The sequence below is a fragment of the Petromyzon marinus genome, chromosome 33 (assembly GCF_048934315.1).
Source record: "Petromyzon marinus isolate PM22_M1 ecotype Great Lakes invasive population chromosome 33, UKy_Petmar_22M1.pri1.0, whole genome shotgun sequence".
NCBI lineage: Eukaryota > Metazoa > Chordata > Hyperoartia > Petromyzontiformes > Petromyzontidae > Petromyzon > Petromyzon marinus.
In genome coordinates this window covers 13,932,858-14,041,326 of record NC_133699.1, presented here as the reverse complement: position 1 = coordinate 14,041,326, position 108,469 = coordinate 13,932,858, and the positions used below count along the sequence as shown (strand labels likewise).

General features: G+C 47.4%; 4 protein-coding genes and 1 long non-coding RNA gene across 10 annotated transcripts; 2 read left to right on the top strand and 3 right to left on the bottom strand.

The window, feature by feature from the left end:
* The first annotated feature begins 13,244 nt into the window (after positions 1-13,244).
* LOC116948504 (cytochrome P450 4B1-like) lies at positions 13,245-47,877 on the top strand. Of its 3 annotated transcripts, XR_004403810.2 has the most exons (13): positions 13,245-13,911; positions 25,983-26,127; positions 27,864-27,908; positions 34,764-34,891; positions 40,874-40,998; positions 41,669-41,820; positions 42,126-42,232; positions 42,350-42,540; positions 43,518-43,651; positions 43,759-43,843; positions 44,537-44,601; positions 45,280-45,362; positions 47,260-47,320. XR_004403810.2 is itself a non-coding variant. In XM_032965232.2 (12 exons), the coding sequence occupies exons 1-12, from the start codon at positions 13,771-13,773 to the stop codon at positions 47,435-47,437; spliced, it is 1,494 nt and encodes a 497-aa protein (XP_032821123.1). In that variant the 5' UTR covers positions 13,246-13,770; the 3' UTR covers positions 47,438-47,877. The 3 variants fall into 3 exon arrangements, 2 of the variants coding, with proteins under 2 accessions (XP_032821123.1, XP_075927678.1); XM_032965232.2 differs by lacking the exon at positions 43,759-43,843 and having other exon boundaries at positions 13,246-13,911; positions 47,260-47,877; XM_076071563.1 differs by lacking the exons at positions 13,245-13,911; positions 43,759-43,843 and adding an exon at positions 15,194-15,226 and having other exon boundaries at positions 47,260-47,877.
* On the bottom strand, positions 24,253-28,581 carry LOC142929751 (uncharacterized). The gene is made up of 3 exons (XR_012945904.1): positions 28,001-28,581; positions 25,074-25,227; positions 24,253-24,445 (listed from the first exon to the last, which is right to left on the bottom strand). It is a non-coding gene; the product is annotated as an uncharacterized LOC142929751 (long non-coding RNA).
* Positions 47,878-48,506: 629 nt separating the features above from the next.
* Positions 48,507-68,815, bottom strand: LOC116948505 (protein FAM98A-like). The gene is made up of 8 exons (XM_032965234.2): positions 68,413-68,815; positions 68,055-68,203; positions 62,101-62,235; positions 61,446-61,627; positions 58,675-58,755; positions 57,808-57,924; positions 57,166-57,333; positions 48,507-51,305 (listed from the first exon to the last, which is right to left on the bottom strand). The coding sequence occupies exons 1-8, from the start codon at positions 68,463-68,465 to the stop codon at positions 51,045-51,047; spliced, it is 1,146 nt and encodes a 381-aa protein (XP_032821125.1). The 5' UTR covers positions 68,466-68,815; the 3' UTR covers positions 48,507-51,044.
* A 178-nt stretch (positions 68,816-68,993) lies between these two features.
* Positions 68,994-75,556, top strand: PSMD8 (proteasome 26S subunit, non-ATPase 8). The gene is made up of 7 exons (XM_032965236.2): positions 68,994-69,189; positions 71,293-71,365; positions 72,128-72,230; positions 72,891-73,056; positions 73,405-73,505; positions 74,553-74,664; positions 74,980-75,556. Exons 1-7 carry the CDS (start codon positions 69,052-69,054, stop codon positions 75,118-75,120), a joined length of 834 nt encoding a protein of 277 aa, XP_032821127.1. The 5' UTR covers positions 68,994-69,051; the 3' UTR covers positions 75,121-75,556.
* LOC116948506 (uncharacterized) lies at positions 75,166-97,513 on the bottom strand. Of its 4 annotated transcripts, none has more exons than XM_032965235.2 (11): positions 97,049-97,513; positions 93,963-94,043; positions 93,604-93,673; positions 89,976-90,053; positions 87,344-87,416; positions 85,522-85,597; positions 84,985-85,150; positions 83,749-83,896; positions 78,599-78,787; positions 77,297-77,463; positions 75,166-76,309 (listed from the first exon to the last, which is right to left on the bottom strand). In XM_032965235.2, exons 3-10 carry the CDS (start codon positions 93,649-93,651, stop codon positions 77,303-77,305), a joined length of 939 nt encoding a protein of 312 aa, XP_032821126.2. In that variant the 5' UTR covers positions 93,652-93,673; positions 93,963-94,043; positions 97,049-97,513; the 3' UTR covers positions 75,166-76,309; positions 77,297-77,302. The 4 variants fall into 4 exon arrangements, with proteins under 4 accessions (XP_032821126.2, XP_075927681.1, XP_075927679.1 ...); XM_076071566.1 differs by having other exon boundaries at positions 78,599-78,799; positions 93,604-93,663; positions 97,049-97,501; XM_076071564.1 differs by having other exon boundaries at positions 78,599-78,799; positions 97,049-97,495.
* Positions 97,514-108,469: the final 10,956 nt, after the last annotated feature.

Here is a 108,469-nt window from a genome sequence, read left to right as displayed (position 1 = left end):
ACTCAGTGAACTTCTTGGTGGCACATTTGTGCCAAAAGTTGTCACTTGAGGATGAATCTCCTTGTCTGACTCGGGCTCTATGAGTCCAAAAGTCTCTTTGGTAGTAGATGAGCCACCGTCACGTCATAAGAACGCTGGACCCGTCAGCCAGATGATTTGCTTCAGCAGAGATGTAGGGACGGACCTAGTTGTGAGATCTGCTGGATTCTGTTCAGTTGGAACATAATTCCATTGCTCCGGCTGCGTCGATCTCCTGATGCGTTCCACCCTGTTGCTGATGTAAGTGTAGAACCTTCTGGTTTGGTTGTTTATGTAGCCAAGTACGACCTTGCTGTCCGTGTAGAACTTGACCGCGTCCAGTTTAACATCCAATTCGTCTAAGATCAGTTCCGACACTTCTGTAGCTCGAACGGCTCTACACAGCTCGAGCCTTGGGATGGTATGTTCTGGTTGTGGGGCCTTGCTGTGGAACTCCTTCCAGGAATCCCACTCGTACGACAGCACCGGGTCGAGAAATGGAGAGGCCACGGCCACCAGCAGAGTGACGAGCAGCAGCTTCATCTTTGTCTTCTTCCCGTCAGTCATGACTGGCTTGTAGAAACGTGGAGGAACAAAATCCAGTACAAGCAAAGTCGTGGTCAGCGTGGTGGTTTCTTCGTAAGTCTGCATGGTACAGCCTTGACCTCTCTCTTCGTGTTTCTCTTTCATCGTGAAGTGCTTGGGGCACGGTTTGAAGAACGACGTGCATCCATTCGTAAGCACACTTGTTCTGAATGTGCTAATGCGGTCTGGTTTGTGTGTTCCATCGAGACAGACATCACCTACGATGAACCATCCCTGGTCAAGTCTCTGGGCATACGCAGCGTCATGAGGTCCGTTGCGTTGATCTTGAACTTTGTGGACTCTCAGCATGTCCCTGCCAAATTAGAAGTAAAATCTGTGCCCTGTGATCCAATGGCTCGATGAACTCTGCTATGGGCTTCAGGTGTGGGTGGTGACGTGCGACTTCGGGCGTGGGAATCTCACTACTGTCGTCCGGTATCTCATTGCACTCTATCACTGTAGGAAGTGTTATACATTTTGGAGCCTGGTAAACAAAGGACACGAATTCATCTTCTGCGAAAGGTATGCGCATGTAAGCAGCAAGTCCATAGTGTGGTTCAAGTTATTTTTTGTTGCTATGGAAATTCCTGTTTGTTGTACGCACCTCATGGTATGTTTTTATTCAGAACTGAAGAGTGACCTCGAATATGAATTCAGCATGAGAGACCACTCAACAAATTTACTGGAGGCAGCAGACCAGCATCAGAAATGCATTTAGCCTCACCTGAAGCCGTAATGTGGTTTTCAAACTTTGATTTACAGCAATCCCTCGCCAACCGCAGGGGTTAGTTTGCTGGGAAATGCCACGGTAGGCAAATCTGCAGTTGGTAAAGTACAGGGCCTATGGGAAATAGGGAATTAGGGGAACCAAAGGAAGCAAGGTGTCAGACAGAAAACGGGCCAGCTTGTAGGTAGGTGAGTTGATCGTGGACACGATGGGCCGAAATGGAGTGCCTTCTTTACAGTATGTATCTTGGGAAGACCATAGAATCTGGGTGGTCTAGCAGCCGAAGGTTTTAGGGATAGCCGTTTGACTAGTTCGATTAGAGAAGTCGAAATGGTAATATTGTTGTTTTTTTAGTTAGGCTGTTAGTAGGATCTTTATTGATTTTGGAGTAGCTACCATCATTGTGCAGGTCCTGGATTTTGTTGTTATATATGGTTTTATCCAAGATGACAGTAGAGATTGCCCTTGTCGGCCGAGAGGATGACTTTAGCATCCCTCTTTTTCAAATTTGCGAGTTCAGAGCGCTCGTCTTTGCTGGGTTTCTAAGCATTTTTGATAGTGGAAATTTCAGCTCTAGCAACGTCTGTCTGGATGTGTCCCAAGCCTTTGAGGGCTACATCGACCTGTGAGATCATATCATCCACTGGGATATGTTTAGGGGTAACCGCTAAAATTCAGTCCTTTGACTAGTACCGATTTTAGGTTGTCAGAAATTGGGAAGCTACTCTGATTGCTGACAATCTTGTTAAATTTCGATTTAAAGCTTTCGTGACTGCAAGGATTCATCTTCTTTGGTTCTTTCGGTAAAGTCACGTAGAATGAGAATAAAATAATAAATTGATAAAATAAAATAACACAATAATATTCTCACGACGTTTCGGCCACAACACAAGCCTTCAGATGAAGGCCGCTTGTGTTGTGGCCGAAACGTCGTGAGAATATTATTGTATTATTTTATTTTATCAATTTATTATTTTATTCTCATTCTACGTGACTTTACCGAAAGAACCAAAGAAGACAATCTTGTTCACATCTAACATTTTAACATGTAGATCTGGCTTCTTTTTTGACAGGTTGAATTTAGCGATCAATTTAACACGTAGGCTTTCGCGACCAATATTATTCATAATAAAGGTTTTTGGGTTAGATCGCGTTTATTTATGTGTCGTAACCCTCCACCACCCGACACGGCCAATCGGCCAAAAAAGTGTCACGTTGACAAAAAGACAAATAGTTCACTACTTTTGCCCACCGGTGTGTTGAAGAGTGAATCCACATTTACAGTTTGAGTACGACGTTTCGCTGGTAAATACATCCAGCATCATCGGGCAATTCGCCAGAATGGTAAAGCCCTCGCTTGCTCCCGGTTTTATATAGAGTAGCAGAGTGACGTCATCACTTAACTCATATCAGGTGCAGTGATTAGAGACGGAGGGGGGGGGGTATTGTAATTATATAATCGATTAGTAATCAGTCATTGGTTATGAATAGTAATGAGTTGTAGATTAGTAATTCTTTAAATCAAAATGTAATGTGTATTATTTAATAATACGCTTCCAGGCCGCACTAAGCCTGTAGCTGTCAGAGCGATTAAAGTTATTCTTGTTCCTCTCAATTTCAATGGATTCTCTAATTAGTCTTTGCCAGTAATAATTAGTTTTACACACCACTGCAACATTGTCAAAATCAATTGAGTGTCCTTGTTGACAAGCATGTTCTGCCACTGCCGACAGTTGTGTTTGAGATAATTTAATATTTCAGTTTTTTTAGTCTTACGCTGATGTTACGTCCCGTCTGTCCAATTTAGCAGCTGCCACATACACACTTAATCCGATATACACCTTCTGTTGATAATTTAGGTAATGCGTCTTTAGTGCAAGATACTAGTTTTTTTAATTTTGTGTACTGTACCAAATCTTACTGTAATGTTTTGCAAAACACGGGCTAATTTGTCAGTTACTCCTGAGATATGGAATTTTTATTGTTTTAACAATCTGGTCGCTTTCAGCAGTATTGCTTTGCGATCGTGATTTGGCATTCATTGCTGTTAATTTGAGCATTATTGTAGCCATTCTGTCGTAGTGCGTCTTTAACGTGTTTAATCTCTCTCACTAGATTCTCACCATCTGACACTGTTTTAGCCCGATGTATGAGCGTCTTGATAAGAGAGGATTTCGGAGCTGGATGATGTGATTCTGCATTCAGATAGGCATCAGTGTGCGTTTGCTTTCTGTAAAAGCTGTGTTATTTTACCGTTTAGGCCATGTCCAAGCAAAATATCTAGGAATGGGAGTGTTATTCACCTCCATTTCCATGGTGAACTGGATAGCCGGGTTTTGTGCATTGAGATGATTTAGAAAATCATTAAGTGTATCTTTACCATGTGGCCAGACAACCAAAGTGTCATCCACATATCTAAACCAAAAGGATGGTTTTAATGTGCTCGAGGCAAGTGCTCTTATTTCAAAGTTTTCCATGTACAAATTTGCTATAGCAGGGGATAAAGGAGAACCCATTGCTGCTCCTTCCTTTTGTTTAAAGAAATCCCCTCTCCATAAGAAATAAGTGTTATTTAAACAATGGCCAGCAAGTTTCGGAATATCTTTTGGTAAACCAGTATTCTTTACTAGTGTATCAAGTAATTTAAGCGATTCGTCCACTGGAACCTTAGTGAATAGAGAAATCACATCAAAACTTACCAGAATATCATCAGGAGTAAGTTTAATATATTTAATCACATTCACAAGATGTTCTGAATTTTTTTATGAAGATGTCCTACCGATGTAGGGCTGTATTTGTTTGGTTATATATTTTGCTAATTGATATGTGGCAGAGCCAATTGTACTGACTATGGGTCGTAATGGGATGCCGATTTTATGAATCTTTGGTAGCCCAGAGTCTAGGTGGTTTTGAGGCCCTTGGCTTAATTTGGTATTGCTCATTTTTAGGGATTAATGAATTTGCAATTATTGCAGTGGTCTTACATTCTAAAGTATTAGTTGGATCTCGTTTAATTTTAATGTAGGTACTTTCCTCTAGTAAATTTCTAATTTTATTATCATAATCGGCTCGTGACATCACTACAGTAGTGCGGCCTTTATCAGCTGCTAGGATTTGGATATCCTTGTTTACACGCAGCTCTCTTAAGGCTTTTGCCTCGTTAGAGCTAATATTTACTTTTGGAACTTTATTCTCAATTTTAGCAACCTCATGTCTAGTCATCTCTGCCTCATTATGTGGAAGGAGTCTAACTGCTAATTCTACCTCAGCAATTATCTCATCCACTGGAATTGTGCGTGGGGTAACGGCAAAATTAAGGCCTTTAGAAAGGATAGAGACCATGTCACCGGTTAATACAGTGTTAGTCAAGTTCAGTACGGTTTTGTTTTTAAATTTTTGGTTTTCAGTAGGGATTTGTTTATTATGTAGTCTAGAAAATTTATTAATTTGGTTAGTTTGTCAGTTTAAACACATTATCAGCCGATTGTTATGTTATCGATTATATTCCAATAATGCATAGATACACTATTGCTTATATCTAAGTGTAACTGCTTTAGCGATTCCGAAATGTAAGATAATTCACTCGTATTGTGCTGTATTCTCTCGATTAATAATTCGCTAGCTTTGTGTATTTGGTTAGCTTTAGAAGACTTTATGTGATGTTATTTTAACTGTTTGGTATTACCTTTGAATCTCTGCACCTTTTGAGGAACGCCAGTGAAGATATCAATTTCATCCGCTTAATGCGGAGCTTCTCCAATTTTCTGGTTTTAAGAAAAGTATCCTCCCCATAGAGGTTAGTCAGTTTAACACGTAGGCTTTCGCGACCAATATATATAAACGCGATCTAACCCAAAAACCTTTATTATGAATTTAGCGATCAAGTTAGCTTTTCATTTGGTTGACAGTGAATTGGCAGAGGAGACTGTCATGTTATCAACACGGTCCCAATCAGAAGGGGACTTTTTCTGTCAAAGTTAAGTGTGATTATAAGATAATCTTGTCTAAATTATCGAGTTCAAATCGGAGCAATCTTATTCTCTCTGAGATTAGTGATAGGCTAGCTTTAAACAAAATCTGTTTAGCGTTCGGTGAAGTGACAGCAGCAGATGTGAGTGCAAATGTGATAGGTATTATCTTGTTATTGCGGCATCTCTTGATGAAGGGTAGCGATTCGATTAGCTGTGATTTCTTGTCCCGATAAGTACAATCCCTCCCCGTAGATGTGGTTCATTCTAGACTTGAAGTTTTCGTGACTGCAAGGATCCATACTCTTGGTTCTTTCGGTAAAGTCATGTAGGTAGAGAAAATAAAATAAAATACGACGTTTCAGGCGCAACACAAGCGTCCGTCATCAGGCGGGGACAACCACAGCGAAAACAATTGCTCTTTGGCATACTACAGCAAAATTCCGCTGCCCGGTGTCAATGTGTGTGTAATGCCGGGTGGAAATGACCCTCGAACCCACAGATGCCTGAGATTGCAATACGGGCCAGGTATCTGATGTGTCTTGACTTGCCTATTGGGGATGAGATGTAGCCGACTTCCACGACACGTCGTATAGAGGGTACTTACTCTTTGGTTTTATTCGGTAAAGTAACGTAGGTAAAACGAAATAAAATAAAATAAACAATTAATATATGCCGTTTCGGAGGCAACGCAAGCTTCCGTCTTCAGGTGGGACCAGTCATAGCCAGAATCGCTGCACCAAGTGGCGAGGCTCTGGAAATCTAGCGCTTAAATACAGGTTAAGGTAGGGGGGGGGGGGGTGTGGAGGGGGGATGGGTCGTCGTGTGTCTGCAGGGATGAGTTAATCCGTCTTTTGTTGTGTGTAGGGTGCAGGAGATGGGTCACTGTGTGTGTGCAATATAAACGGACAGAATATCGTCCAGGATGTGCTGTAAGGGGGCAGTAGAAAAAGGAAAATAGAAAAGTTCGGAAAGAATATGTTTGGTATACCACTGCTTGAAATTGCTGTTAGAAATTAGTTAGTGTTTGGTATGATTCAAAACGTCTTTCCAGTGGTTGCTTAATTTGAAACCATCCTCTCGGTTGAAATTATGCCTGTGTTTGTATATCTGAATGGCTTTGTGGAAAAATCTTTGGTGATAACCTATAGGTTTACAAAGAACCTTGGTATCGGAAAAGACAATCTCATGATCACCCATAGCGTTGTAACAGTGATCAGCCACAGCAGATGAATTTGTTCTGCCGTGTTTCAAATCTGATTTATGTTCGCGAATTCGGTGAGAGATGTCGTTTCGTCTCCCCGATATAACAATCCCCACAGGTACAGCTCAATTTGTAAACACTGGGGTACTGTAAGTCAGGGATGACATCCTTTACGGATGGGATCAGATCACGAATTTTGTGTACTGTATTGAACCGGACTTGGATCTTGTGTTTGTTTAGAATTTTGGAAATCTTTTTAGTAACGCCTGCTATGTAAGGTAGTGTGAGGGTACTTCTTCTTTATTAATCACACTTGGCACAACACAGGCCAACACAGGTTCTTCCTCCCACATAATATACTCTAGGCAATAACACCTCTACTGGCTACACGCACAGCCGATCACTCGGCATGGTCCCCTCACCCTCACTCGTCTCTGCCGCTGGCTGGTGGCGTGACGACGACGGCGATGTAACCCACGCATGAGATTGCCCACGTGACCGAATGACGGAGAGAGATGTCGGTGAACAACGACACACCAGGACCCAGGACCCCACACACGAGCCCAACGTGGATCAGTGTGGACTCATTATTGATTCAGTTGTTACCATTCACGAGTCTCACTGGGCAGCCAAGGAAACCAGTTTATGGTTTCAATAGTAATGAGGAAATCGATAACGCGCACAATACTTCAGACATTATAAATTACTGTGAATCAAGCGAAAGAGGTGGGTTTTCAAATTAAAAGGTCAGGGCCGTTAAGATTAAACTCTGTGAATATTCAGTTAGCAGAGGGGACAAAGATTACCGTGGGGGCTGCCACGGAGAGATGACGCCTGGCAGTGACGGTGGTCCTGCCCCCCGGTGTAGAGAGAAGGTTGTGAGTCGCTCTGCTACTGCTGTGGAGAGTTCCACCTTGGGGTGGTAGGAGAGCGAAGAGAGATATGGAGGAAGGCCGAGAATAGAGGCAGGAGGCGATGTTGTAGACAACTCTGCTGATGACGACGATGAAAGCCAGTGGAGGGAGTTGAGAGAGGCGAGGGAATCGGGCCAAGGTGATAGGGATAGAGGACAATGCAGGCGAGATGGTTTTGAAACCGTTGGGAGTTTCTTGAGGTGACTCAATGAAGAGCAAGCAAAGGCACAGTTGCGGTAGTTGAGGGCAGACCCTACTGTGCTGCAGGTGAGGGTGTTGGCGATCGATCATTGGACTTAAAATGAAGTGGTACGAGCAAGATCTGATAATGTGGTTTGTGCAGAATAAGTAGGAGCTGAGAGTGGCGCCGAGGAACTTGACGTGGTCGGAGAAATGAATAATGGAGCTCAGCGATTAAATGTACGAAGGAAGTGTGGAGGTGGTGAACTGCTGTCCAGTGCCGATCAGGATGGTTTCAGATTTGGAGGCATCCAGGGAGAGATCCTGGGCCCAAAGCCACTGGTGCAAGGTGGCGGCTGTCGTGGCGGTGGTGGTCGTAGTGGCAGTGATGGTGGCAGCGGCGCCGGTGGTGGCGGCGGTGTTGGTGGAAGTGGTGGCGGTGGTGGTGGCGCAGGGGACGGGGCACTCTGGGAGCCTCTCAAATACAGATTTGTCATTGGAATCAAATGAGATGAACTTGCAACAATGTGGAAGAATCAAAGGTCAAACTTCTGGTAAACATGATAATTTAATGTTTAACTTACTCAATGACAGAAGGCGCTGAGTAGCTTAGAGATTGGAGTGCTGAGCTGGCATTCTAGTCAGTGAGATTCCGCAACACCCCAGTGCTGAGGCCGAAGAACCAACGATGCTTGACGTGGCCAAAGCTGTCAAGCAGATGAAAAGGAACAAAGCCAGTGGGCCAGATCAGATACCTGCTGTGATTTACAAACATGGAGGACAACACCTGCACTCCCTCATGGCCAGGATCTGGAATGGTGAAGACCTCAACGAACTGAAAGATGCCATCATTGTCACCATCTTCAAGAAAAGTGACAAGTCAGATGTGGCAACTACAGAGGAATCCCTCTCCTTGCCACCTCTGGAAAAATACTTCCAAGAATTCTACAAAAACAGATTTTTACCCCGTGCTGAAAAACTCCTTCCTGAATACCAGAGTGGCCTATGACCTGGCAGGGGAACTTCAGACATGATCTTCTCAGCCCGTCAAATCCAAGAAAAGTGCCAGGAGCAGACTACCACTGTTCATGTCCTTTTTCGATCTGACTAAAGCTTTCGACTCTACTAATCGTGAAGCACTATAGAGAATCCTCTAAGATTTGGCTGCCCAACAAAATTTGTTAACATCCTCCGTCTTCTGCATGACCGTATGAAGGCTGTCATCCTATCAGGTGGTGAAACCACAGAGTCAATCAAGGTAAGAACCAATGTGAAGCAAGGGTGCATTATTGCACCAACTCTTTTCTCTATCTTCCTGATGGGAATGCTTCACCTAACAGAGGGCAGACTCCCCTGCGGTATGCATATCACATATAGAACAGACGGGAACATTTCGATTTAAAGCTTTCGTGACTGCAGGGATTCATCTTCTTGGTTCTTTCAGTGAAGTCACGTAGAATGGAAATAAAATAATACAAATAAAACATAATTTATTTTATTATGTTTTATTATTTTATTTCCATTCTACGTGACTTTACCGAAAGAACCAAGAAGACGGGAACATATTCCACATCAACCGTTTCAGAGCCAAGTCGAGAACCTCAATCACATTCCAATATGTAGATAATGCCCAAGTCGGTGTCTGCTCAGAAGCTGACCTTCAGGACATCGTCAACATATTGATAGAAGCTTACAGCAGGATGGGTTTAACACTCATTACCAGCAAAACAAAAATCCTCTTCCAACAAGCTCCAGGAGCACACCTACCACCCCCGAAAATCACTAACAATCCAATACTAGAAAACATTCCCAGTTTCCCATACTTAGGCAGCCATCTCTCCAGCAATGTCGTAATTAATGATGAAATCCAACATCGCATTGCTATAGCTAGTGTTGCTTTTCCCAAGCTTAACAACAGGGGCTTTGAAGACCACGACATTACCACCAAGACCAAAGTGGTTGTTTATAATGCTGTTATCATTCCTACCCAGTTATATGGTGCAGAAACCTGGACCTCCTATCACAAACACATAAAATCCCTCAAAGTGTCATCAACGCTGCCTCAGGAAAAACTAAACATCAGCCGAGAAGACAAACGAACATAAGTGATTTGGAGCGATCCAACTCATCCATTACAGAAGCCATCATCATGAAGCACTAACTCAGATGGGCAGGTAACCTCGTCAGGATGAATGACTCAAGGCTTCCTAAGCAAATCTTCTCTTCCCAGTTCAGGGATGGATCCAGTGCTCCTGGAGTTCAAAAGAAGCATTTTCATCACAACGTTAAAACACACTTCAAGCAAAGTCATATGGACCCAAACAACTGGTAAATCTATGCCCTTGATAGACCATCATGGAGGGCCAAAATCAACAATGGAACTCAACACTTTGAGACCAAACAAAGAGCATTGATAGCCATGAAAAGAGCACACTTCAAAGTACATACACATACACCGGAGACAGAGGCAACACGTCTGAGCTCCAGGATGAACTATCCCTGTCCCCACTGCATCAAGATCTGCAGGTCTTGGATCGGCCTGTTCAGCAACCGCCGGACCGATGGACAGCCAGGTCCACCTCATAACCCGGACAAGTGGCACCTGGAGGGAAATCATACTCTACTACGAGGAATCCTAGAAGGAAAAGAACAAAGTCGCAATACAAGGCCCATCTGGAGTGGTCGAGGGGGAGGTAGTGGGAGGAATGAGGAAAGAGAGAAGGGGATGGTGCAAGAAGGCAAATAAGAGTTGTTTGGAGAGTAAGAGTTCCCTGCGCTGCACTGCCCGTGTAATAATATGCGTTGTCCCGGCGCCGGAGATGCAGGACCAGCAATGCCACGCCGCTCTGTCCAGCGACCAGCTGCTTCAGGCGGGACTCCATCGACACTGTCCTCCATTCCCCGTTGGTCCCTGTCGAATCTCCTGGATCTCCCGGCACCCCATCATCGTGCATGGGGTCAGGAAATCCCACCTCCTCCCTCCGATATGGATCTGGCAGTTTGCATGGGCAAAGGAGTTCTGAGTGCAGCCCATCCCTGTTCAACAGGCCACTATGCAGGGGAAAAAGTAAGTTCTTCTTTTTTGAGTCTTCCAGGGTAAGGTCAGGGACTATGAGAACCTGGTTTCCCTATATTTGAGTACCTTTACCCCTTGAAATTATTGCCATCATTAGCACCTCCGCAGCACTATGTTGATTGTGAGAGATTAGCATGTTAATGTAGCCACCACCACATCGAGGAATGCAACTCAAAGAGTCGGAAATAACTGCTAATATCGGCAGGTAGGATGGAAACATCACAGCCAGTTATCACTTAAACTGGTTAATAACATCCTCCCAATGATTGCTCAGTTTGTACCTATCTTCTCAGTTGAAAATGTTTCTGTGTTCATATATCTGATGGCTTCATGAACGAATCTTTGTTGATAGCCAGTAGGTTTGTAGAGTACCTTCGTCTTGGAAAAATCAATTTCGTGTGTGCTCACAGCGTTAAAACAATGATCAGCCACGGCCGAGGTATTGGTCCTACCGTGATTCAGATCTGCCTTATATTCACGAACACGGTCCGAGACATGTCTCTTAGTTTCCTCAATGTAACTACTGCCACAGGCACAGCTTAGTTTGTAGACACTGGGGAATTGCATGTCAGGGATCACGTCCTTCACAAATGGGATTAGATCACGAATTTATGTACTGTGTTGAATCGAACCTGTATGTTGTGTTTGCTCATGATTTTGGAAATCTTTTTGGTAACCCCTGCTATGTATGGCAAGGTGATACTTTTGATTGGGTCCTCAGATGGTTCTCTCCCAACGGTTGGGGTGATAGCTTTACGGATTGTGTCGTCCAAATATCCATTCATCTTGAGGGCTTGGTGTACGTGCTCCAGTTCACTGGCTAGGTGGTGATCGTTGGAAATGCAACGAGCCCTGTGGTGTAGAGTTTTGGTGAGGGAATTCTTCTGGGCTGGATGGTGGTGGGAGTCAGGTTTTAGATAGGCATCCGTGTGGGTGGCTTTCCTGTAGACAGCCTCAATGAGCCATATGGTCTCTTTTCGATTAAAACATCCAAGAATGGTAACTTGCCATCCTTTTCCACCTCCATGGTGAATTTTATGGCTGGGTGTATGGAATTGATGTGGTTCAGAGCTGTCATCTACGTTATTTATTCTATAAGGACGTAGGATGTATGCCTGGATGGCATCTGTTTCAAATTGTTTCATGAAAACATTGGCTATCATTGGAGATAAGGGAAAACCCATTGAGATACCTTCAACTTGTTTGTAGAATGTACCATTCCAGGTGAAGTGTTGGTGAGGCGTGTCTCACCAGGGCCGGTACATCAGCATTCAGTCCTTGTTGAACCAAATCTTCAATGATTGCAATGGTGTCAGGCACAGGAACTTTGGTAAACAAAATAAACTAAATCGAAGCTAAGCAAATTACCTGGAGATAGTGAGATGTCTTTAATTAGAGATACCAAGTGAGCTGAATTACAGCTGAGGTGGTCTTGCCAGTGAATGGAAGCAAGGTCTCAGGAAGAAATCGTCTTTTTGTCTTTGTGCTGTACGCCTTTTTGCGTCCTCTGGTCTAACACCGTTTTGAAACTAAGCTCAAAAGAAAGCTGTCTCTGGTGTGGACCAATCAGTTTCAAAGGCAATGCATATATTATCAGAGTATGTTTTTTGTTTGCATTCTGACCACAAGTATTGTGGTTAATGCAGACATGATTCCTTGTAAAAAGTTTCAGTTTGGTGTTTTAACATCTTAACATCTATTTTGTTGCCAGAAAAAAAGGAAAACCTATTCTCATATTTTGGTACTGACAAAGGAGGTCATATTAAATACTTTCATCGGTACGTGGAGAGACGGATATGTGAAAGAGAGATCTATTATTTATCTTGTTCCATAAAACAGTTGCATTGCCAAAGAAATGTAAACTGTTTAGTTCATGGGCTGTTTAACAACAACGCACGCGGAACGTCTTCTCTACTTATGCCCAGCCAGGGCTTAATTGCCAAAGAAATGTAAACTGTTTAGTTCGTGGGCTGTTTAACAACAACGCACGCGGAACGTCTTCTCTACTTATGCCCAGCCAGGGCTTAATTTTTGCGCTTGATAATTTTCGGAATACTGTCTACGCTGTTTTATAGCAAGGATTATCGTAGTAAGGCACCACCACTCAAGTATAAGGTACACATCCATAATAATCATTACTTGTACCCTACGTTCCTATAAGCCTGGGATGTGCGTCTGATTGTTCATTAACAGTTCCCAGATTTCGCGCGCAATTTGGAAGAGCATTTGATGTTACAGCCTTAAAGTTTTGGAACAACCTAGTTTTGTCTATGTCCAATTACACACTTTCAAAATGACCAACGTTTAAGTGTGAACGTAAATTTACAACATAATTGAGATTGTTAAGTTTTTTATCTGTAATCGCATAATGCTTTGAAGTTGTCTGCCGGTCGAGCTGTACTCGAAAAAACAACTTCATAGCCCAATGTGCTTTAAATAAACTTCTGATTCTGATTAACAGGTTTATGAACAACAACCCCGTAGAGGACACAAGAAGGCGAGATAGATGCGGCCTCATCTGCTTACGTAAGTCTGGTATTTGTGATGATTCATGAAAACCTACACAGGGGGTGTGTTTATTTGATGTTCACCCACGGCTCAGCGATTGCGTGTTGCTGTCCCGCCAGGGCATAGCGCTGCTGCGAGAAGATAGAGAGCAGCGTGCGAGTCTGTGTGTGTGTTTCCTCGGGGTGAGTCTGTGTGTGTTGCCTCGGAGTGAGTCTGTGTGTGTGCTGCCGAGTCTGTGTGTGTGCTGCCTCGGAGTGAGTCTGTGTGTGTGCTGCCTCTGAGTGAGTCTGTGTGCTGCCTCGGAGTGAGTCTGTGTGTGCTGGCTCTAAGTGAGTCTGTGTGTGTGCTGGCTCGGAGTGAGTCTGTGTGTGTGTTGCCTCGGAGTCTGTGTGTGTGTTGGCTCTGAGTGTGTGTGTGTGTGTTAGCTCTGAGTGCGTCTGTGTGTGCTGGCTCTCAGAGAGTCTGTGTGTGCTGCCTCGGAGTGAGTCTGTGTGTGTTGGCTCTGAGTGAGTCTGTGTGTACTGCCTCTGAGTGAGTCTGTGTGTACTGCCTCGGAGTGAGTCTGTGCGTGCTGGCTCAGAGTGAGGAGGATGTGGGAGCTGCTGGGCTCCCTGCTGCTGCTGCTGTGCGCCGCGTGCTGCTCCCTGTGGGTGCTGCGGCGGCGCACGCGCCCCGCACTCGACGCCTTCCCGGGACCGCCCGCGCACTGGCTCTACGGGCACACGCACCTGGTGAGTGGTGAGCGTGTGGTGAGGACACTGGCTCTACGGGCACGCGCACCTGGTGAGTGGTGAGCGTGTGGTGAGGACACTGGCTCTACGGGCACGCGCACCTGGTGAGTGGTGAGCGTGTGGTGAGGACACTGGCTCTACGGGCACGCGCACCTGGTGAGTGGTGAGTGTGTGGTGAGGACACTGGCTCTACGGGCACGCGCACCTGGTGAGTGGTGAGTGTGTGGTGAGGACACTGGCTCTATGGGCACGCGCACCTGGTGAGTGGTGAGGACACTGGCTCTACGGGCACGTGCACCTGGTGAGTGGTGAGGACACTGGCTCTACGGGCACGCGCACCTGGTGAGTGGTGAGCGTGTGGTGAGGACACTGGCTCTACGGGCACGCGCACCTGGTGAGTGGTGAGCGTGTGGTGAGGACACTGGCTCTACGGGCACGCGCACCTGGTGAGTGGTGAGGACACTGGCTCTACGGGCACGCGCACCTGGTGAGTGGTGAGCGTGTGGTAAGGACACTGGCTCTACGGGCACGCGCACCTGGTGAGTGGTGAGAGTGTGGTAAGGACACTGGCTCTACGGGCACGCGCACCTGGTGAGTGGTGAGCGTGTGGTAAGGACACTGGCTCTACGGGCACGCGCACCTGGTGAGTGGTGAGCGTGTGGTGAGGACACTGGCTCTACGGGCACGCGCACCTGGTGAGTGGTGAGCGTGTGGTGAGGACACTGGCTCTACGGGCACGCGCACCTGGTGAGTGGTGAGCGTGTTGTGAGGACACTGGCTCTACGGGCACGCGCACCTGGTGAGTGGTGAGCGTGTGGTGAGGACTGGCTCTACGGGCACGCGCATCTGGTGAGTGGCGAGCGTGTGGTGAGAACACTGGCTCTACGGGCACGCGCACCTGGTGAGTGGTGAGCGTGTTGTGAGGACACTGGCTCTACGGGCACACGCACCTGGTGAGTGGTGAGCGTGTGGTAAGGACACTGGCTCTACGGGCATGCGCACCTGGTGAGTGGTGAGCGTGTGGTGAGGACACTGGCTCTACGGGCACGCGCACCTGGTGAGTGGTGAGCGTGTGGTGAGGACACTGGCTCTACGGGCACGCGCACCTGGTGAGTGGTGAGCGTGTTGTGAGGACACTGGCTCTACGGGCACGCGCACCTGGTGAGTGGTGAGCGTGTGGTGAGGACTGGCTCTACGGGCACGCGCATCTGGTGAGTGGCGAGCGTGTGGTGAGAACACTGGCTCTACGGGCACGCGCACCTGGTGAGTGGTGAGCGTGTTGTGAGGACACTGGCTCTACGGGCACACGCACCTGGTGAGTGGTGAGCGTGTGGTGAGGACACTGGCTCTACGGGCACGCGCACCTGGTGAGTGGTGAGCGTGTGGTGAGGACACTGGCTCTACGGGCACGCGCACCTGGTGAGTGGTGAGTGTGTGGTGAGGACACTGGCTCTACGGGCACGCGCACCTGGTGAGTGGTGAGTGTGTGGTGAGGACACTGGCTCTATGGGCACGCGCACCTGGTGAGTGGTGAGGACACTGGCTCTACGGGCACGTGCACCTGGTGAGTGGTGAGGACACTGGCTCTACGGGCACGCGCACCTGGTGAGTGGTGAGCGTGTGGTGAGGACACTGGCTCTACGGGCACGCGCACCTGGTGAGTGGTGAGCGTGTGGTGAGGACACTGGCTCTACGGGCACGCGCACCTGGTGAGTGGTGAGGACACTGGCTCTACGGGCACGCGCACCTGGTGAGTGGTGAGCGTGTGGTAAGGACACTGGCTCTACGGGCACGCGCACCTGGTGAGTGGTGAGAGTGTGGTAAGGACACTGGCTCTACGGGCACGCGCACCTGGTGAGTGGTGAGCGTGTGGTAAGGACACTGGCTCTACGGGCACGCGCACCTGGTGAGTGGTGAGCGTGTGGTGAGGACACTGGCTCTACGGGCACGCGCACCTGGTGAGTGGTGAGCGTGTGGTGAGGACACTGGCTCTACGGGCACGCGCACCTGGTGAGTGGTGAGCGTGTTGTGAGGACACTGGCTCTACGGGCACGCGCACCTGGTGAGTGGTGAGCGTGTGGTGAGGACTGGCTCTACGGGCACGCGCATCTGGTGAGTGGCGAGCGTGTGGTGAGAACACTGGCTCTACGGGCAAGCGCACCTGGTGAGTGGTGAGCGTGTTGTGAGGACACTGGCTCTACGGGCACGCGCACCTGGTGAGTGTGTGGTGAGGACACTGGCTCTACGGGCACGCGCACCTGGTGAGTGTGTGGTGAGGACACTGGCTCTACGGGCACGCGCATCTGGTGAGTGGCGAGCGTGTGGTGAGGACACTGGCTCTACGGGCACGCGTACCTGGTGAGTGGTGAGCGTGTGGTGAGGACACTGGCTCTACGGGCACGCACACCTGGTGAGTGGTGAGCATGTGGTGAGGACACTGGCTCTACGGGCACGCGCATCTGGTGAGTGGTGAGCGTGTGGTGAGGACACTGGCTCTACGGGCACGCACACCTGGTGAGTGGTGAGCGTGTGGTACGGATACTGGCTCTACGGGCACGCGCAGCTTCCTCCTCCCCCCAATGCAATTTTTGGCCCTTAGCTGTCAATGCGTGGACAGGTTTTGAAATAGATGCGAAACCCGCGACAAGTCGGCGATAGTAAGAGGCAGAGCCGATAAAACTGCGCACCTCGCTGGCCGAGGTGGGGGTCGGCCTCGTCCGAACGCAGTTTCCTCCGGGTCTGTCGTGATGCCCGATTCGCTAACTATGTGGCCCAAGTATCGAACAGAGTATTTTGAGCAGGTGACATTTCTGGGGCTTGAATTTCAGGTCGGCCGCGCACATCTTAACGAAAACAGCCCACAGGCGATCCAAATGCTCATCAAACGTGCGACTGAAAACAATGACGTCATCCAAATATATTAAGCACGAATCCCACGGGAGGCCCTTCTAAAACCAACTCCATTAGACGCTGAAAGGTCTTCTTTGGTTCTTTCGGTAAAGTCACGTAGAATGAGAATAAAATAATAAAATGAAACAATAAAATGCTCACGACGTTTCGGCCACAACACAAGTAGCCTTCCTCAGGTGAAGAAACAGAACTGTCGGGAAGACAGCGCTTCAGTGAACACTGTCAAGCTAGGCAGCGTCTTTTAAGCTGGGTGGGAGGAGTAGAGCGCCTTGACGAAGGAGTTTACATATCAACAGAAGAATTTAGCATTGAAGTAGCTGTGTTAATGTGTTGGATTAGCAGGATGTTAAAGTCAGAAATTAGCATGTAACTGGGAGATTAGCATGTTAGTGTGAGGGATTAGCATGTAACCATGTCGGAAACAGTGGCGGTTTATTTTTCTTTTCAACATTAGCACCACGGAAAGCGACGAGCTTTGTTCAGACGGACGAGTCCATCTATGCTCGGAACGGAGGAGAGAGAGAGAAACAGCCACGATGCACTGCTCTGTCCTGTGTTGCGTTACAACTATGCTATAAACTAGACTACTATACATTACAATATTATACCTTCCAATCTAAACTACATTATATAATATCGTATACACAGCCCAATGTAAGCTCTAACATTATGCATTATATTGATATGCCTCGAACTAAACTTTTTTCTAAATTACACAACTATACACCGTAATATACACTGCCATTGACAAACCCCACCCTTGAATTATGCAATGCGTTACTATACACTACCCTATACTTTAGACTATAAAATTTAGACGTGTAATATTACACTGTATTATTCTACCAACCCTACTGTATACCACACTGCTGTATATTCACTATGCAATTACGATACTATATATTGCCTTATGAATTATTCATAATAAAGGTTTTTGGGTTAGATCGCGTTATTTATAAATGTGTCGTAACCCTCCACCACCCGACACGGCCAATCAGTAAAAAAAGTGTCACGTTGACAAAAGACAAATAATTCACTACTTTAGCCCACCGGTGTGTTGAAGAGTGAATCCACAACATTTACAGTTTGAGTACGACGTTTCGCTGGTAATTACATCCAGCATCATCGGGCAATTCGCCAGAATGGTAAAGCCCTCGCTTGCTCCCGGTTTTAAATAGAGCAGCAGGGTGACGTCATCATTTAACTCATTCCAGGTGTAGTGATTTGAGGCGGAAGGGGGGGGGTATTGTAATTATATAATCGATTAGTAATCAGTCAATGGTTGATTAGTAATGAGTTGTAGATTAGTAATTAGTTGTAATGTGTGTTAGTGATTATATGCTATGTTAGTAATCCGGTAATTAGTATGTGTTTCCCCTATAAGGAATTGTAATGTGTATTATTTAATAATACGCTTCCAGGCCGCACTAAGCCTGTAGCTGTCAGAGCGATTAAAGTAATTTTTATTCCTCTCAATTTCAATGGATTCTCTAATTAGTCTTTGCCAGTAATAATTAGTTTTACACAACACTTCAACGTTATCAAAATCAATTGAGTGTCCTTGTTGACAAGCATGTTCTGCCACTGCCAACAGTTGTGTTTGAGATAATTTCATATTTCTCTGGATGTTCTTTTAGTCTTACGCTGATGTGACGTCCCGTCTGTCCACTATAGCATCTGCCACATAAACAATTAATTACCAGCGAAACGTCGTACTCAAACTGTAAATGTTGTGGATTCACTCAACACACAGGTGGGCTAAAGTAGTGAATTATTTGTCTTTGTCAACGTGACACTTTTTTTGCTGATTGGCCGTGTCGGGTGGTGGAAGGTTACGACACATTTATAAATAACGCGATCTAACCCAAAAACCTTTATTATGAATAATATTGGTCGCGAAAGCCTACGTGTTAAACTTATGAATTATGTTAAACATTACACTGTTATACTATTTATTATTATACAACATGCTATAAACCATACCATTGACCGTCGTGTGAAAGGTACTAAGAGGCAGTGCCAGCGAATGGACTGCGGTCTGAAAGTCACCATAAAACACAATCAAGAACCAAAATGGTTTATAACGTCTTTCCAATGGTTACTAAGCCAGAATCCATCTGCTCGGTTGAAATTGTCTGTGTTTGTATATGTGGATGGCCTCATGAACGAATCTCTCATGGTAGCCGGATAGCATGCAGAGAACCTCCGTCTTGGAGAAGCCAATGCCATGTGAGCCCACTGAATTATCACAGTGATCTGCCACGGCTGACGTGTTCCATCCTACCTTGTTTCAAGTCTGCTTTATGTTCACGGATGCGGTCCGAGATATGTCGTTTGGTTTCTCCAATGTAGCTGCTAGCACATAGGCATATTAGTTTGTAGACGTCCGGATACTGTATGTCTGGAACCACATCTTTTACTGACGGATCCAGATCACGGAATATATGTACTGTGTTGAATCGGACCTGGATCTTGTGTTTATTCAGGATTTTGGAGATCTTTTTGTGACCCCCACAATGTAGGGTAAGGTGATGGTTTTGAATGGCTCCTCAAGAGGATCCTTCTTCAAGAGCTTGGTGTACGTGCTTGAGTTCACTGGCAATGTGTTCCTGGTCGGAGATGCATTGGGCTCTATGGTATAGAGTCTTGATGAGGGAATTCTTCTGGGATGGATGGTGGGAATCCGGTTTTAAGTAAGCATCCATATGGGTAGCTTTCCTGTAGACAGAGTGGCTCATTGAACCATCAGGTCTCCTTTTAATTAAGACATCCAAAAAGGGTAGCTTGCCATCTTTTTCGACTTCCATGGTAAATCTGATGGCTGGGTGTATGGAATTGATGTGGTTGAGGAATTGGTCTAGAGCAGGCCGGCCATGTGGCCAGATGACAAGTGTCATCCACGTACCTCTTCCATGAGGTCGGGCGTAGAGTTGCAGTCTGGATGGCGTCAGTCTCAAATCTCATTTTTTTCCATAACGTTGGCTACAACCGGAGATATGGGGGAGTCCATTGGGGTGCCCTCAGTGTGTAGAAAGTTCTATTCCAGGTGAAGTATGTGTTGGTTAAGCAGTGTCTCACCAGGGGGGGGGGGGGGGCATATCAGTATGCAGTCCTTGATGAACCAAGTCTTCAATGATTGCGATGGTGTCAGGTACAGGAAATTTAGTGAATAAGGAAACCACATCAAAACTGACAAGTAGGTCGTCTGGGAACAGGGAAATACCCTTGATTGTCGATACCAGGTGAGTAGACTTTAGTACCGCAGAGGTGGTTTTTCCAGTAAAAGGCCGCAGGATTTCAGACAGAAAATGAGCCAGTTTGTAGGTGGGGGAGTTGATAGTAGAGACGATGGGATGAAGGGGTGTATCTTCTTTATGTAACTTTGGAAGACCATATAATCTTGGTGGCCTGGCCGCAGAAGGTTTCAACGAGAACTGTTTGGTTTGATCAATTAATGCTGTTGAATCAGAAATTATTTTGTTCGTTTTAGTGACGAGGCTGTTGGTGGGGTCTCTTCTTATTTTTTATAGCTGCCATCGTTGAGTAGTTCCTGAATTGTTGTTAAATTCTATTTTGTCCATGATTACAGTGGCATTGCCCTTGTCGGCTGAGACGATGACAATGTCATCCCTCTTTTTTAATTGAGATAATTCAAAGCGCTCATCTTTGCTGATGTTGCTAGCTGGCATCTTAGCGTTTTTGAGGGTTGCAGCGATTTCAGATCTTGCTACGTCTGCAGCGATATGACTCAGGCCCTTGAGTGCCACGTCGACATGGGCAATGATATCATTAACTGGTATGTGTCTAGGTGTGACTGCAAAGTTTATCCTTTAGCTAAAACGGTTTTCAGACCATCAGAAATAGAACTGTTACTGCGATTAATTACGACTTTGTTAACATCTAGCTTTTTGGTGTGTGGGTCCGATTTCTTGTTGGAGAGGCGGTTGAATTTGGAAATCAAGTTGTCATTACATTTGGTCGACATAGTGGCAGCCGAAGAGGGAGTCATATTATCTACATGTTCCCAATCCGATGTGGACATTGTTGCTGTCAATGATAAGTGTTATTTGTAGAGTGTCTTGTCTAACTGATCTAGTTCGGTGCGTGTAAGTCTGATTTTTTCTGAGATAAGAGCTAAGCTAGTTCTAGATAGAATTCGTTTTGTATTAGAAGAAGTTACAGCAGCAGAGGTTAGTGTAAATGCGGTTGGTATTACCTTAGAGTCGCAGCATCTCTTTAGAAAGGTGAGAGACTCGATTAGCTGAGCCTTCTTATCCCGGAGTTTGTTGAAGGATATCAAGGTTATGTGGAATCCCTCTCCAAAGAGGCGGTTAAATTTCGATTTAAAGCTTTCGTGACTGCAGGGATTCCTCTTCTTGGTTCGTTCGGTAAAGTCACGTAGAATGGAAATAATTATGCCCCGGAGTCTGCCCGTCGCAGTACTCTTCTATCGCTGGCAGTAGTCTTCTGTCGCTGGTCGTAGTCGTGGCTTCTGCTGATGCAGCTCATTGACGATGTGCCAGTCACGGGGGCAGGTTCCCGGAGGCTGCCGATTGCAGCACTGAATAGTGTGTGTCGTGTCTCTGTATGTGAAATTCTCTCCCCTCGGCTCGCCTTCTCACAAAGAACCAGAATCCCTTTGATTTCGCTCTTTGCGGTGGGGGCAGTCGTTCATCCGGGGTACGTGTGTGTGTATGTCCTGATTTATTTAGCAATCTGTTAAGTCTCACCCTGGCCTGGTTCCTCTTCCCCTCCTCAAGCCACCTTTTCATCCGTGGAAAACAGATGCCCCAAATTGCTACACTCCGATTTATAATTTTGCAATAAACTCTCTGGTGGAGGGGTTCTCCCTGTCAGTGGCATTTCCCCACCTCTTTCCTTCCCGGTGGGTGTGACATTCTTTTGCCTCTCACAAAGAGGGGTGTTGTGGCTTTTGAAGTCGTGTTCTGTTGTACCATTTAGAAGTTTAAAAAAAATGTATTTTACCTCATAGCTTGATACCGTACCACTTTGGAGTTCTGATTCTGTAAGTTACTCAAGGTATGTTTGTAGCAGTGTTTACAGTACTTCCTTCGTGGTTTGGAATTCCTTTATGGTGTTTGATGTTTTTTTAAGGGGAGATGCCCTCTGCATGCATTTGCAATTTCTTGCTATCACGTGCTGCTGGGAGACAAAGGTGTTTGGGAGGCTCTCTCTCTCTCTCTCTATGGGATTGACCTATTTTGCCTTTTTTATTCTTCTGGATGACCCTCGGTCTAATACTTCATAATTATTATTTGGTTTATGTTTATCCAAGATTTAATTCTTTGGTTCTTTCGGTAAAGTCGCGTAGATAGAATAATAAAAATTAAGGTGAATAAGCTTAGTATTAAAATAATATGAGAAGTAATAACCCACTGATGTAGATTGTAGCCTGGTTTTTAATCGGAGTGAGTGTGTTGGCAGTCTATAATATCCACTTATTCGTGTCGCTAAGTTTTTGGACTTTTCCGCTAACTAAAATAAACAAAAAAACCTTCTGTTCGGTTTTCGCCGCCCGGGAAGCTGGCGACGCCTGTTGTTTGTATGTGCTTTGTGGCGGTCTTTGAAGCCGTGTAGAGATTTCCCCAGGATCTCATTAGCAATCCCCCTCCATCTCTTTCCTTTGTGGCAAGGTGTTTATATTTAATTATTATCTTTATGGCTACTTCCTTGCTTGGTCCTGAGTGTGAAAGGCATCTGCGATGAGGGAAGGGTTTCGCATCAACCCCTTTTGCCCCAAGCGACACCGCGATTGATTATAAAAAAAATAATGGCAGAATTATTCTTAATATCAATTTTGGAAAAAGGCGTATATATACAACACTCCCCCCAAACCCGCGCGCGACCCCGACGCTAATCAGACCCCCCCCCCCGATGGGTGAAGTGAACCCCAAGGGCCGAGTGTGGGGTGCGCCACGACTTGCCCTAGGAAGCAGGGAGTCGTAGGAAGGTGGACATCCCGGGGGCCGCCGTTGAGGAACCCGGCAGCCCGATTGGACGTGCCCCGGCAGGCCACAGTTGTAGCAGACAACCCGTCCACTGCTGGATTGGGATGATGCAGACCTCGCCTGCCGCCGGTCATTCCGCCGCCGATCGCCGTCACCCCGACAATCGCCGCTCCGCTGGTGCATGCAGGAGCAGGCTCATCTGTGTGGACTCCTGGCTCCGTGGAAGACGTAGCGTACGCCACCAACACCCTGTCACGCTGCAGGGTCTGCTGCGCCTTTATACACCTGGCGATCTTGAGTGAAGACACCTCACCGTCCTCGGCGGGGAGCACAGTATGGAGGTCCTTCGCGACTCCCAACATCTTCTCGAGGACTAAGGCGTCAAGGCCGTCGTGGTCCATTTTTGGGAACGCGGCCTTCGCCAGCACCAAGACCGCACTTTGGTAGGCGAGAGCCGACTCACCATCCCCTTTGTCTTACGGCGAACTTCTGGCGCGTGTTCAGCGGAGGGTCGAAAACAGCGGCCATCTGATCAAATGCCTGCGTGAGGGTGGAATTTCGGATGGCAGGATGGCGAGGAACGACGCCAAGGCGTCGTCGTCGAGGGCGCATCTGCCACTATCCATCCCATCAGGTCGGCATTGGTGAGAAACCGCCGCTTAGTTGCCACCCAGTCGCCGCTGGCGGCAACATTCTTATACCTACGTGACTTTACCGAAAGAACCAAAGAGTATGGATTCCTGCAGGCACGAAAGCTTCGAATCAAGATCTTTAATGAAGGGCAGTCGATGGCGGAGCGACTGGACGTCAATTGACAAGGACGTCCCCGCTTCAACTTGGTGAGCTCAGCGCTCCGCACCGGTGGCAAAATGGCAGCCGCGAGCGCAGGCAGCGATGGCGTTCCTGCCTTCAGTGAAATTGCGGTCGAGTCGCCCCCTCCAGACAACTCCGACGCTCCCTCCTTCGCCGTCGAGGACAGGGAACACATCTCCGCGAGGATCGAAGACACTGCTTGAAGGAGGTCAGCAAGACGACTGTGCGCGTCCCTGACGACCGCCTCCAACGAAGGCGAGGCGCCGCGTGCCCCGACTGCGCTCTGCTCGGCTGGCAGCGCCTCCGCTCCTTCTTCGACGCCGTGGGCGGAATCAGCTCCTCGTCATCTTCGTCGTCCGACACCCGTACACGAACTCTGGGAGGTGTAGACATGACTTGTCTAACGCTAGCTACAGCTCAGCAAGTTGGCCACTTCCGACACCAGTTGTAGCGAGTCCAACTGAGTCGCAGACGTTGTCTTGGGAGCAACACTATTTATTACGTCAACTCAACACAACGTAATGTACAATCTGGTGTTGAACACCCATCTAACCACGCTATGGCAGAACTAGACACGGTACCGCTATCCCGGTCTGGACCAGTAGTGTGTGTATACTGTGTATGTGTAATAAACGACTTCCACGACGGGTTGAGACTTGCGTTCTTTATTTATTTAATGATGGCTGCTCAGCTCCGCACTCCCTTGTGGATGGTCACCCTCTCTCTCGCCGCATGCACGCGCTCACTGGTCCTCCGTCCCCGCGCGACTTCCCTCGCTCTCTCTCCCGCGCACCGCTGGTCGACGGCGCACCGGCAAATCGGGAGAGCTTCGGCCCTCGAGACTGCAAAATGGTCGGTGGCGTGATGAGATGGCGGAGATGCAGTCCGGACTCCAGGCTTCCACACCGATCCCGAGTCCTCCCCTTGCCTCTCCTTATATCCCTCTCGGCGGAGAAAAGCTCCGCCTCTAGCCACGCCCCCCTCAGAACCTTCCCAATGGTTCCTGCATATACCCATGAGCTCCGCCCTTGAACTTTGGCCCAGATGGAACCCTTAGCCTTGATTGGCTGTGACCGATCTAGCAGTGCCTTTGCAGACCTCCGTCGCGCATCGGTGTGCTTTCTCATTACATATGTATTGTTTGTAGTGTGTGTGTATTGTATATAGTGTGTATTATGTATGTAGTGTGTGTCTACTATGTATGTCGTGTGTATGTAGTGTGTCTACTATGTATGTCGTGTGTGTCTACTATGTATGTTTTATGTAGTGTGTGTGTGTACTGTGTATGTAGTTTGTGTTTACTATGTATAGTGTATGTACTGTGTATGTAGTGTGTACTGTATGTAGTTTGTATGTACTGTGTATGTGTAGAGGAGAAGTGTGAGCAACCATGAGGGGGCGAACAGAGGGAGGTGCGAGCGAGTTGACAGCCGATGATGACGTCATGTCACGGGTGCAGTAAGGGGGTACCTTCAGGAACAAAGGCGGGTCCGAGCGAGGGGGAAGAGCCGCCAAAGGGGTACCCCATGACGAAGGCGGGGTCGTTGTCGGGAGCCAGGGCAAGGATCGTCTGGAAGAGGTCTCTCCCTCCTCATCGCCGGGCGGTGTTGGATGAACCCCCGCCCTGGCCAGACAAGTGAAAGAGCCCCAGGAGATAGCCGAGAGCAGGACAATATAGTGTTCAGGGTCCAGGGCAAGGACCAAGAATAGAGAGCACCTACCTCTGGTGTGAGTTAGAGTGTTGTGTGCACCAGTGTTAATAAACGGCATCAGCCCTTACAGTAAATTTCGTCTCCGCGTGGTCATACTGCACAACATATGTAGTGTGTATGTAGTTTGTACTGTGTATGTAGTGTGTGTACTGTGTATGTAGTGTGTGTGTACTGTATGTAGTGTGTATATTGTGTATGTAGTGTGTGTATAGTGTATGTAGTGTGTGCACTTTCCGTGTACCGCACGTCCACCAGACGCGTGTTCACAGTGCCGCGCGTGTGAGCTTAAGGGGCAGCCGCCCTGTCCGGCCACGTGAGGCCGATTGACGTTGGCTCCTGGCCACAGCCAACACCAATAGCGAGCGATACTTGGACCCGTCCTCTGGATATAATCAGCCGTGACACAGGCAATCTCGTTCGGTGGTAGCTGCTGGTGGCTCGGCGCTGCCTGTGTGCTCTCTCGTTGCGTGGCCTCGTGTGCGCGGTACATTCGCCCCAAGGCTATACAACGGCACACGGAGGCTGTACTACACACAGCTCTATGGGAACCTGCTGACGCATAGAGCACTCAATACGCGAGCAGCACCTGTGGCTGAGAACCCCTGCGAAGTGAATTCAAGGCTATACAGGGGGTGTTTGTATTTGTTTTGTATGTGTTTGTGTGCAGCTTCCAGATGACGAGCAGTGGCTGCGGAATCTTTTGAAGCTGTTCCGCGAGTATCGCTACGTGTTTCCCATGTGGCTTGGTCCGTTCATAGCAACATTGCAAATCAGTCACCCGGACTATGCCAAAGCCATCATCAGCACTGCAGGTAAAACGGCTCGCGAGGGACAGGGAGCAGCGTGACTGCACTAGCACTGACAGAACACGATCGGCCAGAAACACTCCTGCTACTCTCAAATCTCTTTTGCACACACAAACTAGAGCGTATTCGTATCTATGGGACCTTTTTACCAATATCAAAATGCTGGAGAAAAAAAAAACAGACATTTATTGCAAGGATGCAAATCAGCATTAACCAGACATCATGCTTGTGGTAAGAAATGCAACTATCCTTTGATTACAATGTTCGCATTGATTGGCCTAAACCAGAGACTGAGACCCTTTGTGCCAGAATTAAAATTCGTGGCAGGGCATACGTTCCCTGCAGGAAGACGCAGGGCCAGTGAACTAGACACCGATACACAGACACGACAGGGACACGGTCTTAGTGTAGTAATTGGAGAGCTTAGTAATATAAATAAATATTTTACATGATGTTTGATAGACTATGTATATTTTACAATTATCTTTTGGGTAATTGTACAATTTGGGATGTATAGCTACAACACGAGCCCACATTGACCAACTCGTGAGTAATGTGACATGGCTTGTGACGTCCACTTCCTAGGAAACGGCATCCCTTGTGAAGGACTTGACAGTCCACGTGTGTATGAACACAGTGTCGGATCTAGGTGGACAATATGCCAGATACACAAGGCCTCGCAGTCATAAATTGCGTAACCCGCGATGTAAGCACATTCGTCCATGGATCTGATTCAGTGAAAAACCATCGGTATTTTGCTTCTTGTCTTGGGCCTTGGGATGCGACACTTCGTTGAGCTATATTTTTTGCCAGGTCACGTGAAAATGAGCTACATAGCTTAGTGGGCCTTACCTGGTAAAATAAAACATAGTTTAGTTTGTAATTGTGTACTTTATGTTTCATTACCACTGTAATATGACATTTACATGAAAAGAGCATTGGGTGGTGTGGATTTCCACTCTAATCCTGAGCAAGGGGTGTACATTCTACGTTGCTCTGGTGGGGGTCCTGCCTCATATTGAAACTAACATTAAGATGATGAATTGACCACTGTGGACGTCCCGACAAGCGGTGCTCACCATGCAGACCCCATCACGCCGAGCTTGATGGGGTGGCATGCACAACTATAGACCACGTTAGGTGGTTCAACTCAACCCTTTGTCGCTCCGGGGTTGATAAATTAAATACCACTTTGTCGGACGTCAGCCGTGCTTGTTCTGTCCAACTGACATGCCCACGCCATAAGAACATGGATTTGCCACCAACTGCGAAGTAATTCCGATCCTGATCAAAGCGTATTTCAATACTGAACACAGCCAGCCCCACTCGACCCAATACCAGACAGCTCATGCAGCCGAAATATTCGTACACATGCTCACCGGCGTGCGAGCATGTGAGCGGGTGTGTGAAAAATCGCTCGATGCAGTTTTTATTCACTCAGATGCGGCTATACGGTCTAAAGTGGTACAAAATTGTGGGTACTGTGTGTACTGTACACGCTACTCGGCAGGCAGCCGTTTTGCTTTGTACGCCCTTTTTTTTGGAATACATCAAGTGCATAAAGTGAGGGAAACATGCACTTTACGCAGTGTTATACATTTTGGAGCCTGGTAAACAAAGGACACGACTTCATCTTCTGCGAAAGGTATGGAAATGTGAGCAGCAAGTCCATAGGGTGGTTCAAGTTATTTTGTTACCGTGGAAATTCCTGCTTGTTGTACACACCTCATTTGTGTTTTCAGAACCGAAAACAGACCTCGGATATGTATTCATCATTCCATGGATCGGTGAGTTTACAAATCCTGCAATACACACCAGAGACCACTCGACAAATTTACTGGAGACAGCAGACCAGCATCAGAAATGCATTTAGCCTCACCTGAAGCCGTCATGTGGCTTTCAAACTTTGATATACAGCAATCCCTCGCCAGGTTGCTGGAAAATGCCACGGTAGGCAAATCCGCGGTTGGTAAAGTACAGGGCCTATGGGAAATAGGGGGTTAGGGGAACCACAGCTACAGTCAGACTTGTCAGAGCTTAACTACATACCCCTTATCAGTGCGTACTAGTCCATGGGCCCAGACCAAAAAAAATCACTTATTCGTACCACCTCAGGTGGCAAAGTCTCGTAATGATTTTTGTAATCCTTCATGTGTGTGGGACATATTCTGATATACCCTTTGCAGTGGCAGCTTATTTGTAGTTACCATGACTTTTATACCCATACCCTATGACAGGCATCCGGAACGATGATATGAGCATTATTACTGAAAAACTACCTAGACCAAAGCCAGTTAGGTCACAAACTGGTCTTTATTGGTTTAAATACACAATGAAAACACAGGACAATAAGGAATACCATAGTGAGGTAAGGAACTACTTGAATATTATAAACATTGACATTTGCATATACTTAGTCAATGATACATGTAATCTTATATATATCATAGTAATAGGGGTTTCCCCCTTTTTTCTGGCAACAAAACTGAAACCCTTTTACGAGGAATCATGTCTGCATTCACCACAATACTTGCATTATGTTGCCAGAAAAAAAGAAAGGGGAAAAACCCTATTATTATATTTTGGTACTGGCAAAGGTCTCATTATGTGATACTCATATATATCGTTAGTGATGGGTATATGTGAAGAAGGTTACATTATTGTTATCAAGCTCTGTGTGTACTTAGATGGTGTTAACAAGGGTAGCCAAGTTCAGAACCACCACACTTCATCGATGTATACTATGACTACCACAGTAATACCATCAGAATCACCACCCTGTGTCACTCAAACTGCTCGTCTGTCTCGTCATCTGACTCCCCGAGTTCAAAGTCAGGTTCTGGATCATCCTGAAGTTTTTGGTTACTACAGGTCTGTAACATGCACATGTCAGTCCATTTGACAGGCACGTGCGGCTTGGCATTTTGCATGAATACACACTTGCATGCTAGCAGTCCCAAGACCACATCTGGTGCGGATGAGGAGCGCATCCAGTAAATGACCAGCTTGCCATCATCGTCTGTCCATCCATACTTAGTAGGGCTTGGCACCACAGGGTTAGCCTGCAGACAGCACTTCCAGATTGCTGCCTGATAGTTGGCTCGTTGAACATGCATGAAGAGACAGTCTCTACATGGTGGCAGCTGGCTGGACTCCACTTCCCTTTTGGTGCAGAAGAGCTGGTAGCGCAGTTCGTTCACCTCGCCAGTGCTGCTATTAGCAACATACATGCGACAGATGAACTGCTCAATTTTCTGGAACAGCTCATCACTCACATTCCATGACTGCCCCAGTCGGCTAAAAGTCTCTTGGCAGGAAGTGTCCTTTCTCACCATCTTCAGGGCATTCAGCTTCCCTCGACCGGCGAATGCACTGACAGTTTCACAGCCTTTGAAGGCGTGTAAGCCAATTAGGTTGTCACAAATGCTGTCTCCAAGTGACCTGGCCAGTTTGCTGATATCGACCAACCGTGTGCGGTTCTGTGCCCCACAATTCTGGTAGATGGGACAAGTGATGTCCTTCTGGGAGCGAAGACAAAGCACCATGACATCAGTGTCCTCAGCTGTGATGATAACTGCCTTTGAGCCCACATTTTCTGCATGCAATGCATGCAGGAGCAGATGGGTGTCAGCTTCTTCATGCGTTGAGTGCAGCTTTGCTACTTCCGCACACTCATCTTCTGTCAACCTGTAGCAGGTTTCCTCACAGGTCATGTACAACACCTTGCCATGCAGCATCTCTCTGTATCGTGGGAGTTTCCACTCTTCCACCAGAAACTTGATGAGACTGGTCTTGTTGGAGGGACTGCACAATAACTTTCTCCACTGCTGGACGTGGTGTCCCCCTGCAAGGTTCTTGTACTGGAGAGTGGTGTCTGCACCCCGGTTCAGGTCGTTCAGCATCTTTGATCGAAGTTTGTCGGTAGACATAAAAAACACATCAATCCTCTCACTCTGTGCCCCCTCGTGGAGTACCTGGGTCAAGGCTGACCTGTGAAAATGTTTTGTTGTTGACATTCATTTTTTGGACCAGGCTCATCCGATCAATGATGGAAGTAGATGGGGTTGGGATGTCTTCTGCAGGAGACACCATTCTTTTCAAGCTCTCTGGCAAGTGCAGCCTTGTTTATTTTTCGTAGGAACCCATCAGCATTTGCCAGTGCCCATGGCAGCGGGCCCAGTGGGTAGGCAAGGACATCCTTCATATTCACTTTCCTGCTTTCAGCCACCAGGATCAATTGGCTGAACAGGTTTCTATCTGCCTTCAAAACCACATCATGTGCTTTCTTTCCATGTGCTGTTTTTGTGCTGATATTGGAGAATGTATTCAGACTTTGCTTGGTCATCTTGTCGTGGAATTTCACAGATGGTGGGTTCTCAGCTAACCTTGTTTGCTTGAATACCTGGTAGGCCTCTTCTCCTGTCTCAAGAGCTCGCAATAGATCCATGGTCACATCAGGTGAAGCCATGGTGCCAGTGGAGAGGCTAACCAGATGTCTCATCGGGGGACATAGGATTGATCCAGTTATTCTCCATAAGGTCAATGAGAGACTGGACATCTGCTTCATCTCTCTTGATCCTTGGACCCTGTAGATCTGGATGGGACAGTTTGGACCTGCCTTGACTTATCAGGTCTCTCAGCTGTCTGAGGTACATGCTTCTGCACTTAGCTGTTAGGCAATGTTTAGTCACGGTTCCTGGCTTCAAGTTGAATCCCTTTGTCCCTCGAGCTGTCTGGGTGTCTTTGTTCACCGTTTCTTCTATAGCTTAGTCAACAGGGATACATCTCCAGCCCACTGTTTCAACGCACCTCGGAGTGTCTCGAAATCCGGGCAGCCAGGGCGAGCCTATAGCTCCGGGCCGTCAGGTCAAACCACCATTTATAGCACGACAGGACCACACTCCCATGTTAAGACACTCAACACTTACTGGGCTAGCCTGGTCAGGATCTGCGCCCCGAGAGATTTGACAGCCAGCACAATACCAAATCAATGGCAGCATGTCGCCATCTCCAATGTCGAACAAGCACGCACAATTTGCGACGATCCCAAATACCCAACGGTCACCACAATACACTTCACATCCCGCATCAGTACCCATTATGTCAGATACTCGCATTGCAGCACACAGCTGTACCAACCGAGTTGAGAGCAAAACAACTATACACAATCCTACGAATCGCCGAATGAGGTAATACAGTACACGCAGCATGTACAGTCCGATACAGTCTATACCTTGGCAACAATAACGATCAAAGTTTCTCACAGTCACACGTAACCAATCACAAGCGAGGCTCCATACTGCATATACAATAACAATCGCGAATCATTAACACGGCTACCCACAGGATGTTTAAAGGGCCTCGGGACACTCGACACACACGAATTAATCATTAACAGCCCCATCAGATAACACTCCCGATGCCGTAACCACACACACGAGCACAGATATTGCAATCATCCTACATTCACACAGCCAGAAACCCCGTTCAGCAGCCCAGCGGTCAACAAAACCCCACACGCAACAACAACAACCCGGAGCAAGCAAGATGGGTGAGGTGTGTTTAGGGCCAGGTGCGTTGTGTCACGACTCGCCTGAGAGGCTTTGAGGAACTCGAAGATTGGGTGGTGAGAGCCAGGCATCCTCTTGCGACAGGATGCCACCAAGACGGCTGAACATCTTCCTCCACAGGTGTTGAGAATGGCGGGAACGGCGTTTCGTCGGGAACCGCGTCCCGAGCGGCCGCCACGATGGCGGTCGCGCGCGCACGATGCGCACAATTTTCCCGCCCGGCACCCGCATTAGCGGCGGCGGCATTCTTTCTCCGCCAGCTCCGGCGCTCTCCCTCTCGATGGCGGCGAAGCAGCGGCGTGATGTGCATCCTGCTGCCCCGCCTGCAGCGCCGCGGGAGGCGCGGCTCCGTCGTCGGCGTTTCCCGGCGGTGCGGGAACGGCCGCGGGCTGGCTTAGTCCCGTCGGCAACGCTCGTTCCGCCCGCCGGGGGAGCGGCGCCCACTTGCCCCTTCTCTTGGCCGATGTCTTCCACATGTTGGCGTGGTTTCGAAGTCACTCTGACACCAAATGTAGTGTTCGATTTCACTCGGACAACTTTTGTCTTTCTTCGAACACCGCTTTATTTACAACTCTCCACATGTCTTCAATATTTCACAGTATCCTGGTCGCCAGGGCTCGCTCGCCGTGCTTCACTCAACTCGCTCGCCACCTTTGTCTCTCCACTCCCCACTATCACTGCGCTTACTCCGCCGCTAACTTCTTCGTCTCTGCTCTTCGCTATCACCGTCGCTATGCTCTCTCCACTGCTAACTGCTTCGTCTCTGCTCTCCGCTATCACCGTCACTATGCTCTCTCTACTGCTAGCTGCTTCTCTTCTTCAGCTCCACTCCACACTGTTTCCAAATTCCGTCTCCAACTGTCTCCAAACTCTGTCCCCAAACTCTGTCTCCAAACTCCACGTCTTGCCTCCTCCAGCTCCCAACTCCCTCTCCAATTGCCGACTCCCCAATTTATCCACGCTCATCACACCCCAATTAATCAACCCGCGTCCCAACGGCGCTCCGCGTGCCCTCTGCACCTGTTACCTCGCCAGACTTCAAGACGCCACTCCAGCCTTGACAACAACACCAACCAATCACAGCCGTCTTTGGCTCCCCCAGCTTAATTGCCCTACCTAACATAACCTGTACTGTATTTGTCTTCGCTACAGGCTGACCCAACATGACCCGTAATGACTTTGCCTTCACAACAGGCTGACCCAACATAAGCCGTACTGTCTTTGTTTCCATGCAATCACACTGTTTGCTCTACGCACCTTCCTACTCAACTACAAAAGAAAGAATATGTATGAAATACATGCCTTGGGGACAAACATAAATGTTTTCAAATTATTTATTATATTAATTAACAGCAGAGGTGTTGGAATGTTTTATTTGTAACGTCTGAGCAAAGGCGTGATTGCGATAGGTGCAAAAACAGGTTTCCTGCAAGAAAATATTAACAGCTGCTCATTTGGAAAGGTTATCATGTATTATTTTACTTCTGTTGGTGTAACAAATAAAATGACACCATTGAAGTTTTGCCACCTTGGGTGGTACCGATGTCTGGTCTGGCCCAAGGACTATACCTTACTACAGACCAATTCAGACCTTTTTGGTCACCCCGTGCCCTTTAAAATAGCAATGTTCATCCTACAAAGTCCCATCACAAGGAAGAAACACATAGCCACTTTTTTTTTCACCTGAAAACTCAATTTCCCTGTACAAGAATACGGGGTAAACCTTACAGGGTGACGGGTATGCAATTAAGTTGTCTGTTTATTAACCAAACACCGAATAAAAAAAAACTGTACATTTCACAAGCACGTATTAAACCGTAAATAAACATTACATTCACTGTACATATTTTTAATATTAACGATGATGATGACGATGACAATGAGATGTGGTGGCGGAAGGGGTGGTTAGAAGTAGGGGCTCAGCCCACCTTCCCCCTCTTCCTCTGGGCCACAGACGCAACACTCTCACTTTCGCGACTCGCTGCATGCACGCTTCGGATCCATGATCAAGGGCACAATTAACTTGAATGTAGTTGCCATGCGAAGGCCGGTCTCTGCTCTGCGAGAATCACAGTACAATCGACATGCAGTTGATCAGCTTCGCAGCGCCATGGGTGGTGCTGCGAAGCGTGAAGAACCCCAGCCCCGCAAAATTTGTAACAATGAAGTCACGCAATGGCGTGTTACCAACGTCATGTGAGTCACTTAACACCTTGCTTAGCCGTGGATACTTCAATTTACAAGCCATGGTTGGTAAATTGGTATACAAATAATAAACCGTGTGTGCATGAAATCGCGGTTTGCGAATCCGTGGTTGGTAAGGAATTCCTGTAATAGATATTTAAGTTGCTCTTCACTAAGGCACATGAAAGAGAAGATAAATTGGTTTCCTGAAATCATACATGAACTATTGAAAAATGACGAACTGTATCAAGATTTTCCATGAACAGATATTGTGTGGGGAGCAGTGATATCGTGGTTAATGCACTGTGCTATGATTCCCATAACCTGGATTCAATATCCCGTCATGCACATCATTGTCAAGAGCTGTTTACACTAACCGCAAGCATCCAGACTGACTAAACTAGGCTGGTAAACCAGACCCAGTCAGCACACGTCATATCTACATGAACACACACTCAGCGAGTACACTTCCATCTACACCGACACACACACTGACCCAGCGAGTACACCCCCATCTACACCTACACACACACACTGACCCAGCCAGTACACCCCCATCTACACCGACACACACACTGACCCAGCGAGTACACCCCCATCTACACCGACACACACACTGACCCAGCCAGTACACCCCCATTTACACCGACACACACACTGACCCAGCCAGTACACCCCCATCTACACCTACACACACACACTGACCCAGCCAGTACACCCCCATCTACACCGACACACACACACTGACCCAGCCAGTACACCCCCATCTACACCGACACACACACACTGACCCAGCCAGCACACCTCCCATTTACACCGACACACACTGCATGCCACATCACCGTAATCATCAAAATGACCTTCTAACGTTGTGTTACTTGTGGACAGGATTGAGTCTCCTCACCTCATCTGGTCCAAGGTGGTTCCGGAGTCGCCGCATGCTCAGCCCCGGCTTCCACATGGAGATTTTGAAGCCCTACGTGTCTCTCATGGTGGAGAGCACCCAAGTGCTCATCGTAAGCTCACGCAGTTGTCACACACGCCGTGGGCACTTGCCCTGCAGTAGCCACGGCAAGGATTATGGTTCTTAGTACTGTAGTGTTCGATTTAACTCGGACAACTTTTGTCTCTCTTCGAACACCGCTTTATTTACAACTCTCAGCATGTCCTCAAATTTCACAGTATCCATGTCGCCACGGCTCGCTCGCCACCTTTGTCTCTCCACTGCCCACGATTACTGTGCTTACTCCACCGCTAACTGCTTCGTCTCTATTCACCGCTATCACAGTCACTATGCTCTCTCCACTGCTAACTGCTTCGTCTCTATTCACCGCTATCACAGTCACTATGCTCTCTCCACCGCTAACTGCTTCGTCTCTATTCACCGCTATCACAGTCACTATGCTCTCTCCACCGCTAACTGCTTCGTCTCTATTCACCGCTATCACAGTCACTATGCTCTCTCCACTGCTAACTGCTTCGTCTCTATTCACCGCTATCACAGTCACTATGCTCTCTCCACTGCTAACTGCTTCGTCTCTATTCACCGCTATCACCGTCACTATGCTCTCTCCACTGCTAACTGCTTCGTCTCTGTTCAGCTCCGCTATCGCTACGCTCCCTCCACTGCTGGCTGCTTCTCTTCTTCAGCTCCGCTATCGCTACACTCTCTCCACTGCTGGCTGCTTCTCTTCTTTAGCTCCGCTATCGCTACGCTCTCTCCACTGCTGGCTGCTTCTCTTCTTTAGCTCCGCTATCGCTACGCTGTTTCCAAGCTCCGTCTCCAACTGTCTCTCCAACTCTGTCTCTCCAACTCTCTGTTTCCAAGCTCTCCACACTTCAATTCCCCGCTGTTGACTCCAAGCTCTCCAACTTCAACTCCCGCTGTTGACTCCAACTCCCGCTCTTATGCCCGCTCTCATTACACCCCCAATTAATTAACCCGCGTCCCAACGGCTCTCCGCGTGACCGTCCACCTGTCACCTCGCCAGACTTCAAGACGCCCCTCCAGCCTTGGCAACAGCACCAACCAATCACAGCCGTCCTTGGCTCTCCCAGCTTAATTGCCCTAACGTAACCTATACTGTATTCGCCTTCGCTACAGGCTGACCCAACATAACCCGTAATGACTTTTTTTCCATGCAATCACGCAGTTTGCACTATGCACCTTCCTACTCCACTACACTACTGCACTATGGATGGTGCTGAATCCAAATGTGTCATTTTAATATTCCCACCCCCAAGCATGTATAATGAGCGACTTCCACGACACGTCATATAGAGGGTACTTCTTTATTACTCACACTGGGCACAACACAGGCCAAAACTGGTTCTTCCTCCCACTGAATATACTCTAGGCAATAACACCTCTACTGGCTACACGCACAGCCAATCACTTGGCGTGATCCTCTCACCCTCACTCGTCTACGCCGCTGGCTGGCGGCATGACAACGATGGCGATGGAACCCACGCAGGAGATTGTCCATGTGACCGGATGACGGAGAGAGATGTCAGTGAACAGCGACACGCCAGGACCCAGGACCCCACACAGGAGCCCCGAGCTGGGAGTCCGTTCCCCCTTTTATCCCCCCAGGCGTGGCTAGGCCCCGCCTCCGGGACACGCCCTCTCGTGGAACCTTCAAGCAGGTGGTGGTGGTGGTGGTGGAGCAGAGGACAGGGCACTCCGTGAGCCTCTTAAATACAGATTTGTCATTGGAATCAACTGAGATGAACTTGCAACAATGTGGAAGACTCATAGGTCAAACTTCTGGTGAACATGTTCTTTTAATACTCTTTGGTTCTTTCGGTAAAGTCACGTAGGTAGAAAAATACAAAATAAAATATCACGACTTTTCGATCCAAACTCAAGCGGTCGTCCTCAGGCGGAAAACATAATCCAGCAGTTAGACTGCTGAACCAGTATGGATTCCTGCAGTCACGAAAGCTTCAAATCAAGAATGTTCTTTTAATGTTTTACTTACTCCATGACTGAAGGCACTGAGTAGCTTAGAGATTAGAGTGCTGAGCTGGCATTCTATAGTCAGTGAGATTCCGCAACAACCCACCGCTGAGGCTGAAGAACCAACGATACTTGACGTGGCCAAAGCTGTCAAGCAGATGAAACAGAACAAAGCCAGTGGGCCAGACCAGATACCTGCTGTGATTTACAAACACCTGCACTCCCTCATGGCCAGGATCTGGAATGATGAAAACCTTCTCAACGAACTGAAAGATGCCATCATTGTCACCATCTTCAATAAAAGTGACAAGTCAGACTGTGGCAACTACAAAGGAATCTCTCTCCTTGCCACCTCTGGAAAAATACTTCCAAGAATTCTACTAAACAGACCTCTACCCCTTAATGAAAAACTCCTTCCTGAATCCCAGAGTGGCCTCTAACCTGGCAGGGGAACTTCAGACATGATCTTCTCAGCCCGTCAAATCCAAGAAAAGTGCCAGGAGCTGATGACTACTGTACATGGCCTTTTTAAATCTGACTAAAGTTTTCGACTCTGTTAATCGTGAAGCACTATGGAGAATCCTTCTAAGATATGGCTGCCCAACAAAATTTGTAAACATCCTCCACATAAGCGTCCTGGAGCGATCCAACTCATCCAGTACAGAAGCCACCATCATATGAAGCACTATCTCAGATGGACAGGTCACCTCGTCAGGATGAATGACTCAAGGCTTCCTAAGCAAATCTTTTCTTCCCAGCTCAGGGATGGATCCAGTGCCCCTGGAGGTCAAAAGAAGCATTTTCATTACATACGAACTTGATTAGGTGCTTTCGTGACTGCAGGAATTACTGTGTGTGTGTGACAACTCGTGCCCGCTACCCGCACCGTCCTTTGATATGTGCTCTCTTCATGCTAATTTGTGTCCCATTGTCTCTGAGTCCCAGCCCCGCCGTCTCTGTCTATTTAAGGCTTCCGCACAGAGATGCTGCTTTACTCCTTCACTGTGTGCGTGTCTCTCCTCATATGTCTCTTTGCGGTCTGTGTTCTATCGCTCTCTTAAATTTCACACTTAACTTACAATTTAGCAATCTTTGAAATAGCGTAATCAACCAGACCATGCGTTAATTGTGTTTTAACCGACCGTCTGTGTTACTTTATATAGTTTCCCAATTTTTGCTAAACCCTGTTTGATTTAGTGTGCTCCTCCATCTCTCTCTGTGTCCCCTGGTGTGTCTGTGTTAATTCCCTCTACTTAGGGTCCGTATATATATCTGCGGTTACGTGTTTCCTCTCTTAAATTTAGCTCTTCTGTACCTGATGATGATTGCTTGTGTTGCAATCGAAACACCGTATGCTATTATATGATTTTATTTTTTATTATTTCTAAGTGACTTTACCGAAAAAACTTAAAACATACCTCAAGTAAATCCATATGGACCCAAACAACTGGGAAATCTATGCCTTGATAGACCATCATGGAGGACCAAAATGAACAATGGAACTCAACACTTTGAGGCTGAGCAAAGAGCATTGATAGCCGGGAAAAGAGCACACTTCAAAGTACATACACATACACCGGAGACAGAGGCAACACGTCTGAGCTCCAGGATGAACTGTCCCTGTCCCCACTGCATCAAGATCTGCAGGTCTTGGATCGGCCTGTTCAGCAACCTCTGGAACCATGGCCAGCCAGGCCCAACTCACAACCCGGACAAGTGACACCTGGAGGGAAATCTTTCTCTAGATTTGAAGCTTTCGTGACTGCAAGGATCCATACTCTTTGGTTCTATTCGGTAAAGTCACGTAGGTAAAAAATAAAACAACAAAAATCACGACGTTTTGGCCACAACACAAGCGGCCTTCATCAGGTGAAGGGACCAGACTGTCTCGAAGACTGCGCTGGAGTGAAACAGAGCCAAGCTCAGACCACAGCCTTTAAGCTGTGTGAGAGGGATTAAGGTGTCTTGACAAAAGAATTAGCATAAACATTTGCATTTTAATAGGCGGACTTAGCATGATGAAAGGTAGGGAGGGGGTCGACCTGTGCAGGCTGGCGAGGTGACACGGCAGCGTCCACATGCTGGTGGTGTGAAAAGGGAATTTTAAGCTGCGAAAGTTTGGGGTACCAATACTTGAAAAATTTTCATTTTTAATAGGCCACATGGCCTCCCAGCTCTGAACCTTTTCCTACACCACATCAATTCCAGACATCCCGCCATCAAATTCACCATGGAAGTGGAGAAAGATGGCAAGCTACCATTCTTAGATGTTCTGTTTGAGAGGAGACCTGTTGGCTCATTGGGGCATTCTGTCTACAGGAAACCCACCCACACAGATTCCTACTTGAAACCTGATTCCCACCACCACCCAGCCCAAAAGAATTCTCTCATCAAAACTTTATACCATAGGGCTCATTGCATTTCGGACCAACACCACCTGACAAGTGAATTAAAACATGTACACCTGGCCCTCAAAAGGAATGGATACTCTGACCGTACCATCCGTCAAGCTGTTTCTCCCTCCATACAAAAACAACCACTTGATACTCCGGTCAAAACCATCACACTACCATATATAGCAGGCGTTACTAAAAAGATTTCCAAAATTCTAAACAAACACAAGATCCAGGTCCGGTTCAATACAGTACACAAAATTCGTGATCTGATCCCATCCGTGAAGGATGTCATTCCTGACTTACAGTACCCCGGGGTTTACAAATTGAGTTGTACCTGCGGTGATTGCTATATCGGGGAGACGAAGCGACATGTCTCTGACCGAATTCGCGAGCACAAATCAGATTTGAAACACGGCAGAACGAATTCTTCTGCCGTAGCTGATCACTGTTACAACGCTGTGGGTGATCACGATATAATTTTCTCCGATACCAAGGTTCTTTGCAAACCCACGGGTTTTTATCAGAGATGTGTTCACGAGGCAATTCAGATCTACAAACACAGACACAATTTCAACTGAGAAGATGGTTTCAAATTAAGCAACCATTGGAAAGATGTTCTAAATCGAACCAAACATTAAACTAATTTTCAATGGTACAGTATATTTTTTCAAGTAGTGGTACCCCAAACCTTCGCAGCACATGCAGGTGCATGTGCACCCGCATGTTCACCCTCTCTACACCTTTCATCATGCTAAGTCCGCCAATTAAATTTTTTTAAGTAGTGGTACCCCAAACTTTCGCAGCACATGCGGGTGCATGTGCACCCGCATGTTCACCCTCTCTACACCTTTCATCATGCTAAGTCCGCCAATTAAATGCTAATTTTTATGCTAATTCCTTTGTCAAGGCACCTTAATCCCTCTCACACAGCTTAAAGGCCGTGGTCTGAGCTTGGCTCTGTTTCACTCCAGCGCAGTCTTCGAGACAGTCTGGTCCCTTCACCTGATGAAGGCCGCTTGTGTTGTGGCCGAAACGTCGTGATTTTTGTTGTTTTATTTTTTACCTACGTGACTTTACCGAATATAACCAAAGAGTATGGATCCTTGCAGTCACAAAAGTTTCAAATCTAGAACTTAACTTTTTGTTGAGGACTCGGAATAGGTTGGTATTTTCCTCTTTAAGTCGACTAATCTTCCGGGTATATTGGGAAAGTTTCTTGACTTTTTTGAGAAGAGCTTGTAGCATCCCACGAGTTCCTCCATCAGGGGTCTCGGGTCTTTCCTTAATTGGGGAGGTGAGTGGAGAAGAGGTCTTAGATTTTTTTGCACGGGGCTCTTTCCGCCATTGAGCACGTGGAGTGTGGGACAGACTAACACAGGCCTCGGCTTCAGTTTCATGAAACAGGCCCGAATCCAGAAGTCCAGGTTTTCTGTGCAGAGGGGAAGGCATCTTTAAAGTCCAGGTTGCCCCTCTCGTGCTGTGAGGCTAAAGAATAGAGTAAGTGAAAAAAGCAAACCATAAAAAACATTTGTAACCTAATATATTGAGTCGAGGAGGTCCATTTGAGCACTTCTCACTCACAGAAATGCATTATAAGGCTACATGGGGATCTTTTGTCTTTGTTTTTCACTTGCATCAAACAGGACAAATGGGAGAAGAGGATCAAGACGGAGAACTTGTTCGACGTGTTTGAGGACATCAGCCTCATGATGCTGGACAGCATCATGAAGTGTGCCTTCAGCTACCGCAGCAGCTGCCAGACGGACAGGTGACCTGGCGGGGCGCGCGGAGGCCGTGCAGAGCTGGAAGCACTGCAGCATGGGGCAGGGACTCGCAGGCCTCGACATTGGCATTCAGCTCATGGACACGTGGCTGTTGCCATCGTGCATTAAAAGAGAGCACGAAAGGAAGCGCCAATTTGAAAAGCACTTGTGCAATCAAGACACTTCTCACACCTGCAGCACACAAATCTGCTTTAGCTGTCATGCCCAGCTAGGCCTGGCTACGTCCTGGATAACTCCCAGTTAACCACCATCACCGGCTCGACGTCTTAGGTGCAAATGGCTCATTGTGAGTTTTATTCCCTGTGCCTCTGCCCAGTCCATGATCATAGTGATTGCATAATGCAGAATGACCTTGGCAAAGTGTGATGCATGACCTTACACTAAACCATTAAGATGTGTCTACTCACTGCACAGGCTTCCACACACCCCAGTCTCATGATCCAGGTTCTTAAATTACCTACAAATGTAATAGCAACCTGCGATTTCCCATAGCGATTCTCTTCAACCGAATCATATGTTTGCATAAAGTACAAGACATATGTCCCGAGGCCCTCCCCAAATTTCCAGCCGTCTGTCACGTGCGCTAATAGCCACTGAGTGGCGTCTTGTAACTCGCGTGACCTTTCTTGCCCGTGCCCCACTCTGGTTGGACAGTGACAACTCCTACGTGTCGGCGGTGTTTGATCTCACGGAAATTATGCACCGTCGGACCCAGATCTTCCCGTACCACTTTGATGTCATCTTCAACCTGAGTCCACTGGGATTTCGCTTTCGCAAGGCGTGCAACGTCGCACACGAACACACGGGTATGGTGGGCGCACAGGCATGCCGACTTTCACGTGCGCAAACTAAGATACCCCGCTTCGCATGAAAAGACGATAGGGGTGAGGTTCGTGGTGCAGTGTGCCAACGGCCGTGTCTCCACTCTACTCATAGACAGATTAAAAATAAAACCCTTGCCTTTATCTGCCAGAAAATAGGAGCCCCGTAAACGTAGAGGGTGACCAGTGAAGTGCAGGTTACAACTTTGCAAATAACATGCATCACAGAAGTCTAAGGCTAAATGTAGAATGTTCTTTTTGTGCGTGTGTAAACGTGTACTGCTAATCAGCTAAAGTGATCAAAGAACGCAAGGAGGTCTTGCTTGGGGAAGAGGAACTGGAGAAGATCAAAGCAAAGCGGTACCTTGACTTCCTCGACATCTTACTCAGCGTGCGGGTGAGTGTCCGATCGTGAAGAGCGAAGATGGCATGGACATTGTGGCCTCTCGGTTGCACGTAGCGTCACAATGGGTATGAATAATAATTTGCAACGACCGGCTTCCCCACTTTTCAGGATGACAAGGGCAATGGGCTGGCCGAGGAGGACATACAGGCCGAGGTGGATACCTTCATGTTTGAAGGCCATGACACTACAGCCAGTGGCCTGGCCTGGGCCCTAAATGCCATGGCTCACAACCCTCACCACCAGGATGCTTGCCGTGCCGAGGTCACAAGCCTGCTTGCAGGCCGAACCTTCCTCACCTGGTGAGAGGTTTGGGATGCGACATGGAAAGCACTCTGCACGCTCTCAAGTGAAGAGAACACAAAGCTTATTTCTGGAGATGACTCCTGAAACTCTCCAGGAAAATGGTTTTCAGGCTGATTTTGTGAATCAGTTGGATTTATTTCATTGTGTTTCTCTCAACCCATCAATTTTTCCTTCTTGTTAGAGGCTTATGACCAAAACAATATTTGCAGTAGCAGAATCTGTTCTACAGGGTCAATGTCAATGGACCACCTGGATTAAATATTTACTTGGATTGCTTCATTTAGAGCAAAAGTTATAAACATTGTTGACATAGTGCCCCAAATCAAGACCACTGTTAATAAGGCACTTATTTCATGCTTTGTCTGTGTGTCTTAAGTCATTTATTTCACGTTGTGCATGAGTTAATTTGTCACCACAACAGGGTACTGACATTCCCTGTGCACGTTTGAAATAGTTCCTGCACTTTTCTTGCACGGTATCCATGCCACAGCCTGTGCCACCCCAGGGGAGCACGACCCACAGGTTTTAGAACCACAGATATGGAGAAACATTTCATATATCTACTTTTGTCTACACGAAGGAACCTTTATCAAGACGTCTGGTCATCGTGAGAGAGAAGGCCTGGAAGGGCTCTCGAGAGCACGTCTCCTGGAGGCTGCTCTGCCAGCAGTCGCGTGAGCTAGAAACTGCAGGGCTGCGCCTTTACCCTTTTCACATTCAGGAGCAATTTGATGATATAGAACATTTAAAATGTGGGAAGCCGTTTTGTTCTTCATTGTTTGCAATCCACGTGTACAATAATATATACATTGCCAGGCAGCGAAACTCAGTGGGCGAGAGCAACACTCGCGTTCAGGCATTGAGCCCGAACACGATGCCCAATTTTCAGCTGACTTAGACCTGAGGTAACACAGGACACAAACTGACGTTGGACTGTGGTCTGCAATCACCGTGCATGCGTGTCCCCTTGCAGGGACGACCTTTCCCAGCTGTCCTACACCACCATGTGCATCAAGGAATCGCTGCGCCTGCAGGCCGCGGTGCCCGCGATCTCCAGGAAGATGAGCAAACCAATTACCTTGTGCGATGGGCGCGTCATCCCCACAGGTCCTAGCTCATAGCCTCCTCGGCTCTGGTCTAACTTCAATAAGCTGAAATTTATAGCCTCCCACGCCTTCCCACAGATCCTAACGCTTTACCTACTCTTCTTTCAGCCCCATGTTTGTTGTCACTTTGCGCCGACTCTGTCAACGGCTGCTGCCACATTTTTACAAGTCAGGAGCGCGCTCGAACTCCAAGGTACATTGGGAGTGGGCAGGCGGTGGAGTGAGTGGCGCGGGGAGAGGGATGCGAGCGATGGACGAGGGTCCTGGCGAAGAGTTGTGGGTTGGAGTCCCAGTTAATAAAACCTTTGTAGGTTAGAATAACTGTAAAAACTAAATTACCATACTGCATAACAATAGCTTTTTCCCCTTTTTTCTGGCAACAAAACAGGTGTTAAGATGTTAAAACACCAAACTTAAACCTTTTACAAGGAATCATGCTTGCATTAACCACAATGCTTGTGGTCAGAATGCAAACAAAAACATACTCTGATAATATATGCATTCATACTCTTTGGTTATTTCGGTAAAGTCACGTAGGTAGAAAATATGATCTGATAATAGGTTTATTTTTTATACCATACTTTAGTTTACGTGTCTTTATTCTTCTGTTAAATGGCTGGTCCTTGACTCATGCTGTCCAATCCTGAAGTTCTTCGTGTCACGTACCATCCCTTAAAGTGGCATCGCAGCATCTTTGTTTCTTTGCCTCTTTCACTCCATCTGGACTTCCGGAACAAGGTCTGGAGTCGCAGACCCCTGGCCCACGTGGTTCTATTCTCAGTTTCACCATGATGGGGAGCTGTGTGACTACACATTTTGGAAAACTTTAGCAACTCTACGTTCATTTATCTTTGCCTCCCACCCCCTGTGCTGTGCAAACGTGCAGGAACTCGAGTTTTCATCAACATCTACTGCTTGCACAGAAACCCAGAGTTCTGGAAGGACCCAGAGGTTTGTCTCCAACCTCCGAGTGTGCACGCTGCTTCATTGAACTATGGCAGTGTCGCATGTGTGAACTGCACTCACCTGGCCTCTGTATTTGACCTGCACGTGCAGATTCAATACATTCGTAGCCTCGACATGAAGATTGTCTTGTCCGTGTTCACATTCCTTCCTTCTGAAACAAATATAGACAGAGCATGACAATTTTAGGATATTTTAATGATTTTGAATAATAAATACAATGCAAATTTGACGATTTTGCACTTACGCCTCTCTTACAGAGTTATTGAAAATAGGATGCATATTGATATTGAAGGAAGTAGGCGTTTCGACATCGTGGAGTAGCACTGATTTCGGATTGATTGGTACCCCAGTCGGGGAGTTAAGTACAACCCTGGAAAAAATAGTGTCCCAGAAATAAAATATTTAATTACCTCGGCCATTTTTTATTATTTGGTACCCCGGGGTACCACCATAAGGATCATGTGTCGGCGTCCTAACACTTAGATGGCTGGGAATGGAGTTCTATACCAACCCGCTGTTAACTTAATAATAGATGCTCGCTGAGAGAACTTTCCCCAGCAGGGTAATGGAGATGGAGGTGGTGATCAGTGTGTGCGTACGCGTGCACATGAAGTCACTGGATGTGTCAATGTAATTTTCATTCGCCTGTGCATCTGCCTGCAGGTTTATGACCCTCTGAGATTTTCTCCTGAAAACGCAGCCAATCGCCACCCCTACGCGTTCATCCCCTTCTCAGCCGGGCCCCGGTGAGCGTTAAACCCTCCTGCTCACCGTCACCGTCTCCACAGGCAAACTCGGGCCGTTACGACGCGAACTATGAAACCCCACGACGCGATCAGCCTGCAAGGGACATGGGGGGGGGGCGAGCCATGGGGCAGTGGTTAACGCATTGCACACAAACCCAGAAACCCAAGTTCGATTCCCGAACACGAATAAAATAATTGGCAATGGGAAGTTATAAACTATACCTACTCTTTGGTACTTTCGGTAAAATCACGTAGTTAGAAATAAAATTAAACAAATCACGACGTTTTGATTGCAACACAAGCAACCTTCGTCAGGTGTAACAACCACAGCAAGAAAAAAATAGCAGAAGTGTGCGAGAGAGCTGCCGTGGCAAGAGGTTATATAGGTAAGAAAGGGGGGAGGAGCAAGGGGGGAGAGCGAGAGAGGGGAGGGGGTAGGGGGAGGGGGGCGCTGAGTGAGCGCTAGGGGGAGAGAGGACGTGAGGCCAATGGGGGGGGGAGTGGGAGGCTGGGAAAGCTGGGGATGCGAGGGGGGGAATTAACTCGGAAAAATATAGTACCCGGCAGATATGATGGAAACAACCATAAACAGTTAAGGTTTTACCTGGTTAATAACATAATTCCAATGATTGCTCAATTTGTATCCATCTTCTCGGTTGAAGATATGTTTTATTTTATTTCTAACTACGTGACTTTACCGAAAGAACCAAAGCGTATGGATTCCTGCAGTCACGAAAGCTTAAAATCAAGAATAAACCATACCTGTCCCCTTCTCCCCTTCACCAACCTACGTTGGCTAGTGTGTTGAAGCATTGTTAAATAACTTCCCCCACTCCAATGAAGCCTTCATCCGACAGTTGATTTTTTAAAAAAGACTGCGCATTTTTACCTAAAGTAAGTCACACTGGCGTAGTGGTAACACTTCTGCTTTGCAGCAAGAAGTTCCTGGGTTTAATTCCAGACTCAGGACAAAAAAATAACGACACAATGTACCTGACACTGGTCAAACATCCCAAGGCTGAAACATCTTACCTAGAAATTACTCAATTGGCGATTACACACAGGAAGAACATCGCCTCCTGATTCGTGAGACCACAGAGGTTCCAAGCATAACCAAGCATAAACTGATTATTATTATGAAAGCAGTGAACGTGTCTGAAGCCTGCATGGGTGATAGTGTCGGTGCCTGCCCTGGATGGGTGGGGAGCTGTGGCACAGCGGTTAGTGTGCTGCACTACGAACCCTGCAACACAAGTTCGATTCGCCCTCACGGCCAACACTGGTGACAATTAACTGAACAGGTTTTGTGGCTCCGCTAAGTCGACTCAGCCTCAAATGAGCACCTGGTGCAGTAACTATCGCTACTGGGGAGACAAAGGCAGTTGCGTGTAGCTGGTGATCCACCTGCTCGCTAACAGCACAGCAGTTTCCCTAAGTCTATTTAAGGATATAATAGGGGATCTTTGTTTTGCCTGGATGAGTGAGTGTGGAGAGCCGTCAAATCAAGTTATTTTATTTTTTGCTTACACGCGTGGCACCTTTCTGGCTTAGATCTGCCAATCAAAGAGCCATCACATTAAAACTCAATGTAAAAATATAACTTTCTGTACAATGAGATCTGTAGGGAGCGATGGCACTACACAAGAGGAGTGGTGCTGCACTTGCATCGTTATGCACAAATATTCTCGCAGAGCGCTGCGTGCCCCGTATTCATTATTTGTCGCATTACAGCCACAGCAATGTTTTATTTTGAGAGCTGGAACCTATCCACATAATTGTACAGCACGGCTCTACTACAGACCACTTTCACGGTTGACATTTGCTAATGCTAGCGATGATAAAATTTTGATTGTGACCACAACTCCCTTCACCCTGCGTGCCCCCCCCCCGCCCCCAGCAACTGCATTGGGCAGCACTTTGCCATGAACGAGCTGCGCGTGACGCTCGCCCTGATCCTCTCGCGGTTCCGCGTGCTGCCGGGCCCCGTGGAGGCGCTGCCCGTGCCGCGCATCGTCACCCGCTCCACCACGGGCTTCCAGCTGCAGCTCGAGAGAATCTCGCCACTCGCCGTGTAGCAGCGGCGCGCTCCGTCCCCATCTCACATCACACCTAGCGCAGAGCTCTCTCCCTGTTTCTCACTCCCACATTCACTCTCTGCGGAACTCTCTTCCCATCTGACACTCACTGTGGAACTCTCTCCCCTTCTTACACACTCATTGTGGAACTCTCTCCCCATTTCACACACTTACTGTGGAAGTCCCTGTCATACACTCGGGTAAGATTGATGATGTGACGTCTTTTTTTCGATAGTTCACACACGTGCCATACTCGTGCAACACTCTAGGTTCTAGTGACTGATGGTATTAGATAACTCGTGTTGTGTGGTATGAGAGATGGCGACAGCTTGGGAAAGCCTTTATCCAACAGTGGATAGATATATTGTGTATGATTAGCAATGTGTTGTCTTTATAGTCCTGCATGAGTAAAATCATTAAAAATAAACCATGCTCTCAAACTATAATCGTACTTTATTATGCCAAATATCGACCTTCATAACAAAATACATTTTAAAAACAAACAAAATACAATAAGCGTCACATTTAAAAATACCCTCGGACAAAGCACCTTGAAAGTGTGTGATAACAGCAGGTGTCAAACACTGCATGTGCATGTTTATCCTGTATCCTGCCTGTCTGGACTACAGCAGCACATCACCCTTGTGTACGATAAGTCACTATTGTGGCTAAAGTCATGCTTTTGCATCATATGCTACAGGAGTATTGTGGGGTTTTTTTTTGTTACACCTGCTTGCGAGTCCAGACCTCTCTAGAGAAAGAGTTGCTCGCAAACCAGGATATCAAAACGCAACTGTGACCAAACGAGGCAAAACATCTGAGAAGTGTTTGAGTGGCTCAGGCGGCTAATGGGACTTTGCCGAGTGATCCAGACTCGGCGTTGTCAACAAACTAAGTATTGCCATTGATTTTGGGCTTAAATTATTCTTGTGCAGCTACTAGAGCTAGTTTCATATTATAACCCAAACTATCCTCACCATCTCTCTTCCTCTGCAAAGTCAAACTCCTCCAGAAATTCCGATTGCAAGCCAAGGCATGGGTACAAATAAATGGTCGAGCCAATAAGGAATGCACTTTGCATGTTTAATGTTAATTTGGAAAACATCAGATAAATCATAGAAACACTGTTGAGATGTCTTTACACAATTCAGCTTTAAAAAAATGCATAACCATGATTGTTTCTTGTAGCAGTGTGAAATAATTATTTCTTTAATTAAATAATGATCACACCAAGGAGAAACCACGCAACAATAGAGATGAAAATAACGGTTTTACAAGTGTATGGGGTGGGAATAAAACCTGGAACATTATTGAATGAATTAGGCAGGTCTTCTAATGGTGCTCCTAAGAAATTCACTTAGAATGAGATGAACAGCAACCTGACCTTCTGAAGCACAGCTTCAAGGAAACGTTACTTGCAAGCATCGTCCCCGTGTGCATAGGGTTTACTGTCACACTAACAAGAATGTCGCCAAACTCTGCTTGAACGAAGGTTTCAACTGTTGTGAACAGTTCTTCACGACGCCCCTCTAAGAGCTTTACTCATTTCAGGTGATAATACTTAAGATATTCAATTTCCGACAGTTGTTCATACCCTGCCTACAGGTTCTGTTGACAGAATACAAGAGACAATATCTATGCCCTCTTACTGAAGACAAAACTTGTTGGCAACATTAAGATGTGTCAAAGATCTCACATTGTTGTATTCCGTGGCTCACAGCAGTGGTCAAGACTCTTCACTGACGCAATGTGGCACCACAGTGGTGACATGTTAACTACCTTGCCTGGTATACAGGAGGTCGTGGGTTCGATCCCGACACTGACGCCTATATTTTTGGAGTTTGCATGTTCTCCCAGTAGTCGTGTGGATTTTTCTCCGGGTCCTCTGGTTTTTCCCTCCATATTTAAAAACAAGTTTAGAATATTTGGCTGCGATAAATTTATACGTGATAAGCCACTTCAGCTTTCGTTTGTGGCCAGATCGCTTCTGAAAACATAGCTAAGTGGGCTTTACCTGGTGAAATAAAAGTTTACTTAGTATTTATTTATGCCTGTTTACCCAGGAAAGTTTCAACGAGTCTCAATTCTTATTCAGGAGTGTCCTACCAAGTTGTGAAATCCCCATTGAATAATCTTAATAGAATCTTTCAGAATTGGGATGTTTGGCCAATACCAGTATATTTTAGCGACAGGATAACACCGAAGAACTCGGAGAGAAAAAAATCAGAACAGGCGGAGAACATACAAACTCCACGCAGAAAGGCATCCGAGTCGAGAATCAAACCCAGGCACTGTGCCACCCCTGCTGCAGTTGGCCGTTCAGTTCCTCCAGTGCCCTGTCTATTTCCGAGAGCAAAGTGACTCTGCTGTATCGTGGATGTCAGAGATCACAGCAGTCTTGCTGTTTATCTACAAGTGTTGGCACACATTAAATACAAAATATTCAACTGCAAAATAGTATTCCCACTTAAAATGACTACCTATTTTCTAAATTATCACCAGCCATAATCAGTCCACTGTTGGATGAAAGCATTTCCATATCCTTCAACAATAGTACTTTAATCTGTACATGCTCTCACTTGGTTAAATGAACGGTGCGGACATGAACTGACCAAAGATCTGTTACCGAGTGCTGTCGTCCTGCCCAGCACGAGGAGGCTTTACTGTGTGTCGGTGTACTCCATTCAGTACACAAAGCACAACTAAGGGCAAGCACAGTGGATTAGGGCCTAACTTTACAATGCTTTTATATGCTGCGAAAAACAATGGTTCAGTTCTCTACAGCCATTCAACAGCAGCAAATACTTGATCATTCGCATAACACTGAAATAGACTGTACCTTAATGTTGAACAACTACAACGGAGTGATCTTTTAAAAAAATACAACAAACGCAGGCCACACTTAATCACAGTCATAACTCAAAAGAATCCAAATATAAAAGAAATCGACTTTGTTAAATGTGATTCAATTAGATTTTGCAGTGTATAAGAAACGTCTCCAATAGTAAATTAATTTATGACTTCACAATTTTCTAATCTTCTTTCGTATGGAAGAATAATTTATATAATAAGCCAACATAAAAAAAAAACATTCTGATAGCCTCTAAAAGAAATGTGTGCAGGATAGGAGAAAATGTAAAAACACACATTGCCCAGCTAAATATTTTAAAATATATCGTCTGGGAAACACTTGCAATGTCTTACAATTGACTTTGGATAAACGGGGAGGGAATCGCACACGTGATGAACCCAGCACACCCGGCTAGGAGTTTATACAAGGGATGCAGGGCGAACTAAATTTTTGCATAACCATCGTTGACGTCTCTGACTTTTTGCACTTATTTTTCCCGTAACCACTCCCCCCCTCGTTCCAATGCAACAAAAAAAATACTTCTCTGCACAAGGGGTCCTCAAATTAGTCGTAATTTGTATACCAGCCTCACTTTACCAGCATCGTGTGAACTATATTAAAGGGTAGCAATTTTAATTTATAGTGGTATTAAAATACCCAAGCTGATCATTCATCAAAAGTGGTACTCTTGAAAAAATAAAAAAATTCCACGCAATAACGGAGCGTGGTGCATGCTCATGGCAAGCTTCAGTGACGTCACCATTTGCCTTGACCACGCCGCCCTCCACGGCCACCCCCACCCCAGTCCCCACGGCCACCACTGTAGCCACCGCCTTGCCACCCACCCTGGCCCCCACCCTGGCCCCCCCGGCTGCCCCCCTGCCAACCGCCGCCTCCTCCTCGACCACGGCCTCCGCGTGGGTCGTTCTGCCGTTTCTGCCAGAAGGGCATGTCGGGAGCGGGAGGGCCCATCTCCCGGGGACGGCCCCCCCTGTCGGGGACCCGTCCCATGAGCACCTGCACAGCACATGGTTCACACACACACACACGAACAGATGAGCACCAACATCCAGTATCATGCTGATTTACACCCTCCCAGTTTACGTAATTTTGCTGTAACGTACCCAAGTTATTTATGCCCAATTCCGTTGAACGTTCTGTGTACCCCGCCATAACGTAATCGACATTTTCAAACTTAAGCATGAAGCCCCACGTTTTTTTTACGTTTTATGGTGCCAGATGGAGCCCAAGCATTAGCATCTCTGACTGGCTAGCCTTTCCTGTGTTCTTGATTCATATTTTCTTTACCACATACAGGGGGTCCCCAATATACGTTGTCTCGATATAAGCTGTTTCGCACTCACAAAGCCGACTTTTTGAGGAACACGTCAAATGTCCCCGAATTTACGTCGTTTTTGAGTCGAAAACATTTGTGCGCGGGAGTGTAGCGGTTAGCGTGCTGCGCTACGAGCCCGGCGCGCCGACTTCAATTGCCGCTCACGGCCAATACCAGTGACGATTATAGTTTCCGATTATCATTTTCGACTCGACTGAAGTCGGCTCTGGGTGGGGGGTGTATAAGTACTGTACAACTTGCGCCAAGCACCACCATCTATTAAGTCTCATCGTGTTCTCTCGCGCGTGTACCGAGTGTGCTCTTTGTAATCGGCGCGGACTTTGTCGCCAAATATTGTCGCAACCCTACAATGCAATTCATCCATTTCGCAAGGTAAGATCATAAAAATCATAGGTCAAGACATTTTTTTAAAATGCTGTATAGGATTGTGCTTTTTTATACTAAAAATGGTTTTCTGTTTGAGTCACTGCTTAAAATTTTAACAAATACTTTTATATTAATGAAGGAAAATTTTTCAAGTGTACAGGGCTGCATCTAAATGCTCATAAAAATGGTTTTAAATTAAGTGTTTGATCAGTATCAATGCTGTTTAACGGTTCTTGAACTCAGAATTGGTTATAAATGTATACATTGTGTTGTACAGTATAGTGCATGTACAGTACCTGGTTTTCTGTACATAAGGTACGTATTGTAGTTGCTCGTTATGAAACACAACATTTCCCTTAGGTATGGTCCCTTATTCCTACCTAATTCCATTGCTTGTTGTGGGAGATATTGCCCAACTTTGCATCGCAAAGGCAATGTTTACGCTCTTACGGTCGCTATCCCCTCCCCATTTCCATGTATTCCGATGGGGAAAAAGTCCCCATTATAAATTGTTTCGTTAAAAGTCACAACTTTCCAGTCCCCAACCCCTATGTATATCGGAGATCCCTTGAAACCACCTTCTCAGGTAGCAGACCCTGGTCTAGGTGGACAATTAGGCGGTTCAGAAGGATTCTTGCCAAGATTTTGCCAGCGATTGATAATATGGAGATGCCTCTATGGTTGTCGCAGACCTGCCGATTGCCTTTACTCTTATAGAGATGGACTATAGAGGCATCCTTGAACTCCAGGGGAACGGCTTCTAATTTCCACAGAGACTGGAAGAGGTCGGTCAGGTTCTCGGCTAAGCGAGGCCCTCCAGCCTTCTAGATTTCCGCGGGAATGGCATCGGACCCTGGAGCTTTGCCTGATGAGAGGAGGCTTATGGCTTTGCTGGTTTCCTCAATGGATGGTAGAACAGCAAGGGACTGGTTTATTTCAACTTGAGGCAGTCTCGCAATTGCCTCCTCATTTATGCACGATGGCTGGTTGAGGACTGCGCTGAAGTGTTCAGCCCACCTTGCAAGTATTTTGTCCTTCTCTGTGAGGAGTGTTGTTCCATCTGCATTCAGGAGAGGTGAAGTTCCTGAGAATTGTGGACCATAGACCTGATTGAGTGCATCATAGAGGCACTTGGTGTTGTTACTCTCAGCGTAGGTATGGGAACACCAAGTGATTGTACGTATGGGAACACCAAGTGATTCAAGGGCTGTAGAATGCATGGTCTTGAGAGCAGTCCAGTCTGCCTCAGCGTCTGTATGCTCGAAGCTTAGAGACTCCAGGTGATGGTCTAGAGCCTCAACAAAGGGCAGTCTGGTGTGTTCCTGTTGTAGGCGAGTGATGTTAAGATGCTTGAGACGTCTTTTTCCTTGTGGGCGTCTGGGAGGCTTAATCTGGATGTTGAGTTTGGAGAGGAGACGATGGTCAGTCCAACATTCAGCGCCACACATTGCCTTGGTCACCCTGACATCGTAGTCACTCCTCCTCATGATGACGGAGTCAATCAAGTGCCAGTGGTGTGAACGAGGATGCATCCATGAAGTTTTCTTGCGCTTTGGTAGTTGGAATATCGTGTTGGTGACGAGCAGATCAAATTCAGAGCATGTTTTCAGCAGCAGAAGGCCGTTGCTGTTACATTTTCCAATGCCATGTGCACCTATGACTCCATTCCATGATTGATGGTCACTTCCAACTCTGGCATTGAAGTCACCAAGTATCAGGAGTTTGTCAGAGCTGGCTGTGGCAGCAATAATGACTTCCAGGTCATTATAAAACTTAGTTTTGATCTCGTCAGAGTTGGTCATGGTAGGGGCATAGGCACTGATGATGGTGGCCTTTTTACTCAATAGGTGGAGCTTTAGGGTCATTAAACGGTCGTTTATACCTTTGGATAGGCTTGCCAGTTGGTTGACCAGGTGGTTTTTTACTGCAAAACCAACACCAGCATCACGTCTCTCCTCCTGGCCTCGTCCGCTCCAGAACAATTTGTAACCTGCACCCACTTCGGTCACCTGTCCAGTATTGGCCAGTCGGGTCTCACTAAGGGCAGCAACAACCACATTGTATCTGGCTAGCTCTCTGCCCACGAGGGCGGTGCGTCTCTCAGGTCTCTTTGATCCGGATGTGTCCATCAAAGTGCACACATTCCAGGCGCCAACAGTGAGTGGTATCACTTTGGTTTTTTTCATTCTATTTGTTTTTCGACCGCAGGTATGGGATCCCGCCAACTGCGGTAGGCTGGCCAGGATGTTTTGAAGCAGGCAATGTTTAGGGTACCTTTTCTAACCCTTTCCTCACTATGGAGGTGAGCAGTGTGATCCTGAATAGGGCTGCTCAGTCACTCAGCGTGCTGCCGGACTTCACTGCTGCTTTGGTCCAGTGAGGGAACGACCAATATCCTGAGCCGCCTGCGTGCAGGTTTGCGGCTACAGCTTCCAGCATATCCGTGCCTGCTGCTTCGTCACTCGCCCATCGCCACAGGACTTGGATAATGATGATGGTAAAGTGCCATGAATTGCGCAAAGAACTTGGAATTAAGTGAGGGTGATTTGCGCAGCGTCAACCTCACTCTCTCGACCAGCCCCATCTGTACCCAGTGGAAAGACGTAGTCAAGACGACTGGAGATGGTCCTGGTTGCAGTGGAACGTCTAAAGACCCTTTTGATGGAATTTCCTCCACCAGGAGTTCCACATGCCCAGGCTCAGACAAGCAGAGTTTTCCGGGTTAGTTAACCGCCGCCTGGGGTTCGGCGTTGGCAGCTGCTGACTGTCCCGACTCACCAGGGATGCTGAGCCTGGTGTGTGCCTACGGTAGCAGCTAGAGGGCCGGCCCAGATAAAACAAGCCTGAGGCACAACCAGCTGGTCAGACACCATGTATACAAGTGTAAAACTATTTTGATATAATAAACTAATACATATAGTATAATAGACAAGGTGATATACAGTAGAACCTCGGAGATCGAACGCACCAGAACTCGAACAAATCGGTGTTCGAACCATATTTAGTATTTCCGTACATTTTTTGCCCCAGAAACCGAACGAAATTCGGAGGTCGAACCGGAAATCGCGACTTGAAAGAACCTGTACACGGCTGAGAAGCGTGGTGGCAGCAGCGTGCATGACGCTTGCCCAGACAAAGGGGACTCCACTTCTAAAAAATAACAACACCACCACCTCCTCACCACCTTCCACTCAAGCCATCAACTCTCCTTGCTACAGATAAAGTGAAGTTCAATGTTAATTTATTTCATTTATTCCATATATTTATTCATGTATTCCATTTATTGTGTTTCTTGATTTTTTGTATGATTCTATGCATGTAATTACTGTAAACTTCGTGTAAAAATACTTTATAATGAGAGATTTCTTGTGTCTGGAACCAATTAATGTCATTTACATTCATTCTTATGGGGAAAATTAATTCGGTGTTCGAACAAATTGGTGTTCAAATGACCTGGAACGAATTAAGTTCGATCTCCGGGGTACCACTGTATATCTTAATATATCAATAATATACTTACTTTTCACACCGGTGAATGTACAGCAGAGATGCGCAATGAGTTAATCAGTGTCCTTTTTAGGTTCTATACCAGGTTATGATCCACAACCCATCTCATTGCTTTGATTTAAGTGCTCTTTCGATTGACGTTCTGGTTTTCAGGAACACATCCTGGGCGTAAAACGGGCTATGCCTGTACCATGGAGAGATGCCTGAAATGAGTGACTCCACCAAGCAGCTATTCGAACCTGCACCACAGATATCTGTCTGTTGACACAGCGCACCCAGTACTATTTTTACGTCAAAGCCCAGGCGAGGGTCATATGTCAATTGTGCATTGTGGTTTGCAAGGCTTGAACTGAATGCTGCATTGCTGGGATCATGAAGCTGTGTGCAAACTCCTATGCCACTCCATGCAGAATTCAATAGTTCCATGGATTTTGGGAGTAGTCGTGAACCGTGCGAAATCTGCGAAGTACAGGATTTTGCAGATGATTGTGGTTATTTGGAATGTTACAGTATATTATGAGACGAGTATAAAAGCTCGGTCTGATTTGCAGTTTACTGCTACTCTAAGTTATTAAGCAGGCTGTCTGTCTACTCCAACATATTTCCTTCCCATTTAGATTTTTAAACTATATAAAGAAATCTTGACTTAAAGCTTTCGTGACTGCAGGAATTCATAAATGTAAGATCGGAGAGCTGATATACCTCCACGATTACGAAGCTGTGGAGGTGGCCATTGTAATCTTACATTAACAGATTGACATGCTAATCTCTCATAATACAATGGCCACCTCCACAGCTTCGTAGTAGTGGAGGTATATCAGCTCTCCGATCTTAAATTTACACGCAAATTACATCTCTAGCTCCGCTACACCCATTTCAAACCCATATAACATCCTAATTCAGCAGCTCTCCCGCTATATTTTTCCTGCCTCAGCAGCTCTCCCGCTATATTTTTTCACCTGATGACGATTGCCTGTGTTGCGATCGAAACGTCGTGATATTTTGATTTTATATTTTTCTATCTACGTGGCTTTACCGAAAGACCCAAATAATATAAAGTAATAGAATACAAAATATGTTTTTATTGAAATTCATTTTTGTTTTATTTAAAGTTATTACTTTGTTAACAAGTAATTAACTTGCAAAGAATTGCAAAACCAAAAATATTTACAGAAATGCAGCTACTGCCAATGGTCATTAAAATCAGCCATGGTCAATCCACTGCTGGATGAAGGCCTCAAAAAGCCGCCACCTCTCACCAACCTGCGATGTAAGAATCCTCCCACAAACACACAAACCGATCTCATCGCTCTATCACCACGGTGGACCTTCTTTCAGACGCACTCCAGTCTTCGACTGGCACCCAGCAATATTCTTGACCATATTCCCATCATCCCTACAAGTAACTTATCCTGTCCAAGCTCAGTTCCTAATGGTTCAGATGATGTCATTAACCTGATGCGTGTTTTCTCTAAATCGTGTGCTCTTCAGTCTGCACATGCCTGGAATTACACCGAGAGGCAGAAAGAGGAACTGGCGGTGACAACTGGGAAACCATTCGAGAGAACCTCCAAATTGATGCCTTATCAATTTGGAGGTTTGGAAGTGAACAACAAGTTGAAACGGCAAGGGGAGTGCTGGCAGCACCTTGTTGATGGAGCAGGCCGTGTGTGCGCGCACATCGCCGCCCGTCGTCTTCACGATGCGGGACAGGTCGGCGCGCGCCGCCAGCACGTGGGCCAGCGACACGGACGGCCGTGGGGACAGGGCGGCGCGCTTGGGCACGTACGCACGTGCCACCGAGTCCACGTGCGTCTGTTTACGTGCCAGACAGACGGACAGAGGCCACCACCGCTGGTGTGCTGGGTGTGCATGCTGGGCAGCCACCCGTGTTCAAGTTGTTTCTCACAACTAGCGTGCTCAGGGTTGGCACCAGATAGGAAAGTGTGAATATGCGTCTCCCATCAGAGATAAAATATGGCACTCAAGTGTACTGTTGGTCAACTGCATGACTGTTTCATTGTTCACAGAGAAACGACTGCAGGTGTGAAATTAGCACCATGTGTTTGCAATGTAATTGAGAATGGAAAGAAAACTTTAACTTCAGCCACTTTTTTGTTGAAGCTGAATAAGCAGCAGCTGGATAAACACATCGTGCGGTGTCGACAGAGTGGTAATTAAAGGCCATTTCTCAGGAGTGTTTATCGTTGAGGTCAGCACAAGAGATATCAGTAGAGGAGCATGAGTGATGGCAATAGTCCAGCTCATGTTCGTTCAGTCTTTCCATACCTGAGCCTTTTCAGACCAGCCAAAGGACTGCACTGTGACGTCAAGACGCTTCAGCAACATCTTCCTCCGCAGTTCATACTCGCTGAGCATCACTTGATTAATGTTTTCCAGCCTTTCCTGAAAACAACACGCACATACAGAAAAAAAGCCTGCACTATTAGCCCCGACAGTAGTTTGCACACAGGTATTAAACGTACACTACTAGTATTGTAGAAGTGCACTAACCACCATGCAACCACATGACGCTGCCATACAACACAACCTACCATAGTATGATACACCACCACACACTACATCACATTACCACCATACCACCACAACATCAACACACCACCTGCACACCATCTCCATACAATTAATATGCCACTACACCACCACCAAATCCCCAAACAACCAAACCACCTAACACTACACAACATCACAATAGCCTATATTAAAGGCCATTTCTCAATAGCCACACCACAACCTCCATACAGCCACTACTCTCTACCACAATCCTACATTACAACCAAGTAACCACCACTACACCACCACAGGAAGTTGTGTGAGTGGCATGAGGGTGTTAAAGGTATGGTGTGAGTGGTGTGTGTTTTGGTGAGTGGATGTTTGGTGTGTATGTGTGATGAGTGTGTATGTGTGATGAGTACGTGTGTGGTGTGTGTGGTGTGTGTGTGGTGATTGGTGGGGGAACAATGTGAGTGATAAGTGTGTGTCAAGTGAGTGAGCATTGACTGGTTGAGTGGTGTCATGTGTGACCGGTGTGAGTAGTGTGTGGTCAATGTGTGAATGTGTGATTAGCAATGTGAATGGTGTGTGTGGTTAGCAATGTGAATGGTGTGTGTGGTGCGAGTGTGGTGTAGCTCGTGCCCACTGTGGGGGTGACAGCTCGGCCTGCAGGAGAGGCTTCTCCATCGTGGCCCCTGGGAGTTTGCCCAGCACCTGCACCACCTGCATACCAGTGACAGCATGGGAAATCGCGCACCAACTACCACAATCAGCTTCATACAAGAGTTCATAACGACTGGTCTTATAAGAACTGGTCCCATGATGTTGCATATATTCAAGATTTGTTTGTTAATATCAATTGTTGAGCTCACAATACATGCATAAAATAGTTATAATACATTTTGATTTAAAGCTTTCGTGACTGCAGTAATTCATATTCTTAGCTCTTTCGGTAAAGTCACGTTGAAGGGAAACAATTAAATAATAAAATATATATAAAACAATGAAAATTATCACGACGTTTCGACCATAACACAAACGGTCGTCATCAGGTGTGAAAAGCAACGGCAAGAAACAGTTGAAAGAAGTGGCGGTTTGCATTTATTTATTTATTAAACGGTGCATTTATTTACTTAAAAAACGTTTGCGCCACGAGCAGCGATTTGGAAGTTTGTTTAGAAGGACGAGTCCATCTATGTTCTCAAAAGAGGAGGGGGGAGACGAAAAATTAATGTATGCTGTCTGAAAGCCACCGTAAGCGCGAACAATCAATTAAGACGTGAAATGGTTTATCAAATCCTTCTAATGATTGCTAAGCCAGAATCCATCTTCTCGGTTGAAATTGTCTCTGTGCTTGTATATGTGGATAGCCTCATGAACGAATCTCTCATGGTAGCCAGATGGCTTACAAACCATGAAGGACCCTCTTGAGGAGCCTTTCAAAACCATCACCTTACCCTACATTGCGGGGATCACAAAAAAGATCTCCAAAATCCTGAATAAACACAAGATCCAGGTCCGTTTCAACACATTACATAAAATCCGTGATCTGGTTCCATCTGTAAAAGATGTGATTCCGGACATACAGTACCCTGGCGTCTACAAACTAAGTTGCCTCTGTGGTAGTAGTTACATTGGAGAAACCAAACGCCATGTCTCGGACCGCATTCGTGAATACAAAGCAGACCTCAAACACGGTAGGACCAACACCTCGGCCGTGGCAGATCATTGTTATAATTCAGTAGGCTCACATGACATTGACTTCTCCAAGACAGAGGTTCTTTGTAAGCCATCTGGCTACCATGAGAGATTCGTTCATGAGGCTATCCACATATACAAGCACAGAGACAATTTCAACCAAGAAGATGGATTCTGGCTTAACAATCATTGGAAGGATTTGATAAACCATTTCATGTCTTAATTGATTGTTCACGCTTACGGTGGCTTTCAGACAGCATACATTAATTTTTCGTCTCCCCCCTCTTTTGAGAACATAGATGGACTCGTCCTTCTAAACAAACTGCCAAATCGCTGCTCGTGGCGCAAACGTTTTTTAAATAAATGCACCGTTTAATAAATAAATAAATAAATGCAGACCGCCACTTCTTCCAAATGTTTCTTGTCGTTGCTTTTCACACCTGATGACGACCGTTTGTGTTACGGTCGAAACGTCGTGATAATTTTTATTGTTTTATATATATTTTATTGTTTCCCTTCAACGTGACTTTACCGAAAGAGCTAAGAATAATTATAATAAGTGAAAATTTATAGCACATGAAGTTTACGTATAGTCGCTAACACAAAGCCAGGGGTGCTTGTCCACAAAGAAGATGCCCATGAAGGTGGCTCATTTGTTCACATTGATCGTTTTGATTCATACATGTAATAGTGATGGGTTCACATGACTCCTGGAAAAAAACAAAAACAGTCTCTTGAATTGGATGACTTAGTCACGTCAAATCAGCTGACATAGGATTTAACGCCTTCCTGAAATGCTATAAATGTTCTTCATTTTTGTCTTATGAGCACTTAAGTAGATAAAAAACAGTCACCCATTCTGGGTGCCTGTACAGACATGAAAACCGAGTTCTTTGTGGACCAACCAAGAGGCAAAATTATCAGCCTTCTCAACCATTAATGGACTAAATACAAAAAAACTAACCTACACACTCTTCAGCTCTTAAAGACAAATAATTGCTTTGCTCCGTCTTATCAATTGAAGAAATTAACAAATTTCGCCCTACAAATATAGACGTACCAACTTATGCTTAGAGCCAGACTGCGGTAATTGTATTTGGAAAATCTCGTCGCGACACCGGAGATTCCTTTTTCATACTGAATCCAACACCTCAGCAGTGCCACTTCTGTGTCCACACAGCCATGAACCATTGAGCCATCTACATGGCCATGAGCATCAAGACACATGGAAATAAAAGAGTGCATATTTGGCACAGACTTAGAATGGTTGTGCTTCTTAAACCAGGATCCCTAAATTATAATCAGCCATGATGATTTTGGCGATTATACCATAATTGACCACACTGGATGGTTGTTGGCTTCAAAAGTAATTTAAAGTTGCAAAGCTAAATATAAGATGTCTATGGTAATTAAAATACAGTGTATGCACCTCCCCAACAAACAATACATATGTAGAAGTAGACTTCATGGCAGCGCAAAGTTATGCCTACATGACATGACTTTACCATGCTGGTCATTGCGGGTCGGTGAAGTCGGGGGAGCATAGACAGGGGAGCATAGATGCACAGCACAACAATGAATATTCTTAGAATTGCTCTCTGCTTGCCCACCTATTGCAACTGATTTCATTCATTTATTGCAGACCTCGGGGGTGGTCTGCAGAAACCGTAGCCCATAATGCCGACGGTGCACAACCTGTACACTAGAGCATGCACCTTGTCCTGGATAGGGGTGAAGATGCACGCGGAATCGTCAGCCACCGGCTGCTCCCCCAGCTCCAGACAGCAGCAGATGGCTCCGAGCTCAACGCTGAGCTCTCCCTGCGCTGGCGGTGCCTGCTGGGACGCCTGCCTTGCCCTCAGCACGCGCGCTGCCTGCAGCTCCGTCGCGAGGAACACTGTGCGCGGCAGTGAGGGACACGGTAACACACTACAAGGAGGGAGACAGTGATGTGCTACGCCCGACTGCCATGCCTCTGCTAACTCAATGCCTGCCCACCAGTGTGGTCTCACCTTCTCTACCTCCAGTGCCAACCCTTTCTTCACTGTTCACCCCTCTCCTTTGTATCTTCCTCCTCAGCCATGCAGCTTATCTCTTCTGTATCCCCCAACCCACCCCGTCCCAATCCCCACTCTTTGTTTATAACCAGAAGGACCTCTCTTTGTTTTACGCTTGCTCTCTATTTAATCATTATCCTTTCATGTGGTTATTTAATAGTTATCTTTCCGACTTCCTAGGCCAATATCTGCCTTCCCCATGTCCCCTACCTCCCACCCCTCTTGTCCATCACCTATAGCTCTCGCATCTCTTGCTGCACTCCCACCTATTTGAGTGGGGCAATTGCCTTTCCACCACGTGGGTGCTGCTTACAGAGGAGCTGCAGGCAGGGCTGGGCCGAGCTCAGTCGCTTCGTGGCGTCACCAGTGGTGAGCGCCGGGTACGGGCAGCACAGCTCCGCCATGAGACCGCTCACCTCCAGCTGGAAGGTTTCCGCCTCCTCGGGGTCTGTGTTCCAACACAGTCCACAACACAATACACAACCCAGTACATAATTCAGTACACAACACAGTACACAGCGCAGTACAAAATGCAGTAAGTGTGCTACGAGTATCACTCCCCATTCAAACATGAACACCCCAAAGTTGGGGTAACCCTGTACCAAAACCGCTAAATCATATATGTGCATGAATGTATTTTGTATTTTGGTGTGCTTTTGGCAGAGATCCGTGGGAAATTTATATTTATTTATTATTTGCGTTTTTTTATTTGTTTTTATTTTTTTATTATCCGCGGGCATCCTCACCGTCATTAGCGCAGAAAATTATCGAGAGTCAACTGTATCTGCAAATTGGGTAGCTTACATTTTAACATTGTGAGGATAATTTATTTGTGCATTCCATGCGCTGCTCGAAATTCATGGCTTCATTGTATGTGTAGTGAGTCCAACTGAGTCGCAGACATTGTCTTGGGAGCAACATGTTTATTAACTTAGCACAACATACTCCAGGGCTATTAACACAACACACTCCAAGCTATTGACACAACATTTTTTCGGGTGGTGACCACCCAACTAACCACGCTACGGCGGAACTAGACACACTTTTTGGTTCTTTCGGTAAAGTCACATAGTTAGAAATAAAATCAAACAAATCATGACGTTTCGATCGCAACACAAGCGGTCGTCATCAGGCAAAGGAGTCAGCCTCTAAAGGCAAACTGTTTTATCAAGGTTTGGGGATGGGCGTAGCCCAAGTGTATCAACAGCACCAGGAGCATGGGCGGTGCACGAGTGCCAATGCAGCAACGATGCCAATGCAGCAACAATGCCAATGTAGCAGCAATGCAGCAACAATGTCAATGCAGTGGGTGAGAGAGCTGCCGTGGCAAGAGGTTATATAGGTAAGAAAGGGGGGGGGAGGAGCAAGGGGGGAGAGAGAGGGGGGGGTGTGGGGTAGGGGGATGAGGAGGTGCTGCGTGAGCGCTAGGGGAAGAGAGGACGTGAAGCTGGGGGGGGGAAGTGGGCGGGGCTAGAAGTGGGAGGCTGGGAACGCTAGGGATGCGGGGGGAAATTAACTCGGAAAAATATACTAGTACCCACCAGATGTGATGGAACAACCATAACCAGTTAAGGTTTTACCTGGTTATTAACATCCTTCCAATGATTGTTCAATTTGTATCCATCTTCTCGGCTCAAGTTATGTCTATGTTTATATATCTGGATGGCTTCATGAACAAACATTTGATTGTAACCCGAAGGTTTGCAGAGTACCTTGGTCTCGGAAAAAACAATATCATGCAAGCCCACAGCGTTATAACAATGGTCAGCCACGGCAGAGGTAGTGGTTCTGCCGTGTTTCAGATCTGCCTTGTGTTCGCGAACACGGTCCGAGACATGTCGTTTTGTTTCCCCAATGTAACTGCTACCGCAGGTACAACTCAGTTTGTAGACTCCAGGATATTGCATGTCAGGAATGACATCCTTCACAGATGGGATTCGATCACGGATTATGTGTACTGTATTGAATCGGACCGGGATCTTGTGTTTGTTTAAGATTTTGGAAATATTTTGGCAACACCTGCTATGTATGGAAACGTGATGGTTTTGGTCAGCTTCTCAGGGGGTTGTTTCTTCATGGTTGGAAAAACAGCTTCGCGAATAATGCAGTCTGAGTACCCATTAATCTTGAGGGCCTGCTGTACGTGTTCTAGTTCACTGGCTAGATGGTGTTAGTCAGAAATGCAGTGGCCCTATGGTGTAGTGTAGCCAGTGAACTGGAACACGTACATCCGGCCCTCAAGATGAATGGGTACTCGGACCGCATTATTCGCAAAGCTGTTTCTCCAGCCATGGAGAAACACCTCCTGAGAAGCCAATCAAAACCATAACGTTACCATACATAGCAGGTGTTACCAAAAAGATTTCCAAAATCTTAAACAAACACAAGATGAATGGGTACTCGGACTGCATTATTCGCGAAGCTGTTTCTCCAACCATGGAAAAACAACCTCCTGAGAAGCCGATCAATACCATCACGTTACCATACATAGCAGGTGTTACCAAAAAGATTTCCAAAATCTTAAACAAACACAAGATCCAGGTCCGATTCAATACAGTACACAAAATCCGTGATCGAATCCCATCTGTGAAGGATTCATTCCTGATATGCAATATCTTGGAGTCTACAAACTGAGTTTCCTTGCGGTAGCAATTACATTGGGGAAATGAAACATGTCTCGGACCATGTTCGCGAACACAAGGCAGATCTGAAACACGGAAGAACCAATGCCTCTGCCGTGGCTGACCATTGTTATAACACTATGGGCTCGCATGATATCGTTTTTTTTCGAGACCAAGGTACTCTGCAAACCTTCGGGCTACTATCAAAGGTTTGTTCATGAAGCATCCAGATATATAAACAGACATAACTTCAACCGAGAATATTAATACAAATTGAGCAATCATTGGAAGGACGTTATTAACCAGTTAAAACCTTAACCGTTTATGGTTGTTCCATCATATCTGGTGGGTACTAGTCTATTTTTCCGAGTTAATTTCCCTCCGCATCCCTAGCGTTCCCAGCCTCCCACTTCTAGCCCCGCCCACTTCCCCCCCCCCCCAGCTTCACGTCCTCTCTCCCCCTAGCGCTCACGCAGCCCCCCCCCATCCCCCTACCCCACACCCCCCCTCTCTCTCTCTCTCTCTCCCCTTGCTCCTCCCCTAATTTCTTACCTAGATAACCTATTGCCACGGCAGCTCTCTCACCCACTGCATTGGCATTGCTGCTGCATTGGCATCGCTGCTGCATTGGCACTCGTGCACCGCCCATGCTCCTGGTGCTGTTGATACACTTGGGCTATGCCCATCCCCAAACCTTTATAAACAGTTTGCCTTTTAGAGGCTGACTCCTTTGCCTGATGACGACCGCTTTTGTTGCGATTGAAACGTCGTGATTCGTTTGATTTTATTTCTAACTACGTGACTTTACCGAAAGAACCAGAGTATGGATTCCTGCAGTCACGAAAGCTTCAAATCAAGAACGGTTCCACTATCTCTGTCCAGACCACAAGCTGGGTCCCAGACCGCGTGTCTGGAGGCTTCTTGAAGCTTGACGTGGATCTCCTGCCTCTCCAACAGTAAGAACCCCGAGCCCCTCTCAGGGCCCCCCTTATATCGGGCTGGGGCTGGCTCCGCCTCTCGCCCCGCCCACCTTCTCGATCTCTCTCGCCCTTGCCCGAAGTCTCTTGAGAGTTCTTCTCGGACCATGTGACCACCCATTGGCCCCCTCCACCGGTGGCCCCCCTCCAGTATCATCCGGTCACATGTCCCCAGGTCAGCCAGAGTATCATGCCCTTAACGTAACCCTAGCTGGCTGACACTCTCTTGCTCTCTCAACGGGAGCTTGCACTGCACGCTGTGGTGCCACCGCGCTTAACCAGAGCTCACCCAAGCCCCCACTAGGGCTGGTACTACACCCCGTATCCGGGGTGTACACACAACAGTATACATCCCGCCGTGGCCTCGCAAGCCCAGCACCACACAGTGACATTCCCAGTCACTACATATGTAAGGATGTCAGGGGCTCTTGGTATTTGGCACATAATGGCCCACACTTCCAAATCTTACATTGTTTTAAACATCTACGTTTCACAAGATGGCACAATCTGGCAACGAATGAAATAAAATGTGTGTAATGCTGTAGGGGAAACAGGTAAACTTTTAACTATTGTGTCGGCCGACTCTCTGAGTTGCATTTCATTGTTAAGTTTTGCTAAGTTTGATGGCTCAGCTTTCTTCTCTCTCTCACCTAAGCCCTCGTGGGATTGCAAACTCTTTCCACACATGCCCTCATTTCATTGCACACTCTCACTTGCCCTTTGGATTGCACTCTCATTCTCACATACCCTACATGCTAATCTCTCACAATCTCTCGCCCCCACCCTCTTGCCCGATGCGGCAACCCCTTCCCCCCCTCTCGGGTACATACTAATCTCTCACAATCTCTAGCCCCCTCTCTTACCTGATGCGGCACCCCCCCCCACCCCCCCCGCGCTGTCTATATGTAGTGAGCTCAAAAACGAGGGAGAGCCGGTACTTGAGGCAACAGTTCACTTAACAAATAACTAAAAGCAAGGTCCTGACTACAAAGGGCAATGGCCCCTTACACCTGCTACCTGGGGAGGTATGGCCTCCGGGCTATCGTGCCTCCTAACACTGGGGCCCACTCTACACTCAGCCCTCCGGCTAGGGGCCCTAGGGGACGCTATCCTGACCCGACCCAGCCAAGGTCATCGGGTCCTGGCCACTGGCCCACCTCAGTCCCGGCCCTTAGAAGGACAGCGGGACTGGGGGTCCCAGGGTCCTATTCTAAACCTAGTCTTCTGTCTTCGGCTTGAGGACGACTGCCGAACCCGTTCAGAGGTCCGGCTTTTATACACCTCCTAGGGTCTCTCCGCCCCTGGCCATGCCTCCCTTCCAGAGTGTTCCAAGGGATCCTAGAATATTCCCCCAGCCCCCCTCTTGGGGTCTGGGGAACCTCGGTGGCCCACATATCACCCCCTACTGACGTATGTCCGCTAGTGCAGGTAAGCACACCGTGTGTTCATGGCGTTACATATATAAGGCCTCGTCCACAGCAGTCTGTTTCTTTCACCTGAAGACGATCGCTTGTTGTTGCGATCGAAACGTCGTGATCTATTATTTGTATGTATTATTTTCTATCTACGTGACTTTACCAAAAGAACCAATGAGTATAAATTCATACCTGTCAACCCCTTATCAGTGCATATTTTATTCCAGACCAATACAGAACATGTGTAAAAAAAGAGCTTTATAGCTCATCGGATTCCTCCAGTATGAATACATGACTGTTGACGGGAAGCGCTGTTAGCGAGCGCCTGTTTGTTTGCAAAGGCCCAGGTCAATTTGTGAATACTGTACTTGTAAATGTCGTGATAGTCTATAGTTGTGAACTGCATACCTATCAACCCTTTATCGGTTCCCTACCTTATTACAGACCAATTCAGACCTTATTGGTCAACGTTCATCCTACGAAGTCCGATCACACGGGAGAAAAACAGACATTTATTTTACCTTTATTGAAACAGCTGTACGCCGTATGGACCTGAAAACTCAATTTCCCTGTACAAGAATACGGGTAAACCATATGGGTTGTTGACAGGTATAGAAATTAGCCAATGGCTCCAGGCGAGATGGCTCAGATGTGACAAGCTGCAGTCACAAATGCTTCGAGGGTTGGGGCAACCATCAGCGGTCGCCTTACAGAACCTGCAAGGGTTAGCCAGCTGAAGAGGGGCCACGATGGATGGGGAGTTGTTTTGGGTGGCATGGTGGGGCAGCTGTGTCACTCTCGTGCCTCACAGGAAAATTATCCTTAGTTTGATTCCCAAATCAGGTGCCTTTGTGTGGAGTTTGTATGTTCTCCCCCTCTTCAGCATGAGTTTCCTCTCCAATTACAAAGTAAATGGTGTCGGCCAAACATCCCAAAGTTGAAAATTACTTGGAAATTACTCAATTTCAATTACGCATCGCCCCCCTCCTAATGCAAACAGTTGGCAGGACCCTCCTGAACAGTATCTTGAGGCTCAGCGAAAATACTTTCCTTGTTAGCCCGATGATGAACATCTCTCCAGGTGTAGTATGTACCACCACGCACAAAAACACGACACGGCTGTGAATGATTCTTCAGGGTCCACGGAAAATGCGAGGCAGGCCGATAACCCCCCTGCTCGACTGCGTAACCAAAGACCTCTCGATTCAACGTCCTCATCCGCAGCGAGGCCCATCGCTGGCGAGGGGGTCTCACCGCTGGTGGGTGTGAGGCTCTCCTCCAGAGGAGACACGGCGCGGAGTTGATTGGTGAGCCAGGCACAGAGCTGCGTGAAGTCGGGCGAGGCCGGGCCTCCGTCCGCCAGCTGACACACGTCCTGCACGCCGCCCGCGGGCAGCGCGTACCTGGGTTGGGCAGGCACGGCCACACACACGGTGGGGGGAAGGGGGACAGACATGAGGGACACACTGGGCTCACTCTTGGGCATTGCGCACACGCAGACGCCGACAAGACGAAGGGTGAAATGAAACGTGCCCACTGCACTGACACTGCCGTTGGGACTGCGCTATTCTCTCCCCTCGTGTCACCCACGAAGTGGTCTCTGCGTCCTCACCCCAGGTCGCGGATGGCGTCCCCCGCGTCTCCCCCGAGCGCCGTGAGTTCCATGGCGCGCAGCAACTCGCCCGCTCCCTCACGCGTGCCTCGCTCCTCACTCCGGGCCTCGCTCGCCTAGGCGGCCCCTGCTCTCGCTCTCTCTCTCTTATCTCTCTCTTGGGTCTCCTCACTCGTCGCCCGAATCAAGTGACGTCAAGGTGCAGGCCTTGCAAAGTCCTCGCCTGCACCACCGGGGGCTCGTGAGGGTTGGTGGCGGGCGAGGGACAACTCTCTTCGGCGCGCCGTCTCTGCAACGTGCGGCAGGCCCGAGTGTCAAACACGCAGTGACGTCACGCCTCCGGGGGGGGAGAATGGGTAAATGACGTCATGCGATCGTGCCCCGGAGAGTTTCCAGTCGGCGATAACGTCACGCACACGAGCCATCTCACGCTAGGGTGACGTCACGCTCTGGGTGAAATCGAGTAAATGACGTCATGACACCGTTATCCCGGAGATTAATAGTTGGCGGTGACGTCACGTCCGGGGGGAATCGAGTAAATGACGTCATGCGACATTTGTAATTCAATTGGTGGTGACGTCACGCTCACAAGCCGTCTCACGCTGGGGTGACGTCACGGCGACGAGGCTTTCTGCAGTCATGGCGGCGGCGGCAGAGCAAGAGGCGGCGAGGCTGCGGCTGCAGGAGGCGCTCAGCGCCCGCGATCTCCTGGCGCTCGAGTGGGGCAAGAAGGCGCCCAGCCTCGACGCGTGCGGCGAGCTGCTCGCCAAGCTCAAGGTGACAGCGGTGGCGCGGCCCTTATGGATGGGGTAGCGGCAATGATGAGCCCCAGCAAGGCCGCGAAGCCCCGGCTGGTTGGAGAGACAAAGGCGGCCGGGGCTGAGCGGCGCTCATTATAACCGACAGCGCCGTGGTCATCGAGATCGTCACTGTAGTCATAGCCCGTGCCATGAAGGACACGGACGCGAATGTAGCCATCAACATCACCATCCTAGACGTGATAAAGATGATCACGGCCTTCATCATAGCCGTGAACAGTCATCGCCATCACCATGCTCGGCACCGCCACAGCAATCGGTGTCATCCTAGCCGGCATCATTGGCGATGTCGTTGTCGGTCACCAGCAACCTCAACAGCTTCATAGACATCGTCACCATCGTAGCCGGCACATTCTTGTCACATTCTTCAGTGTCAGTCGCCACCGCAGCCGCGACTCCCAGTTGCGCGCGCGATCTTGCCAATCTTGTCGAGACCCAGGACCTCGGGGTAAGTTAAGCGATGTAATCAAACGTCACCGGGTGCCGATGTTCTGTGCGCGGGGTTACCCTACTGTGGCTATTGGCAGCGACTTTAAAATCGAGCGTTCTAGACCGACGTTCCGTGGCGTAGGCCCCAGCTTGTGCCCATGGTCCTCGCAAAATCGATGACTCACGGTAGGCTTCTCAGCCGGAATACATTGCGGGGAAACGATTGTCATCATCACAAGTCATTAAAATACAAGCTAAGTCGTTTGTACGTTGTAAAATACAGAACAATAAATAATTCGGTCAGAAAGAAAAACAAATTTAAGTCAACCGATATGAATTTTGATTTAAAGCTTTCGTGACTGCTGGGATTCATATTCCCTTCGACGTGACTTTACCGAAAGAACCAAGAATATCAACCGATATAGCTTGACAAAAAAAGCCGTTCAGAAATGTACAAGTCACCGAAAAGTTTATTTTTTTTTGGTAGTGAGTTTGTTTAATATGATGAGTCAACGTAACATTGACCTATCGGGCTTCGAAAGTTATTCGTAGGTGTGTGTACAATAGTCACAATTGTAAAATATTGGTGCTTATTATTGTTACTAGCTTGTTTGCCCGTCCTAGGACGGAAGCTGTAATATTTACGAAAAAATTGAGCAGAGTATAATTGTGTCATTTGTACATTTAATGGCAGTGAACCTTGCACAAATGTATGTCATCAAACACTTCACTGCATTTCACTGTAGCACTGTATTAATGGCAGTAAATCTTGCACAAAACGAAGTCATAAAACACCTCACTTCATGTGACTGTAGCACTGTATATAACTGATCTTCAATTTGTTCAAATTCACTGCTCTGGTATTTTATTCTCTTCTGCTTTTGGACGCTGGGGTTGAAATAAATGGGAATTCGATACAATATCTGGAAAATCACCGAGAAATGTCTATTTTACCATAATGTAGAAGCATAAATTAGACTGACCTTTTGTCTCAAGTGCTGAAGAAATAAAGACACTAAATCCACTTTGGTGCTGCGTAGAATGATTTCTTTCAATAAAGAAACGTCAAACTTAAAACGAATTTGCGAAAAAAATGATATTTGATTTCCACCTTCTGCGTGAGTGTAAAAATCCACCCGCTCGTGAATACTAATGACGGGGGGGCAGGGATGCGGCATGTGGAGTGACGTCACGCGCGTTACACACAAACGGATATTCTTGGCTCATTATAGTAGTAATTACTTGTACGTTTGTTTACCCAGCGAAGCCTATGTCTCAAGACTCCTTTTCAGAAGGTCCTGCCAAGTTATTATGAACAAGTGATTTTTGTTCGCAGTAAGGGGCCCTGTTTCTACATGTAACTCCTATTTCATAATTTGCAGAATTGTCTCATCAATGTGAATGATTGGTTAATACCAGTGACATATTTTTTTTTTAGCTATGGGAGGGAACACTAAAACTCGGGAGGAGAAACCAATGTAGAACAGGTGGAGTGGGTGGAATACAAACTCCAAACAATATGCCCGAGTTGGGAATCAAACTCAGGCCCTTCTTGCTGAGGCCACAAGTGTTTACCACCATTGTGCCACCCTGATGCTGCCCGGCCTGAAATGTCACTGCTGTGTGTTCACAGCTTGCGCTACTCGACCTCAATTTCCTACCAGTGGGTGGAACCAAGCCTAGCAAGCAGCAGCTCATCCTGGCACGTACGTTTTGGCCGGAATCTCCACCTCTGAGCCCCGTCACCTCGCACCTCCCTTCACCTGCCCCACCTCATTATCTTCCTCTACTGTATCGTCCCGACGCTGAAGTTAAACAGTGCAAACCTTTGTTTTGTTAAACTTTTCAAATGTTGCGCGACTCATGTTAAACCCCGCACCTGTGTTGCTTCTGTTGTTCAGCATAGATGCACATTGCTGAGCAATTAAAATCACAGCCCAAGTGTGTAATACTTCACACAGTGCAAGCTGGGAGACCGAGAACCCAATCCCCATCCTCGCTTTTGCCTGGACAGCCGATCCCAGAGATCCTGGCAAGGGAACTAGGCAAGGAGACGTCCCAGCTCGGCCTATATAAGTATAATATTAAGGTATTTTAGACAATTGATTACATTTTAAATATAAATTTTCTCTTGACCAAAGGAAAATAATGAAGGTAGGTGTTATTTTATAAACAGTTGAATCAAGTTTATAAAACATCATCATGCCATGGTATTATAAGTCAAAACATTCAGTCATTGTGGACCATGGTACCATGACCATGTGACCTCATTCAGCCAATCAGAGCATTTGTTATATCTGTAACATCACATTTGAAGATGTATTATTTTGAGCACCCACTGCATGTGAACATAAACTCACCCCGTTATAACGTCTGTTGCTAATACGTCATTTGCTTTTGCCATTGATTTGCTAAATCCCGGTGGTTATGTGATGCTCTTGAGCTTGCCTTTGGTGTGGTGTGTCCAGGAGATATCTTGGAGATCGGTGCACAGTGGAGTGTTCAGAAAAAGGACATCCCTTCGTTTGAGCGATACATCGCACAACTCAAATGCTACTACTTTGACTACAAGTGAGTCTTGATTTATCGAAAGCTCTGTCTTTCAAGCTGCACTACAAGCCCCCCTTAGTCTGGCTACCTGGGGTATAACTGTATATGCAAGACAAGTGGGGCGTGGTGATGCTTGATGTATGGCACTCACGTGCCCATGTTGTTGGGGGGTTGTTAATTCCTCACCAGTGGTGGCTACATGCATGGCTTGCCACAAATGAACCACAATACCTTGCTGATGTCATCAAGGAGCATAAACCATCACCCGACCTCCGGTCATCCTCGCAGCGGCTTTTGGCTAGACGTCGAACAAAAACGGTCACTACATCGCACGCTTTCAGGTGCGCTTCTGTGGCTGTCTCGAACACTTTCTTCCAATATCAGGAAGCCACTGGAGCTATGTACTTTTAAATCTAGATTGAAAACTTATTTCTTTAGAACTACTTTTTGTGATTAGTTTGTTGTCCTTCCCCCACACCTTCGATTAGCACGGTTGGCTACGTACGGTTCGAAAGAAGTTTAACATACATGCATATATGGAAAGACGTATATGCTCCATACGTGCCTTTGCGACGTATTGTGTGTGATCCCTGGTTCACATGCACTCTGCGCATGTGAGCCTCATTCCGTGTGTGAGCATGGGTGAGTAACCCTTCCCTTGCGGTATGTGGCGACGTGCAGGAGCGAGCTTCCAGAGTCGGCTTACAAGTGGCAGCTGTTGGGCCTCAACCTGCTGTGCCTGCTCTCGCAGAACCGTGTGGCCGAGTTCCACACGGAGCTAGAGCGCCTTCCTGCCCGCGAGCTCCAGGGCAATGTCTACATAAAACACCCTGTGTCACTTGAGCAGGTCTCAGCCACAACCGACTACACATGTAATAAGTTACCAACGTGTTTGTTTTTGAAAAAAAAATTCAGTATGGAAGCTCATGGGTAGCTGTCAGGGACAAACATGCTCGCATATTTGCCAATAGTCTATTTTGTTCTTGCATAAATATTGCCGGATTTCAATAGGCGAAGTCCCTTATAACACCACAATTGTACATTACAGATTAATTCATGCTGGATTATCTTTATAAGAGCTATAGTTATCCTCATTATGGAGGGACGGATCGGCAGAGCTAATGAAGACACGCTTTCAAAGTAATGTTAGCAGTGTGTATTAACCGAACATGTTCTGTGTTGTGTGTGTGTGCAGTACCTGATGGAAGGCAGCTACAACAAAGTGTTTCTGGCCAAGGGGAATGTGCCGGCAGAGTCGTATACATTCTTCATCGACATCCTGCTCGACACAATCCGGTTAGGCTCACCGCCACCGCGCAGACGACCCCATACACATTCGTATGTGTCCTGTAGTTTACATGGATTTTGGGGTTAAGTGAGGAAAGCACGGATGTTTCTACACAGGATTTACAATGACAGCCGTTTATCTCAGTTTGCTGGAGTGCTTGCATGTTAATATGTAAGGCATTGTACATTACAATATCAAGCTGCAACGAGCCAAAAATGTACTACAGTTTGGTTATACATTATTCAGTCGTGAATTTGGCAGTTGCTAACAATTGTATATGGTAGAGGCCGACCGAAATTCGGTTTCTGTTTCGGCGCCGAAAGTTGGCAAATGGCCTCTCTCGGCATACTTTCGATTTCGGCCGAAAGTAAATTTTTAACATAACTGCATTTGGTGTAGTTGGTACTGTAATTTGGATTGAATTTTCACTGTAAATAGTAGCGGTAAGTGGTTAAGCTCTGATAGGATCCTGTCTTTTCAGAATTTATTATGACTCAATCAGATCTAATTGGCCAGAAGCAGAATTAAGTTTATTGAATGAATTGGGATAGGACTCCGTGATCTCGGTAAGTAAAGGAATATGCAACCAAAATCACTTGGCTCTTATTTTATAGCAATATGGCAGTTTCAATCTAATTCCTCGAAATAAAGTCTGCCAATTCACCTCCAAAATGTTGGCCAACTCGCTACAGCATAACGCTGTTTGTGCGCCTTGAGTTACTGTAACATTCCTCCGGGGACTGTGTTGTCTTGGTGTGGTCTGGGACTGGTTTTGCTGCCTTGCCCAAGCTTGAGGAATTTTTGTACTTATGCAATTTGAACTTATATACTTTATTTTTGTTGTTGTGATTTGCTTACCTTTCCTCTACTTCGCACTCCTATCGTGTATTTGTACTGTTTTCTGTTGTAACTTTATGACCCGGCCCTACTGGACATCTGTGAAAAAGAGCTTCAAAGCTCATCGGATTTCTCCAGTATAAAGATTCAGATTTTCTATGCGAAGGAGCAATGCAAACAAGTCCCCTGTGTACTGCCCCATTCGGCGATGTGCACAGGGACGAGATCGCGGGCTGCATAGAGAAAGCGTACGAGAGGATATCATTCAAGGAGGCAGCGCGCGTCCTCTTCTTCAATGCGCAGAAGCAGATGACCGAGTACAGCACCAAGGTGAGCATCGGCCCCAAGCGAAAGGGCTGCTTTGTGTTTTACTTGTACATGAGTCACCAACAATGCAATACAATTTGCGTTATGTATAAGGCACTTAAAATAATCTCAAAAAGCCATTGCTCAATAAATCCAGCTCGACTGAAACAGTGTTTTAAATTAGCTTAAATATTTTATTGGGAATTATTTAACACAAATAAATGTTATATCACAAATGGTGGTTTCGTGTTTCCGTGCTGTGCTCACGACTGCTATGTGCCCATGCGGTGGCTGTGCGTTGGTGCGCGTGTGTCCGCACTGCGCCGCTCGCATCTGCAGCGCGGCTGGAAACTGGGAGCCGACAGCTACGTGCTATTTGGGAACACGCAGCAGCAGAAACCGGAAGAGGCTACAATCCCATCCACAGAGCTGGCGCAGCAAGTCATCGAGTACGCACGGCAGCTCGAGATGATCGTCTGAGCTACCCCATCGGTGGGGAGGGGGGCTGCGCTTCTCCCGTGTGACCCCCACCCACCCCCCCCCCCCCCCATAAAATAAACACCCTGCCCCCTTGAAACACGATTTCAGGCAGTCTAAACTAAAGTTTGTGATGTTCTCCAGAATGTGTCTATTATAATTTTGAAAAATGTGTTTTTTATTACATTTGTGCACCAGGCAGGAAGCAAGTTGTATTTAAGGCAGGAAGGAAGTTGTTTTTCTTCTCGAGATGCTTTTAGATATTGACACAGATGTTGAACTGATGACACAGCAGGGAGCTTCTTTTGATGGCTAAATTCTAAACATAAGTAATTGGTTGGTTTAAAAAACTGTGTAGGATATTTGTCCGTAAGGTATCTGATATTGGAAACCAATAAATTGTGGCCTCAATAAGCAGCCACTTCCTGCGGCAAGGTCACCGATTTTTTTGGGTTATCTTTGTTTCTTGGTCTCTTGTGCAATCCCCGAATACATAACACCGTGCCGCGGCTCAATGCTGAAGGTTTGTTGCCAGCCCACACAAGCTTTAGCTGATAATGCTATCCCTCTTAAGTTCACACAAAGCGCATTGTGTGACTGTCGTAGTTTTTGTTAGATCATTATTTTCATGCCATACCAGCTGGCAGCATCGTCGCATCTATACTAGAAGCGACAACGTTGTGAGTAGACGTTAATAGAGTTGTTTTATCTTTAAATTTGACCTTGACATGCAGAATCGTCTTATGGTCATTAAATAAATAAAAAACAATTTTACCTAGCCAATTGCATTTTCAAGGTCCATAAGATTAGCAACACTTTGAGAAATCAAGTGGTCCTTTGGATATTACCCCTGTCATGATCATGTGAATTTCCTCATCTACAACAGAGATGTACACGATTTGCATGCACATTTGAAAATCTGGAGACATCCAAATAATGATGCCTGCATGGATATTCACACTCTTTAAACAAAGCCTCGTGAAACATTAATTTAAGTCCTCATCTCCTTGGGCCGTGTAGTCCCATTAAGAGCCCTCAGCCCAGGTCTCCTCCAGCGCCTTGGTATTTCTGCTGCTGCGGTGGGGATGGTCTTCTCCCGCTGAAGGCTTCTTCAGATGATCCTGAGAGGTCTTCATTTGATATCGCTCCAGTCATCCCAAACCTTCAGTAGAGGTACAGGGCCTCCAGTTGCCTTGAGATAGGAGGAATGTGAAGAGGATAGGTGACATAGCCACGTTTATGATGTCATTGAGTTTTCTCAAGCCACTTGTTTACAGATAGTGGTCTGTCATTTCTAAAAGTGACAACTTAGAGGTGTATCAGTTGATGAAGATTCTGCACCAATGTTTTCCAGCAACATTTTAGCAGAATATGCTGCACCTGTGCAGGTGTACCTTGTGACCGGGTTCCCTGAAATTATCAACAAGACCCATTCACAGACAATTAGCATGTTCAGCACAGTGCAGATACATTTAAATTTAGTAATAGGTTTTTACCCTTTTATCTGGCACCAAAACTGACACCTTTATACAAGGGATCATGTTTGCAATAACCACAACACAAGCAGTCAAAATGCAAACAAAAGAGACAACTCTGATAATATGCACCGTCCTTGAATTTGATTGGTTCACACCCGAGACAGCTTTTCTTAGAGCCTAGTCTCCACTGGTGTTGGACCAGATGACACCATAAGGCGTACAACTCAAAAACTGCACTATCAGAGTATTGAGAGCTCGGGGTAAGCCTTTACATTATGAGACCTCCTTTGCCAGTAACAAGATATAGTAATAGGTTTTTACCCTTTTAGCTGGCACAAATTGTTGCTTAAAGCTAACACATTTCTGAGAGGCTCAACATGGCATGGTGAGATGACAGCCCCTTCATTATCCCACTCGAACACTCCCCACCCGCAGTGACCTGTAATGTTGACCCTACCAATAGTGCCCACTGTCCACCCACGAGTTCAGCATGATTTTAGAAAAGTAAACCAAGGACAAAATCCCGATTTTTGCAAATGCTTTGGGACACCGAGAGAGACGTTTTGAAACCAGCAATGTCCTGGTCAAATAGGGACATTTGGTAACTTTAGTGTTGTTTTGTTGGTGCAAAAGGTGCAAAATTAAATCCGCAAACTTGAGCTACAGTCTTATTGTCCGACCTAATTCTAACTCGGACTCACTTGGCCCTAGTGCAGGCGAGCGCTGCTCCTGGACGAAAGTAGCGGCTGGGTGCTGCAGCGAGGCGCACGGATAGGGCAGGAGTCCGCGTCTCCGTAGTGCTGCTGGTACGAGGTGACAACTCCCCCCGTGTCTGGGAGGGGCCCTCGCACTCGCGCAACGCTCGGAGCTACGAGGGAGACACAAGGGCCACACACGATGTCCATAAAAAAAACACCTTACAATTTTTTTTTATTTTACCCACTGAGCTATATACCTTGTTTGTTAGAAGCAACCTGGCCACAAATAATTCGAAATTTAAAGCAGCCCTCAACGCATGTTTCTTAAAATGTGGAGGGAAAAACCGGAGGCCTCGGGAGAAAAAGGCACCCTCCAAATATACAGGCATCAGGGTCGGGATCGAACCTGCTACCTCCCGTATACCAGGCAAGTAGTTAACATCTCGCTAACGGGTCCGTTAACTCGATGACTCTAAGCCAGTTCAACAACAGCCCCCAAAGACCATCCGCTTGTCGATACACCGTAACGAGTTTGTGTCGTGTAAGTTTTAAATCCTTCAGGGATTACATATCTCATGTGGTCTCTGGCTACCAGTCTTAAACGTAAAACAATTACTTCCGGGCTTCACCACTGATGGTTCACTGCCTTTATCAACAGATGGTTCACTACCTTTATGTGGGCCATGGTGACAAGCAGAAAGCAGTACAATATTAAGGGCTCTGGAGTTTGTATATCGCACAAGGATACTGCAAACGTGTACAAATCAGTGGATCGTTCTGATTGCTCCTCTGTTTGCAGGATGACAAATGGGGTATACATGTAACTTCAAGGCTGTATCATTTAGTTATGCACAAACAGTGGACTTCATTGAATGGGTCTGAATAACACATGCATTCTCTTCAGCAGGCCACATACACCAAGAGGTTGAGAGATTACCCCATATGACCCAGTATAATTGGTAACGTTTCACAAACATGTGGCATCTCCATGCCAACAATAGAAACAGTGCCACGTCGGGAGTGCATAACATCAGCAGTATTGGTTCAATGTAAGCAAACTGGACCGGTTGCAATTGTCAATGTCTCATTCGTAGTCAGGTTTGGTGAACTGCCAGATCTTTATAGGCAAGGGCCCTCTTAGATATGGACACAAAACTACGTGACACAAAACAATCGTGAACTTTGCTGTGGAGAAAACAAGATTAAGAGCTGTCCCTCCACATAGTGAACACCACGTGCATTTTATCTTTAACTGCACGTATCGAGGAGAACCGGGAGGGTTGTCCACGGTTGCGTGGTCGCTACCGATGCCGAGGGCAGGCAGGCGGCGGTTCTTGTTGCAGCCAAAGTTTGTGGCACGGAAGGAGACCCGCGGGTCGAGGCTCGGCCACCGGTAGCCCTCCTGGAACTCGGAGAGGAGAGGTTGCGCTCCTCCGCTTAGCCGCCATGATCCCGAGGCTCCGCGGTGTCCCCCGTCCTCCGCGCTCCCCTGGCCTGACCACACACCTGCATCGCGCGTTCCTTCTCGTAACGTTTACATTTTTTGTTTTAATTCGGCCTCATTCATGGAAATCGCATCTCGAAAACCCCAGCTGCAAAATTTATGCCGCGCGCAGTTTTCGCATGGAGGCGCCGGCGGCACCGCAGACAAGCGGGAAGGTGTGGTGCCACCGCAGCGGAGCAGCTCGGCCGGCGCTACCCTCTCCTTGCACCCCCCCCACGAACGCACGCATGCCCCACTAAACACTCACATGCACCCTCGTAGGGTCTCGAGGAGGGATCACCTGGTACGATGGGTTTTAACCCGAGGACCCCATTAACAGGGACGTCCACGGTTTCCCCGGACCAGGAAATTGGCTGAGCCCCCCAGACCGGATTACATGGCGGCCCCCCCAAAAAGGGGGCATAGAGCTTTACTAGCCGGCCGCGATGAAGCATACACATCACGGGGGGATGGGACCTCAAGGCCAGCACCCAGCTGGCAGTGTAAACAGTGGGAGGGAAAAGCCCCTAGGCATATAAGAGTTGATTTAAGTTGGAGGGAGCGAGGGGATTATCGGTGAGTCAACGGCGGGGAACGCAGGTACAGAGACAATGGGAAGGGGGGGGGATGACGTGACCCCCCCCCCAACGGCCAGAGCGTGGGGGTTAAGGGGCTTTGGGGGCACATAAGGCGGCCGGAGGGGCAGATTGACTCAGAACTCTCCTGGAGTGGTGGAGAAACCAGCCGCCGTCAGCGTCTGTGTGACGCCTGCAGAGTGCAGCTGAAAACGATCGGCCAGGCAAAGTCTTCAAGGCGAGCATCTTCCCCAGCCCCCATCGGGCAGCTGAAGAGGTGAGTAGGTACGGGAGGGGGGGCAATTCAGCCCAGCTCACAGCTTGAGCTTGGAGGGTAAACGCACTCTGCGACGGCTAGGTGATAGGAGGTTAGGCGCTGTCCGAAGGGTGCTGGCTGAAGGGGGCCATAAACAGGGGTTCCCTATTCGCTCCGGAAAATAAATCTTAGCACAGACTGACGTTTGACGCGTGGTGCATGTGTGCGTGTCAAGAGCGGTGGGACAGCGATCGGCGTACGACGGTGTGTGGGTGACTATAAATCTGTTTGGGTGTGACGCGCGCGCATATTAAAATACCAACGGTTGCCCGCACCGGCGCGTGTATATGGGCACACCGCAGTGTTAACGGTGAGACACACGTGAGTGTCACTAGTGTCTGTAACGGTGAGACACACGCGAGTGTCACTAGTGTCTGTGCGTGCACCGCAGTGTTAACGGTGAGACACACGTGTCACTAGTGTCTGTGCGTGCACCGCAGTGTTAACGGTGAGACACACGCGAGTGTCACTAGTGCAGTGGTTCTTAACCTGGGTTCGATCGAACCCCAGTGGTTCGGTGAGTCGATCTCAGGGGTTCGGCAGAGCCCCCGCCACGGAGGTCCGGACACACTTGAATTATTGTGTAAATTTGTGATGACACACACGGCCCGCTTGGCCATCACTGGCTGCAGATGATCATGCTACACTGCTTGGCCAATCAGCGCTGCGGGGAATTTAGTGCGTACTCAGTAGTCAACGTGTGACTGTTGTTGTCGTACGTCGTGTGATTTCTTTAATATTTTATCCATACTAACTATGTCGGGCAAAAGAAGAAAGTGGTCGGACGAATATGTACAACATGGATTCTCATGTATCACGGAACGTGATGGGAGTGAGCGTCCTATCTGCATGATTTGCAACGCCAAGTTGAGCAACTCTAGTCTTGCACTGGCAAAACTAAAGGAACACTTCTTGAAGCTGCATGGAGACGGGGAATACAAGAACACAACACTTGCTGAATTCAGGGTGAAGAGAGCCAGATTCGATGAAAGGGCCACTCTGCCTGCTCTTGGATTTGTACCTGTTAACAAACCGATCCTGACAGCATCGTACGAAGTTGCTTACCTGATCGCAAAGCAGGGCAAGCCACACACCATTGGTGAAACACTTGTGAAACCAGCTGCATTAAAGATGGCGAATCTGATACTCGGAACAGCGGCCGAAGGTAAATTATCCCAAATTCCCCTTTCAAATGACACCGTCAGTGACAGAATAGAAGACATGAGTAAAGACATCTTGGCTCAAGTAGTCGCGGATCTGATTTCAAGCCCGGCAAAATTCAGCCTTCAACTCGACGAAACCACAGACGTTTCTGATCTAAGCCAGCTTGCTGTTTTTGTACGCTATGTGAAAGACGACATGATAAAAGAAGAGTTTTTATTTTGTAAGCCTCTTACAACAACAACGAAGGCAGCCGATGTGAAGAAGCTTGTGGATGACTTCTTCAGAGACAACAATCTTTCATGGGATATGGTTTCTGCAGTTTGTACGGACGGAGCTCCAGTCATGCTGGGAAGAAAGTCTGGTTTTGGTGCGCTAGTAAAGGCCGATGCACCACACATCATTGTGACGCATTGTATTCTGCACAGGCATGCGTTGGCAACAAAAACCTTACCTCCAAAAATGGCAGAAGTATTAAAAACTGTGGTGGAATGTGTGAACTATGTGCGAAAAAGTGCTCTGAGGCACCGCATCTTCAGTGAGCTGTGTAAAGAAATGGGCTCTGAATTTGAGGTACTTCTGCTCCATTCTAATATTCGGTGGTTATCCCGGGGACAGGTGCTGAATCGTGTTTTTGCCATGCGTGTGGAATTAGCCCTGTTTTTGCAAGAGCACCAACACTGCCATGCAGATTGCTTCAAAAATCCTGAGTTCATTCTCATTTTAGCGTACATGGCTGATATATTCGCAGCTCTCAATCATATCAATCAGCAGATGCAGGGTGGTGGACTCAATATCATGGAAGCGGAAGAACACCTGAAGGCTTTTCAAAAAAAGCTACCGTTATGGAAACGACGAACAGAGAACAATAACTTCACAAACTTCCCGCTTCTGGACGACTGTGCAAGTAAGATCGAAGATGTGTCTGGAATCGGAGATATTTCTGTATCCACGGAACTGAAGCAAACAATTGCCACGCACTTAGATGAGCTTGCAAAGTCTCTCGACGGATATTTCCCTACAAGAGAGTCATATCCAGCATGGGTGAGACAGCCGTTCACGTTTGCTGTTGAAACAGCAGATGTCAATGATGAATTCCTCGACGAAATCATTGAAATTCAGCAGAGCCAGGTTCAACAGCAACTCTTCAGAACAACAACGCTCTCAACGTTTTGGTGTCGACAAATGAACAAGTATCCAGTTATTGCTAAGAAAGCCCTGGATTTTTTTATACCATTTGTTACAACATATCTTTGTGAGCAATCCTTTTCGAGGATGCTGGACATAAAAACGAAGAAAAGGAACAGACTTTGCTGTGAAAATGACATGAGAGTGGCACTTGCCAAGATGAAGCCACGCATATCTGAACTGATCTCTCAAAGGCAACAGTAGAAGTCACATTGATTTCCAGGTATGTAATTTGTTGTGAGTTTATGCATTGTGTTGGTTTTATTCTTTGAACAAGGTAATGTTCATGCACGGCTCATTTTGTGTACCAGTAAAAAACATATCTATGTCTTGAATTTGAAAAAAATCACATTTTATTTTTCACTAAAGAGGGGTTCGGTGAATGCGCATATGAAACTGGTGGGGTTCGGTACCTCCAACAAGGTTAAGAACCACTGCACTAGTGTCTGTGCGTGCACCGCAGTGTTAACGGTGAGACACACGTGAGTGTCACTAGTGTCTGTGTGTGCACCGCAGTGTTAACAGTGAGACACACGTGGGTGGGTGGGGGGGGCCGCATGGGCGCCGATTAATTTATTAATATCCGGACCGCGCGGGAGCGTTCGCCTTGTTGACACAACGGCTTAGTGGAAATTATTAATTAAACCCCACAGCGGCGAGTCAAACAATTACGTAATCCACGCGGTTAGGACGCGCGCGTAATCAGCCCCTAGGCGGTGCCGGCCAGCCGCTAGCTATGTCGGTCCAAGAGGACCCTGGGACGGGGGGGACGGTGGAGGGTCACCCAATCGATGGGGCGGGGGGGCACGAGCGACACAAACGCGGAGGGGACGGGGGGGGTGATTGACCCCCCCCCCCAATGGCGGGTGGGGGGGAGGGCATCAGCCCCCACCAATTAGAAGTGGCGCCCCTCCCCCACCCGTGGTGGGTGAGGGGGAGGTCGGCCCCCACCTAATGGGGAGTGAAGGGGGGGTATTAGCCCCCACAAAGTAGACATGCCCCCCCCCCGCTCGTGGTGAGGGAGGGGGGGATCGGCCCCCACCTAATGGGGAGTGGGGGGAGGGCATCAGCCCCCACAAAGGCAGCCAGAACTGGGTGCCACAACAATTGCCCAAGCTCTGTAGTCCTATATTGTGAAGTTTGTCCAACTCCAACTCCATCAACCTGTAATTTAACACACAGGCTATTACTACGTTTTGTATGCTCGATGTGTCGCCATTACCATTGGTGCATATGCAAATGTAGAAGTGACGCTATGGAACCTATCTGTCCTGCCGCCCAGGTTTATTGTTGTTTCCCCTCTGCTGAAAAAAAAACGTAGCAAAAGAATAGAACAATTATCGCAAACATATGCGGCAATTAGATACGATGTTCGGTTTGTAACCACGTCAAACATCATCAGGACAAGAGCTTTTAGGAAGTCAGAATAACAATATAGGAAGTCAGTATTCTGATGTTTGACATGTTCTCAAGTGAACCATTGCATCTAATTGTGCAATTTGGCTGTGAGATGTGTTCTTCAACTTACTTATGAGTGAACTGAAACAACAAGAATTAATGGCGCGATCATTGCTTGTACAATCTCATTTGTTTGGCTGTGTCGGGTGGTGGAGGGTCTTAACGACAGAAACTTGGTCAGATCATTCAGCGGCATTATCAGAAAATCTATGATGAATGGTAAGTAGAGTGATGGGCGAAAACATTGGCACGTGCTTCGTCGTTCCGTACTCACTCTGTTGTGTGCCCAGGTAGTCACCCCGGTAGGTCGACTGGTACTGACTTGACAAGATCGCCTTTATTTCGGCCTCTGTCATGGTGGGGGATTGGCGCTCGCAGGCAGAACCACACCTGCCACTGGGAAGCCTCCACACCAGGAAAGCCTGCAGCACAGTCCAAGTGGGTTGGATCACCGAACAAATACGGTGGTCACCTCATCGCGCTCTTTCAGATGCGCTTCCTCGGCCGTCTGGAACGCTCTTCCTTCCGATATAAGGAACCCACTGGAGCCATGCACATTTACATCTATATTGAAAACTAATTAGAAACGTTTGTGTTTTGTTTGTCGTCCTTCCCCCGCACCTCCGATTGGCATGGTTGGCTACGTACGGTGCGGAAGAAGTTCAACATACAGTACATACATCATGCAAAGGAGGTGCATTTTGCATTTTTGCCGTTCCTACCACACAAGGCTACCATGATGACAATGTGGGTATACTCTGTAGACTTTTCAGAACGATTCCGACGGCATTATTTCATCCATCATTCATTCAAAGAATTGCTTGTGCTCGGATACTGGGCTGGTACATGGCTCCTAAAAATGTCAGTCATTTTGGCAGCATTGCTTATGCACAACAATAACATGATGCTTCGTGGAGTTTGTGGGGTGCATTCAGTGGAAGAAAACTTTTGTTATTAGTTTCTGATTACTGATTAAACAATGTTTTATGAGCAACATTCCTATGGTGCAGTGGTTAGCGCACTGTGTTATGAACCCTGCAATATGGATTTGACTCCCAGCTATGGATCGGTAAGTTCACTGACCAGCACGGACACATACAGTCAAGTATGGTCAAACAACCTTCATGGCTGAGGGCATGGGGAGGCCTTCATGCAGCAGTGGATTGACAAATTGCTGTATATTTGGATTAAGGTGGTTGGTAGTGGTGGTGATTGCGACGAGATGAGACGGTTGCCTACATGATACTCATGGAGAGACTTGCATTTTCTGTAGCCACCGACCGGCCTAAGCACAAACAGCGATGACCTCCCGGTCGCCATGTTACATGGGGTTGTCTGCCTGGCAGCTGATTGGCTGGGTAGTGGGCAGCAATCGCTGCCCCGTGCCCTCGACTTGTGATCTCACCAGGGCACGTGCATTGCCTTCAGATTTATTTACGTTTTCTCTCAGGGCCCTTCGAATATTATTACGATCACAGCATTGCCCCGTTCCCAGGCCCCTGATCATCACCTTGCTGGGCTGAGGGTTGTTCCTGCGGTTTCCAGAAGCCGTTCCAGAGCGAATGGGCTGCGTAGGCCCCACGGGCTTCCACGAGAAGGCCTGCGTGTACTCAGCAGGCTCTGCCCAGGCCCCGGCCATATCCCCATGGGCGAGCAGACCTCGAGCCGACCCTGGGCTGAGACAGCAAAGCAGAGACCACACACGTGCTCACTCATGCCACATCACCCCATGCATGCGTGGTTCGATCCCGATCCTAACACCTGTATATTTGGAGTTTGCATGTTCTCCCCGTGGTCGTGTAGAGTTTTCTCCGGTTTTTCCCTCCACATTTAAAAACTACATCCATTTCAAGTATTTGGCTGCCATACATTTCCATGTGATAAGCCACTTCTTTGAGCTAACATTTGTGGCCAGGTCGCTTCTGAAAAATAACTACATAGGGCAGTGAAATAAAAAGTTTAGTTTAGAATGCCAGGCTCCCAGAGTGCTCCACTATTATCAGTCCCATGGCCTCTGGCTGAGGAGGAATGCTGTAGCATAACTTACCGTATAGCCTGGTTGACCTGGCTTCTCGGAGGCCCGAACTCCCTCTGGCTTGTCGTCTCGTACACCTTGAACTCGTCTGCGCACACGTTGAGGGCAGCAGCAGCAACTGGTTAACGTTAAGAAGATATACAGCCTCAAGTCAGGCCTGAGGACCATCCTCATGCCTCAGATCTGCTAGCCTGTGGATGCTATACTGTACATTGTGTTATTTACACCTTTTGGGGTGGATACAACTTTAAACTATTATTGTACTAGGTAAGGCCCACTGAGCTATATAACTCTTTTATTGAAGCGACCTCGTCACAAATTATAGCCCAACGAAGTGGCTTATCACGTGGAAATTTATAGCAGCCAAATACTCTAAACACATTTCTAAATGTGGAGGGGAAAACCGGAGGACCTGGAGAAAAAATCACGCGCCAACGGGGAGAGAGACACGCAAACTCCAAATATTCAGGCGTTCAGGGTCGGGAACATACCCACGACCGCATGTATACCAGGCAATGTAGTTAACATCTCACCACCATGGCGCCCAGGATACCGGTAGACGTTCTCGCCATCCCCAGCAAAATAACGCCCAGCGCTCTGCCCTTTGTGGTTGTAATCCAACACAGATAGCATCCAGAACACACAATATTCTGGCTTTTTCCCACTTTCATTATTCAACTTATTTACAAACAAGCGACTATTAAAATAACAATTGACAATGCAACTCCTATAGTATGCATACTTGAGCGTAATAATGTAATATGTGCAACAGCTCTTATCGACGAGTATTTTTGTATCCACCAACTGATGTATCCATCAATATTCCACATTATAAACCCTATCGTTGCTATGACTGCACGTGGGTTGCATATGATTGCTGACACCCGCTATCCACTGCACGCTACAGCTAGCTAAACAGACACGTGTGAGAATACGGTATAATAATTGTAATTTGCAAGGCGCATTTCATCCGTAGATCCCAATGCGTGCCGTGTATGGAAAGCAAGAAATAAACAGAACCTGCAGGGTAAACGGGCTGAACTAGGGAGTGAAGGTCAATTTAAGGGCACCACGGTGGCAAGAAGTTAACTGCCTCGCCTGGTATACAGGAGGTCGTGGGTTCAATCCAAACTGTGACGCCTGCTATATATTTAGAGTGTGCATGTTCTCCACATGGTCGTGTGGAATTTTCTCCAGGTCCTCCGGTTTTTCCCCCCACATTTAGAATCAACATCACGCATTTCGAGTATTTGGCTGCTAATATATATTTACACGTGATAAGCCGCTTCGTTGAGCTATCATTTGTCATAGCCAGGTCGCTTCTGGAAAAGAGCTACATGGCTCAGTAGGCCTTACCTGGTAAAAATAAAATGTTCAGTTTAAAGAGGTGGGTCTTCAAGAGAGACTTAAATCGCTCTAACGAGTCTATCTTATGACCAAAGGTGAAGGGTTCCATAGTCTGGGAGTTGTATTCAGGAAATGAGCCTTGACCTCGGAAGTACTTAGAAGAAGGTGCTCCGATATGGATTCAATAAGTGGGAAGTGAGTCATGACAGAAAATATTGATGACGGTCGATGATCAAGAACGATAATGGAGTCGTAGCTCAGGGAATGTATCACATGAAAGCCAGGCGGCTGCCTAGGTAGGAGATGGAGGGATGAAATCGATTGATTTGCAAGTGCCGGATGGATTGTTGAATCGCAGGCATCATGCGTGGTGGCCGCAGCTTGGGGAGGCCTTTATCCCGCAGTGAATTGATCATGGCTGCTGCTGATGATGATAAATAAGAGATGTGGCCCGTGCGTTCCGCTGTCGTGGTGAGGATGTCCTTACGCTGATCCATCACTGCCGTGCGTGGCCTCACTCGCTGCTGCCAACACGCCGAGCGGCAGATCTCCTCCTGCTGCTGCAAGCGGGAGTCACATTTAGGGGTTAGGATCTGCGAAAAGTCACTCCTGGTGCGTGATTTGTGGGCTGACGACAGTTCCAACAATGGGAAATTATCTGCCATCGATAGATATGTTTCACTGGGGCGATAATATGGCCAGCGGTAGCATGTTGGGCCGCTTGCTGTATATAATAAGAATCAGAATATTTATACTGGAGGAATCCGATGAGCTATACATCTCTTTTTCACAGATTTCGAGTAATGACGTGTCAGAACATTACAATAACAAACAATACAAAAACACGATAGGATGGTTCAATAAGCACAGTCGTCCTGGTTAATACTTCAGGTGTATAAACTGGGTAAAAATAGTGCCGTCTGCTACACAGTGGACGTGAAAGATCCCCTCGCATTATTCGAAAACAAGTGGGCCATGTTTGCTGGAATCACATGGTCCACATTTACAGCGATACTCCGGTTAACGTCGGCAATGTGTTCCTGAAAGGTGCGACAGCGAATATCGAAACGACGTCAATCAAAGGAATTTGCAGGGTAGCGGGTGGTGGAGGCGAAGGCTGAGAGGCAAAGGATAACGAGACAGGACGGATGATGATGCTGTTAGTGACGTAAGTGTGGGTTGATGCGACGCAGATCAGGTAGTAGCGGTGTTGATAAAGTGACGACGTATTTGCAAAACGACGTAAAAGGGGAAGACATAAATCGAGCTGTTACTTTATTCGCAAATTAGTCAACATCCCCCACCAACTGTGAAATTAAGCAGGACCTTCCTGAAGAGGAATCTGTGTTAGCCTTAGATACCAACTGCTACCTGAATGGAGCAGCTGGGATTGTGGAGGAGTGTCCTGTCTCCTAACTGACCCACCACATACGTACAGGAGGCCAAGTCTCGTGCAGTGCACGTGTGGTAGACATTCACACGTGCACTGCGGGCGGTGGTGGCTATGCATGCGGCAGCCTGTAATCCGGCACTGTCGAGGCGGCTTAGGGTTGGTGGATCACACAGATGATGTGAAACACCCGTCCCGTGGGCGTCAGGAGGTTACCATACCCTGGCTTACCAGGAGAAAGCAGCACAGCACAGCAAAAATGTGAACTCCCACCTGTTCCATCTATACGTGTAGTGGAGTAACGCGCGTGGGGATTTGCAGCGGTGTACACGCATGTGCGAGTTACGGACAGTGAGGTCACATCGGGGCGAACCGGTGCGGCCAGAGAGAGCAATGGAAAGGAGATGGCTAATTAAGATGCATAGCGGTGATTGGGCTGGCTGCAAATGCAGGCGCGGAAGAGGCGCCAGGCTGACGGGAGATTGAAGCGATAGCTGCAGAAGCAGGGGCGTGAAGCGACGGGAGTTCGCCAGCTTAATTAATGGTGAGTTAATAAGGAGGGGGATAAATACGGGAGCGTGGGAGAGACAAAGGGGAGTTGGTCGGAGTGAAGACAAGAGGAAAGACAAGATAAGCTAGCAGAATCCTAAGTGTGAGCGTGCGAAGCTACTAGTAGAGAAGCTAGCGGGATCCTAAGTGAGTGTGAGAAGGCTAGCAGTGGAGAAGCTAGCAGAGTATATAGTGACTGGCTAGCAGTAGAGAAGCTAGCAGAGTGTACAGTGAGAGGCTAGCAGTGGAGAAGCTAGCAGAGTGTACAGTGAGAGGCTAGCAGTGGAGAAGCTAGCAGAGTATATAGCGGAAGGCTAGCAGTGGAGAAGCTAGCAGAGTGTATAGTGAGAGGCTAGCAGAGTGTATAGTGACAGGCTAGCAGTAGAGAAGCTAGCAGAGTGTACAGTGAGAGGCTAGCAGTGGAGAAGCTAGCAGAGTGTACAGTGAGAGGCTAGCAGTGGAGAAGCTAGCAGAGTGTATGGTGGGAAGTGACTGGAGGGTGTAGTGATAGGCAGGCAGGCTGGCAGTGGAGAGCCTAGGAGAGTGAGAGAGAGAGAACAGGCTAGCAGTGGAGAGGCTAGGAGAGTGAGAGAGAGAACAGGCTAGCAGTAGAGAGGCTAGGAGAGTGAGAGAGAGAACAGGCTAGCAGTGGAGAGGCTAGGAGAGTGAGAGAGAGAACAGGCTAGCAGTGGAGAGGCTAGGAGAGTGAGAGAGAGAACAGGCTAGCAGTGGAGAGGCTAGGAGAGTGAGAGAGAGAACAGGCTAGCAGTGGAGAGGCTAGGAGAGTGAGAGAACAGGCTAGCAGTGGAGAAGCTAGGAGAGTGAGAGAGAGAACAGGCTAGCAGTGGAGAGGCTGAGTGAGAGAACAGGCTAGCAGTGGAGAGGCTGAGTGAGAGAGAGAGCGGAGCGAGTGAAGCGAACGGAGCGAAGCAGGCGAGCAGCCCAAGCGAGAGTTGCGACGGGATTGCGGGGTGTTGAACGCGAGGCGTTCTGGTCAATAAAAAGTTGTCCGCGTGAAATAAAAACACTACATACGGGATAGAGCGTTTCTCCTTCACACACGCTGGGATTTGCACCGGGTGCTCCGGTTTCCCCAGACATGCAAACGGCTCATGAATTGGCTTAAAGCACCGTCATGTAGAGGACCCTAGAGCATGGGCAATTGTTGGTGCAGGCTCACCGCGTGGCTCCTGCCTTCCCGTTTGGCTGTGGTTCCTCCTCTCGTCTCCGAGTCGTCCGCTACGAGAGCGAGCCAATGCTGTGTGGCGGCGCCGAGTTACAAGTGGAAATTATTATTCAGGATCCTCCAGAGCTCACAGGTTGAACGCACACAACAGCACTCGTGCACTGGCTGCCATGACGCTCACATGCAGGCACACCGAAGACAAAGATCCCCTGAGTGTAGCCTTAACAGACTTTTGGGGAAGGTGCTGTTAGACAGCGACCTATGGAGCCCAGGCACACGGAGGGGGTGGGTGGCCAGCAGCACCACGCCCGGCTGCCTTTGTCTCCCGAGTACCTATGATTACACATCGCACCAGGTACTCATTTGAGGCGCTACGGTAGCGAGATGCTAACGACTTCGCTAGGTATACAGGTGGTCGCGGGTTTGATCCCCATGCCTGTATAATTGGAATTTGCGTGTCTGTCTCCCCGTGGTCGCGTGGATTTTTCTCCGGGTCCTCCGATATTTCCCTCCACATTTAGAAACCTGGAGAGTATTTTGCTACGATACATTTCCACGTGATAAGCCACTTGGTTCAGTTATCATTTGTGGCCAGGTCGCTTCTGAAACAGAGCTACATAGCTCAGTGGGGCCTTACCTGGTAAAAAAAAAGTTTAGGCTGAGAAGACCTAGTGGAGGCCCACAATTGGTTCGTATAAATGTTGGTGACTATGAGCGGGTTGCTGGGTTCGTAGCGCTCCGCTACAAAGACAAAGACACTAACCACTCCCCTAGAAAGACACTAACCACTCCCCTACAAGACACGAACCACTCCCCTACAAAGACACTAACCACTCCCCTAGAAAGACACTAACCACTCCCCTACAAGACACGAACCACTCCCCTACAAAGACACTAACCGCTCCCCTACAAAGACACTAACCACTCCCCTACAAAGACACTAACCGCTCCCCTACAAAGACACTAACCGCTCTCCTACAAAGACATTAACCGCTCCCCTACAAAGACACTAACCACTCCCCTACAAAGACACTAACCACTCCCCTACAAAGACACTAACCACTCCCCTAGAAAGACACTAACCACTCCCCTACAAGACACGAACCACTCCCCTACAAAGACACTAACCACTCCCCTAGAAAGACACTAACCACTCCCCTACAAGACACGAACCACTCCCCTACAAAGACACTAACCGCTCCCCTACAAAGACACTAACCACTCCCCTACAAAGACACTAACCGCTCCCCTACAAAGACACTAACCGCTCTCCTACAAAGACATTAACCGCTCCCCTACAAAGACACTAACCACTCCCCTACAAAGACACTAACCACTCCCCTACAAAGACACTAACCACTCCCCTACAAAGACACTAACCACTCCCCTACAAAGACACGAACCACTCCCCTACAAAGACACTAACCGCTCTCCTACAAAGACATTAACCGCTCCCCTACAAAGACACTAACCACTCCCCTACAAAGACACTAACCGCTCCCCTACAAAGACACTAACCACTCCCCTACAAAGACACTAACCGCTCCCCTACAAAGACACTAACCGCTCTCCTACAAAGACATTAACCGCTCCCCTACAAAGACACTAACCACTCCCCTACAAAGACACTAACCACTCCCATACAAAGACACGAACCGCTCCCCTACAAAGACACTAACTGCTCCCCTACAAAGACACTAACCGCTCCCCTACAAAGACACTAACCGCTCCCCTACAAAGACAATAACCACTCCCCTACAAAGACAAAGACACGAACCACTCCCCTACAATGACACGAACCGCTCCCCTACAAAGACATTAACCACTCCCCTACAAAGACACGAACCGCTCCCCTACAAAGACACTAACCACTCCCCTACAAAGACAAAGACACGAACCACTCCCCTACAAAGACACGAACCGCTCCCCTACAAAAACACTAACCACTCCCCTACAAAGACACGAACCGCTCCCCTACAAAGACACTAACCACTCCCCTACAAAGACAAAGACACGAACCACTCCCCTACAAAGACACGAACCACTCCCCTACAAAGACACGAACCGCTCCCCTACAAAGACACTAACCACTCCCCTACAAAGACAAAGACACGAACCACTCCCCTACAAAGACACGAACCACTCCCCTACAAAGACACTAACCACTCCCCTACAAATACACTAACCGCTCCCCTACAAAGACACTAACCACTCCCCTACAAAGACACTAACCGCTCCCCTACAAAGACACTAACCACTCCCCCACAAAGACACTAACCACTCCCCTACAAAGACACTAACCGCTCCCCTACAAAGACACTAACCACTCCCCTACAAAGACACGAACCACTCCCCTACAAAGACACTAACCACTCCCCTACAAAGACACGAACCGCTCCCCTACAAAGACACGAACCACTCCCCTACAAAGACACTAACCACTCCCCTACAAAGACACTAACCACTCCCCCACAAAGACACTAACCGCTCCCCTACAAAGACACGAACCACTCCCCTACAAAGACACGAACCACTCCCCTACAAAGACACTAACCGCTCCCCTACAAAGACATGAATCGCTCCCCTACAAAGACACTAACCGCTCCCCTACAAAGACACTAACCGCTCCCCCACAAAGACACTAACCGCTCCCCTACAAAGACATGAACCGCTTCCCTACAAAGACACCACTCCCCTACAAAGACACTAACCACTCCCCTACAAAGACTCTAACCGCTCCCCTACAAAGACACGAACTGCTCCCCTACAAAGACACGAACCACTCCCCTACAAAGACACTAACCACTCCCCTACAAAGACATGAACCGCTCCCCTACAAAGACACTAACAACTCCCCTACAAAGACACTAACCACTCCCCTACAAAGACACTAACCACTCCCCTACAAAGACACGAACCACTCCCCTACAAAGACACTAGCCACTCCCCTACAAAGACACTAACCACTCCCCTACAAAGACACTAACCACTCCCCTACAAAGACACGAACCGCTCCCCTACAAAGACACTAACCGCTCCCCTACAAAGACACTAACCACTCCCCTACAAAGACACGAACCACTCCCCTACAAAGACACTAAACACTCCCCTACAAAGACACTAACCACTCCCCTAAAAAGACACTAATCACTCCCCTACAAAGACACTAACCGCTCCCCTACAAAGACACGAACCACTCCCCTACAAAGACACGAACCGCTCCCCTACAAAGACACGAACCACTCCCCTACAAAGACACTAACCACTCCCCTACAAAGACACTAACCACTCCCCTACAAAGACACTAACCACTCCCCTACAAAGACACTAACCACTCCCCTACAAAGACACTAACCACTCCCCTACAAAGACACTAACCACTCCCCTACAAAGACACTAACCACTCCCCTACAAAGACACGAACCACTCCCCTACAAAGACACTAACCACTCCCCTACAAAGACACTAACCACTCCCCTACAAAGACACTAACCACTCCCCTACAAAGACACTAACCACTCCCCTACAAAGACACTAACCACTCCCCTACAAAGACACGAACCGCTCCCCGACGCTGGCTCACCAACCCGCACTCACTTATCGCGTTGGTGAGTTCACTCACCTTTCCGTGTGCGAGACCAGGGTCCAAACGTGGCGTTGGCGCGGCCATCTCTGACAACGGCTGGAGCTCACTTTGAGAAAGAAAGAAAACCACACTTGACGAACACAGTGACCCAAAGGTCCGAAACGCCAAGCGGCCAGAAACAAACAGCACTATCAAGGTTATAATGGATAAGCGTTGAGAGGTGTCTTGAATTAAGTAAGGTTATTATAAGAGATGGTGAGGGGGGGAGACGATGGTGGGGAGAGGAGGAGGAAGAAATTCCAAAGTGGAGCAGGGAAAGGGCAGAAGGATCAAAGAGAGGATTTTGTGACCTGCAGTGCAGTGACTGAGTGCTTGAATGAGTGCAGTGAATTGACCTGAAGTGTGGTGGTGGTGGTGGTTGAACACAGCGTGGTGGATGAGACGAAACAGTTCGCACCTCCGATTAGCACGGTCGGCTACGTACGGTGCGAAAGAGGTTCAACGTACATACAGTCAGTCCTGTAAACAGAGTCCTCAAAGTGGAAGCTGGAATGCATGAGTGCGGTTCACACACACACACCGTGACATTCACACACACAACGAGACATTCACACGCACACACAGCGATAAATTCACACACACACCGATAAATTCACACACACACACCGTGACATTCACACACACACACACCGTGACATTCACACACACACACCGAGATATTCACACACACACACCGAGTCATTCACACAGACACACCGTGACATTCACACACACACCGTGACATTCGCACACACACACACACACCGAGATATTCACACACACACACCGAGTCATTCATACAGACACACCGTGACATTCACAAACACACCAAGACATTCACACACACACCGTGACATTCACACACACACCGTGACATTCACGCACACACACCAAGACATTCACACACGCACACCAAGACATTCACACACACACCGTGACATTCACACACACACACCGTGACATTCACACACACACCGAGACATTCACACACACACACACGGTGACATTCACACAGACACACCGAGACATTCACACACACACACCGTGACATTCACACACACACACACCGTGACATTCACACACACACCGAGACATTCACACACACACACCGAGACATTCACACAGACACACCGAGACATTCACACACACACACACCGTGACATTCACACACACACCGTGACAATCACACACACCGTGACATTCCCACATACACACCGAGACATTCACACACACACCGTGACATTCACACACACACACCGAGATATTCACACACACCGTGACATTCACACACACACCGTGACATTCACACACACACAAATACATTCACACACACCGTGACATTCACACACACCGTGACATTCACACACACACTGTGACATTCACACACACACACACACTGTGGCATTCACACACACACACCGAGACATTCACACACACACCGTGACATTCACACACACACCGAGATATTCACACACACACACCGTGACATTCACACACACACCGTGACATTCACACACACACACACACACGGTGACATTCACACACACACCGTGACATTCACACACACCGTGACATTCACACACACACACCATAACATTAACACACACCGTGACATTCACACACACACACACCGTGACATGCACACACACACACACCAAGACATTCACACACACACACACCGTGACATTCACACACACACCGAGATATTCACACACACACCGTGACATTCACACACACACACACCGAGACATTCACACAGACACACCGAGACATTCACACACACACCGTGACATTCACACACACACACGGTGACATTCACACACACACACGGTGACATTCACACACACACAAAGACATTCACACACACCGTGACATTCACACACACACACCGAGACATTCACACACACACCGTGACATTCACACACACACACGGTGACATTCACACACACACACGGTGACATTCACACACACACAAAGACATTCACACACACCGTGACATTCACACACACACCGTGACATTCACACACACACACCGTGACATTCACACACACCGTGACATTCCCACACACACCGAGACATTCACACACACACACCGTGATATTCACACACACACACGGTGACATTCACACACACACAAAGACATTCACACACACCGTGACATTCACACACACACCGTAACATTAACACACACTGTAACATTAACACACACCCTGACATTCACACACCGTGACATTCACACACACACACACCAAAACATTAACACACACCGTGACATTCACACACAAACACACTGAGATATTCACACACACACCGAGACATTCACACACACACACCGAGTCATTCACACACACACCGTGACATTCACACACACACACCGTGACATGCACACACACGCACACACCAAGACATTCACACACACACACACCTTGCCATTCACACACACACACCAAGACATTCACACACACCGAGAAATTCACACACACACACACACACCGTAACATTAACACACACACACCGTGACATTCACACACACATACCGAGATATTCACACACACACAGATATTCACACACACACCGTGACATTCACACACACACACACACCAAGACATTCACACACACACACCGTGACATTCACACACACACACACCAAGACATTCACACACACACACCGAGACATTCACACACACACCGTGACATTCACACAGACACACCGAGAAATTCACACACACCGTGACATTCACACACACCGTGACATTCACACACACACACCGTAACATTACCACACACACACCGTGACATTCACACACACACATACCGAGATATTCACACACACAGAGATATTCACACACACACCGTGACATTCACACACACACACCAAGACATTCACACACACACCGTGACATTCGCACACACACACATCGTGACATTCACACACACCGAAACATTCACACACACACGGTGACATTCACACACACACACACCGTGACATTCACACACACACACACACCGTGACATTCACACACACACCAAGACATTCACACACACACACCGAGACATTCACACACACACCGTGACATTCACACACACACACCGTGACATTCACACACACACACCAAGACATTCACACACACCGAAACATTCACACACACACGGTGACATTCACACACACACCAAGACATTCACACACACACACACACCGTGACATTCACACACACCAAGACATTCACACACACCGTGACATTCACACACACCAAGACATTCACACACACACCGAGACATTCACACACACACACCGAGAAATTCACACACATAGACAGAGAGGAGTCGTGCGATCTCTCCCAATACGATTCGCTATTCAATGACAGACAGGGAGACGAGCTTCAAGATTCTCCACACACACACAGAATCTACGGGCATGCGAGCTTCACCCGGCGAGGCTTACCCCATGGCGGTCGCTAAGGGCAGGTTTTGCGCCACCGTTTCCAGGCAGCAGTTGCTACAACAAGAGGCGAGTGTGGGTGCGCTTTGACCGTCCTCTGGCTGATGTTTATACATCGCACCAGGTACTAATTTGAGGTTGAGTCGACCTAGGGGAGGCCCATGACCGAATCAAATAATCGCCACCGGTGTTGGCCGTGAGCGGGAATCCGAACTCGGGTGGCCAGGTTCGTAGCGCAGCGCGCTGACCGCTGATCATCGTGCCCTACATGGTTGATAAAATGAGTTCCACAGTGTGGGGGAAGTCAACATTTGTGCTTTCCCTGTGAAAGGATAGCCCCCGCCATTGCAATGTGGAATTGTCACGACTGACTTCAGGGCTGTCTGTACATTTGAGATGGGCAGCCAAAGGTCATTTGAGCAGGGAATCACTTTGACTTTACATTGCATCTATATGTTACATACTGATGATGTAATCGTGAATGTACTGATGAAGTTTGTTTCCATCTCTTATCCATAAAACGCTTCAACTGTTTTTAGTGAATGTGGCTCAGAGCCGCCTTCAGTGAGGTCACAGGGAACCGATTTCGCGTCAATTCTCTGTGCCCAGAACCAGCAGCAGCTGCAGCGTCGTGCGCCGCGCGGCTTCCCCGGACCGGGTTCCCGCGGGGTTCGGGGATTCCTCCTCTCTGGCTGCAGATCTCACTGCAGACTCAGCTGCCAGATCCACTCCACCTGGCGTGAACTGTTCATATCTCACTCCACACTCAGCTGCCAGATCCACTCCACCTGGAGTGAACTGTTCGTATCTCACTGCAGACTCAGCTGCCTGATCCACTCCACCTGGAGTGAACTGTCCGTATCTCATTCCAGACTCAGTTGCCAGATCCACTCCACCTGGAGTGAACTGTTCATATCTCACTCCACACTCAGCTGCCAGATCCACTCCACCTGGAGTGAACTGTTCGTATCTCACTGCAGACTCAGCTGCCTGATCCACTCCACCTGGAGTGAACTGTCCGTATCTCATTCCAGACTCAGTTGCCAGATCCACTCCACCTGGAGTGAACTGTTCGTATCTCACTCCAGACTCAGCTGCCAGATCCACTCCACCTGGAGTGCGCTGTTCGTATCTCACTCCACACTCAGCTGCCAGATCCACTCCACCTGGAGTGAACTGTTCGAATCTCACTCCACACTCAGCTGCCAGATCCACTCCACCTGGAGTGAACTGTTCGTGTCTCACTCCACACTCAGCTGCCTGATCCACTCCACCTGGAGTGAACTGTTCGTATCTCACTCCAGACTCAGCTGCCAGATCCACTCCACCTGGAGTGAACTGTTCGTATCTCACTCCAGACTCAGCTGCCAGATCCACTCCACCTGGAGTGAACTGTTCGTATCTCACTCCACACTCAGCTGCCTGATCCACTCCACCTGGAGTGAACTGTCCGTATCTCACTCCACACTCAGCTGCCAGATCCACTCCACCTGGAGTGAACTGTTCGTGTCTCACTCCACACTCAGCTGCCAGATCCACTCCACCTGGCGTGCACTGTTCGTATCTCACTCCAGACTCAGCTGCCAGATCCACTCCACGTCTACTCGTCCAGGCGCTCACGCATCGCCGTGGCGAGTCCTGGTTAATGATAATAATATCGGCATAATAGCAATGCCGGTGACCGCGTTCTCCAGCGCCGCGTGATGAGTGTCTGGTGGCTCGTGGTGCTCGCGCGTCGCTTCGACGTCGCCGGGCCGTCGGGGCAACGAACCCCCGTGAACTCCAAGAAAAGAGCTCGTCTCAAACATGGTGCGCAAGCAAACGTAGGGTACAGTTTCAATGTTTCATTTATTTGGTATAGCCCTGTGAGCCATTCGGCTCTTGAATCGGGTGCAACCGCAACAAACAAAAACATGAACAATAAAACATCTTAAAGTGACTATGTGACTTTGTGCAAACAGAAAATCCAAGAAAAGACAGCAAAATATTGCAGGAAAAGCACCGTACACCAACGCTGTGCGCAAAAATCCAATGGGATGCAAGTTAAACAACAACAACCACAAGACAACTTAGATTTAGGACATCAGTCTAACTCCGTACTACAACAAACAAACATGGCCAAACCAAAAAACGTTTTCAAAATAAAGCCATAACGTTTTCAAAATAAAGCCATAAAAGCAATGTAACAGTGATCATAGGAACTGTGACCGAATTTTCACAATAAACGACATAACACAACATGTACCACCAAACCCTGCAGCCATAGCTTATCTGCATGAGTCACTCCACAATAGCAGGAGCATCAGTCGGAGTATCAAAAAATTTCAATGCACCTTTAAGATCAGCACCGTACGTAGCCAACCGTGGTAATCGGACGTGCAGGGTCACGAATTGACGACGCTCTGGTTGATTTCTCATCAATCCACCTCGAAAATGTGATTATGCAGCAGCCGCTCCCAACCACGTCGAGTGCGCTGACCCCTTTTTAACCTTCCAACATTTGGCGGACCACTGCATGCTACTCGAGTAGTTATTTGAAATTGTACATTTCCTTGGTGTGGATGTTATGTTTCTTCTTTTCCGCGGACCCCCTATGGCAGCAGCCACGCGGACCACTCGGAGTCCGCGGTCCAGAGGCTGGGAACAGCCGGGGCAGCGAACACGATGCGGATCCCTCTGGCTGGATCGACGCTCGGCGACACTCACGGGCGTCAGTAGACAACCGCATCAGACAATAATTACATCGAAACAGGCGCAAAGTGTCTCCTGTCATGGATGGGCACTTCATGGGAGGGGGCAGAGCTTCGACGAAAAAAGTCGAAATTCTGCGACAGAATGATTGCTAAAAATCGTTCATGCACAATGCACTCGAGTGTCTAATATTACGAATGAGATTATTGTAGCGTGAGTTGTAGCAGAAAACCACCGTGAAAGTGTGACTTCGGTGAACTTACTCAGAAGCAGGCCTGAGGACACGTTCAGCAAATAGACAAAATGTAAACAAATAATTCATTAGCTAATCTGAACGACAATCATGCGGTCGACTGGGAGTTGTGCAAGATAGGTCATGGAAGGAAAGCTGCCAAAAGACCCTGACGTCACGACTGGGTTTTCCCACAAGATCTCCGACTTTGCCTGCCGAGGCTTCTGGAAAGGACTTTATTTTAAAGATTGCACAGTGTTGACATATCCATAACATAATGAACATATACGCTGCAGTTGATGATGAAATCGAAATGTGCAATAAAAACAGAACCGAGGTGCCAGGGCAAATAAAGTTATATTTACACTCCACTTATTTTTACAAGTTGTTGAAGCAATTCTATTTATTTTACTTATACATTGCACAAAACCACACTGGGCTACAGCTGAGCTTACTTAACCAAATACAACAGTGTAAAGACGGTAAAGGCGCAGCCGTTACATTTCCTGCTCACGCCACTGCTGGCAGAAGGGCCTCCACGAGAGGGCATCTCCAGAGGGGCCTCTCTAGAAGGGGTCTACTCTTGCACGCTTGCCAGATGCCTTGGAAGAGATGAAAGTACCCACACTTTATCCCACCGGATACGACCTGCTGATTGGCCGTGGTGTACCCTATTATACTGCGGGGTGGAAAGAGACGGGGTGGGGGGGGGGGATTTAAAACTATAATTTTTTTTATTTTACCAGGTTAGGGCCCCACTGAGCGATATAGCTATTTTTCATAAGCGATCTGGCCACACATGATCGTTCAACGAAGTGGCTTATCGTGTTGAAATGTATAGCAGCCAAATCCTCTGAATGCACGTTAATTATAAATGCGGAGTGAAAAACTGGAGGTCCCGGAGAAAAACCATGCGACCACATGCAAGCTCTAAATATACAGCAGGCGTCAGGGTCGGGATTTGAACCCACGACCTCCTGTGTACCAGGCGAGGTAGTTAACATCTCCTAGGCACCGCGGCGCCCCACGTTAAGCAATCTGTTTCAAGTGATCGAACCGTCAACGTCTGGATAGTAAGTCCAGTGCATCAACCGCCATAACCACGGCAGCATTCCTATAGAAATACGCTCGTTTATTCACCTTACAACCTGTTTAATACAGAATCAGAATATTTATTTAGACTGTAGGAGGAATCCGATGAGCTATGAAGCCCTTTTTCACAGATGTCCGATAGAAGTGGGTTAGCAAGTTACAACAGCAAACTACGAACACACGATAGCAGTGCAAAGTAGAGAAAAAGGTAAGCAACCCACTAAATATGAATAAAGAAGAAATACATTCATTATATAATTACAATTGATTAAGTTTGGGCAAGGCAGCAGAAACAACAAAACAGTCCCATACCGCACTAAGATAACACCACACAATAGTCCCACAATAGATTGGCGCATTTTCATTGAACTAATACAATACTACCCAGCCAATAAAATTCATAAATAAAACACTGTTCAAACAGGTGCAGGTGAAGAGAACTTCCCCTATCCACAGCCACGTGTGTTCCTTGTTTTAAATGTCAAAAGAGTTTAGGGAAGTATTGACCCAACGTTTAACAACACCCGGTCTCATTAAGTCGCCCCCTTCCCTTAACGCGCACACTGCGACCCCCCGCTTCCCCTCTCTCTCCTTGCAATGGTCCAGCGTTGGAAAATGATATATTTTTTTCTATTGTCTTTCTACGCTCTCTTCAAGTTGGGAGTTTACAGCGAGGCGTCTCCTTCTGACGAGAGGATAAAAGAGCCGAAGAAGAAATAAAACTATCCACGCGCGCAGAAGAGTCAGCAAAGAGAATGTGCAAGGGGCAAGAAAATAAGAAAAAAGAAAAGCATCGTTACGCCAAAATTGATTAAATGGACGCATTTTAATTATAACGCCACATTTCATTATTGTACCCAGTTTGTAAATGTTGTGGATTTGCTCTCCAAGACACCGGCGTGCTGTACTCGTAACGAATTGCCATGTTCTGTTTACGTGACAAACCTTACTAATTGGCTGTTTCGGGTGGTGGCGGGTTTGACAACACATTCTAGATTTGAAGTTTTCGTGACTGCAAAATTAAATAAAATAAAACAAAAATGAAAACAATTAAATTAAATCATCTTTCCTTGATTTTTTTTTACCTACGTGACTTTACCGAAAGAACCAAACACTTATATTTATGCGATCTAACCCAAAAGTACCTCTATTATGGATGATATTGGTCGCGAAAGCCTCCTCCGAGGTGATAAACCAGGAAACAGAGGCATCGCCGCCCCTCTCAAAGGATTTTCAGCTGCTGTTACGTATTTTAAGATGTGGAGCATGCCCAAGAACATTTTAACTTATACCTAAGTGCACGGATTTGCTTGTCATGCGGGTAAAAATCTAAATAATATTTTTTTGAAATGTAACGTTGACACACCGTACTGTGTTTCTTTTGAAAGCAACACATCAAAGCATTCTCAGTAAGCCCACTTCACTTCACACAAACACTACACTTTACTTAACACGCAACGCCTTCGTTAATAACACCGTGGCCTTAAAATGAAAAATACAATAAAAGGCGACATTTCCTTCAAAGACTGTGTTATTGTTGACTGTGCTTTTGCACCACTGCCGAGGCAGTAGCAGCATCGCCACACAATGTTGACCTTTCTTAGCGGCCAATACAATGCCTCGACGTTGCGCTACGTTCTCCGTGTGAAACTGGTGCACTTTTCGGCTTTTGTTCGATTTTCCTTCGGCGCTTGTCCACGTTTGTGACCTCGCTTTTCGACGCCCTGTTACCGTCACACAGATAACACCTCCGATTAGCACGGTTGGCCACGGTGCGAAATAAGTTCAACATACACACTACTTTTACGATACTTAATGTTTTTTTATACAATTGATAGCTCAACGAAGTTGGCTCATCATCACGTGGCAATGTATAGCAGTCAAATGCTCTAAACGCGTGTTTCTAAATGAAGAGGGAAAAAACGGAGGATCCTGAGAAAAATCCACACGACCACGGGGAGAGAGACACGCAAACTCCAAATATACATCAGGCGTCAGGGTCGGGATCGAACCCACGACCTCCTGTATACCAGGCGAAGCAGTTAACATCTCGCCACCTTCCACGGAACGATGGCCGGTGCTGACGATGCCCAGGGCACACAACAACAATCACCAGAGTGTAGCCGGGTAGCAAGCGCAACACGGACTCTGAGCACGCCAAAGCCAGACATTTTGCGGCACCAACCAATAACGAGACAGCCAAACCTTTTAATTTGTAAATGTTGCTCCATTTGTTTATTCTTGACATTTTGAGTTTTAATCTTGTATTTTTGTCCGCTTTCTTCAACCTTCCGTGCCCCCCTTCCCCCAACCACCCGGTCGTTGTGAGCCGTACCGAGCATGGCCCCGACCCTGTGTCTAAGTGCTGCTGGGGGCGAAACGTCAGTGGTGGAGCGGTGGTGTAGCGGTTAGCGCGCTGCGCTACGAACCCGGCGAGCAGAGTTGGATTCCCGCTCACGGCCCACACCAGTGGCCTCGCCTAGGTCAACTCAGCCTCAAATGAGTATCTGGTGCAGTATGTAGATATTGCCACCAGGAAGACAAAGGTGGCCGGGCGTGGCTGCTGGCCACCCACCCCCTCGTGTGCCGTGCCGGCCTTCATAGGTGCTCGCTAACAGCACCTGCCCCTACAGTCTGTTAAGCCTATACGGGGGATCTTTGTCTTTGTTGACTGTGCACATGTGTGACCATGCATATGGTTTACACGCACCTTGCAGGACAAACACCACTTGTGGTTTTGTGTGTATCCCGAAATGTTCACGTGCACCAAGATACGGAACTTAGCCGCTACCCCCACACACCTCCTCCACACAACTGTGCCTCGACATACAATATACAGTGAGGGAAAAAAGTATTTGATCCCCTGCTGATTTTGTACGTTTGCCCACTGACAAAGAAATGATCAGTCTATAATTTTATGGTAGGTTTATTTGAACAGTGAGAGACAGAATAACAACAAAATCCAGAAAAACGTATGTCAAAATGTTATATATTGATTTGCATTTTAATGAGGGAAATAAGTATTTGACCCCTCTGCAAAACATGACTTAGTACTTGGGAACAAAGCCCTTGTTGGCAATCACAGAGGTCAGACGTTTCTTGTAGTTGGCCACCAGGTTTGCACACATCTCAGGAGGGATTTTGTCCCACTCCTCTTTGCAGATCTTCTCCAAGTCATTAAGGTTTCGAGGCTGACGTTTTGCAACTCGAACCTTCAGCTCCCTCCACACATTTTCTATGGGATTAAGGTCTGGAGACTGGCTAGGCCACTCCAGGACCTTAATGTGCTTCTTCTTGAGCCACTCCTTTGTTGCCTTGGCCGTGTGTTTTGGGTCATTGTCATGCTGGAATACCCATCCACGACCCATTTTCAATGCCCTGGCTGAGGGAAGGAGGTTCTCACCCAAGATTTGACGGTACATGGCCTTGTCCATCGTCCCTTTTATGCGGTGAAGTTGTCCTGTCCCCTTAGAAAAACACCCCCAAAGCATAATGTTTCCACCTCCATGTTTGACGGTGGGGATGGTGTTCTTGGGGTCATAGGCAGCATTCCTCCTCCTCCAAACACGGCGAGTTGAGTTGATGCCAAATAGCTCCATTTTGGTCTCATCTGACCACAACACTTTCACCCAGTTGTCCTCTGAATCATTCAGATGTTCATTGGCAAACTTCAGACGGGCATGTATGTGCTTTCTTGAGCAGGGGGACCTTGCGGGCGCTGCAGGATTCAGTCCTTCACGGCGTAGTGTGTTACCAATTGTTTTCTTGGTGACTATGGTCCCAGCTACCTTGAGATCATTGACAAGATCCTCCCGTGTAGTTCTGGGCCGATTCCTCACCGGTCTGATGATCATTGCAACTCCACGAGGTGAGATCTTGCATGGAGCCCCAGGCCGAGGGAGATTGACAGGTCTTTTGTGTTTCTTCCATTTGCAAATAATCGCACCAACTGTTGTCATCTTCTCACCAAGCTGCTTGGCAATGGTCTTGTAGCCCATTCCAGCCTTGTGTAGGTCTACAATCTTGTCCCTGACATCCTTGGAGAGCTCTTTGGTCATGGCCATGGTGGAGAGTTTGGAATCTGATTGATTGCTTCTGTGGACAGGTGTCTTTTACACAGGTAACAAGCTGATATTAAGAGCACTCCCTTTCAGAGTGTGCTCCTAATCTCAGCTCGTTACTTGTATAAAAGACACCTGGGAGCCAGAAATCTTTCTGATTGAGAGGGGGTCAAATACTTATTTCCCTCATTAAAATGCAAATCAATTTATAACATTTTTGACATGCGTTTTTCCGGATTTTGTTGTTGTTATTCTGTCCCTCACTGTTCAAATAAACCTACCATTAAAATTATAGACTGATTATTTCTTTGTCAGTGGGCAAACGTACAAAATCAGCAGGGGATCAAATACTTTTTTCCCTCACTGTAAGACAAAACTAATATAATACAAACACCTGTGTGGATTTATGTTGTTACCTACGTTCTCCACAACGACGCACATGATGACTTTTGCTTCGCGTCGAATATCGAGTGATGTAGTTTATAGTTGCGTGTCCATCTCGGTCCCGTAACTAACGGAGATGTCCCTTGCCTATTAACATCTGAAACTTCACCACCACTGCCGATGAGACACCGAAACTGGTCCACAGTTTGCTTGTGTCGAACCAATACTGCTGTAACTATGCACTTCCAGAAGACCGTGTGACTGATGGGATCCGTAATACATATATTTGTTTTTTTAAGTGTTGAGGCGAATTGGCTGCTTGCTACACATTCTTTATTCGCTTGGACGTTTTCAATATTTCCAAAAGAACACGTATACAATTGTCACGATGAGCGCGAATACGTCTATATTCTCAAAGGAAAATTACATTTGAGAACAGTAAATGTTAATCACAAAAAAGTGTGACCTCGTTAAGATTTAGTTATGGTGTTAACTATTGCGCCTCGTTGGCGAGATATTAACTACCTCGCCTGGTACACAGGAGGTCTTGGGTTCAATCTCGGCCCTGACGCCTGCTGTATATTTGGAGTTTGCGTGTCTCTCTCCCCGTGGTCGCATGGATTTTTCTCCGCGTCCTCCGGTTTTTCCCCCCACATTTATAAACAAGCGTCTAGAGTATTTGGCTGCTATACATTTCCACACGATGATAAGCCAATTTGTTGAGCTATCATTTGTGGCCAGGTCGCTTCTGAAAAAGAGCTACATACTGTAGCTCAATGGGCCTTACCCGGTAAAATAAAAAAGTTTAGTACGCCTTTTGGCGTCATCTGGTCGAGCACCAATTGGGTCGAGGCTCAAAAGAAAGCCGTCCGTTGGTGTGGACCAATCAGTTTCAAGGACAATACATAAATGATCATAGTATGTTTTTTGTTTGCATTTTGACTGCAGGTATTGTGGTTAATGCAGACATGAATCCTTGTAAAAAGGTTTCAGTTTTGTTGCCAGAAAAAAGGGGAAAAAACCCTATTATTACATTTTGGTACTGGCAAAGGAGGTCTAATGAAGTTTAGTTTTAATTTAACTAGAGTAGTGCATCGTTCTCATCTCATGATGCAATGTACACCTCTTATATGATCTCTATTAAATGTCTCCTCGTGCTACATCACTATCTCATTTGTATATTCTCTTTCATCTCTCTTCTTTCATTTCGCATCTTTGCTTCCAGCAAGATACAAAGGTTGTGTTTACTACAGGTTATGTGATGTATTTATTAGTCACAGTAAATGTGTAATGAGCGACTTCGGCGACATGTCGTGTAGAGGGTACTCTCTTCTTTATTCACATTCGGACACACCACAAGCCAACCTTATCCTATTCCGTCTCCGAGTATACACGTAGATATTAGCATCCCTACAGGCTACACGTGGTCGATCCCACAGCGTGGTTCTGTCCGCCCACTCCCGGCCTCGCCGCTGGTTGACGGCGTGCCAGCGAGGGTGGTGGAACTTCGCAGATCTGCCACATGGCCGAACAACGGAGAGAGATGATGGCGAGGAGCGACGCAGTCCGGATCCAAGACTCCCCACACCGACCACGAGTCCTCCTCCGCTTATATTGCCGCAGGCGCGGCTAGGCTCTGCCTCCGGCCACGCCCTCTCATGGAACCTTCCAGCCGGTTCCCAGAGTATCTGGGCCAGCCCCGCCCTTTACCTATGGCCAGATACCTCTCCCTTTGTGATTGGATGTTTATAGTGGTGCCTGTACCAGTGCTTCCCTTTTCCAACCAGTAGATGTCACTATGTCATTACATGATCACCCCCCCCCCACCCCCGTAATGAAAAAAGTAGCCGTCCCGGCTAATATTCAATTAACATGTAAGAGCATGTATGCGCAGAATAAGATTGACAATAATGAGGTATAAAAGCAGAATTCGTGGCGATTTCCTTAAAGGACGTGACAACCCATAGAACAATTTACACCCAATAATGAGGGGACATGGAGAGAAGGGGATATACAAAGGGGGCAAGACAGAGGAAGGGAACAAAACGCAACAACCCTTAGGCATTCCGACATTCCCGAGCAATCCCAGAGCAAGGCTCAACGGAACCGCAAGCATTTGGACAGAGTCCGCGACGCTGGTCCATCAACGGGGACACACCTCCTGCTCCCGCTTGGGCGGCGCACCAACCACCGGATCGTCCGGAGACGCGGGCTGCAACACAGGAGGCACAGGAACAGCAGGCTCGGCAGCAGCAGGCACATCCTTGATCCCGGTGAGTTCCCGAGCCCCGTCCACGGTCACAGGCTCAGATGCTGACGCACGCTCTCTGAACGCACCATCCCCGGCCCGTCGGACACATCAGACACCGGCAGGCCAATCGATGGAGATGAAGAAGCAATTCGTGGAGGGACAAAAGGCTTCAACTGAGAAGGATGGATGATCCAATGGCGACGGCCCACCCGGATTCGCACACATTGTGGCCGTTTAACCTCGACCACTTCCACGGGTCCATGCCAGGGCTTGTGTAATTTAGGGGATGTACCAACCGACACCTGGGGGCATTGTAGCCATGCTTTGTCGCCGACGGACTACGGCATCACGTGATCCCGTTTCCCCGCATTACATTCATTGCGCGCCTGTGCTTTGGCGACGTTAACTCTGGACACCTCTCGAGCCGTAGAAATGCGTTGTAGGGAAATTTGCACATGCTCAGATAATCTGGACTTCCCTTTATCCAATGACGACCCCAATTGGGCATCTATAGGGGGCACATTCTCCCTCCCACACATGAGAAAAAAGGCGAAAACCCCATGGAAGTATGAAGGGCCATCCTATATGCGGCGAGTACACTCGGCACATGCAAATCCCAATCCGTTTGCCCGTTGTCAACCGTCTGACAGAGCATGGAGGTCAAAGTTATATTCAGGCGCTCCACCATCCCATCCGTCTGTGAGTGGTATGGC

Excerpts from the sequence above, each read along its gene's own strand:
- LOC116948504 (XM_032965232.2), top strand. The coding sequence starts at position 13,771 with ATGTGGGAGCTGCTGGGCTCCCTGCTGCTGCTGCTGTGCGCCGCGTGC. Across the intron at positions 27,909-34,763 it reads ATTCATCATTCCATGGATCG|GATTGAGTCTCCTCACCTCA; the intron begins GTGAGTTTACAA and ends ACTTGTGGACAG. Across the intron at positions 40,999-41,668 it reads AGCAGCTGCCAGACGGACAG|TGACAACTCCTACGTGTCGG; the intron begins GTGACCTGGCGG and ends CTGGTTGGACAG.
- PSMD8 (XM_032965236.2), top strand. The coding sequence starts at position 69,052 with ATGGCGGCGGCGGCAGAGCAAGAGGCGGCGAGGCTGCGGCTGCAGGAG. Across the intron at positions 71,366-72,127 it reads GCAGCAGCTCATCCTGGCAC|GAGATATCTTGGAGATCGGT; the intron begins GTACGTTTTGGC and ends TGGTGTGTCCAG. Across the intron at positions 73,057-73,404 it reads ACCCTGTGTCACTTGAGCAG|TACCTGATGGAAGGCAGCTA; the intron begins GTCTCAGCCACA and ends GTGTGTGTGCAG.
- LOC116948506 (XM_076071566.1), bottom strand. The coding sequence starts at position 93,651 with ATGGCCGCGCCAACGCCACGTTTGGACCCTGGTCTCGCACACGGAAAG. Across the intron at positions 85,598-87,343 it reads CACGGCAGTGATGGATCAGC|ACGAGTTCAAGGTGTACGAG; the intron begins GTAAGGACATCC and ends ACGTGTGCGCAG. Across the intron at positions 77,464-78,598 it reads CCTGCCTGCCCTCGGCATCG|CTCCGAGCGTTGCGCGAGTG; the intron begins GTAGCGACCACG and ends TCTCCCTCGTAG.
- LOC116948505 (XM_032965234.2), bottom strand. The coding sequence starts at position 68,465 with ATGGAACTCACGGCGCTCGGGGGAGACGCGGGGGACGCCATCCGCGAC. Across the intron at positions 61,628-62,100 it reads GCCCTGCCTGCAGCTCCTCT|TGTTCCTCGCGACGGAGCTG; the intron begins GTAAGCAGCACC and ends TGCCGCGCACAG. Across the intron at positions 51,306-57,165 it reads CGGCCTGCTCCATCAACAAG|GTGCTCATGGGACGGGTCCC; the intron begins GTGCTGCCAGCA and ends TGTGCTGTGCAG.